Genomic DNA, 124836 nt, shown 5'->3' with positions numbered 1-124836 from the left:
GTGTGTGTGTGTGTGTGTGTGTGTGGTCCCAGGGGAGAATGACATTTGAGTATATCTGAAAAGGAAGTGGGGGAGGGAGCCAGACCAGTATCTGGAAGGAGAGCCTTCCAGGCAGACCCAACAGCACGTGCAAAAGTCCTGAGGCAAGTGTGGGCTGCACCTTCAAGGAACAGGAAAAAGGCAACATGGTTGGATATGAGTGAACCAGTCTGGATGAGTAATATGTGTCTAAATCAAGAGGAAATGTATTTTTTTTTCTTAAAAAAAGGAAACCAGTCAGCATCATTAGTGATGCAAAACAAAACCACAGTGAGATACCACTTCAGAGTCAGCAGGAGATGTGCTCTTGGGTGTCTCCTTACTGGTAAGCCAGCTTACCTTTCCTTGACCCTTATTTATTATTTTAGCCTTGGGAAAAATAGGACAGCAGATGCAATCTTGCAAAGGAGGAATGTATGTAGAGGAATTTCCTGAGTTGACTAAGAAGAGGACAAAGAAAGCCGATGAACTATGAGAAGAGAATGTAGGTGAGAGGATTAGGTGGTATAATGTGTGTACATTAGTCTGCACGGATCCCAAGCTGGCATGACAATATTTTTGCACGTTGGGTTAAACAAAATGTATTATTAAAATGAATAGTCCAAGTGTTGGCAAGAATGTGGAGAAACTGGAACCCTCGTGCACTGTGGGTGGGAATGTAAAATGGTACAGCCATTGTGGAAAATGGTCTAGTGGTTCCTCATCAAGTCAAACATGGGGACTTCCCTGGTAGTCCGATGGCTAAGACTCTGCATTATCAATGCAGGGGGCCCAAGTTTGATCCTTTGTCAGGGGACTAGATCACGTGCTGCAACTAAGAGTTTGCGTGCTGCAACTAAGAGTTTGCGTGCCACAACTAAGACCTGGCACAGCCAAATAAACAAATAAATATTTTTTTAAAAAAGTCAAACATAGTAGAATGGCCCAGCAATTCTGCTCATAGGTAGGAACTGAAAGCAGGGACTAGAACAGGTCCACGTACACCATGTTCGCAGCAGCACTGTTCCCAAGAGTCAAAAGGCTTCCCTGGAGGTCCAGTGGTTAGGAAATCGCCTGCCAATGCAAAGGACACGAGTTCGATCCCTGGTCCAGGAAGATTCCTAAGGGCAACACCCTCAGAGGCAACGAAGCCTGTGAGCAGCAGCTACTAAGCGGCGTACTACAGTTACTAAAGCCCGCTCGCCCTAGAACCAGTGCTCTGAAACAGGAGAGACCATGACAGTGAAAAGCCCTCGCACTGCAACTAAAGAGTAGCCCCTGCTTGTTGCAACTAGAGAAAGGCCTCGAGCAGCAACAAAGACCCAGCGTAGAAAAAAACAAACAAAACAAAAGAGATAGAAACAATCCAAGTGTCCATCAACCAATGAGCAGATAAAAATATAATGTAGCCAGAGCATGGAATATTATTCAGCCACAAAAGGAATTAAGTACTATTGAGACATGCACAATGTGGAGAACTTCAAAAACAGGATGAGTGAAAGAAGCCAGACACAAATGTTCACATATTACATGATTCTATTTATAAGAAATGTCCAGAATAGGTAAATCAGTAGACAAAGACAGCAGATGGTGGTTGCTAGAGACTAGGCGGAGGAGGATTTGTATGACTGCACGAAAGAGTGACAGTTTCTTTTGAGGGTGATGAAAACATTTGAAAACTATCAAGGTGGGATGTCTGTATGACACGTGAATGTACTAAATGCCACAGAATTGTACATCTTAAAATGGTGAACTTTTTGCTATGTGAGTGAGGGTGAAAGTCGCTCAGTCGTATCTGACTCTTTGCGACCCCACAGACTATACAGTCCTTGGAATTCTCCAGGCCAGAATACTGGAGAGGGTATCTGTTCCTTCTCCAGGCGATCTTCCCAACCCAGGGATCGAACCCAGGTCTCCTGCATTGCAGGTGGATTCTTCACCAGCTGAGCCACAAGGGAAGCCCAAGAATACTGGAGTGGGTAGCTTATCCCTTCTCCAGAAGACCTTCCTAATCCAGAAATTGAACCCGGGTCTCCTGAATTGCAGGCAGATTCTTTACCAACTGAGCTCTCAGTTACATGAATTTCACCTCAGTTAAAAAAGAAACAAAGGGGGCTTCAGGGGTGGTCCAGCAGTTAAGAATCTGCCTTGCAAAGCAAGGGATGCAGGTTTGATCCCAGGTTCAGGAAGACCCACATGACAGAGGAGCAGCGCAGCCCATGTGACACAGATGCTGAGCCTGTGCCCCAGAGCCCGGCTCAGCAACCTGAGAATCCACAGCGGCAAGAAGCCCTCCCAAGCAACAGAGTTGTCCCCGCTATCCACAGCTCGAGAAAGCCCGTGCAAAGCAACAAAGCCCTAATGCAGCCAAAAAATAAAACAAATAAAGGAAACAGGCTATGTTACCTCTTTGAAAGAATGTCTTTGATTTTTTTTCTCTTTCTTTTTTAAATTATGAAAATATGATAATACATTTACGGGAGATTTGGAAAATATAGAACAAGGTTATTAATACATATAGTTTCAGTATATCTTACACTTATTTTTTAAAGTAGATAAATTAAGATTTTTAGTTGGAGTTCCAATATCAAACTCTCAAAAATCAATAGAATGAATATATAGAGAAGTAGAAGGATATAGTGGGCTTCCCTTGTGGCTCAGCTAGTAAAGAATCTGCCTGCAATGTAGGAGACTTGGGTTCGATCCCTGCGTTGGGAAGATCCCCTGGAGAGGAAATGGCTATCCACTCCAGTATTCTGGCCTGGAGAATTCCATGGACTGTTTAGTCCATGGGGTTGCAGAGAGAAGGATATAGTAGACCTGAAAAGGACTATGAACCAATTCAACATATCCTACTTCACACAACAGTAGGATACAAATTCTATTCAAGTTCCCATAGACTATAAACTAGGAGACTATGGAACATATCCAGGGACATAAAACAAGGTGCAAAAATTTCATGATCTAAAGGTACTGAAATTATACAGAATCTGTTTATTCTCTTATCACTGTGGAATTATGTGAGAAAATCAATATCAAAAGATATTTGAAAATAAATCACATATTTTTAACTGCAATGTGACATTGACCAAGAGAGATCTTTGACTTAGCCATTGAAAGCGTCAGTAAAATTAGAAGACTGAAAAAACACAGGGTGATTGCAGAAAAGAAAGCATTTAAGTGAGAAATTAATATCAAAGTGAGAAATTAATATCAAAGATACTTTAGAAACTCCATGTATTTGGAAATTAAATGTCCACTTTTAGACGAGATCGGGCACGTTCAGGGTGGTATGGCCGTAGACTAAATGTCCACTTTTAAATGATGGGTGAATCTAAGAAGCCATAACAAGAAAAATTAGAAAATATTTGTGATAGAATAAAAATGAAAAGAGAATTTACCATGATTTGTTGCATGCAGCTGAAGCTGCTCAGTGCAACTAAATACAATGTGGAATCTTGAATGAGGTATGAAAATAAATGCACACTAACACAAAATTTTGTGAAATTTGAACAAAATCTGTGTATTAGTTAATAATAGTGTATCACATGTTAATTCCCTGTGCTTTGATTTTTTACAACATAGTATTTCTTTATATTCTCAGAATTGGATTAAAAGTTTCAAGCCTCTTTCAAAAAATTTTTTAAAATCACAAAGATAATAAACTTTCTAGACTTTTAGTAGTAATAGTAGATGCCAAAATACATGGAACTATATCAAAGTTTTGAGTGAATATAAAATAGAAATCTAGCATTCTATTCATACTAAGTCAAACAAAACTCAGTGTCTTTGATTTTTTTTGACTGGCTAGTCCCTGCAGATGGCACAAAATTGAAAGACTACAAAACAGTACAAAGGTGAACATTTAATCTCTTCCCAGTGATGACTAATGGCTAGCCATCTTGCTCCACAAGGACTGAGTCATTGGCCACTGCGGTCACTAACCTTTAACCCCCCCTGAAAAGAGTTCCAGGTGGAGGATCAGAAACGAGCTGCTCTCTGCTCTGGGAAAACTGACAGGACAGTCCTTCAGATAGTGAAGATGTTGTCAGGAAAAAATTTTTATGAGTCTGGATTCTTGTCCATCTTCCCACACTTAGAAAAGCACTAAAATCATTAACTGCAGTATTTGCTCTTTGTGAACAGAAACAACTTTCCACTGGGATGTGTGATTATGTTAGGTAGTTAGAATAGGGAAAAGGAGTCCAAAATGGCCGTGGCTAAAAGACAAGGAAGGGAAAAGCCCACGGAAATAGAACAGAGGAAGGTCAGAGGAAGGTCCAAGGACCGGAGTGAGGACTTCAAGTAGAACAGCTCTCCTGCCTAAGCCCAATTTGCATAGGACAGGCCCAGGGGGGAGAAAAAACATAAAAAGAGGAGCCAAAGGGCTCTCTATCTCTCTCTCCCATGGGTGCATGCGTTCTCTCTCTCTCTCTCTCCCCCCACCCCCCACCGCCAAGCGACGGGGCGCTCTTCTCTTGGTGTCTTTGGATTGACATGCCCTCACGCCTCGAAGATGGATTTTCCTGCTGTCTTCTAAATGAAGTGGAGCTGTAACACTGATTTGTCTAAAAGCTATAACACGGTCTGTCCAAGACCCGAGAGCTGTGACCCGCCGAGGGGGCTTTAATGTCCGTCACTCCAAATCTTTGTTGTGATGAGACAAAGAACCGAGGAGCATACGCTCGCCTGACATCTATGGTGCCGTGACTCGGATTTAACCTGGCTGAAATAACCTCTGCGCGCTAGAGGCCAAGCGCAGCAGGAGCCCAACTCAGCGAAGCTCCTGTGATAGAAGCAAAACGTGAAGAAAACTCAGCGCAGGGGAAAGCCCATCGTGCTGAAAACTCGGGCAGCGAAAAACGAACTCAGCAGAAGGCTCACACGGCTCAGCCTCAGATTCCAGAAGGCCTCCGGTTAAGGTAGGAGGTCCTCACTCCTTTGGCTGGAGGGACATATGCCTAAAGAAATCTTAATTCCTTTACAATCTCTCGTTTCTTGTTTCCTTGAATCCCCAGCAAACAGGTGGGCGGCAGTGGGCGCAATTAAGGGACTCTGGAGAGGCTAATCTTCGGTATGTCCCCAAGGCACTCTCTGCTGGCCCCAGTAGCGGTTACCCAAGCCGGTGGGGGTCCTTCTGTCCATTCTCTACTCTGTGCCAAGAATCAGGCCAATGGAAACTGTGAGCACAGGTCAGGAATTTAGCAGATTTTCCCGGCAGGCTATGAAGGGGATTCCTTGGCACGTTTTTCCCACTGCTTTTTCCTCCTGTCCTTCAGCTCTATCCCGGGACTCGAGCCCAGCCAAAAAGTAAGAGGTGGATTTGTTAGGATTCAGAGAGAAGCACATGCTTCAGGGTGTGGGCCATTGCCGAGGGCAAGGGTTCGGACCACGGAATGCGGCCTGGTTAGGTTTTGTGAGCACAGGGTTAATTCATAATTCATATGCGAGTGGGAGGATCATCCCAGTCATTGGGGAACCACCCACTCCTCCCTCTTTTGACAGTGCCTTAGAGCTGTCCTGCCACCTCTGGGTGTGTCTTTTGGCTTATAGATTGGGGATTAAGGTTTACTTGAATTTGACTTGTCCTGTTGGACCCAATTGATTTTAATTGGTTTACCTTATGCCCTTGTGCTATGTCATTCTTTCAAAGGTTGTGCTCTGCCTCCTTCCCTCCTGTTTCATGCTCCTTTCCTCAGCCCCATCCTGGCCCACAATGTTGCCTCTACAATCTTCTAGAGGGACAACCAGAAAATAGCTGGCCTTGGGAGGAAAGTACTGTATAATATCCAACCCCAATCCTACCTATCACTGGTCACACTGGAGATCTTGGGGACGCCCAAACTCCAGTCTGGGGGCCCCAGGAGGTCATCACGCCTTGACCTGCCTAGGGATCTGGTCCTTGAAAGGTTGTCATGCCTCAACCTGCTCAGGGATCCGCTAGTCCCAGGGATCCGCTAGTCCCAGGGATCCCAGGAGGTTGTCACGCCTCGACCTGCCCGGGGATTCGATCTCTAGGAGGCTGTCACGCCTCAGCCTGCCTGGGGATCTGCAGCCTGACCCAAGGACACCTGGCTCTCAGGTTGCGACAGTACTAGGTAGGATGAGCTTACATCATGGTATCTATTCCCATCCAGGGTGGGCAAACCAGCAATGAGTTAAGATTACAACCCCTTAATTCTACCCAGCACTGATCACGCTGGAGATCTTGGGGATGCCCAAACTCCAGTCTGGGGGTCCCAGGATGTCATCACGCCTTGACCTGCCTGGGGATTCAATCTCTAGGAGGCTGTCACGCCTCAGCCTGCCTGGGGATCTGCACCCTGACCCAGGGACGCCTGGCTCTCAGGTTGCAACAGTTCTGGGTAGGATAAGCTTCAGAAAGACTCACCCTTAAGGAAGTCCACCCATGGAAACAGAAGGAAGCCTATTACTTGTGGGACTGTGCCCAGTCTCAGCAATAACTCAGGAGCCCAACGAGAACCCAATTGCCTTTCTGGAAAGGCTAAAAGAGGCCCTCCAAAAGTTTACCAATTTGGACTTAGACTCTTACGAGGGACAGGTGATTTTAAAGGACAAATTCCTGTCCCAATGTGCATCAGATATCAGAATTAAGTTACAACAGCTACAGCAGCAGGACCCTGCTGTCTCTATAGATGAGATGGTCCAGACAGCCACCGATACCTTTTATAACAGAGGATAGGAGAAGGAAGCCAAGGCCCGGGAGAGGGAGAGAAGGAAAGAGAGAAGTCATGCCCAGATGCTGGCCGCCCTCCAGAGAAGCCCTATGGCACACCCCGAGTCCTTGAAGGACAAGCCATGGGGCAAATGGCTAATCTGTAGACAGGCGGGGCATTGGGCCAAAGAGTGTCCGAACCGTGACAAGTCTCCTAAACCGGCTTGCTACAAATGCCATCAACTGGGACATTGGGTGGCACTTTGCCCTGGGGACCCAAGAGCCTCAAGGTCAAATGCCAAGCCTTCCCTCACGATGGTTCAAGAGGACTGAAGTGGCCTGCTCCAGCCAGCCTGCCTGTCACAGATAACCATCACGGGGCTGGAGCCAAGGGTGCAACTGGATGTGGCAGGTAGGTCCAAGAATTTCTTGGTTGACACAGGGGCTACCTACTCTGTCTTGATCTCCTACTTCGGAGCCTTCTCCTCCCAAACCTGTACCATTTTGGGTGCTACAGGAAAAGCAACTACTAAACGATTCACCCAAGCACCTTGTTGCTGGGATGGACAAATATTTTCCCACCAGTTTCTGGTGGCCCCTGAGTGTCCTATTCCCTTATTGGGAAGAGATATACTCACTAAACTGGGGACCATCCTTGTGATGGGGAGTTTTTCAGCCCCTAGAGCTCTACAGCTCCTGGTTACTACCGAAGAACCCATTACACCTTCTCCAATAGAGAGGGACCAAAAACTATGGGAGGACAAAATTAACCCCCAGGTGTGGGACCAGGGAATTCCTGGACGAACCCACCAAGCTAAACCGGTCATCATTGTCCTCTGAGATCCCACTTGGTTTCCTAACTGGAAACAATATCCTCTCAAAAGAGAGGCTCGGGAGGGACTACAGCCTTTAATAAACAAATTCCTTGCTTGTGGGCTATTGGTCCCCACCAGTTCGCCATGTAACACCCCAATCCTCTCAGTAAAGAAAAAGGACAAAACCTGGCGAATGGTTCAAGATCTCCGGATCATAAATGAAGCTGTAGTCCCCCTACCTCCCACAGTACCCAATCTCTATGTAATCTTGAGGGAAATCTCACCTAGTGCCAAGTGGTTTACAGTCTTGGATTTCAAAGATGCATTTTGTTTTTGCATACCACTGGCTAAAGAATCCCAGTATCTTTTTGCCTTTGAGTGGGAGGCCCCAGGAGAAAAACACCAACAGATGACTTGGACAGTATTACCTCAGGGGTTCAGAGATAGCCCCCACTTGTTTGGACAGGCCCTTAGCCAGGATCTCCTAGATCTGGACCTGGGACCTAACGGGAAAATATAACAATACATAGATGATCTACTAATCTGCTCTCCTGATGAGGAAAATGCCCAACAAAATGCAATTCAGGTTCCAAACTTTTTGGCAGAAAGGGGATATAAAGTCTCCCATGCTAAGGCACAGATGGTCGAGACAAAGGTCACTTACCTGGGAGTTCAGATTACACATGGGTCCAGGAGGCTGTCCTCGGACTAGGTACAAGGAATCCTCCAGTTGCCCTCCCCGATGACTCGAAAACAATTGCGAGCTTTCCTGGGGCTAACTGGGTATTGCAGAATCTGGATACCCAACTATGGTCTAATTGCCCAGCCCTTATATGAAAGCTTAAAGGGACGAGATGATTCAATCCCACTGATGTGGGGAATGCCTCAAAAGAAGGCAGAGGCTACACTAAAACAGGCCTTAACTCAGGCACCTGCCTTGAGGCTGCCAGACCCAGAAAAAGCATTCCAACTTTATGTCCATGAAACAGAGGGAATAGCCTTGGGAGTGTTAACTCAAAGGTTGGGATCTGAGCCCCAGCCTGTAGCTTACTTATCCAAGAGACTCGATCCAACCTCCCAAGACTGGCCCCCCTGCCTTTGAAATCTTGCAACTATTGCAATCATGATAGAAGATGCTTTAAAACTCTCCTTTGGGGGCAAACTATTTTTACCAGCCACCAAGTAAAACAACTCCTAAATGGGAAAGGTCATTTATGGATGTCTGATCAAAGAATCCTCAGATATCAAGTAATGCTGATGGAAAATCCAGGCCTCACTATATCCCCTTGTGAGGTTCTTAACCCAGCCACCATCCTGCCTACCCCCGAGGGCTCTCTCCCCTTTCACTCTTGTCTAGAAACCTTGGACCACTGGACAAAATCCCGAGAGGGGTTGTCAGAAGATCCTCTGACCAACCCTGAGGAAATCTGGTTCACTGATGGAAGCAGCTTTGTCTTAGATGGAAAAAGAAGAGTCGGGTATGCAGTAGTCTCCAATTTTGAGATCATAGAGGCTAAGCCTCTGCCACCAGGTACTTCAGCCCAATAAGCTGAGCTTATAGCCCTGACTCGAGCTTTAGAGCTGGGAAAAGGAAAAAGAATAGCCATTTATACTGATTCCAAGTATGCCTTCCTGGTGCTATATGCACATGCTGCTATTTGGAGAGAAAGGGGCCACTTGACCACCTGAGGGTCCCCAATCAAGTATGGTGATCAAATTCTTAGACTCTTGGAGGCAGTCCATCTGCCCACTGAAGTTTCAGTCTCCCATTGTGAAGGACACCAAAAAGGGAGCACAGAAATGGCACGAGGGAACCAAGCAGCCGATCAGGCAGCTAAGAGAGCAGCGTTACAGAACCATGATCTAATAGGGGTTGCCACCTTAGTTCCACAGAATAATTTGCCAGAAACTCCTTCATATACGGAAGGTGGGACTCTTAAAGCTAAGAGTGAGGGCTTTTAAGAAGATCATACAAGGTGGTTGCAAAAGGAAGGACTCCTTTTTCTGCCTGGGAACCTCCAGTGGAAGTTGGTTAACTCCTTACGTGCCACCACTCATTTAGGAGAAAAGGCCCTCCAAAGATTACTAGAAAGCTCCTTCAGAGGAACAGGCCTCCAAACAACTATAAGGCAAGTGGTCTCTTCTTGTCCCACTTGCCAATTAAACAACCCCCAAGGAGCTCGAAGACCCCAACTAGCCCAGCCCGTCCAATGATGTGGGACCTTTCCAGGAGAGGACTGGCAGATGGACTTCACCCAGATGCCAGTTTCTCAAGGGTATAAATACCTATTAGTCATGATAGATACATTCACAGGATGGATTGAAGGCTTTCCCATCCAGACTGAGAAGGCTGAGGAGGTGGTGAAAAAACTACTCCATGAAATCATTCCAAGATTTGGTCTGCCCAGGTCATTACAAAGTGACAGTGGGACATCATTTACTTCTAAGGTCACCCAAGGGGTCTCTAAAGCATTGGGCATTACTTATTATCTCCATTGTGCCTGGAGGCCTCAGTCTTCAGGAAAAGTAGAAAGAGCCAACCAATTCTTAAAATCAGTGATAAAATAGATAACCCAGGAGACCTCCCTGGGATGAAAGGAGGCTTTACCTCCTTTACCTCCAATAGCCCTCCTCCGCACCCATATTGCCCCTAAGGAACAGGTCGGTCTTAGTCCTTATGAGATGCTATATGGGAGACCTTTTGTTTATGTCAATGACTTCCTAGATCCAGAGGTTCAGACCCTCCAGTCTTATACCATGGCCATTGGGCAATTCCAACAGGACATATGTTTGTGGGGTATGAACCAGGACACAAAAGACCCTAAGAAGTCACCACTACATGCTCCAGGGACTCAAGTCCTAATTAAAATCTGGAAAGATGGGTCCCCAAAGGCTCAACTGCAGCCCACATGGAAGGGCCCCTACCCTGTAATACCTTCTACCTCCACAGCAGTCAAGGTACCAGGACATGACTCCTGGATGCACTACTCATGAGTCAAGCCATGGAAGAAAACAGAAGAGGACACTCAGTACACCTGTGAGCCCCTGGGAGATCTCAGATACCTATTCAGAACTACAAATGAGTGGCGTTCTAATGAACACTCCCAAAATCTGGTTTCTGGGGATAAGATTTCTCAGGATATCTCTAAAGAGCCAACACAGCTTGAGAGATTATACTCCAAAACAGACAGGAGATAGATCTTCTGATTCCTGAACAAGGAGGGACTTGAGCCATCTGGTGATGTGAATTTAGAATTGGCTAATGCCCCTACTAGTCCTTGTTATGCCATATTGATCCTGCTTATGATTGCTCCATGTATTATCAATTGTCTAACCTGTTTTGTCTCTGATCAGGTCAACAAGATACAACATGCAGTGCCAGTTCAACAACGATATAAAACTACAGCCAACCACGGAAAATATCACTCACCCTTAGGTGGACACCGCTATAAGGACTCTGAGGCTTGAGACTAGCAAGAGGGGGAGGCCCAATACCCCTCGCTGTCCCAGTTCAGCAGGAAGTAGCCAGAAAGACCTCGATGCCCCTATCCCAAAGAATTGGGCCTCCCATCTCTTGAGGGGGGAATGTTAGGTAGTTAGAATAGGGAAAAGGAGTCCAAAATGGCCGTGGCTAAAAGACAAGGAAGGGAAAAGCCCACGAAAATAGAACAGAGGAAGGTCAAAGGAAGGTCTGAGGACCGGAGTGAGGACTTCAGGTAGAACAGAGCTCCTGCCTAAGCCCAATTTGCATAGGACAGGCCCAGCGGGAAGAAAAAAACATAAAAAGAGGAGCCAAAGGGCTCTCTCTCTCTCCCCCACGGGTGCGTGCATGTACTCTCTCTCTCCCCTCCCCACCCCCACGTGATGGGGCGCCCTTCGACGTGCCCTCACGCCTCAAAGATGGATTTTCCTGCTATCTGCTAAATAAAATGGAGCTATAACACTGATTTGCCTAAGAGCTATAACACAGTCTGTCCAAGACCCGAGAACTGTGACACGCCGAGGGGTCTTTAACGTCCGTCACTCCAAATCTTTGTTGTGATGAGACAAAGAACCGAGGAGCATACACTCGAGTGACAATTACACATAACCATCTCCAAAATCACACACATGCAATGCAGACTTTCTGCTCAACTCTTCCTGAGACTTCTTGGGTTATAGCCCTCAGTAAACCCCCCAGTTAAACGGAAAAACTCATAGCTCTCATGGTGTGCATTTTTATTTCAGTCAACATCAGTCACCCAGTTATCCTCTGGGAATATTCCAGTTATCAGATTCTTGTCTATTCTTCTAGATCGGTTCCATGCATTTCCTTTTTTTTTTTTTTTTTTTAAGGGGACTAGTTTATTTATGCACGCATGCAGGAACTTGGGCTCCCCAGGTGGCTCAGTGGTAAAGAATCCGCCTCAGAATGCAAGAGATGCAGGAGGTTCGGGTTTGACCCCTGGGTTGGGAAGATCCCCTGGAGGAGGGCATGGCAACCCACTCCAGTATTCTTGCCCGGAAAATCCCACGGAAAGAGGAGCCTGGCGGGCTAGAGTCCATGGGGTCCGCAAAGAGTCGGACGACTGAGCACGCAGGCACGCGGAAACACGGATGGAACCGCGCCCCCTGTAGTCCAAGCAGAACGTCCCAACCACTAGGCTACCAGGGAATTCCCCAACGTTTCCTTGACTTTTAAAAACTGCCTTACAGGGCATAACAGCAAACCATGCTCTCTAAAAACAAGCCGACAGTGCAGAAAGGGTGAAGCAGAAAAATCAGAAAACTTTCTTCTTGGACCACAGCAAACAGATTGGTGCTTTTGCTTGAAATCTTTATGTGTGCATGTGTGTAACTGGTTAACTTTGGAAACATGGGTAGCGCGCTCAGACCGTCCATCTAGGTGCACAGGGCCGGGAGAAACCACAAGTGGAGGTCCTAAAGCTGCAAACTACATTGCTCCCAGAAACAGACAAAGGGCAGAGCCCCGGACAAAGGGTCGCGCCCGCGCCTGCGCAGAAAGCTCCCAGGAACGCCCCCCCCACCCCCCCCCCGCACCGGGCCCGCCTCCTGGCGCGGCGAACTGACGTCACGGTGTCGTCACGTCGGAGTCGCTATGGTGGCCCTGAGTGATCTGGCGTCGGCGCTGGAGTCCTATAGGGGTCGCGATCGCCTGGTGAGGCTGGGGTGGAGCGAGGCTAGAGGTCCTGGAGTCCGGCCAAAACCCAGAGACCGGGACACTGAGGCCAGAGAGGGAGCGGGGTCACTCAGGATCCCCCCCCAGGGCAGATGCTCTGCCCCCTAGCGGTGGACATATAGGTTCTTCCCGCCACCCCAAACGACTGGACATTTACAGTACCAGCCAGATTCTCACGTTTATACATTTGAATCCAGCCGGACCACTGAAGTTGGTCCCAAACAATGTATGAGGATTTGGAATGTGGCAGGCTCCCCTTAAGGCTGGACATTTGGGTTCTGACTAAATCCCCTGAAGTTGGGCGCTTAGGTTGCTCTAGCCAGTTCGGCCTGGCCAGACATTCCCATGCCAAACCCATGTTTGGACATTTAGAATCAGACTAAGCCGCTGTAGTTAGTCCCTAGGTTGTTGAAATCTATTATGGGGATATAAGATTTTGCACCGCTTTGCCTGTGGGTGGATGTTTAGGTTCTGACCTTCCACCCAACTCCGATTGGGCATTTAGATTGTTCCTTCCAGGCCGCTGAGGTCGGACTCTGAGCTTGTCCCGATCAGTCTCTTACAGGTAGACATTCCAGTTGTACCAGGGAATGTACCAGTGGTTGGGCATTTAGGTTCTAGGCAAATCCTCTCTGTTTGAATATTCAGGTTCTAAATCTCCTTGAGAAGGAAATGGCACCCACTCCAGTATTGTTGCCTGGGAAATCCCATGGACAGAGGAGTCTGGTGGGCTTCAGTCCATGGGTTTGCAAAAGAGTCGGAGACGACTTAGCAATTAACCAACAACAAAGCTGGACTTTTAAAATGCAGCGTTTTTGCCATTACAAAGGTGCAAAAAGGAATTACAAGTAAAAATAATATATAAAACAACAGGAAAAAGCAACTTCTGAAAAGCAGATGAAATAAAGATGTGAGGGTGGGGAAGCAGACCCTGTTCACCATGCTCCAGATCATCCACTGATTCCCGAATCACCACTGGGTTCCTTCTCACCAAAGTAATGCAAATTATCCTTTTGTTCACTGGGTTGAGGCCTGCTCACCTTCCTAAGTCACAGCCCAGCCACGGACTTTGGTCCAGCCAGGTAGATGCAAATAAGGTAGATGCAAATAGTCTTCCTGCCTGCTGGGAACAAGGATCCAGGAGGTAAGATGGGGGTTTCTTTTTCTCGTCCCCATCACGTGTCTGCAAAGACTGTGCCACTCAGTGACATGAGCCAGCGTGCCCTTAGCCTCCACAGTGCCTTTTCTTTTAAAAATTAATTTTTATTGGCCTATATAGTTGCTTTACAATGTTGTGTTAGTTTCTACCATACAGCAGAGTGAATCAGCCATCCATATACATATATCTCCTCCATCCTGGACTTCCTTCTCATTCAGGTCACCACAGAGAACTGACTAGAGTTCCCTGAGCTATGCAGTAGGTTCTCATTAGTTACCTGTTTTGGGCTTCCCTAGTGGCTCAGATGGTAAAGAATCTGGCTGTAATGTGGGAGATTGAGATTCAATCCCTAGGTTGGGAAGATCCTGTGGAGAAGGGAATGGCATCCCTCTCCAGTATCGTTGTCTGGAGAATCCTCATGGACAGAGGAGCCCAGCAGGCTGCAGTCCATGGGGTCTCGAAGAGTCGGACATGACTAAGCAACTAACACACCGTTATCCGTTTTACACATAGTATCAGTAGTGCATACCTGTCAATCCCAATCTCACAGAGCCTTTTCCACAATGATGTCGTGTGTCTCCATGTATCCCGCCTATAAGTATCTTTCAGCTTTCCGTTGGGAGTTGGATTGAGAGTCTTCCTGCTATTTGATCCCCCGAGGCCCGAGGCCCGAGGCTGGGTCGGGGTGATGGGCTTAGTCCTCCTGACTGCTTCTGGTTTCCCGCAGATCCGAACACTGGGTTACAGCTGCCAGCTGGTGGGCGGGGTCCTGGTGGAACAGTGTCCTGCCAGGTCAGAAGTGGGGACGCGCCTGCTGGCACTGTCCTCCCAGCTCAGCCACTGCAGGATCGTCCTGCGACTCTTTGATGACGCGGCCATGTTTGTCTACACTAAGCAGTACGGCCTGGGGGCAGAGGTAACGGGGATGTGTGGGGCTCCAGGGAGGGGGTGTGGACCCTGGGAAGTTGGCATCTTATGGACTGGCCTTTGCAAAGGCAACAGTATGGGCAGTTTATTATTTTTTCAATTTTACTTTTTCTTTTGAGACAATCAGACGTTCTCGTTTCAATTTCACTTAAACAAATTAGCTCATTCCCAAAGACTATGTAATTAAAAAGTCTTCTTCCTGACCCTTCGGTCACCAGTTTTCCTCCTCGGAGGCAGCCACTGCTCTCAGCTTCTTGTGTTTCTTTCATGAGATTTCCTGCACCTGTGCTTTGCTTACATCAATGGTTACATGACATTTACATTCTTCTGCCACTTGCTTTTTTCATGGAATGGTGCAACTTGGAGGTCATTCCATATCAATCATCCAAAATAAGCTTCTTGGAATTCCCTGGTGGTCCAGCAGTTAGGACTCAACACTTTCACTGCCACAGAAGAGTGTGCCATCGGTCATGTCTGATTCTTTGTGACCCCCATGGAGTGTAGCCCTCCAGGCTTCTCTGTCCATGGGATTCTCCAGGCAAAAATATGGGAATGGGTTGCCATTTCCTCCTACAGGGGATCTTCTCAGCCTGTGGATCTAATCCTCATCTTTTGCATCTCCTACATTGGCAGGTAGATTCTTTACCACTGCGCCACCTGAGAAGCCCCTTCACTGCAGAGGGCCTGAGTATAATCCCCGTTTGGGGAACTAACATCCCCTCAAGCCATGTGCCTTGGCCAAAAAGCCAAAACCAAAAGAAGCTCCTTCCTTCTTTAGGGCCTCAGGGTACACATGTATAGCTGGATGGTGACTTACTGAACTGGTTCCCTGTTGGACACGTAGATTATTTATAATATCTTGCAGATACAACAGAACCTCATCTTGTCACCAGTGGGTCTAGAGTGATGCTTCTCACCTGGGGAGGGGGCAGCAGGGAATGCGATCTTGCTCTCCCAGGGGGTGGGCTGAGACACTGCCCTGGGCCAGCCTGCCAAGTTACACCCCCTTCCTGGGCTGCCCTGCCCTTCCCCCGACCCTCCGGGGGTCTCCTCCCAGACTCACTTACTCAGATTCCCCCCCACCCCGCCCCAGTGCCCATGGCCTGATTATCCCCAATCTCAAGGGTTTGCCTGGGCCTTCCTCCTGTGTTGACACCCATCTCTCTGGCCTCCTTTTTGATGGGGGCATGTTCCCTGCACTGTCCCCCGAACCATCTCCTCTGTGAAGACTCCCCTGAGTTCCTAGGTGAGGGGGGTGCCTCTCTGCATCTCGTATATCCCTTAGCCAGGGCAAGAACCTCTTTGGTTGAGTGCCCTCTGCTCCTGCCTCTTCCCCAGCATAGGGCCCCAGGTTCTTGCAGCTTCTCAGAAAACACCGGTGGAGTGAGCCCTATCCTCACGGAGGGATGAAGTGTGCCGGGACATCCCAGAAGGTCCCAGATGGGATGGAGCTGGAGTGGGGTTCAGCACCTAGAGGGAGGCAGGACTACAGCCGGCTACCAGGAAGGAGAGGGCTAGACAGGGAAGACAGAGGAGGGGAAGGGCACGGCAGGCAGCGAGGATGACACGGTTACAGGAAGGGAAGTGAAGGACTCGGCCAGGGACCGGGCCAACTTGGAATCCTGGAGGGGGCCTGGCCCTGGGGGCTGGAGCCCAGGGGAGAGGCTCCTGCAGCCTCAACTGGCCTTGCCTTGCTGGGTGCTCACCCCTGTCTGATCTGGGGGAGGTGACCCAAGCTTTGCAGTGAGGGTTGTGCCTGCTTCAAGCTGGCACTGGGTGTGTGGCAACCCAGCAGGCCAGCTGGCCGCTCTGCCTGGTCAGGGTTCTCTGCGGGGCTCCCTCGCCTGGCCCCTCTCAGGGTCCTGAGCCTGAGACCCAGGCACAGGAACTAGGAATGCCATCAGGGCATTCCAGGTTGTCCTCCACAGGAATCATCTGGGAACTTAAAAAAATTCCTGGCGCCAGGGCCCACCTCAACCTTGGTGAGGCAGAACCCCTGGAGCTGGGGGCTGGCTGGGGGTTTTTGAAGCTCCCCAGGCATCCCCTGAGGTGTCCCAGGTGGTGCAGTGGTAAAGAATCTTCCTGCCAATGCAGGAGACGCAGGAGACATCTGTTTGATCCCTGGGTCAGGAGGGGCCCCTTGAGAAGGAAATGGCAACCCACTGCAGTGTTCTTGCCCGGGAAGTCCCATAGACTGAGGAGCCTGGTGGGCTACAGTCCATGGGGTTGCAAAGAGGACATGACTGAAACAGCTTAGCACACACAGGCAGGGATCCCACAGCATGGTGGGGTTGAGACCAGCCGTTCTACAGGGCAGAGGTGACCACACTGAGAAATCAGGCCTTTCTTCTCCCATAGTGCCAGCCATGAGCCAACCTGCCTGGCTTGGACCTTGCCCTGTGACTGCCCCCTGGTATGGCCTGAGCTCGTGAAATGGACAGTGGGTGAGTCCCGCAGTGGGTCCCACCCACCCCAGGCCCACCCCCCACTCTCTTCCATTCCTGCAGGAGGAGGATGTGTTTGTCCGCTGCGTGTCCATCCTGGGCAACCTGGCCGACCAGCTCTACTACCCCTGTGAGCATGTTGCCTGGGCCGCTGACGCCAAAATCCTCCACGTGGACTCTGCCCGGTGGTGGACACTGAGCACCACCCTCTGGGGCCTCTCCCTGCTCCTGGGGGTTGCTAGGTAAGCAGCGTTGCTGCCCGTCAGGAGACTGGAAGGGAGCCCCTGACATCCCTTGGGCAGGTGGGCAGGTGGGCTGGAGGGGTGGGGGTGGGACTGTCTTTGCCTCTCCTGCTTTTCCCCCTCTTGTTCTCCCTCGTTGTATCCATCCCCTGCTGCTGCTGAGATGGATTCCCACAAACTTGGCAGCTCTCAGTTCAGTTCAGTCACTCAGTCTGTCCGACTCTGGCAGCTTTAAGCAACACAAATTGATCATCTTAACAGTTTTGGAGGTTAGAAGTCCAAAACAGCTTCTAACAGCCTCTAACGGCTTCTCAGTGGGCTAACATCCAAGCGTGGGCAGGCCTGTGTTCCTCCTAGAGGCTCTGAGGGACTTTGTTCTCGGCCTTCCCAGCCTCTAGTGTGCGTGTGTGTGTGTGTGTGTGTGTGTGTGTGTGTGTGTGTGCGCGCTAAGTCACTTCAGTTGTGTCCAACTCTGTGCGACTCTATGGACTGTAGCCCGCCAGGCTCCTCTGTCCATGGCATTCTCCAGGCAAGAATACTGGAGTGGGGTGCCATGCCCTCCTTCCTCCGGGGGATCTTCCCGACCCAGGGATCCAACCCACATCTCTTACATCTGCAGTGGCAGGCAGGTTCTTTCACCACTAGCACCACCTGGGAAGCCCTCCAGCTGCTGGAGGCACTCGCATTCCTCGGCTCAAGCCCGTCCCTCCATCTTTGAAGCATGTCCGTCACTCCAGCCTCTGCGTCTCTTGTCACAACTCCTTCTCTGACTCTGAGCCTCCTCCTCCCTCCTTTGAGGACCCCTGTGATGACACCCCCCCGCCCCAGATCATCTCTGATGTCCACACCCTTAACTCAGTTCCATCTGCAAATTCCTTTTTGAAAAAATTTATTAATTTATTTTTGGCTGTGCTGGGCCTTTGTTGCTGTGCTTGGGCTTTCTCCAGTTGTGGCGAGTGGAGGCTCCTCTTTGTTGTGGTGTGCAGGCTTCTCTTCTGAGGTGTGGTGGCTTCTCTTGTTGCAGATCCTGGGTATGCGAGCTTGAGTAGTTGTGGCGCATGGGCTTAGTTGCTCTGAGGCACGTGGGATCTTCCCAGACCAGGGATCGAACCTGTGTCTCATGCATTGCCAGGTGGACTCTTATCCACTGCACCACCAGGGAAGGCCTGCACAGTCGTTTTTGCTGTGGAAGGGAACATGCTCACATCATAAGCCTGGGGATTAGGATGTGGGAATCTCTGGGGGTGGGGGTGGGGGCAACGTGACTGTGCCTACCAGACCCAGGAAGAAGAAAATAACTTGGGGGGCATGGACAGAAGTGGCTGGCATGGCTGCCTTTCCCTGGGTCCCCAGGTCCTGCTTGCATTGTCATCAGCAAACCTCAGACGAAGCAGCCAGGAGTTTCCCATGGACACTGGCTCCGTGCTTCCACAAACCATAAGGTCTCTAAAACTTTAATGGTTTCTTCCCCTCTGCCAATTTGCTGAGTGGGTTTGTTCAGAGCCCCCTGGCCCAGAAAGCATGGGTGAAGCAGGACCTCCAGTGCCCCTGTTTCCTGGGGGCAAAGGTCTCTTAGATCCCTGAAGGGATGTGGGGCAGCCCCTGACTTCGAGGTTGGGGGGCCAGTGCCCTCATCTGCTGTCCCTTGTCCCTGGGCATACACTGACGTCCAGTAGTCCTTGTCTCCCCCTCACCCTAGTTATATGTTTACCGTAGACACCCTGGAAAATGAGCAGACCCCAAAGTAGAAGATTCAAGTCACCCACTGTCCAACCCAGAGATCCTCTCTCTTTATACTTTGGTGATTTTTCCCAGTCTTTGATTTAAAAAAAAAAAAAACAACAAACTTTTTTCTTTTTGAGTTTAGTTGCTTTAAAATGTTGTGTTAGTTTCTGCTGTATCGCAAAGTGAATCAGCTGTATGTATACCTGGACCCCGTCTGTTTTGGATTTCCTTCCCATTTAGGCTACCACAGAGCACCGAGTTCCTGAGCTATACAGTAGGTTCTCATTAATTATCTACTTTATACATAGTAGTGGGCTTCCTAGGTGGCTCAGTGGTAAAGAATCCACCTGCCAAGAAGGAGATGCAGGCTTGATCCCTGGGTCGGGAAGATCCCCTGGAGGAGAGAATGGTTACCTACTCTAGTATTCTTGCCTGGAGAATCCCATGGACAGAGGAGACTGGCGGACAGTCCACGGGGTCACAGAGTCAGACACGATTGAGTGGCCAAACAGCGGCAGCAGTGCCCACGTGTCAGCCCCAACAGCCTTTCTTTCGGACACCGTGCTGACACGTTTTCCCTTGTCTCTGCTCTCCTGGTTCAGGGACACGGCTCCCCTCACAGTCTCGGCGGCTGTTACGGAGCTGGCCCTGTCTTTCTATCAGCATTGCCCCCACCTCCCCCACCCCGTGAGTTCAGGGTGCCCAGGCCGGGCTCCGGGTGCCTTTGCGGCCACAGCCTCTTCTGCGGCCCCAAGAGACTTCCCGTTCCTGCTTTCAGGTCTGCCTTGTTTCCCTTAATTTTTTTTTCTTTTAAATAGACTATTTTTTAGAGTGGTTTTAGGTTCACAGCAAAACTGAACTGGAAGCCGAGTTTTCCCACGTACCCAGCACACATGCAGACTTCCCCACCATCCACACGTCACCACACCCCAACATTTGTTAGTCGATGAACTGACGTTGACGCGGCCTAATCGCCCCATGTCCATGGTTTAGAGCAGGGTTCACACTCTGTGTTGGGCTTTGAGTTTGGACAAACATATGATAACATGTATCCACCACTGAAGTATTTTCACTGCCCTAAAAGTCCTATTTTTAGGGTGAATATGCTCTGCCTGTTCTTCCATTCATCTTATTTTGTATTAAATACCTTTTAGGGTGCTTTTTATCTATTTAAAATTTCATTTATTTATGGCTGGTCTGGGTCTTCATTGCTGTGCGGGGGCTCCTCTCTAGTTGCAGCGGTCGGGCCTCTCACTGCAGCGGCTTCTCTTGTGGAGAAGGGGCTTTAGGTGCTATAAAGGCTTCAGTAGTTGCAGCATGTGGGCTCAGTAGTTGGCTCACGGGCTGGGCTGCCCCTCAGCATGTGGAATCTTCCCGGAACAGGGATTGAACCCTAGTCCTCCGCATTGGCAGGCAGAGTCTTAACCACTGGGCCACCAGGGAAGTCCTCCATTCATTTTACAGCAGCTAGTTTGCCCATCATTTCTCTGTATTTGGTGTGAGCAAGGGTATGGGGGCTGGGGAGCACTTGGTGTGTGCTCATCGTGACTCAATGGACACAAGTTTGAGCAAACTCCAAGAGCTGTTGAAGGACAGAAAAGCCTGTTGTGCTGCAGTCCATGGGGTCACAAAGAGTCGGACACGACTGAGTGACTGAACAACATCATGACCACGGGTCCCTAAGACCCCGGGGTGCCGGAGAGTCACTTCCCCGGGCTGCAGGGAGCAAAGGCTGGAGGGAGCACTGGACGCCTATCTGGTGGCTGCTTCTCCAGCCTGCAGATCCAGCCCTGGGGACCCCGAAGGTTGTCTAGACTCCCTTCAGACAGGCCCAGCCAGTGTCCAGGGTGTGTGTGGGTAGGGTGGGAGTGGACAGGCTTTGCACCCACCTGGACCCCATTTACCTGGTGACCGGGGGTCACCCAGCTGCTCCCACCCCAGCCTGTGTGGTGTTGTAGGTCTCTGTGGATGGTCCTGAAGCTGAGACAGAGGCTGAGGAAGCCCCCGGAAGCCTTCACCAGGTACGTCGTCCAGGGTTCCCCTAGAAGACTTCTTCCGGCAAGCCAGGGTCCCCGGCGGGTCTGCCCAGCCAAGGAGGTGCCCAGAGTCACTGCCCTGCCCTATGCATGCAGGCTCTGCTGGGTGGGGCTGGGGGCCTGAGGTGTGCTGGGTGCCGGAGCATCACTGCAGCCCCCCCTGGAGATGGGAGCCCTTTTACAGATGGGGAAACTGAGGCTAGCTGGGGGCCCCTAGGCAGGAAGTGGCAGAGCTGGGACTCCAGGGCTGAGCCTTCACGGCTGGCCCTGGGTCTAGGAGGATGATCAGAGGTGGAGTCAGTGTCCTGAGGACCACGGTCAGTCACTGTCTCATCCTGGGAAAGAATGCAGGGTGGAGCAGGTGCCCAGCACAGGCCCGGAAGCTGCTCCCCGCTCCCCTTCCCCCTTCCCCCTCCCCCCGCCCGTGGACCTGAGACTCTAGTTCCCACTGTGGGCTCCCTCTGGCGGATGTGACGGACGCAGCCTGCCGTCCTCTGCCCTCCCCAGCACTCCTTGCTCTGTCCCTGCAGGGAGTGGGGGAGAGGGGCGAGCGGGGGACACGGGGCCTTCCCTGAGCGCCCCTCCCCCACCCTTTGCTCCCACAGCCGGCTGACCCGGGGCAAGCGGAGGACCGTGGAGACCCAGATCTGCTCGGAGGTACTGACCCTCCTGAGCAACCTGGCGGACCTGGCCAACGCGGTGCACTGGCTGCCCCCGGGTGTCCTGTGGGCTGGCCGCTTCCCCCAGTGGCTGGTGGGCCTCCTGGGCACCCTGTCCTCACTCCTCAGCATGTACCAGGCAGTCCAGGCAGGCCGCCAGGCCAACGACACCCCCTGAGGGATAGGGGAGCCAGAACCCCAGCAGGGACCCTTCCCATGGAGCGTGATTGCCTGGGAGGGGCGGGTCTCTAATCCAGCAGATCACAGCCAGGTGCCGGGAGGGAGGTGTGGCTAGAGGACACACCAGAGCAGTCTAGGGTATCAGCCCCCAGAGGGGTGGGCTTGGGGGGCCGAGGTCCCCCAGGTGCCGCCTCAGTAGGGGTGGAGCAGGAAGACCCCGAAGACTCGCTTGCAGAGGAACCGTACCCCGGCAGGCCAGAGTCTTGTGTGCAATAAAGGCAAGCAGGGCAGCCAGGTTGGGCCTGAGGAATGTGAAGTGAGGATCAATTAAATGAGGTGGTGATGGTGTCAGGCCAGGTGTGAGCGAATTCCTAAGCCCCGTCTCTGTCTGCTCATTCTCACGCCCTCTTTCTCCAGCGGTCGGGGGCGCCCCCTGGGCTTTATTTCTGGGAGGGCGCTCAGGTTCCCCCACCAACTCCCCGTGGGCCAGGGTTCAGCCTCCTGTGGGCTGGAGCTGCAGCAGGAAGCACCACCTCCCGGCCCACCTTTCCCTCCGATGCTGCAAACGCAGCCTGTTGACCCCGAGAGGCTCAGCCACAGAGGGCAGTCCTTCCTCCCCAACCCGCGGGCTTGGGCACCCTTGACTGGCTGTGGATGCTGCCTTCTCTGCCAGGCCCTGCCTGGGTCTCAAGCTCCCAGGCATCGTGGGGCGCCTGTCGTGGCTGAAGCATCTCACAGCCACGGCATGGACTCGGGGCTGCCGTGGTCCATTCAGGGCCGGTCTGAGCATTTCGAGGGCTCTGAGCATCATCACTGGAGATGCCTGGGGCTCTCAGCTTGTGAAAGCATGGTGGGCGAGAAGGGACCAGTTTGTTTCCAGTCTGGGGAACAGAGGCCACGTGCGTGTGTGGCCTCAGGTGATGCTGGCAGGTGGCGGGCAGCCCACGCCTGCCCCTCACTCACTGGCCCCTGGAAGAGCAATGAATGGTCATGTTTACAGGCCCTGAAGCTTGTGGTTTCAACCATGTTTTCTTCTACAAAGAAGGTACGTGGTGGGGAATAGCTGGGGTGTGGGGCCGCTCAGGGTCTCACAGGACACAAGGACCCCGCCTGGCCTCCAGCTGAGCCCCTGCCCTGTCCATCTGGGGGGCTCCCTCTGGGTTAGGAGGCTGGGCCAGGTCAGTCTCCCCCTTCTCTCTTGCTCTGCCTTCCAGGCACCCAGGGGACCTGGGAGATTAGGGTGGGGGTCAGAGTGGCAGCTGCCTGTCTGAGGACTGAGTTAACACCTGCAAGGCAGTGTGCTTGCCAGGGAACCATGTGAACACCTGCCTGTGTGATACGGCAGGTCACAGGTACCCAGGGGCTGGCATCCCCGAGGGCCTGGGCAGCAGGGCTGGGATACGGCTGCGGGCACTGCCAGTCATGTGTCCACGCCCCCTGCCCAGTGCCCTTCCCTGGGCTGGCAGCTCAGTTATAGGTTGGGGTGCACTAAGGTGACGATTCCAGGGGACCAAGCCCCAGGGGGATCTCCAGCTTTTTCGTGGGATGTGGGGGAGCATGTGTATGGCAAATTAGGCTCCTTTGAGGAGGGAGACTGACAGGTCCAGAAGCCAGTAGGGTCCCCCCTCGTCAAGGAGGCTGACATCTCTGGACCATGGTGGCGGGGTGGGGGGGCAGCCTAAATGGGTGGGGACCCAGCCAGCGCAGGAGGCTGGGGGACCCCCGCAGCCACCTCAGCAGTGCCATTGCCTCCAGCCTTGACTGTCCAGGTGGAATCGCTGTCTGGGGCTTCCTCACCGGCACTAAAGCAGGCAAGCAGGCTGCCTGACCGGGGTTGTCTGTGCGGTCCATCCTGTCACTAGTCTGAGCTGATGCCAAGTGGGGGTGGGGGTGAGGGCTGTCACTGGCCTGGGACATGTCCCTGCCTCCCTACACTCTCCCCTCCCAGGAGAGGTAGAGAATCACAGCCTGGTCATCAAGAAGGCCTTGGGCCTGGTGTCCAGGACTCCCCAAGTTCCTAGCAAAACAGAGGGTCTGAGTGCCCTTGCCACCGGCCATGCAGCCTGCAGCACTGAAGTTTGGGCAGGTTATCCTAAAACAAAACCCCAAAGAAAGTGACTCTGGTCAGCTCCCTTTAGACACGTTTATTGCTAGAGTCAGGTTTTAAGTTCTAGAGCAGTTCAGACATAACCCCTACTGAGGAAATGCTGCTGTCATTGTAAAAAATGATCGTCGGGTTGACTAAGGTCATGGTCACAATTAACGAAGATGTGCACAGACCCCATGGAAGTAGGAATGTTTGCTCAACTCCTAACTTTACAAACGAGACTGGGCTGTACCCGGGAGTGACCTCGGGGTCCTGGTGGGATGGGCCCATGGTGCTGCCCCGCTGCAGGCACCACCTGGAAGCCTCCTTGGCCGATTCCCACCACGTGGCCTTGAACTTATCCCTGCAGGAATTCCCTGGGTGGGTGAGAGAGGATCCCGTGCATGGGGGCATGGGGCCCAGTAATGTCCTCTTCACGACAGGACAGGAATGTAAAGTCAGCTTTTCTAAAGTGCTCCGATGCGTCTCAGGACCAAACACAGTGATTACAGATGTGGCATGGGTGACCGGATGTGTCCCGGGGGAGGGGGGCCACTGCTCCTCTGGAGAGCTCCAGGGCTGCTGTCAGTACCTTGTCACCGTGGGCTGTGGTGCCCAGGCTCCTGCTCTACCCCAGACCCTGTCTTCCCACCAGTGCTTGGCGGGATACTGGCTTCTGCAGGGGAGCCGGGTGCAGGAAAAGGCTGGAATGCTCCCTGGCCCCGAGCCTGCACTTGGCCAGAGCTGGAACGTGGGTGTGACCCACTGTCACTCCAGGACTGCTTATGGATGCGCCGCACCACCCCAACACCTGCGGCTGCACCATGAGGCTGCACTGGTGGTCCTCGCCCTCCTCTGGGGGAGCTGATGACAACCTGCGACAGCTCACGGGATGTGAGGTGCCTGTGAGGCGGCGGTCTGTGCACTCGCTGGCAGCAGTAACCGCCCAGGCCACACTGGTCCCTTCCAAGCTCTGCTCCCACTGCTCTGTGTCACCCCAGTATCTGCCCATCCATTGGGGACGCCGGCTGGGGGCCACCTCATGGGGAAGGAGGACTCTACTCGGGGCTGGGACCCTCAGGCATGCGCCAGCCCTGGTGGAAGCCCTGGGCTTGGCTTGCCAGGCGTTGAGTCTGAGAGGTGCTTTGGGAAAGCACCAACTTTGACAAGAGTGGGTTTTAAAAACCTCCACCAGATTAAAATGATTTGTGGTCTGTCCCCCCCCCCCACGGTCAGCCCCTTTCAGGGAGCTTCCGAACCTACAGGACATACCGGGCATGCCATCGGCCAAGCCCTTCAGCCACCCTGCCTGCCCTGTGGCCCTCTGTCCTGGGTGAACCGTGGGCCACCTCTGGGTGGGCTCACATCCTGGCCTAGAAGTTCACCATGAACCCACTGAGGTCTCTGCTTTAGAAGTCAATTTGGCCTGATTCTGTGGACAGAGCCAACCCCACCGGGCCCCTGCTGGTGTCATTGTGGCTCGCTCCAGGATCTCCCGGTGGCCCTGGTCACTACCTTGGAAAGACAGCGCGGAGTGGGACTCTCCTCTGCTGGAATGGGGCGCTATGATGGCAGATGGCAGCTCCGTGGGTTAGCTTTGCTTTAACCTTCCATTACAAACTTTCCTTTTCATGTTAGAAAAAAGGTTTACAAAGTAGCCCAGGCACCACTGCTAATCCTTCAGAGTGAGCAGCCTCAAGACAGCAGGCCAGCCCTGCCTGCCCCATCCTGGCAGATGTCAGAGGAGGCCTGCTTGGGAAGGGGAGAGGGTGGGCCTGGGGGTGGGGTGGGGCCACAGAGCATGAAGAGTGGACAGTGCAGGGAGGGGTCTGCACCCGAGCCATGCCCCCTAGAAGAAGATGACGTCTTCCTTGCCGGTTTCTTCCTTGTCGAGTGTTGTGGAGGATGGGGCCCCGGGTTGGAAGGATGACCCTCGGGCCTTGAGGGGGAGGTTTTCGGTGGGGACGTCGGCTGGGCCTGGGGTCGGGGCTGGGAGGCTGGGGTCTGGAAGAGAGACGGGGTGGTGGGTGTCAGCATCAGCCAGGCACCGTGGGTGCCAGGGGGTAGCGGGCTGGGTGGGCTGGCTCACCTTGGGGGGGCGTGGAGCTGGGCAGGACGGGACTCAGCGAGCGGCGGTTCCGAGAGGTGTTCTCTTCTTTGCCCATGAGCTTGTTGAGAAGCAGCGGCTGCCTCAGGTCAAACGAGGCTGAAAGAGGGTGGAAGATACTGGGGTTTGCAGTCTCGCTCCCAGCGCCGGAGCACCCAGACCTCGGCCCAGGGCCTCGCCCCACTCTTCGCCCACACTTCCTCCAGTGCTGGTTCCCAGGGAGGGATGCTGCTCAGACAACAGGCCCCGAATTCACCAACAAAACCCAGAGCAGACACCCCTGGTGAACCAGAGGGGGCCCCTGGACTCATTCAATCTTCGGACAACAGGCCCGGTGATGCTGCAGCCCAGGGGTCCTGGGACCCGGGCCCTGTTCCCCAGGAGGGTCCCAGGGCCTTCCTACTGGGGAACACTGGCGCGGGGGCGAGGACTCAGTGGGGAGTAGTAGCGTCAGTCACTGGCGGACTTCCCACCCCTGCACAAGGGTTTCCGAGGCCCATTTCTGAATCACCAAGGTGCTCCCTTGTGTCTGATCCCAGTGTGAGGGCGGAGGTGGGAACAGGAACTGAGCTCTGAAGTCTCTGGGGGTGGCGAGGTGGTTGTGTGTGTGTCTGTGTGTGCAGGCAGGCCTCAACTCCATCACCAGCTGGGGTTTCCTGCTGGTGTCTGGGCCAGAGGTAAGGGGCCAGGCGGGCACCAGGCGAGGGGAGGGCAGGGGGGTGCCAGGAAGCCCCCGCTCACCCGAGCTGTCCCGGCGCTGGGAGCCCCGGCTCCTGCCTCCCTTGTCCTTCCCGCCTTTGGTGGAGGCCGCCAACTTGGTGGGGATCTGCTGTTGCACAGCTGCCTGCCTCTGGATCTGGTTGGTGGCGCTCAGCAGCTGGATGGGCACGTCGCTCTTGGCCGGCCGACTCTCGGCTGGGGCGCTGTCCCTGCGGGCCACCTCGGGGCGCTCGGCGTACTCGGACCCGGCACTGGACACCAGCGAGTTGGGTCGGGGCCCCGGTGCTTTGGTCAGGGTCATGGATCCTTCCAGCCCGTTCCCATTGAAGCTGGGAGCGTGGCTTAGAGGCGGGGTCTGAAAAAGCCACAGAAGACACGTCCCAACGCCGCTGTTCCTGCTGGAAGCCCTTCTTGGGGTACCAAGGAGAGGCCGCGCCCCGCGGATCAGCACGGTGCCATGCACCAGCCCCGCCCACACTTTGCAGGCTCCAGGGTGGGGGTGGGGTTTTTGGAGGCTGGATGGACCTGGCATGCCCGCCCACCTCCCAGGCCAGGTGTGGCTTAACTGAAGCCTCTTAGCTCGGAGGGTCCCATCTGGGCATAGAGCCTGGTGCAGGCCTGATGGAGTCAGCATTCCTCCCTTGTCCCGAAAACGCAGGCACGCACCCACCCACGCACGTGCACACTCAGGCGCTCAGGCACAGGCACCTTAGGCCGGCGCTCACCTCCACCAGTGCCTCCGGTGGCAGCGCCCCGGGCGCTGTGTTCTGCTTCTTGAGCCGGCGCAGCACCTCCAGGCGCTCGCGCTCCCGCTCCACGGCGCGCTGGGCCTCGCGCAGCCGCTCCAGGTCGTGCTGGTAGGCCTGGCGCTGGCGCTCCAGCTCCTCGCGCTCCTGGTCCAGCCGCTCCTGCAGCCGCAGCACCTCACTCTGGCGCTGCTGCAGCCGCGCGGAGGCCTGGTCCAGCTCCCGGCGCTGCTGCTCCCGCTCGCGCTCCCAGCGCTGCTGCTCCAGCCGCAGCTGGCCCTGCAGCTTCTGCACGCCCGCCAGCTCCTCCCGCTGCTTCTCGAAGTTGCGCTGCCGCTCCTGCTCCAGCAGCAGGTTCCCGCGCGTCGACTGCAGCCGGAACTGCTTCTCACGCTCCTGGATGGCTGCTTTCTGAATCTCCACGTAGCTGTCCTGCTGGGTGATGACCACCTGGGAGAGTGGAGGGGAGGGGAGGGGAGGGCCAACTTTAGGAAGAGCCCAGCCGTCCCCTAGACCCCAGCCTCAACCTGAAGGAGGAGGGCACATGTGGCCCGCTGTGCTCCCCAAAGGCCCTGTACCTGGAGGCTGAGGAGCAGCTGGGACAGCGTCTGGATCCGCTGGATGAGCTGCGGAGAGAGGGATAGGGCCACTGGGCGCTGCAGGAAGCCCCGCTGGGTCCCAGGGAGTGGGTGTGGGGACGTGGACACACAAGCCTTCACTTACCTCCAACTCCAGGACTGCAGGTGGTGGGGGGCTGGGCTCTGCACCTAGTGACTCTGCCTGGGGAGACAGCATCAACACAGAGAGCTTTTAAAGACCAATCTGACTCGAGTGGGACCCACTCATTATTGATAAGACATCCCCTTAGCATGGGACCGGCCCCCCGACCGCTCATCTGACTTGTCAGCCTTGGTGTCTGGAGAATTGGCAAAGTGTGGTTCCTGGGAGGTAGGAGGGTGCGGGGGTGTGGGCCCATCATGTGCGAGGCTCTGAGGAGCCCAGTGCTTGGCAAGGGTGGGCCTTCGGAGCCATAGAGAGGGAACAGCCAGTGACATCACATCCGTGGAAGGTGCACACCTGTGTAGACTGACAGCTGGTGGTCCCCGCCTAGTACCTCTCACCTATCGATGAGGCCATGCCCTGAGCCGGTCCCCTCCCCTGCCTCCCTCGTGTGCGCCTCCCACCCCGCCCTTCCTGGGAACTGCAGGAAGAACCCGCATGTCCATTTGCACATTAATTAACAGTCACTGCTGAGTGGGGTAGCACTGGCTGCTGTTTGACCCAGACAAACCAAGCACAGGCTGTTCGGCCTCAGAGAATAATTACAGGGACATGAGCCGACTCCGTACTGAGCTCAGGCACATCCCAAGGAGGCAACGCACTACCTTCGAAGCTTCCTCGGGGGCCCCTTGGGTGTCTCCAGGCCTCGAGTCCAGGCTGCTCACCAGGCCCTGCCAGTCTCGGGGGCTGAGGTCACTGCTGCACATGTTCTTCTGAAGACTGCCGTCTGAAACCCCAAGCCAGGCGTGTGAGATGCCTCGGATCCCACCTGCCCTGCTCCTGGCCCTACCCCATCCTCTGGCCAGGTAGGGAACCTAGGCCGCAGAAACCAGCAGCAGGAACCGGCCTGGATGCTGCTGCCAGAACATGACTGACAAGCACCAGCAAGTTCCAGAAAGCTGACCCTGGCGTTTACAGAAGGTTGAGGGAAGCAGCAGAGAGATGCTGAAGAGCAAATGCCCAGATGCCGTGGAAAGGCATGCCCTCCCGTGGTTGCCCAGGTCCAGGGTCACCAGAAGGTGGCAGCACCATTTACCCTTGCCTGGGCTGCCCGCACTGCCCCTGTCTTCTGTCTGGCCGTAGGCGTTGCCCAGCCGCCTGCAGATGAAATTCTGGATGTCCTCGACTGTGGAAGGAAGGGGACGGAGGGGCACCGAGTCACCCTATGGCTCCGCCCTGGCATTTAGAGCCAAGTTCAGGGACCCAGGCAGAGGCCTCACAGGGTGTCGGTTACCCCCCTAGCCTGTGCACCCCCCGCATAGGTGTTGCACCTAGGACATGCCAATCTACAGGAGAGGTGGGATCTCAGGGGACCATGGGGTGCGAGGTGGGGGGCCCCGGGCCGGGGAGGGAACTCAGCATGGCCACTACCTGTGTGCTGACGGTCACACAGATGGTCAGGAGACACAGGAGGTGGCCTCGAGGGGAGGGGGCAGGGGTGGTCACACAAGGTGCTTGAGGACACACAGGCTGGCCAGGTGAGGAGGTGGGGAGAATATTCTAGGCTGAGGCACAAGACATGAGGGGGTCTCAGGGCCCAGGAACAGTGGTGACTAGAGACAAGGGAGATGTCGGCTTGGCTGGAGGGAGCAAGACTGAGAGTCCACGTGGGACCCTTCCCGCCTGTTCACTCTGATGGAAAGTTCTGGAGGGCAGGGCTGTGTCTGTCTTGCCGGCTAATGAAAGAATAGCCCTGGCTGTGCTGTCAGATTGAACAAGCACTGGCCATCCTGCCCAGCAAACCCCCTGGCCTGGCACAGGACTCAGCAGCCGCATGGAAGATGCTAGGGCTCCACAAGGGCCTTGATGGCTCCGGGAAGCAGGCCGCTTATCGGCCAGCACCATCCCTTGGCTACGGGGACCAGGAGCCCCTAAAATGACCCACCAAACTTGTATGTGTGCCTTTTTCTGGGGAGAGCATCAGTGATCCACTCATCAGAAAGAGGAACCATCTCAGTCAATTTGAGATCCCCCGTGCCCAGCACGGGGCCTGGAGCGCAGCAGGCACTGGGAGTGTTTACTGAGTGAATGTGAGATGGTGCTTTGAGTCTGCAGCAAGGGGCTGGCACCCGACTGTCCAGGGACCTTCCAGCTCTAACAGAACAGAAGCGGGCAGAAGAACGTGGGGATGGGGTTGCTTGTAGGCCACATGGGGCTGTGTGCCCAGCCTGGGGTCCCCTGGGAGACCCCACGAAGGATGGGGGTGGGCTGGTGGCTACTCACTCTCACTCATGGCTGACTTGAGAATCAGCTCGCCCTGCAGGTTCTCGGGAGGGTCCCCTCCCCGGAAGAGGAGCCGAGACAGGGCGAGGTCCTCAAGCCCGCTCATCTCAGCCATCTCCAGGTAGATCTGCTGCTTCTCACTCAGGCTCTGGGCAATCTGCTGGTCTTTCCTGTTCAGTCGTTCTGCAAAGCAGCCATGAGGCGGTGGTCAGCCTCCTCTGGGGTGGTTTCCCCCCAGGAGCCGGCTGTCATGATGCCTCACTGGGCCAGGCGGGCCTCCGGCGTTCCCGCTGACCCTCTTCCTGTCCTGAACCACTCCCTTCAACTCCCAAGAGGCAGGCAGGGTGTGGCCCTGTCTTCTGCTTGCTTTCCTCGATTATAAAAAGATCAAATGTGGTGGGAATGTGGGGGAGGGCCACAGCAGACTAAATTTATTAGTTTGGGACAAACAGAGAGCCTTTAAAGACTTAGTTTTCTAATCTTGAAAGCCTTCTTACAAGTCTCTGGGTTTTATACTTTTAAAATTTTTATTTCTGGCCACATTTCACAGAATGTGGGACCTTAGTTCCCTGAGTCCCCTGCAACAGAAGTGTGGAGTCCTAACTACTGAACCACCAGGGAAGTCCCTATAACTTTTTTAGCTGCTGTGACTATGACTTATTTTAGTAGACTTTCTCACTGGTGACTGCTAGTATAAATATATATATATACACCTATTTAGCTAAGTTACTGAGCTCTCTTACCATTTCCAATAGTTTTCCAGTTGATTCTATCGGATTTCCTAGGCAGATAATCCTGTCACCTGCAAAAAATAATTCTGCCACCTCCCTTCCAGTTGTGATTTTTTTTTCCCATTTTCTTTTTGGCTGTGCAGAATGGCTTGTGGAAACTTAGTTCCCCGACCAGGGATTGAACCTGTGCCTTTGGCAGTGAAAGTGTGGAGTCCTAACCACTGGACCACAAGGGAATTCCTGCAACTATGATCTCTTACTTCTGAGTCTTCCCATTATTACCCTGGTTGGAAAGTCCAGGGTGGAGAAACTAATGGTGGTGATGGTGGTGGTGGGGGCCCTGTCTCGATCCTAGCTTTGATGGGAGGGTCCTTGACCTTCTGGTGTGAAGGATGAGATTGGCTTTTGGTCCAAGATGGGAAAGAAGAGCTCAGTGAAGAAGAGCTATTTCTAATTCATCATGACTCTTGTCAGGAATGGGTGACAATGAGACATTCCGGGATGACTCTGAGGTGTCTGTGGAGATGTGTCTGGGCAAGGCCTGTACTTTATTACCCTTCGGCAGGAATACAAGAGTGAGGACGGGATGAAATGAGCACTATGTTAGCATGATACTTTCGGGGTCAAGGGGATCTCCCTTTTCTTTTGAATAATTTTATTCCTGAATACCCTCAAATGTGCATCTTTCCCCACACAGAGAAATAAAATATGCACTACCTAATTTTAGGTGCTTACTGCTTCAATGTTATCTAAGTAGAATATAAAGATTTTGTAAGCAAGGGAGAAGAGGGGAGTTGACTGAGATCACAAAGTACGTGGACTTATTCTTGGTAATGACCTTGCTAAATTGCACAGGAAGCTGTGAAAACTGGGGAGGAGAATAAGAATGATGTGGTCCAGCTATAAGATGGAATATTATTCAGCTTTAAAAAAGGAAAGAGTCTGTTGCATGGATGAACTTTGAAAACATCATGCAGTGAGATAAACCCGTCACAAAGGGACAAATGTCCCCATTGATACGAGGTGTCTGGAATAGCTAAATTCACAGACAGACAGTAGGACAGAGGTTCCCAGGGTCTAGAGGTGGAGAAAGAATGGGAGTGATGGCTAATGGGGATGGGGTTTCTTTCTGGGGTGATGAAAACAGCCTGAAACTGCCAGGACAGTTGCACCACCTTCTGATATAGACTAAAGGCCACTGCATGGCATACTGTGATTGGGTGACCTGTGTGGTATGTGAAATATAGTTCGATAACAGAGCTAAAAAAATATCCAGATGGAAGAGGAAGCTGGTGTGACTGGTTGCAAAACCAGGATGGCCTGAGTCCACTCGACTTCAGGAGGAGGCTGTGGGAATCCCAGCTCTCACAGGGACCCGGAGGGTCTGGCGCACTTGACGTGGGATACCACGTCGAGTCCTTTCCTGAGCGAGGACCCCAGGAGGAGTCCCAGAGTCCCCCCCCATCCCTTTCCCACATGCTCCCTGGAAGGTCACTGCCCCAGGGCACGGGCCATCCCACAGTTCAAGTCCTGGATATGTGGGCAGGGATCTGCTCCATGGCCAGCCCGCATGGGACAGAAGAGAAGGGCCACCCTGGGCCCAGGAGGGCTCCCGGGGCTGTGTCGCTGGGTAAGGGCTGCGTCATGGGTGCGGAGGTCGGACTGACTCCCTCCCCCCTCACCTTGGAAGTCCCTCAGCCTCACAGCACGGGTCTTTTCCTCTTCGGCCTCGCTGAAGGGCCCTTCCTCCTCGTCTGGGCAGCTGCAGGGAGAGGGGACGGATGGGTGAGTGCACCCCAGGGACTGGCTGCCTCTGAGCTGGCAGAGGTCCGCCTGGACAAGCCACTGTAAAAAGCATCTCTGATGTGCTAAGAGATGTAGCTTGTTAATGGTCAACCTTGAAGGGGAGATACAGCCATCAGCACGCATCCAGTCTCCAAGTGGTGGGAAACAACCGGCCACAGGTTTTAAATACCTGGACACTATTTGGGGCAATTCATTCCCTGGGGACCTCCCACGTATGGGAGGATGCCAGCCCAGCAAAGCTGAAGCTGAGTACCGAGGGGAGGCTGAGCAGACTAAGGGAAGCTTCTGCGTGTAGAGAGGGAGCAGGCTAGGTGTGGGGACTGGACCCCCATCCCCATCTGTGGACCATGAGCCAGGCATCACACGGAGCCACAGGGCTGGGGTCTGTGGCTGGAGGAGGAGGGACAGCACCACCTCCCGCCCCCGTGGGAGGGGAACAGCCCACCAATACAGAAGATTAGAGCTGCCAGCCCTGCAACCCTGTCCCAGAGACATGCATTGTTAGTCACGTCAGAAGGAGCCCAATGGTCCTGTCTGTCTGCCCTCAGATGAGGGGATGACAGAGCACTGAGGTGGAGTGAGGGGGAGGGGAAAAGCCCAGAGGTCTCCCGCCTGCCTGTGACCCCAGCACCCTCACAGGCACTTCTAGGCCTCTGCCGATTTGCCAGCCGCCGAAGCCAAGGGCTTCCCTAGTGGCTCGGTGGTAAAGAACCCGCCTGCCAATGCAGGAGATGGGGATTCGATCCCTGGGTCGGGAGGATGCCCTGGAGAAGGAAATGGCAACCCACTCCAGTATTCTTGCCTGGGAAATCCCACGGACAGAGGAGCCTGGTGGGCTGCAGCCCAGGGCCTGCAAAGAGTCGGACACGATGGAGTGACTGAGCAACGACAACACGGCCGAGGGAGCAGCCGTGGGGGCGGGGAGGCCCACCCGGCCCCTCACCTCTCCACGGCCCTCCGGATGTGGGCCATCCAGGTGTTCCTGTCTTCCTTTGAGCTGGTGTAGATCTCATACATCTCGGGCCCGTGCAGGGAGGCGCTGATCAGAAACATGGCTTTCTCCTCGTTGGCCACCTCCCTCACAATGAGCTTTTGCAGCGAGATGACGGGGCGCTTGGAGTCCTGCACAGGTGGGAGGGGGACAGGGAGGGTGACCCTGTACCTGCTGCTGCCCCACAGAGGTGGAACCGCGAGCTGGAGGGGAAGGGGGTGGGGGTGGGGGGTGGGGGCGTGCACCCCGCTTATCCTCTAATTCAAGGCAGAAAGGTTTTGCCATCTAGGGGGAAAAAGGCACTATGGTGATGATATCCTCACATCCTTTTTCATGTGTCTGTTCAACGTGCTTAAAAGATGTTTTATGATCGCTAATGCATGTACGTTGTACAAAACTCAGCAATACAAGAGCTGGTGGTCTATGGTAATAAACACATCTTCCTCCCAAACCTGTGTCCCAAACAACCAGAGCCAAGCAGTATTCCCAATCTCTGGGCATCCCCCAAGAGGCAGTGCTCTGACCAACCAGTAAAAGGCACGCTTTTAACTGGCTGTTATGGGCTGAATTGGTCTCCAGCCACCACTGACCCTAGCTAAATCCATATGCTGAGGTCCTAACTTCAGAAAACATGATGGTATATGGAGACAGGCTGCAGCCCAGGGGGTTGCAAAGAGTCGGACAGGACTGAGTGAGCAACAACACGGCCGAGGGAGCAGCCGTGGGCGGCAGGAAGGCCCATGTGCTTCAAGGGGTGATTAAGTTGCAGTGAGGGCTGAGGGGGTGGCCCTGACCCTAGCAGGACTGCTGTCAGAGAGCAGAGGTGGTGATCAGGATCCAGGCACAGACAGGAGCAGCAGACATGGTGTCACCTTCGTAGGCCCCACGGCACACATGGGGCTTCCTGGGGTCAGGGTGAGACCATTTTCAAGGGCGTGACAGTGTGACCCACTTCTGGAAACTTCTTGAGAAGGCAGTTTGTCTCTGGGAAAGGGACGAGACTCCAGAGTTGAGTGATAAAGTCCCCCTTCCTCTCCAGGGAGACTCAGCCATGGGTATCCACGGGTCACCCAGGCGAGCGGGGGAGGAGGCCAAGTCCCTGGTGGATGAGGGCCAGGTGGGGTGGATGGACCCCAGACTGACTCCGAGTCCTCCCCAGCGGGAAGCTCCTGCAGTGCGGCTGTTCGAGGACCAGTGGGCCATGGGGCCAACGCAGCCACAGCTCACAGGATGGTGGCTGCCTGAGCCGCATCCTCAGGGGTGACCGGGCATCACTGGCATGACCCTGAGGCCCCCTCAGGCCACTGCATGGGACCCTGGTTTTGGCAAAGTCTGCTCCTGCCTTGCTGGCACCTTCTGGCCCTGGGAGGTCCCGGGACAACGGGGTAACATGTGGGTGTGCTCTTCTAGCCCCATGCTCTTGGGCCACCCCCGGCCCAGCACTGAGGTAGCCCCCTGGCTTCTCCCGCCCCTCAGCCGCCTCCATGCAGGCAGGTTTCAAGCAGTGAAGGGACAGGACACGTACCACGGATGCAAAGACGTACTTCTGATCCTTTTCTTGGAGCAGTAGAAGCACGTCTGTCAACAGGACCGCGAGGACGTCTAAGGGGAGGGCACGAGAGGAGACGTCTTTCAGGGTCCCCGTGGCCGTGTGGATCCCGCCAGGCGGACAGAAGCCCAGGTGGCCTCGGCCCTGTGGCGCTAAGTCGGTGCCATGATGCTTCTGCAGGGGCCTGATGTCGGGGGTGTCCCAGCTTCGACCTGACCCCCGCCTCCCCGCTCCTGGCTTCAACATTTAACAGTGAACCCCTGGACCCTTGCATCCTGCCTCCTGCTGCAGCCACACTCTCGTCCCCAGGCGCCCGAGCTTCATGGTGGTGGCAGGTTTGGAGCCCTGTCCCTGTGGGGACATCGTGAGGTGACTGCCCGGCAGAGCTGGTACACAGGGGTGCGAATCCTAAGCTGTGTCTCCAACAGCGGCACTAGCGCTGTGGGAAATGAAGACACCGCCTCCTCGGGGAGCTTGCTCAAGACTCCCCACCCCAGTTAGATACCCCCCCCACGGAATCCTCCTGCACTGAAGCCTGTGGGGTTCCTCTGCAGCATGTACTGAGCTTTTCACTGCTTGCCTGTTTACTTCTCTCTGTCTGCCCACTGACCTGAGCCCCACGGGGGTAGGGCCTCAGCCACCTGCCTTGGTGCTGGGCACAGAGGGGGTCTCAGCTGTAAACCGTATCTTCTCGCTGCTCACCTGCTCACATGGAGAACAGACACTTCCTGTCATCTGGCCACCTGTGACACTTCCCCAGAGATCTTTAAAGATGCTGAGGCCAAAGGATAGGTGATGGTTGTTTCCAGAGGCTCATGGAAAGGACAGGACACTCAGGGATGAGCCCTGAGTGAGCTCTGGTTTGGAACTGCACAGCAGATCTTGAGAGGGCTTGGAGCTCAACCTAAGCAGCGGGGTGGGGGGGGTGGGCCACCCAGGTCGCATCCTCTACCCCCACTGGGGCCTGTTACTGTTGTTCAGAACTCTGAGGCCTCTGCTGAATCAGGCAGTCATGATATGCTGGGTTTCTGTTCAGGAGTCAGTGACCCGGTGCGCCCCCTTCACCTGGTGGCCCTTGCTGTGTGCACCATACTGTCTCCATCACTGGAGGCAGAGGGCGCCCCCAAAGCCGCCTCCACCTCACTCCTGCTCTGATTCTGAGCTCGTCCCGACTTGGTGTGTAACCTCCCTTTAGCCGTGAAGTGGTGGCTGTGTCAGCTGGTACCTACCCCTTCAAAATGGTGCCACGGAGCCAAGATAGTGCCCACCACTCGAAGATAACACCCACCACTCCAAGATGGCACCCACCACTCCCAAGGTGACCCCACCACCCCAAGATGGTGCCACTGATCCAAGATGGCGCCCACTACTCTAATATGGTACCACCAACCCAGGACGACATCCACCAGCCCAAGACGGTGCTGAGCGCCCCGTGGTGGCGCCGCGGGAGCGGCGGGGGCGGGGCTTTACCTTTCAGGCGCCCGGAGGCGGTCTTCCAGCACAGCGTGCCCTCCAGGTGGAGCTGCCTCTGCAGCATGTCCTCCTTGCGGAAGGTCAGCCCATTTTTGAGCTTGCTGGAGGACTTGAGGTCCATCTTTCCCGCGATCTCCCTGAGGCGCTGGCCCTTCTCGCACTCGCTGACCCTGGCGTCCACGTGTGAGATGATGTCTTTGATGAGGTTCAGGGCCTGGGTCAGGTCTCTGTGGTCCTCGGAGCCAGCTACCACACATAGCAGAGTTAGCGCTTTCCTTGGTCTGCGCATCCACAAACGTGATGGAGGCAGGCGGGCTATGGCGTCGAGGACGTGTCTCCCGAGGCCATGGCTCAGAGCGGCCGCGAGAATCACCTCCCAGCTCAAATCTCCTGAGAAGTAAACGCTTCTCCTAGGTAAAGGTAACAGCCCACTGCCTGGCTGTCACCAAGATAGAGTGTTTGTCCAATGTAGAAGCTGAGGCGCAAGTCAAGCGATTAAAACGGCCCTGCACAGCCCTGCTGGCCGCTCCTGGGTAACCAGCCTCCCCCTGCCCTCCAGCTCTCCATAAAAGACTCCCACCACCGTCCCCCCACCATCACCAAGGGCTGGTTCCTCTCACTCCAAGGGCAGCGGCACTCCTGCATCCTCCCACTGCCCAAATTCCCTGGAGAAAATGAGGGAGGTGTGGTCAGCACTGCCCTGGCCTCCGGGAACCCTGGGCTGGGCTACATGCTCATCTTCTCTGCCCTCCATGGCACCAGACATGTGACACAGAGGTCCCCCAGGAGTGACCTTAGCCAGAGCACACTGACTCTTCAATACTGACTGGGGGCTGCTCCAGTCGAGACTGGGCAGGAACTGAAGGGGGGATGCAGGCAGGGGAGACCAAACACCCTGTTTCTCAAGCTGGAAATCCCAGCCCCCCGGAGGGTAGATTCTGCAAGACAGGAGCTCAATTAATGATCACTAAGCCCAGCTGAATCCAGCACAGATTGCAGAGTAGACTGTCTAATCCACCATTAGGACAGGGGGCAGGGAGACCGAGACCGTCCTCCCCACCCAACATGGACAGGCAAGGCAGGAGGGCTGGCATACCTTCTGTATTCTGGATAATTCGCTCCACCAGCACAGGGTACTTGGTGATGCGCTGGGTGACCAGGAGGATACACTCATGCACAGCGAGCCGCCTCACGATGGAGAAGCTGCCGATTCTCTGTGAAATGGAGAGGACAAAACCATGCCGTGTGGGCCAAATCGTTCACAGTGGGACAGAGGGGCTGGGCACCCTTTCCTTTATTGGTTCACGGGGACCTTTTCTTTGTTGCTTCACCAGACAGCTGAAAGCAGGGACCGGGCTTCCCTGGTGGTCCAGTGGTTGAGAGTCCACCTCGCAATGCAGGGGACGCCGGTTTGAACACTGGTCTGGGAAGATGCCACATGCCGTGGAGCAACTGAGGCCACGTGCTGTGACCACTAAAGCCCGTGCGCCCTAGAGCCTGTGCTTCTCAAAAAGAAGCTACTGCAGTGAGAAGCCCATGCACCGCAATGAAGAGTAGCTCCCATTTGCCACAACTAGAGAAAGCCAGCATGCAGCAATGAAGACCCAGCAGAGCCAGAAATAACTAGCCAAATAAAAAATCAAAAAAAGAAAGCAAGCAGTGCCTGCTGTTTACAGAAAGGCCAAGAAGCCAGAGGTTGACTCACTCGCTGTAAAATGCAGGGCTCTGCAAAAGCCATGAGGAAGAAACCAGCTGGTGAGGATTTTGGGGATCACCGGAGAGCTGTCCACACGCACACGTGCACGTGTGCAGACCCTAACACTGCTGATGGCTGTGGAGGCCTTCTGATGCAGCTGGGCCTGTGGTCCCTGCAGCAGCTCCCTGGGGCTGCTGGTGCATGCCTCTGGCTAACAGCCCAAAGAGGCGATCATCTGAAGCCATCCTTTCTTTTTTTTGGCTGAATTGTGCAGCTTGTGGAATCTTAGTTCCTCAATCAGGGATTGAATCCGGGTCCACAGCAGTGAAGGTGGCAAGTCCTAACCACTGGACCACCAGGGAAACCCCTGAAGCCACTTCTTGGTGGGGGCCGAGGGCAGCTTCCCGTGCTTCCTTCTGCTTGTCTGTCCCCACTGCTCTGGTTTGTGTTCTAGGAAGGCCAGGAACCATCGGATTTTTGACTGTGCCATGGTGGCATGTGGGATCTTAATTCCCCTGATGAGGATCAAACCTGCGCCCCCTGCATCGGAAACGTGGAGTCTTAACCACTGGACCGCCGGGGAGGTCCTGGGCGCCAGTTCATAAGAGGAGGGGAGGGGAGGGGAGACACCTGAGACTTGGCTCTGTTCCCTTCTGTCTCGTGGGAAACCCCCACCTGCAAGGAGCTTCTGGTTCAGGATGCCAGGCGGCCTGGCTCCGTGCTCATCACCAGATGAATTCAGACCACTAGACGACCCTCTCCCTGTCCCATCGGTCTGCTGCCGGGACAATGGAGTGAAATTTAATGACTCTCCGCCCTTCACTCTAGACCGTTATTTACTGGGTGTCACTTTGGGGCACAGGCTGCAGGCGTGGAGCTGTTTTGGGGTACAGTGTGCCGGTACCTCTGCAGGGCACACGCTGACTGCGCCCCATGGCCTTGGCCCAGGAGCACCTCCCAGGATGCGGCAGGCAGGGGTCTTGGCTCCCAGGCCCTGAGCACCCACATGCTGTCAGGCAGAAGACAGGTGTGGGTCATTCCATGGGCTGATGGGGATGGGTGGGGAGCAGATGGGCGGAGGACAGAGAGAGGCAAAGGCTTACAGGCCTTGTGTCTGCTAGAACATCTGAGGCAGGGGAGGTGGCTCTGGAGGGGCAGGGTGGCCCAGTGTGATGACACTTGTGTCCCCTCGACAGTCTGAGGGACGGTGGTCACCCTCTGAGTGGCATCTCAGGGGCCACTCTGCTGTGGTGGAAACAAAAATCATGCCTGCTATGCTTTACACCCACGGATTTTCCAGAGCTTTCATGGCCGTGTCCTGAATGACTTTGTGGTTAAAAATGAGGCAGAACCTGGAAAATCACTGCTTTATAACAAGTCGTTTATAAAGTTCTCCAAATGCCTACAGTTTTGTGTGAAAAACAAAAACAAAAAAATGTTTTTAGTATAAAGAAATAATTTTTTTTTTACCTTGATCAAGTTTTGAAATTTCTTGTTTTGCTGCAGCAGCAACTTGTAGTGACTGACAGCGTCGTTGTGACCGCTACAAAAGACGCTGTATTTTTCTTTCATCCTCTCCCCGTTTTCACCTGAAAACTGAAGAGAGGTGTGGACATGTTACTAGGGGAAACATGGAAACCGCCGGGGAACGTCTTCACCTTGTTCGCCTGACTCTGCTAAACCACAGATTGACCTGACTTGGGGTTTCACTCTCTTGTTTGGCTCGCTGGCCCCAAACAAAATGCTTCGGCACATGGCGACTCATTAACAGGGCACCAAAAGGGCAAAGGAGAAAACTTTTGCGTGTCACACAGGCACTTGTAAAACACCCTGAAATCCGACCAGGAAGAATACATTTGAGCGAGAGAATATCAGGAAAAATTCAGAGGTGAAAAGGGTCTTCTTTTCATGACAGGGTGGTCTTCTCCTTAGGTGACTCGCATGCTCCGGGTGCTTTGAGGGCAGATGAGGGGTCTTGGGTCCCCTCTGTCAATCTTGGTCTTGGCCCAGAAGTCCACTCAAAAGTCAGTTTGGGGTCAGTGGCCTTGCCATCCATGGCAGTGGTTCAAACACCACGCAGGTGTCAAGACCAAAAAAAAGTAAAAACTGGCCAACCAACCAACCAACCAACCAACCAACCAAACGAAAGCACAGCATATACACTGGACGGTGTCTCGACAAGCACGCTGGCTGTTCAGGCCTCTGTGTTTCTGAGCTGGTGGCGGCGTGGGCAGCTGTGAGAGGCCAGGACCACTGTTCTCGGGGGCTGGGCGCTCAGCAAACAGGACAGAGCGGGGTGGGGGTGGGTCTGGCCATACCCACCTGCTGAACCAGGAGGTCCCCGATCTTCTGGATGACGTAGTTGCAGGCACTGCCCTCCTCCAGCGACTCCAGGCGGCGCTCCTTCAGCCGACACAGGAAGTGGCCGTGCATCTCCAGCAGGTCGTCCGCGCCTGGGAACAGGCGGCTGATGGCCTTGGGGCTGAATTGCAGCTCCTCCCGCAGGGCCCGGGAGTAGACCTTGAGCATGATCTTGAGTGTCCGCACATGGTGGGCCTCTGTCTGCATCAGCTCTGCGGGGACGGGGATGCAGGAATTAGTGGTGCAGGTGGACACCCTGGCTAAGCCCTCCCTTGTCTCACCATGGGCCAGTCTGGCCTCTCAGGTTTCCTCGAAGCCCTCATCGTGGTGGTTGGACCTCCCAGGGGCCAGGCCTCCCGTCCTCCCTGGCCCAGCACTGCCCAGGGCCCAGCTTAGGGAGGTTGACAGACACCAGGAAAGAGAGGACCGGATGTGTGCCCAGACCTCAATTTCACAGGAGGGTTTTCTGTCTATTGTCAACTGAAGATGTTTTCAGGCTGTTTGAAACAAGACTGTTCTGCTGGACATCCCTCCCTGGGATGTGAAACTCACACGATGGTGCTGTGTCAGAGACCCGCCCCAGACTGTAACTGATGGGAAAAGCGAAGCTCAAGGGAGGATTTTTAATTCACGTTAAAAGCAAAGAAAGATGAGATTTTGTGATGAAGGCTTTCTGTTGTTTAACTCAAGGTCTTGAAGCTGTCAGAGGTGGGACAGAAGTCAACAGGACACATATACGTACAGCTAATTCCTGATGCTGTTGACCGGAAACTCTCACCATGTTGTTCATCGGCTATTGCTGTTGTTTAGTCACTAAGCTGTGTCTCTTTTGTGACCCCATGGACTGGAGCCCTGCTTCTCTGTCTATGGGATTTCCCAGGCAAGAATACTGGAGTGGGTAGCCAGCCATTTTCTTCTCCAGGGGATCTTTCCAACCCAGGGATCAAACCCGTGTCTCCTGCTTGGCAGGCAGACTCTTAACCACTGAACCATCAGAAAAGCCCGTGAACCAGTTATACTCCAACATAAAATAAAAGGGAACCCCTAACAGCATCGGCCCATTCCAGGGCTGCCAGCCACAGGGCTGGAAGGACTCTGTGCTTGTCCAGCAGTGGAGACAGCAAGGCAAAGGGCTGTCCAGATGGAAGTGGTGGACTGGCCCCCCCACTGGCCCTGTCTGCAGGACCCCTGGCTGGCCTTGCTCTCCTCCCTGCCCACACCCCCACTTGCTCTGGCCCTGGCAGGGAGCTGAGTGTGTAAAACGCAGAAGGAGTTGGGTGTCCACTGGTGAGTGGACACCACTGAGCAGCAGGGAGGGAGGCCTGGAGGGACCCGCGGGGAGCACCAGCCCAGGTTTGGGCAGTGTCTGGGAGCTATGGTTTCCATGGTGACCATGACAGCCAGTCTCAGGAGAGTGGCTGCTCACGGCCAGCTTCTCTGATGGTTACTGGGAAGGGGTGCCCACCTGGGAGCCGGTGTTACGGTCACATTCAGATGGACAGGCCTGCCTTCAGAGCCCCCGTTGCGGCTCTGTCCGGGCCTGTCTGCGGTCACCTGACCGGGGACGGCTGGGACGGGCTCGGTGGTCTTCTCCCTCGGGGTCACCACCACGGTGGGGATGAGTCAGGACTGGGCACTGGGCCATTCCCGCCCCTGGGGACTGATTCTCACAAAGTCTCGCCCGGCCGCCTCATCCCTGGCCCGGCAGGCCCAGCTGCCCGGGGGTGAGGGGAGCAAGTGGAGGGGCCACGTGGTCTCAGGGAGGGTCAACAGTGGAGCCCCAGCTCCCCAGTGTAATCAATTAAAAACAAACTAGAAAAGAAGAAGAAAGAGAAGGGGCGCAGGCCTCCTTACCATAGAGCACATCCTGCCTTTTCACCACCTCCCTTTTCTGTTTCTTCACATACTCGGGGTCCACAGAGCGGCTCCAGGACTCAGCCTCGAACTCACGGGCGTCCGCTTCGATCTCACTCTTCAGCGAGGCAGTGTAGGGGTCTGAGGGAAGGACAGGAGGCTGCTGCTCGGGGGCTGGGGCCTGGCTGGCTCAGGGGCTACCCGCCGCCCTCATCCCCTGGACGCCTGCATGTGGGTCTCGATGCCTCCCAGTGACACCCGGGAAAGGATCGGGGCGACCGTACCATCTATGAAGATGGGCTCAGTGCTGGAAAATGTAAGAAAAAGAGGTTCCTCGGCCACCTGCTTGAGCTTCGGAAACAATGTGTCAGTTTCATCCATTTCTCCTGTTAGTGGTCTAAACAGACATAAAACCAATTTTAAAAAAGTTGAAGCACACACAGAAACACACACTCATACAAACACACAGTCTATAAGAGCAAATCAGGCCGTTATTTGATTTGATTAGATACTATTTGAGAACTTTCTGGATGTCAATATAAACCTTAACTCTGTCACAAATCTTTTTTTTTTTTTTTTCTTCCTTTTTCTGGCTGTGCTGCATGGTTTGTGGGATCTTAGTTCCCTGACCAGGGACTGAACCTGTACCCCCTGCCATGGAAGCACCCAGTCGTAACCACTGGACCACCAGGGAAGTCCTTGTCACAGATCATTTTTGAAAATTAGGACACTACCTGTGAATGTGACATGACGAGTTCTTCCATCAAACTAACTTTTTTTTTTTTTCGAGGGGGAGGGTATGGTTGATGTACAATATCATGTAAGTTATGGGAGTATAACAGTGATTCACAATTTTTTTGACTCAACTTTTAAAGGTTATATTCCATTTTCATTATTATAAAATATTGGCTATATCTCCTGTGCTGTACAATACATCCCTGTAGCTTATCTATTTTATACGTAGTAGTTTGTGCCTCTTAATTTCTTGCCCCTATCTTGCCTCTCCCCGCCTCTCTCTCCCCACTGGCAACCATTAGTTTGTTCTCTGTATCTGCCACCAAAACTAATTTGATGTTCAAGTACATTCTATGAAAAAGTGAGTGAAAGCGTTAGTCACTCAGCCGTGTCTGATTCTTTGCAACCCCTTGGACTGTAGCCGCCAGGCTCCTCTGTCCATTGGATTCTCCAGGCAAGAATACTGGAGTGGGCTGCCATTCCCTTCTCCAGGGGATCTTCCTGACCCAGGGATCAAACCCCAGTCTCCTGCACTGCAGGCAGATTCTCTACCATCTGAGCATCAGGGAAGCCACCCAAGCACATTCTAAGGGTATACTAATTAAATGCTTCCTTTCCTAGCCACTGGCGCCCTCTGGAATCCCCAGAATTCTTTCCAGCCAGAGCAGGGTGGACACAGCTTCATTCCTAGTCCAGACTGGAGGGAGAATCTTTTCTAGGGGAAAAGAAGATCAGCTTCTTGCCCCACTGACTCATGCAGCAACATTTTTTTTTTTTTAACATGAGGTTTTCTACTTGAACACTGCTGAATGCAACACTTCGAGAACCATCTCGAAGCCCTAGGAAAATCAGTCTAAAGCATAAATAATAGGATACAGACTCCGCAGCGACCTCAGCAGACTTCCTGCCTGGTCTGCAGGACAGAAAGGAGCCCTGTCCAAGGGTCCTTCAAGAGCAGGAAGCAAACTGGCTCCAAACGGCTGGGGAGCCCAGAACACACCTTTTTTCCCTTCCCTTTTGAACTTTATTTTGTATCGGGGTATGGTCGATTAACAGTGTCATGATAGTTTCAGGTGTACAGTGAAGGGATTCAGTCATACACACACATGTATCCATTCTCCCCAAACCCCCCTCCCATCCAGGCTGCCACATAACACTGAGCGGAGTCCCCTGTGCTATACTGTAGGTCTTGGTTGGTTATCCATTTAAAATATAACAGTGCAGAACACACCGTTTTTGAAAAAGGAGGAGGAGTGAATCTCCGAGGTAGGTGTTAACGGGAATCTTGCCTTTTGGTAGGGTGGTCCTGCCGAGGGTCTCCTTCTGGAGAGGCTGTCCGAGGGGTCCCTGAGGAAGCCCCCCCCGCCTCCCTCCCTTCGCCAGTCCCTGGTGGCAGAGGGGGGACCCCACTCACCCAAGTCTTGTCCCGGTTCCCGCTGGGCTGGGTGCTGGCTGTGGACCCCCCTTCTGCGAGACCGTCATGCCGACATTCCTGGTCGGGCGCGGGCTGCCATCGGACAGGAGGGTGGCCCTCGGGTGCTCCTTCAGGGATGCTGCGACGGAAGCAAAGACAGAGTGGGTGCTGAGGAAGTGGGCGGGGTAGCGCAGGTGGCCCGTCGGGAGGCCCTGCTCCGACTGGGGCCGCAGTGCCGACAGGATCTTGGAGGTCAGCAGCTCATTGTCCAGGAAGATGCTCTCGCTCCACTTCCTGGGGAGAGAGCCGTAGAAGGAGAGCTCAGGGCGGCTGCGGGGCGCGCCCTCCCTGTCGCCGCTCTTGGAATGCCCGTTCCCCATGGTCACGCTCTGGGCGCTGAGACCCGGCTGCTCTGTGCTGTTTTTATACCCCGAAGGAGGGGGGGGATGCTTCTAGAAATGGAAAGCTGGTTCTCTTACTGTATTGGCTGAAGCCGCGGGTCTGGAGGGCAGGAAGTGGGTCCCCACTGTGACCGTTCAGTGTGGAAATCGCACAGGATTTTCTCCTTGGGTAAAACACCACCAACACGGCAACTCCCCTGCTCCAGGCCCTTTTCTGTCTTGGTGGGGAGAGGGGGCAGGTAGCAAGGACCAGCTTATATCCGCCACAGAGAATCTTAGGATCACAGACTAGGGTGCTTGTACCAACATCACACACGCGACTGTAATTAATCTGAGACCAGCTGTCAGGGTGATTCTGAGATGTGGAGACCACGGGGTCTCTGACGTTCGTAATCACTAACAGAATCTGAGGCTCTGATCCTATAGTAGAAGGTGATCGGAAACCAACCGAACACACGACAGGGGCCCAGCAGGGCTGTCTGTGCGCATTAGCTCATTAATTTCAGAGTTGGGATGTTACTGTTGATAGCAACTTATCCCCCCCAACCCTGCCACAGATCATAAACTTGAATGTGTTCTACTCATAGGTGAATTCATTCAATTCTCTCCGTAAGTGTCAAAGTAGGCACACTTATCTTCACCTTGATAAATAAGGGACACTGACAATTAAGAAGTCCAATGTCCAGTGCCACTTATATTTGATACATGACAGTCCATGATATACTCACAAGACGACCTGATTCAAATCTACAATTTTTTCACACTTGCTACTAGCAATGCCTTGTATGTTACTTTAAGGTCACAATCTATGAGCGAGTACTGATCTATTATAACTATACTTGAAGTTCATGATTATTGGATTTTGGACACACACACCCCCAAACACAACCAATACACACACAAAAATAAAGAGCAAAAACAAACAACAACAAAACCAGAAATCTAAAAAAAAAAAAAACAAAACCAGAAATCTAGCAACAGACTCCATGTCGAGTGGAAAGGATGTTGAACACAAGTAAGAAACCAAGAGAAACCTGAAATTAAAATAATTTCAAATTATTTAAAAAAATGTTGATGCTAGAATTAATGTTTAAAATGTGTGAATGTAATTTTTGCCTTCTTTAATTTAAAGATAGGTATTGAAGGACTTCTCTGGTGATCCAGTGGTTAAGAATCCACCTGCCAATGCAGGGGACAGGGGTTCGATTCCTGGTCCGGAAAGATCCCACATGCCATGGGGCAACTAACCCTGTGCACACAAGTACCGAGCCACTGCTCTAGGGCCCGCAAGCCACAACTACTGAGCCCACGCGCTGTAGCTCCTGAAGCTGCGTGCCTACAGCCTGCGCTCCGGGACAAGGGAAGGCCCCACAGTGAGAGCTGGGGCACCGACACTGGAGAGTAGACCCCCACCCCGCCCCCGCCTGCTGCAACTAGACAAAAGCCTAAGCAGCAACAAAGACCCAGCACAGCCAAAGATAAAAACATGTGCAGGAAAAAAGGAAAAGCGTTGAACATTTGGATGCACTGTTCCCACTGATCCCTTCCCCACCGTGGAAAGATGCAGCTCTTAGAAAACCAGGCTGTCATTAATTAGGCTGATTTTTTGCCTCCTCTTTTTTGACAAATCCACCATGTAAGTCAAGCCTACTTGGCTAATTTATCCATTCTTAGGGTAAAAGCCACATTTAAAAGCTTTGCTCTAAGACAAACAGCAGCCTTGAAAAGAAATCTGACCAGTGGCACTCCAGATCTGGCTCCTGGGTCCCCAACGCACCCCCTCCCCGGCTCCTGGTTTCTCTACATCACTCGAGGAAAGTAGTTGGGATTCTGGTTCTGAGCAGCATGGAGACTGGGTGGTGCTGTGTGCTTCGTGATCTCAGACATCCTGACGTGGAGATCGTAAATGGCTAACGGTGTCTGTTATTGCGGTAGACCCAGGTGACCAAGCTGTTGCTCATATACCAACACCTGTTTGGCAAAGGTGAAAATCGTAAACCGAGGACTCCACAGTCCCTGGCAAGCGATTCCTGGCTTTCTACAGCCGGTGAACTCCACCCCGGCAATTATGATCTATCTGGACGTACAGACGGGACAAACGCAGAGATGAAGCCTTCGCCCAGTGTCCTGGTGTGGCTGGTAGGTTGTTCCTGTGACCCAAGGTCCTGCCTGAAGTCGGATGGATTCTGCTGTAATCGAACAGCCCACAGAAGAAAAGGTAACCAGGAACACCCTCGAAGAATCACCGCTTCCAGAGATTTTTTAGAAAATGATGGATGACACTAAGTCTACAGTAAGTGGAATCAGAGCCTCCTTGGGCTGGTGGGAAGACACTCTGAGGTTCTTGCATCTTACAATCTTGCTTTAGGGATCCCAGGTACCCCCAGACTCTCAAAAGGGGAGAAGGGACAAAATTCCAGGTAACACAATGATGAGCTGGCCCCCTCAACGTATGGCACGATTTACTCATTTACTCTCATTACTGTCTCCCTGGTAGGAGGGTGGAAGGGTCTCTCACAAAATAGGCACCGAGAAATCACTGTTTCACAGGATTTTACTCAGCCAGAAAAAGAAATGAAATTCCGACACTTGCTGCAATGTGGACAAAATGTGAGGACATGATGCTCAGCGAAGTAAGTCAGACACAAAAGGACAAAGACGGTCAGATTCCTCTTCTCAGAGGTCCCAAGAGGAGTCAGACTCCCAGAGACAGAATGCAGGATGGGGTGGGTGGGTTCCCGGGATGGGGGAGGGGAATAAGGAATTTTGCTTAACACGGACAGAGTTTCAATTGGGGAAAACGAAGAGCATTTTGGAGATGGATGGTGGTGATGGTTGCCTGACACTGTGAATGTACTTAATGCCGCTGGACTGTATTCTTCAAAATGGTTAGGCTGGAGCCTTAGTCACTGGACCACTAGTGAACTCCTAAGTGACTCACGTTTTTCACCTCAACTATCTCTGCACGTGATTGTGAACACCCCACAAGTACTGATTCGAGGGTTACATATACATTTTAGCCAGCAGGTGAATTTGCAAACACAGAATCCAAGAATAATGTCGTCCGTCCACACAGTGGAATACGAGGTACTCAGCCAAAGAAGGAATGAGAGGTTGAAACATGCTCCAATGTGGATGGACCTGGGAAAAACCCTGCTGAGTGAAAGAGGTCAGGCACACAAGACCTCTCAGTGCAGGATCCCGCCTCTAGGAAACATGCAGGATAAGTCCATCCCCAAAGGCAGAAAGCAGATTAACAGGTGCCTAAGACTGGGGGCTTCCCTGGTGGCTCAGATGGTGAAGAATCCACCTGCAATGAGGGAGACCTGGGTTCGACCCCTGAGTTGGGAAGATCCCCTGGAAGAGGGCATGGCAACCCACTCCAGTATTCTTGCCTGGAAAATCCCACAGACAGAGGAGCCTGGTGGGTTAAAGTCCATAGGATTAAAAAGAGTCGGACATGACTGAAGCGCTTAAGCACACCAACAGGACTGGGGAAGATTGGAGGGTGACAGCTCATGGGTGTGGGGTTTCTTCTGGGCATTCTAAACTTCACTGCAGAAAAAAAAAATGAGAGCGGGGGAATGCCCTGATGGTCCAGTAGTTAGGAATTGGCGCTTTCACTGTCGTGGGCCTGGGGTTTGATCTCTGGTTGGGGAACTAAGGTCCTGAAGCCATGTGGTGTGGCCAAACACTTTTTAATTAAAAAAATTTTTAATTCAATAAAATTGATTGTGGTGACTCTGAGAACATTAAAAGCCACTGCACTGCACACTGAGATTGCTGGACTGTATGATATGTGCATTGCATCTTGGTTAACAGGTAAACTAGAGGAAGGGCCATCTTTCTGCAGGAGGAGAGGGAGCCGGGGGATCTGCAGGCTCGACACCCACTGTGAGTGAATCTTGCTGTCCCTGGCTCTGAGACAGCCAGGAATCTGTATTTACACTGCCACCGTGTTCTCCTACCCCAGCTCAGCCACGGTGGGGCAGAGGAGCAGTGGCCGGGTGCTGGGATCGGGGCGGAGCTATCTGCACTGCCACCCGGGAGCTTAATTAGCACCCTCTGCCTGCCGCTGAGAGGTGCCATCGACCGCTGTGCTCCTGGCCCACTGCGGCGACCCGTCCACCGTGGAGGGGACCCAGAGGAGAGGGAGGGACAACGAAGAGAGGTGAACGGTGAAAATGGAAAAAGTTCTTGGCCCGCAGGAAAAAACAAAACCCTGTTCTGAGCCACAAACACAGACAGCAGTCCATTCTCAGGAATTTTTTTTTTTTTTTTCAAACCTGGAATCTAGAAAAATAGTGTAGATGATCTTATTTGCAAAGCAGAAATAGACACAGACATAGAGAACAAATGGATGGATATCAAAGGGGAAAGGGGTGAGATGGGATGAATTGGAAGCTTTGGATTAACATATATACACTGCTGACAGTAGGTATAAAACAGCTAACTGATGAGGACCTACTATGCAGCCAGGGAACTCTACTCAATGCTCTGTGGTTACCTAAATGGGGAGGAAATCCAAAAAAGAGGGGATATATGTAAACATACAGCGAGTCACTGTGCAGTACAGCAGAAACTGACACATTGTAAGGTAACTACACTCCAAAGAAAATTAATAATAATAAAAAAAGATGCTACCCTGTGTTGGGCTTCCAGCTGGGACAGCCTCAGACAGACTGGTCATATAATACAGGTATATATCCTAAGCCTGGTGGCTCAGATGGTAAAGATTCCACCTGTAAATGCAGGAAACACAAAAGACAAGGGTTTGATCCCTGGGTTGGGAAGTTCCCTTGGAGGAGGGCATGGCAACCCACTCCACGGGGCTGCAGAAGCGACTTAGCACCCACGCACCCTGGGTTATGAATCATATCCCTCCTCATGTTCTTCAATGAATAAAAGCAAATAATGCAATCACTTTAAAAAATGTCCTCGCTGCTAAACCACCACAACAAAACCCTGTGTTTTGTCTTGGTTTCTTAAAGAGTGATCTCTGAGCAAATCAGGTGATGAAGCTGGTATGAGGGCTGTAGTGATCCCGCCTTGAGATGTTACTTGGATGACAGACCCCATGCTGTGCAGTTCAGGTGAAAAGGGGCTAATTTCTATCGTACTCAGGCTCCCGAGTGACCTGCTGTCTATAAATCCCCCGATACACCAGCAGGACCCCATCAGCCCCCAGGGGAATTGTAAGGACCCACAAAGAAAGTCTATGAATATGACTTAATAGTTACAGACCTGTTTAAAGTCATTTTTCAAGGAAACCCATCAAGTGACCATCTTAATTGGACTTAAACTGTCCTTATATCATCTAGACCCACACTGGCTTCCAGAAACACTGACTTCCACATAAGAATTTTAAATTCTAACCAACAAGGACCTGCTATATAGTATGGGGACCTATAATCACATCTTATAATAACCAATAATGGAAAAGAATCTGAAAAACAGATATACATGTATTGTTATTGTTCGGTTGCTAAGTCGTGTCCAACTCTTTTGCAACCCCATGACATGACTGTAGCCCACCAGGCTCCTCTGTCCATGGGATTTCCCAGGCAAGAATACTGGAGTGGGTGGCCATTTCCTTCTCCAGGGGATCTTCCTGACCCAGAGATCGAACCCAAGTCTCCTGCACTGGCAGGTGGATTCCTTACCACTGAGCCACCTGGTATCACTGAATCATCTGCAGGACACCTGAAGCTAACACAACACTGCAAATCAACTACACTTTAAATTTTTTTTAATATTCTAAATGGCAGACTCCTCCTGTCACTCGATGGGAAAGCAACTGGAAACATCTCTGGGAGGCAGCTGGGCCGGGGCACCACGTCCCTGCAGTTTTCTGCTACAGGCCAAGCAGGTGGATCAGACCGGCAGCATCTTTAGGTAGGACCAGACTTCCCCAGCTGCCCAGCAGTTTTGGAGGCTTGGCTTCAGAACAGCTCCCCCATTTCTCCCATTTGAGTGAGGTCCTGGGTCCTCCTCCCACCACCCCCATTCTTTGTGTCTGCGAGAACTTCTCTCCCAGGCTGCAAGTGCAGCCTGTCTCTAGAGGGTTCTAGCAAGCACAGGTTGCAGGGAGAGTGTTCCAGAGACAATTAAGAAAATCTGGTGCCAAGTGGAGTTTTCAGTTCACAGCTCCAGGCTTGGCGGCTGCCTGAGAACAGACTGAATCGATGCTGAGACAACTCATTGATTTCTCTGCCTTGTTTCATTGTATGTTATACAACCGAGATGGCATAAAAAAGAAAAAGAAAAAATACAGGAGGCAAAAAAAAAACCAACAAAAAAACCCCCCAAAACAAAACCAACAGCCAAACCCCAAATCTTAACCCCCCGCCTCAAAGAACAAAGAAAACAACTAAAAAAGGGCATACTGTGGTTTAGAAGTGTAAGCCAGAAAGAATATTCTTTGTGGATCTGAAATTACCCAATTAACAAAATACACAGTCCCCTTACTCCCAATTATGTCAAACCAGCAAACACCACTGTATATATAAAAAAAAAGTGATATTTTCTTGACTGTGTGTGCAGAAGACATAAGCATCACAAAACAGTATAAAAGTAGAAATAACCCATAATGACACCATCCACAGTTAACTGGTACTGGAATGAAGATTTGTAACTTGAGAATTAATGTTTAATACTGAGTAATTTAGAAAGCCGTGTTGAAAGCTCCCTCATGTATAGCAAAAGGATAATACAGTAGCAAATACATATATATATTTTGCATAAATATTGTATAGGACATGTGGGTTATACCATCAAGTGATATGCTTGCAAATCACAATCATACAAAATATTCTATATTACTCTATGGATAATTCTGTAAGTTAAACATAGAAAGGACAAATGGCCATGTCTGTGGGCATAAACATGAAATTCAACCTAAAAACTTCATGCTTTTCACACATAAAAACTCAAAATGGACCACAGATTTAGAACCATAGAACTATTCAGAGTTAACATAGGAGAAAATCTTTAGGAACTGGGGCTGAAATGGTGAAGAGTTCTTTGCTGTGACACCAGCAGCCTGATCCACAAAAGAAAAAAAAAATTTTTAAACTGTCTTCACCGTAATTAAAAATGTTTGCTTGTGGAAGATCTCTTAAAAGGAAGAAAAGACATGCTACAGAGTGGGAAGAAATATTTGCAAACTGCCTGATGAAGGACTAGCATCTAGAATATATAATGGACTCTCAAAATCCAACCGTAAAAATACAAACAACCCATTTAGAAAAATGAGCAGAAGAGATGAAGACTACATTTCTTTGAAGAAGATAATGAATGATGATGTAAAAAAGCACATGAAATGATGTTCAACATCATTCAACCATCAGAGAAATGCAAACTAAAACCACCAGGGACCATCACTACCAGGATGGTTAAAATAAAAAAACAGTCATGATGCTAATTGCTTGTGAGGATGTGGAGAAATTGGATTGCTCATACATGGCTGGTGAGAATGTAAGAGAGTGCAGTCGCTCTGGAAAACAATTGGGCGGTTTGTAAAGAAAACTAAACAATTGCATTCCAGGGTATTCATCTCAGAGAAACGCAAAACAAAGTCCAGACAAAAACCTATGCACCACTGTTCACTAGAAACAATACAGAGGTCCTCCGCTGAGTAAAAGGTTAGACAACAGAATACAACACACAACAATCAAGGTGGATCTCATGGGCATTATACTGAGATAAAAGGGCCAATCTCGGACTTCCCTGCGGTGGATTGGAATCCACCTGCCAATGCAGGGCACATGGATTCGATCCCTGCTCTGGGAAGATCCCACGTGTCTTGGAGCAACTAAGTCTGGGTGCCACAATGAATGAGCCTGCCCTCTGGAGTGTGCGAGCTGCAGCTACTGAAGCCTGTGGTCTGCAATAAGAGAAGCCACCGCAGTGAGGAGCGCCTGCTTGCCACAGCTCGAGAAAGCCTGAGTGCAGCAGTAAAGAACCAGCACAGCCAGGAATAAATAAATGTTAGAAATATTTACATTTCTATAAATATAAATAAAGGCATTAAATATGCAAATAAAGTAAGATTAAAAAAAAAAGAAGAATTCCTGCAGGAATGTAAGCGTCGGGAAACTGAGTGGGAGATATATGGAAACTCTGTACTCTCTTTGTGACTTTTTTTATAAATTGAAGACTATTCCCAAACAAATAGTTAATTTTTTTTTTTTTTTAATGTTAAGTTCGGGAAGAACTGAGCCTTGTTAAAAACAAAAGAATAATTTTTGAAAAGGTATGTGTGTGGGCATTCTGAGTTACATTAAAAAAGGACTAGAATGTACCAGGCCCTTCTTGGCAGAGGGAGGAGACAAGCAATTGAAAATATTTATTTAGGGATACCCATGTTCAGCAGTGGCGTTCTTCACAGTGATGCTGAGGCGGGAGCAACCCAAGTATCTACAGATGGAGGAATGGACAAACAGATGTGGTCCATCACTGGGACTTTATTTTAGTCTTGAAAAAAGGAAGGAGATGCTGAGCCCTGCTACACTGTGGATAAACCTTGAGGACATGATGCTCAGTGAGAGAAACCAGACACAGAAGCACACACAGTCTGACCCCACTCACATGTGGTCCTGGAGGAGTCACAGCCACAGAGACAGGAAGTGGATGGTGGGGCCGGGGGCCGGGGGAGGGGCCAGGGAGTGAGTGTTTCATGGGGACGGAGTCTCAATATATCGAGACACGAGTTCTGGAGATGAATGGTGGGAATGGTTGCACTACTTACAGCCACTGCATTATGCCCTTAAGATGGTTAAGATGACAAGTTTTTAGTATATTTTATGGCTATTAACATCCCATTAAGGGACTCAGAGTATGTCCACACAATACCATGTGATGGAGAAGAAATGAGACTCCTTAACTGTGGTTTCCTTCTTCTTCCCATCTAGGTGAGATAGCCCCTGGACCGAGAAGGAACAGAAACAACTTTGAAGATCATCAAGGCTCGAGGCAGGACAAGGCACGTGTACCTGACCTCAGCTCCTCAGGGCCCGGCACAGGGCAGCTCAGGGACGCAGAGGGCACCGAGTGAAGTCTCTAGACTGAATGATGTTCGAGTCGGACATGGAGACAGCTGGCTGGGCCTGTGTGGAGAGCCTCTGGGGGAGCTGGGGAGGACAGAGATGACAGAAAGGCAAAGCCATCCTGATTGGCAAAGAGGAAGGAAGTTAATCTTACAAACTCAATGTTAACCTGCAGCAAAAAAAAAAAAAAGCCTTATGGGCTGTGAGCATGGGAAATAATAGGCTGAGAATCTCGGGTTTCCTGTTTCTTGGAACAAATCAAGACTAAACTCCGAGAGGTGTGCTCTGCAGGTCTAGAGGAGAGGAGATAGAGGGAAGGTTTTCAGGGTCGCTACAGCAAATGGGTTGCTGGTCCCTGGGCAGTTCTGGGCATAGTGGGGAGACAAAGTGGATACGGGCCCCTGGGGTATAAGCTAGGTGCTGGCTGAGTCCCTTGTGACATCCTTGTAAATTCACAGGGGGATTAAGAACCCATGAGCACAGCTTGAGCGACTTTAAAATTTACTGGGGCCAGACTTCCCTGCTGGTCCTGTGGCTAAGACTGCACTTCCAATGCAGGGGACCACCCGGGTTCAATTCCTGGCCACAGAACTAAGATCCCACATGCTACAAGTAAGAGCCCGCATGCTGCAACTAAAAAGATTCCACAAGCTGCAATGAAGATCCCGCGTGCTGCAACTCAGACTCAGCACAGCCAAATAAATAAATATTTAAAAAAATTTACTGGGTGTCCACACACACTCAGGCTTGGCAGTGGACCGATCTTACATAGAAAGAGGGTCTCCAGTAGAATGCCAAAGGGCTCTGTCCTTGGCTTTGCCAGAGATGAGACCATAGGAGCCTTGCTTATCAAATTCACAGATGACAGGGAACAGAGAAGTTGCCCCAGATTTTGTTTGTAAATAAAGACAGACAGATGAATTAACACAAAACTGTCTTGGAGAAATTACTATAGAGGAAATACCAAGAGATCCAGCAAAGATGGGGGGCGTGGGGCGGCTCCCACCTCTAGTAGCAGCACAGGTGAAAAACCAGGGGGGAGTTCCAGGTGCCTGCCAGCAGCTCAGGAAACCAACAGCGCGGTGCACACAGGGCGGGGTCACCTTAGGTCACAGCAATGTCAATACGATAACCAGAGCCAGGAGGGCTAAGCCGCTGGCCAGCCAGGCCTGCCTGGGCATTTACCTTGGGCCAGGGCCAAGTCCAGTGAGTTCACTGCCCCAAAGTGGCACCCAGGAAGCCACACGGTCTTCTAAAAAGTACCATAGAGGGTGGTACACAGGGGGCCCCAGGCCCCCATGAGGGCCCGGTGGGGCATGCCTGGAAGGTTGACAGACCCACCAAGGGGTCCCAGCTGTGACTGGAAAGGAAGGGGTGGAAGGCTGGGAGCGATGCTTGGAGGAAAGAAAGCGCAGGATGGTGCCCATGCAGGACAGGCCTGTGGGCGGGTATGGGGGGCTGCCGTACGCAACAGGTGACGTAACACAGGTGAGGAATTGCCGCTTTCCTGTAATTATTAAACGCTTAATAGCAACCGCCCAGGATTTCACAAACCACACGGAACCACTGCTCCTGTTTCAGCACATTCTTTTCCACCTTTATTTCTGCTCATTTCAATGAGGAAGTCATGCTGTCTCCCACCATCAACCATTTCTGATCTGCAAAAACCTTTTTCCACAATCGGACCTTACATGGGGGTGAACTCTTGCCAAACTCAATTTTGCATCCCGCCTTTCTGCTGAAGATGTGTCATAAACATTCTGTCTGCCTGTGAACCACACTGCGGAAAGCTTGTATTATGGCTTTCGTACGGAAATCTTCTGCAATGGCTGTAAAATCACTTATTAGAGATGACCACTCCTCTCATAGGCTTCCCAGGTGGCGCGGTGGTAAAGAATCCACCTGCTAGTACATGAGACGTAATGAGATGTGGGTTTGATCCCTGGGTGGGGAAGATCCCTTGGAGGAGGAAATGGCAACCTACTCCAGTATTCTCCTGGAGAACTGTCCAGTATTGTCCTGGAGAATCCCATGGACAGAGGAGCCTGGTGGGCTATATAGTCCATGGGGGTTGTAAAGAGTCAGACTTAACTGAGAGATTGAGCATGCATGCTCCTCTAATGTCATGTTGTAATGTTTCCTGTGGTTATAAATTAAGCTGTGATGGACATCTGCATGACACACTTCCATCAGCAACGGATATTCTCCTGGGATAGATCCTTATTAGCAGCTGGGTACCCCCCGTGGCCCATTTCCACAGTCTGTTCCCCCCACCACAATGCAGACTGGAAGCTTCCTGATAGTGGGGAAAAAAGGGAGTTCCCTGGCAGTACAGGGGTTAAGACCCTGTGTTTTCAATGCAGGGGTTGCAGGCTCGATCCCTGGGCGGGGAGCTAAGATCCCACAAGACTTGCAGCCAAAAAAAAAAAGAAGCTCAAAGAGCTCTACTGAGCCAAGAGCACTCTGGTGAGCTGGGGGTACGTGGCCTCCCCCAACCAGGGAACTCGGACTTGACACACTTCCCAGGAGAGGCGGGGTCCCCTCTGCACACACCCATTCTTTCCCCCATTGTCCCTGGGGCCCCTCCCTGGGCTCTTCAGGAGCCCCTGCCCCTCTGTGTAGGGCCCTCCCTTTGTACCAGTGAGACACGCCCTGGCCGTCTGGCCAAGGCTGTGACCTCCTTGAGGCTGCCCGCCCAGACTTGCCAGCCCCGTCCCTCCCCACCTGCTGCCTGCGCGGCTTCCCACGCACCTGGTTAGCATCCCCATGGCTTCAGGATGAAGTCCTGAGTCCCCGGCCTGCTCGGGACAGACTCTCTGGGATATGGGCCCTTCCTAGGCCTCATCTCTTGCCACCATGTGCACCCTCGGAGGCTTTGGGGACCCCGGCCCAGGTGCCCCTTTGCTTTGCCAGCTTTGGGCCCAGGCCAGAGTCCCTCTGGGTTGCCCTGTCCTGCTCCCTACCCTCAAGGTCTAGGCCTTTCAGTGGTTTCTTTACCCTCCCCCGCTTTCACTGCATTACTCAGGCCTCATTGAACCTTGACCCCCTCGAGGGTAAGGGGTGGGTGTCACTCATCTCTGTGTGACATCACTGGCCATCTTTGGGCTCAGGGCACAGGTACACAGGCAGACCTCAGCCCTGCTGGGAAGGTCAAAGGCAGACATCCAAGGGTGAGGCCGCAGGAGTCAGGCATAAGCCTGTTCTTGGTTATTTCACTTTAAAGACACGTGGTCACCTTTGCACACTTCTCCAGGGGTCTCTGTGGCTCTCTTGTTACCCTAGCTGACTTCATGAGGACAGCCTCACCCCCCTACAGACGGCCCAGAGACACCCCCCACCTTTGGGAACTGGGCAGACACGTCTGTCCTTGCCCTTGGCCCACCCAGCTTTCCTGGCATGTTTGATTTATTTTTGTTGTTGTTTGGTCAGTTGCTGAGTCGTGTCTGACTCTTTGCAAACCCAAGGACTGTAGCACGCCAGGCTTCCCTGTCCTCCACTGTCTCCTGGAGTTTGCTCAAATTCATGCCCATTGAGTCAGTGATGCTATCTAACCATCTCATCCTCTGTTGCCCGCTTCTCCTCCTGCCCTCAATCTTTCCCAGCATCAAGGTCTTTTCCAATGAGTCCGCTCTTCCAATCAGGTGGCCAAAGTATTGGAGCTTAAACTTCAGCATCAGTCCTTCCAATGAATATTCAGGGTTGATTTCCTTTAGGAATGACTGGTTTGATCTCCTTCCTCTCCAAGGAACTCTCAAGAGTTTTCTCCAGCTCCACAGTTCAAAAGCATCAATTCTTCGGCGCTCAGCCTTTGTTACGGGTTTATTTATTTACTTATCTATCTATCTAGGTGCAGCTTGAGGCATGTGGGATCTTAGTTCCCAGATCAAGGTTTGAACCCTGGCCCTCAGCAGTGAAAGCTCGGAGACCTAACCACTGGACCACCAGGGAAGTTCCTCCTGGCAGGTCTAAAAGCAGACCAGATGGAACCCCACTACCCATTTGGAATCGGGGTGGTGGGCCAGGCCGCCTCTAGTTTGTCAGGGGAAAGATGAGGGAGGGGCTGTGGGTGGTCTTGTCTCTAGCCTTCCAAGATCAGAACCTGGTTTCCCTCGGGCTCCTGCAGCCCCAGAATTCTGAGGGATGGAGGAGGCTCTTTCCACACTGTGAGATGACCTCTGATTAGGAAATTTTGATGGCACACTAAGGAAAAACTCGGGTGCGTGAGGAGAAACCACACTTTTCCACGAAAACGGTTCAAAGCTCCTTTTCCTTCTGGGACATCTGAGAGTTAGGGATGCTTTGTGGTTTAAAACATACGCTAACTGGAAACATTCATGTGAGACCTTTATTCTGGCAGAAGTGGGCCAGTCTGTCCCCATGATCCCTCAAGTAGTTTAGCATCATTTCCTCATAGAGACATGATGTGTAGAAAAATATTACTCTGACACTGCCGGGAAAAAAAGAGGCTGGGGTAGGGCAGTCAGGCACAGCTAGCTTCTAGTGCCCAGTCAGTAGATGTCAATCAAGCAGCTGGTGTACTGCCTACCAGTCAGTTCTTAACATTCTTAATAAACCTTAACTTCAAAGGTTTTTTTCTGGTGGGGGGGAACACTGGCTTAATTATTCCATCGATAAATAAGGTACATCTCTAAATTAATATCTAATGTCAAGATGGCACTTCTCTAAATTATTCTTGTTTTGTAAAGATAAGAGCTAACTAAGGCAAACTGCTATTGGTGAGTCATCCTAAAGGAAAAAAAAAAAAAAGAACAAAGCAGAACATTCTTGGGCTTAAATCCAGGCAGCTGCATATTATGCTCCTGGAGAAAAATGCAGTCCAAACTCCTTACCTGCACAGATTGCTGCCTGAAAAGAAATGGTCCTCCTGAAACTCGGGTAAGGGCTAATGAAAAAATGTCACCTTTATCACTGTTACCTGAATTTGATCCCTCAATTATAGTAGAGGAATGAAAATTTTTAAAAAAAAATTATTTTTTAAACGGAAAATTAAGATAAAATTAAAAACCAGCCAATACTCTTATCATCATTTACAAATGACTCTGCCCCAGTATCTGTTTGCCTGGGTGGTACGCTGGCAGCTGTCATCACAGTGAATATACCCCAGAAGGTAAAGAATCTGCCTGCCGGTGCAGGAGCCACAGGCTCGATCCCTGGGTCGGGAAGATCCCCTGGAGAGGGGAATGGCGACCCACTCCAGTATTCTTGCCTCGAGAATCCCATGGACAGAGGAGCCTGCTGGGCTACAGTCCATGGGGTTGCAAGAGTCGGACATGACTGAGCACAGCACAGGGCATGGTTTTTGTATCATTTTAATCATTTCCCTGTTGTCAGATGTCAGATCCATGTATTCCAATAACATACACAAGCCTCAAGGGGACAGAATTGCACAGGCAGAGGTTAGAAAAACGCTTTATGATTTCAGATCTGCATCAATAGACTGCTTTTCCAAATAAATGTACCGACGGGGACAACACTGCAGGAAAACAGGAGGAAGGAAAGACAATCCTGGGAGGGGACACAGCAGGATGACAGCTAACCGCAGCTGCAAGGGACTGTGGGTATTTCCCCTCATTTTTCTGCTTTCCAAATTCCCTGTGATGGTCATATGACCTTTATAGTTTAAAAGAAAAAAAAAAGGTTAATATTAGGAGGAAGCTGGGTGCAGGGTGTGTGGGACTCTGCATGATCTTTTTTTTTTTTCCTGGAGCTGTATGGTTTATGGGATCCCAGTTCCATGACCAAGGATTGAACCCAGGGCCTGGTGATGACAGCGCTGAGTCCCAGCTACTGCACCGCCAGGGAATTTCTACATCATCTTTTTTTTTTTTTTAGATTTTCTTCAAAAATCTAAAATTATTTCAAATGATTTAGCATTTGGATGGCTGGGGGCTTCTTTAAATTTCTGATTAAAAGGAAATTAGAGAGGAGAGTCTCTACCATAGGTTTGGTTTCAAGCAGGAAACCTGACAAATTTCCATTAATGGAAAGGCTGTTGGATCTATACCAAATGGCAGGCAAATAAAAGTGCATTTATCTACTTTAAATACTGAAGGTCTATGACTTTTAAAAAGAAGTGCTGGGTGCTTCCCCAGTGGACCAGTGGTTAAGACTCCACACTTCCACTGAAGGAGGCTCGGGGTTTGAAGGAGAGAAACAAGGAGAAACAAAGTGGGCGGGGGGGTACTGTCATGGGCCTTTAGAGGCCCCTCGGGTTTATACTTTATCCTTGAAACTGAAGCTACAGAAAAGTTTATGCATGAGGGTCTTAGATCAGATTTGCCTCTTGAAACGGCTGATGCAACCAGGGAGCAGTGATGGAAGGAGCCAAGGGTGGAGAATGCCAGGACTGCTGACACGGGGCATGGGCAGGGGCAGACTCAGGGCCGGGAGGGGGAGAGGTGGTGACACTGACCTCGGATGGGGGTCGCCCAAGCTGCTCGGGAGGTCTCAGGCGACAGCTAGATGCAGGAGTGGGGCCCTCAAGGGACAGTCCAGAAGAGGGATGAAGACTTGGGCAGAGGACAGTACCTGAAGCCAAGGAGTGGACGAGACTCCAGGGCCCGAGAGACTGCTTTGCAGAGCTGCCTGGGGACTGGATGGGACAAGACATGATGGCCCTTAAGGTCCCTGGTTTGCTGCACGTAGTGCAGAACAGGGGGCAGAGGGAGTTCATCTCAGAAGCACTGGTTCATCAACTGAAATCCGTAGGCTGTTTTCTCACAGGCTGTCACTCTGTCCTCTTTCTCCATCCTGTATTTCCCTAGTTGCTAATTTAGACCAGTGGTTCTCATCCTGGGGTAATTTTGGCATTTGGGGAACATTTGGCAGCATCTGAAAACAGCTGAGATCATCATCGGGGGTCGGGGGTGCTCCTGACATCCAATGGATCACCACTTAGGATACCGCTCAGCACCCCAACCACAGAGAACCATCCAGCCCCAAATGCCACAGTGCCCAGGGTGGGAAAGGCCAAGTGAGACCCTGACATGGAAACTGAAACATTCCTTGCCCTGAAGCCCACCTTGCTGGCTTCAGTCACTGAGACTTGGGGGTTCTGATGACAGAGACGGAGGCCACCCTAAAGCTTTGATAAGCAAACCTCCCACATTGGTGTCTTTCTAAATTACATGGTAAATGACTGGTCAGGACAGAGCAGAGATGGATCCCAGGAGGTCTCCCTCTAAGTAACTCAGTATGTGAGCACATGTGCTCAGTCATGTCCGACTCTGCGACCCCATGGACTGTGGCCACCAGGCTCCTCTGTCCATGGGATTCTCCAGGCAAGAATAATGCAGTGGGTTGCCATTTCCTTCTCCAGGGGAATTAACTTGCTAATTAATGCCCTTTGGAAACTTTCACCCAACTTATTATAAGCCTGGCTATAGGGTGATTAGCTCAGAATCATCTTAACGTCTCCATGTACTTCTCTCTTCCGCCCCAAGAATGTTGTCTAGGACCAGATCTGACCTTCCCATCGCCCAGTGTTCCACCCCACTTTCCTAGTCGAATGACCAGACCGTCACCTTCCAGAGGAGGAAATGAGGCTGCTGTGACACAATTTCTTCGCAGAGATGCATGCTGGTTTTAGGGCTCACAACCGCAGCTTCGATGACCCACTCTTCTGGGTGACGTAGGGTCGGCTGGTCTCTAGCTGGGGGATGGCCCTGGCCAATCCTTCTGCTTCCTCCCCAGGCCTGAGGCCACATTTGCCAGATGTCAGACGCTTCTGCTAGGATGCCCAAGATGTCAGAGGTCATGGGTATCTGAGACTTGCTTTTAAGTTCTTATAACCCTCTGGTGTCAGGCGCAACTAGCGTAGAGAAGCCTTACGATCCAATGATGAAAAACCAAATGACTGATTCAAAAATGGGCAAAGGGTGTGAATACATACTTCTTCAAAGAACATACAGAAATGGTGCAACTAAAAGACTCTGCATGCTGTAACTAAAATCCTGCATGCCACAGGTAAAAGAGCCTGTGTGCTGCAACCAAGACCCAGCGCAGCCAAATAAATACATACTTTTTAAAAAAAGATAGCCAGAAGTGGCCAATAAGCATGTGAAAAGCAGTTCAACATCCCTGTTGTTAGGAAAATACAAATCAAAGCCACGATGAAATGCCACTTCACGCCCACTAGCGTGGGATGATGTAAAATGACAGGGTCGGGGAGCATGCAGAGAAACTGGAATCCTCACACGTTGCTGGCAGGAATGTAAAATGGTGCGGCTGCCGTGGGAAAGTTTGGCAGTTCCTCAAAAAGTCAAACGAATTACCATGTGGTCCAACAATTCCACTTCTGGGTATGGACCCAAGAGAACTGAGAGAAGGGACTCAAACAGGCATCTGCACACCCGTGTGCATAGCATCATGATTCACAATAGCCAAGAGGTGGAAGCAACCCAAGGGCCCATGAACAGATAAATGGATAACCAAAATGCGATATATCCATAAGATGGAATAGTACCCAGCCTTTAAAAGGAAGGAAATTCTCACACCTGTTACAACCTGGATGAGCCCCGAGGACATCATGTGCTGTGAAACAAGCCAGTCACAAAAGTACAAATACTGCATGATTTTACATACATGAGAGACTGAGTGTAGTCAGATTCTCAGAGACAGAAAGTCGAATGGTGGGTAACAGAGACTGGGAAGCCAGTGTTTCACGGGGACAGGGTCTGGGAAGATGAGAAAGTCCAGGATATGGATGGTGGAGGTGGTGGTATAGCAATGTGAATCTACACTTAAAACCGGTTAAAATGTTTCCTAAAAAAAAAAAAAAAAAAGGCACAACTAGTGCTAGAGGTGCCTTGCCCTTCAGAGTGAGGCTGCAGCTCAGCCATTGTGGATTTCAGCTTCCTCTCATAAACCTGACATCCTGGGTGTCTTTCCTCTCTACTGACAGCTATCTTGCATGAGGGACAGGGCCCTGAGAGCTTCCTCAAGAAACTGGTTCTGACACCCAGGAAATTGGTCAGGGCTATAAAAGTGGCCCGGAGGTCCCTGCTGCCTACTTTTAGTGGACGCTCCTCAGAGGTCCCTTAGCATTTGACAAGGGTGGTTCAGGGAAATAAGGAAACAAAACTGCTATGTGTAGTATTTTTGAGTCATTCTGATGAACAAGTTTAACCACTGCATGGAGGGGAGGGGGAGGCAGCAGGTAGGGAGGGGGAGGGAGGGTGTCTCTGGAACTTTTTACCAAGAGTAAACTAGTAACTACCATGTGATCCAGCAATCCCACTCCTGGGCATATATCTGGAGAAAAGTTTAATCTGAAAAGACACAATGCAGCCCTATGTTCATAGCAGCACTATTTATAATAGCCAAGACATGGAAGCAACCCAAGTGCCCGTCAACAGATGACTGGCTTAAGAAGAGGTACACACCCACCCACCCACCCACCGAAATATTACTCGCTATAAAAAAGAATGAAATAATGCCACTTAGAGCAACACGGATGGACCTAGAGATGACCATACTAAGTGAAGTAAGTCAGACAGAGAGAAACAAACATCATGGGACATCACTTATATCTGGAATCTAAAAAAATGATACAAACGACCTTATTCACAAGACAGAAACAGACTCACAGACATAGAAAACAAACTTATGGTCACCAAAAGGGAGAGTGCCAGGTAGGAGAGATGAATTAGGAGTTTGGGATTAACATATACACACTACTATATATAAACCAGGTAAACAATAAGGACCTACTTACTATACAGCACAGGGAACTATGTTCAGTATCTTGTAATAACTCATGATAGAATCTGAAAAAGAACACACATACACACACATATATATCTAACTACACCTGAAACTAACATGATATTGTAAATGAACTGGACAAAGGTGTGACTGCGACGCTTCGATATGAACGCGGCTGGGAAGGACGTGAGGAGGACGCCCCTGCACAGCCCAGGCTTGTCCCAGAGCTTATCCGCTTCCCTTCGCTCCATTTCCCACTACTTTCTGGTATCAGGCAAAGAGGCACCTTCAGCCTCATTCACAAGGAATTCAGACCCTAAAAAAAGCATGCGCTTTGTGGATAAGTTATTTCATCCCTCTGAGGTCAAGGCCAGAGGCTGGACTGTAGGGGCCCCAGCAAAACCATTCCACCCGCTGAGGCCCGGCTAGCAAGTCGGCAGGCTTTCCTCACTGGCATGTTTTAAACAATTACGCTAATTCAACTGGCTGTCCAGAAATCAAAATGACGTGACAAAAACATTTTAATGAAAACAAAGTGATTTTGAAAAGATTAATTCAGGTGTAGCTACTACGCATCTGAAATCTTGCAGAAAACCCCAACTGGCCTGATTATATAATAGTATTATTTGTAAAACCTTTAATGCGGGAAATAGAGAGCAAACATCAGCAGAGGTAGCTGTGAGGAGGGCAGGGGAAATCAAACACTCGACGCAGGTCAGTGGGTTTCTCTTTCAGTAGATAAAAACCATTCTGTTCAAGGAGGAGGGCAGGAAAGAGAAACACAAACCTACAATGCTAAAAGGAAAAACAAAACTGAACTTGGCTTGCAATGGCCTGGGAAGTTATTCAAGGGCACTGAATGTCTGTGAAGACAACTGAAATGGTGTGAGAGGTTGGGGAGGCTGAGCAAGACCTTTCATGGGGAGTTCCCAGCGCACACTCACACCTGCCAGGAACTCTCGTCCCCTCTGTAGGTGTGTCCCTCACCATATTTACAGGATCAGAATCATGGGCCTAGAAAGAGAACAGGGAAAATCAGGAGTCTGTTGTAAAATCAGGCGGTGGCAGACTCTGGCCCTTGGGCCAGCGACCGGTGTTAGTCAATAAAGTTTTATCGGCACCCAGGCCACACCCACTTGTTGTCTGGGGCTGCTTTAGCAGTAGGGCAGCTGTGACCAGGGCTCTGGGGCCTGCAGAGGCTATATTTACTCCTGGGCTTTTTATAGAAAAAGAATGCTGAGCCCTGGTCTACCGTATCCAATTGGTTTATTTTAGAAAGGAGGGCCTATTCCCTGCAATCAACATGCACCCAGAAGGGCTCACGGGATGCTCCCCTTTTTAATTCCTGACACACACAGGGAATGGAACAAAGGAAGCAGGGAAGTGGTTTAGCTGTGTGGAGTCATTACTGAATTCCAGAGCCCTGAAACGGCTCATGTTGGTAGCAAACAGGTATGAGGGGTGGGTTTCTGACCATCTCATGATCCCCACTATCCTGAGAATGCTGGTTCTAACTGGCTCCTACATTTGGAAAATTCCAGAACCTTGCAAAACCTTCATTAGTATTCCTTTTAGTACTGCAACGCTGTGAGCTTGAATACATTTTAATATATCTCATGTCTCAAGGTCAGGAAGAAAACACTTTTCATGTGCTTATGTAAGCCAGGTGGAGGGCTAGGCAGACAGAACTTTTTTTCCCTCTCTAAGGCAACGAGACGTTTGTATTTAAGAGGGTGGTATCTGAACATAGGGAGAAGGAGCAGATTATACAGAGGACAGGCAAATAGCCAAACATTCTGACCCACTGTAATGTATAGGCACCAATTTATACTTGACAGCAAACTGTACCCACAGAGGATTCAGATTCAGATGCTTCCCAAGCGAGGAATTAGTTCTCCTTAAGGTCAATCTCTTTCCTCTCCTCACTTAAACTGGGTTCCTAAGAGCGAGCGCGAGTCCAACCCTTAATTTTAAAATACCTGAAAGTTACGATGTGTTCTAAAGAATGTACGGATTAAGTACTAACAACTCCTGTAAGCCTATTCTCATTTACGAGTCACTGGAAATAGAGAGCTCCTGTGGTGGGTGGCATAAAATCCCCCCCAGTTTCATGTCCACCCGGAACCCCAGAAGGTGGCCTTATTTGGACATGGGGTCTCTGCAGATGTAATCAAGTCAAGGATCTCAAGATGAGATCATCCTGGATTTAGGGTGGGCCTGAGATCCAAATGACGGTGTCTTTATAAGGGAAAGAAGAGGGAGACTTGGACGTGGAGAGACACACAGATATGGAGACAGGCACAGAGGAGAAGGCCACGTGAAGATGGAGGCAGAAGAAAGGATTAACAAGGCCCTATTGCACAGCACGGGGAACTACATTCAATAGCTGGTGACAAACCACCAGGGAAAAGAAAGTGGAAAAGAAGATATAGGGACTTCCCTGGTGGTCCAGTGGCTAAGACTCCACATTCCCAATGCAGGCGTCCTGGGTTTGATCCCTGGTTGGGGAACCAGATCCTGCATGCTGCAACTAACAGTTTGCATGCCTCAACTAAGACCCAGTGTGGCCAAAATAAATAAATATTTAAAACAAAACAAAACACAGCTAGATCCAGGTGACAACGTGGATGAAGCCTGAAAATGTTACGTTAAGTAAAAGAAATCAGATGCCAAAGGCTACCTGTTATGATTTCATTGATAGGAAGTGTCCAAAATAGGCAAATACAGAGAGATGGGAAGTAGATTTGTGCCTGGGGATGGGGGAAAGGGGAGTGATGGCTAATGGGTACAAGATTGCCTTTGCGGATGATGAGAATGTTCTGGAGTTAAGACAGTGGGGATGATTGCACAACACTGTGACTGTCACAAACCACTGACTCATACATTTTAAAAGGGTGAGTATTACGGTAGGTGAATTCTCCAGGCAAGTATACTGGAGGAAGCAGCCATTCCCTTCTCCAGGGGATCTTCCCAACCCAGGAATCGAACCTAGGTCTCCCTCACTGCTGGCAGATTCTTTACCGTCTGAGCCGCTAGGGAAGCCCCATGAATTATAATATCCCAATTAAAAAAAGCAGCAGCAGAATGGTTGAGCCTGTGGATGGCAGAGCTCACCGCAGCAGGTGGGGAAGCTGGGGGCCTTCCCCTTTGATTGAAGCTCTGGGAACATTCTAGAAGAAGGAAAAACACCACAAGGAAGGTTTTAGCTTCCTGATCATCAGCGGGGGTGGGGTGGGAGGGGGAACCTGATGACAGATTTGGAAGCGCTGATTTACCTGGTGGGACTTACGATAACTGTTCCTTGGATTTCTGGAGGAGACCACTGTGGTTGCACTTAATTTAAGAAAAAAATTATCCATTTATATATTCATTTTGAAAGAAGTGATTTTTTTAAAGTTAAAAACAAAAAGAGCAAAGTTGTATTCACCATTGCAATTCTAGGACCTGGTTCACAGCAGGTACCGGGTAATAAATAATCTGCTGAATGAATGAATGACTGAGTGAGTGAATGAACGAACACACCCAGACGCTGTGGGATCACTCCACCAGCAATAACAGCCCTAGGAAACAAGGAGTGGTGTGTCTGTAATTCGATGGACAGGAAACCAAGGATTAGAGAGTTGAGGGAGCATCTCCAGCAGGACAGCAGCAGAACTGAGTGCCCTGCTGTCCTCTTTGCGTTCAGGTACTCGTGGTCCTGTGGACAGAGAAGGGGCCTCGGGGCAGGTCAGCGAAGGAGTGACAGTGGCCTCCTGATAAAGGCCTGGAGTGAGAAGGGAAAGTGAGGGAGGGCGGGGCTGTGAGCCGGGGGCTCCCAAGTCAAATGAGAAGGAAAACCAGGGGTGTTGTGCGCTCACTTTAGTTGTGTCTGACTCTCTGTGACCCCATGGACCGTAGCTCGCCAGGTTCCTCTGCCCATGGGATTCTCCAGGCAACAATACTGGAGTGGGTTGCCCTGTCTTCCTCCAAGAGACCTTCCTGACTCAGGGATCAAACCCACGTCTCCTGCATTGCCAGGTGTCTTCTGTACTGCTGAGCCGCATGGGAAACCAGACGTGCGATTTTCCTATTTCGTCTGTGACAACCTACCACAAACACTGGCTAAGAACACCACAAATATATTCTCTTTTGGTTCTGGAGGTCTGAAGTCTAAAACAGCAGGGTTGCAATCCTGCCAGAGGCTCCAGGGTAGAATGTTTCCTGACCTCTTTCAGCTTCGAGAGGCTTCGTGGCCCCTTCCTCCATCTTCAAAGTCAGCATCTTCTTTTGAAAATTTTTTAAACATGTTTATTTTTATTTATTTATTTTTGGCTGCACAGGTGTTCACTGCTATGCACAGGCTTTCTCCACTTGCAGCGAGTTGGGACTCTTCTCTAGTTGCAGTGTGCGGGCTTCTCACTGTGGTGGTTCATTTTGTTGCAGAGCGTAGCCTCTGGGGCACTGAGGCTTAGTTGCACTGAAGCATGTGGAATCTTCCTGGGCCAGGGATTGAACCTGTGATCCCTGAATCAGCAGGCAGATTCTTAACTACTGGACCACAGGGAAGTTCTAAAGCTAGCATTTTCTAACCTGTCTCTGACCTCTGCTTTGATCATAGCATCACCTTCTCTGACCCGGATCCTCCCACCTCCCTTGCATAAGGACCGCAGTGATGACACTGAAGCCATCCAGATAACCAAGGATCATCTCCCACTTCCAGATCCTTAACTCACACCTGCAAAATTCCTTTTGGCCATGGAAGGTCATCTATTCAAAGTTCTTGGGGGTTAGGACGTGGGCATCTTCGGGCCATATTTCCACAGGATCAACGGGGTGGGAGGGGCCCACTATAGTTCCAGAACAGAGAAGAGATGTAGATGTCTCCTTGATCTCCAGAACCATAACTCTCCACGAATAACACCTTGGTGTGTGTGTGTGTATGTGTTAGCTGATGCCTGTCGGGAATGGCCAGAAAAGCCCAGAAAAGCAAGGATGGGAAACCACCCGGCTGATGGGGATCAGGCTTCTGAGGCTGGTTACATAAGCACACAAGTTGGGTTGCTGTTCTGCTGTCAGATCTCATTTCTGAAGATCTCTCCCCCCGCCCCCCAACCCCTAGCAGGCAATGCCTGCTTTCTAAATAGACACCGTGGGACTTTCCTGAGGGTCCACCTGGCTAAGACTCCTCGCTCCCCATGCAGGGGGCCGGGGTTCCATCCCTGGTTGGGGAACTTGATTCCACATGCCCCACCTAAAGATTGCGAGTGCCACGAGTTACCCTTCTGCCCCGCTCCCCTTCCACCCCAAACAGCTACAACTTCAGGGTCCCTGGTGGTCTACAGATGAATACTTTTCCATGTTCTTGAACTCTGAAAGACCCTGGGATGGCGTGGAGGTGGGGAGGCGAGAAGAGATCCTTGATCTGAGGAGAGGGCACAGTCTTCCCCAATCTCCAAAGCAAGACAAACTTGGAGAGAGCTCCAGCTGGCCAGACCAGTGAGGGTCGGCACCCGGGAGCTGCAGGCTGCGTAGGGAAGTGTTCTCCTAGCTGATGATGTTGGGGTCAGCATCCACCTGGTCACCTCCATCACCCTCTCTCCCACACCACCAGTGACAAAGCCCCCACTCATCTACCTGTGAAGTGGCCTGAACTCTGTCCTCTTTCTACAGTCCTTGTTTGTTTGGGTCCAACCGATCACCTCTCCGGCCACCCTGTCTCCAGTCTCCCTGCTTTCCTGATCCTCCACCGAAGGATGGAGGCAGCCATGGGGTCCACCCAGGCCCATAAGATACGACAGATGGCACATCATTTTCTGACTCTGAGCCTCTGCATACCATTCTCCCTCTGCTCACAGCCACTGAGGCCTGGCCTGGCCACCACCCCTCCACAGAGGACTCTCCCGCCTGGGACACAGCCATGGTGACATCGTGACCCTGAGTCTCTGCCTCAACTGGCCTGTCCCGACGGACGGCACTGGGGACTCTGTAACTATCTCCCACATGGCGGGGACCTGAGTCTGTAGTCAACTCTCTTGTTATTTAGTCACTAAGTCATGTCCGACTCTTTGCGACGCTATGGGCTGTAGCTCACCAGGCTCTTCTCTCCATGGGATTTCCCAGGCAAGAATACTGGAGCAAGTTGCTATTTCCTTCTGCACGGGATCTTCTTGACCCAGGGATAGAACCCATGTCTCCTGCATTGCAGGTGGATTCTTTACCACTGAGCCACCACGGAAGCCCTTCAATAGCTTTCTTGAAATGGAATTAAAATACTACGCAATTCATCCTTTTCAAGTGTACCGTCCGAGGGCTTTCAGTTTATTCAGAGTTGTGTTCAGTTTTAGAACTTTTTCCTTACCCTCAAAAGGAACCCTGGACCCCTTAGCTGTCACTCTCCATTTTCCCCTCCTTCCACCCCAGGCAACCACTAATCTACTTTTTTGGTGTCTCCATGGACTTGCCATTCTGGATATTCCGCGTAAATGGAATCAGACACTACGTGGCCTTTGGGGACTGGCTTCTTTCACTGGGCTTTCACACAGTTCTGAGACTCAGCCAAGTTGTAGAGTGTGTCAGTGCTTCATTCCTTTGCACTGCTAAAGAACAGTCCACTGCATGGATGGCCCACATTTTCTTTCTTCCGTTCTTCCTTTCTTTTGACCACACTGCATGGCTTGCGAGGTCTCAGTTCCTTGACCAGGGAATGAACTGGGGCCACAACAGTGAAAGCCCGGAATCCTAAAACTAGGATTCCTGGCCCACGTTTTCTTTATCCATTCATCAGCTGATGGACATTGAGATTGTTTCTCCTGTGATGTTTTTGTGCCAATTTTTGTGTAGACCTAGGCTTTCTTTTCTCTTTGCCACACACCTAGGGTGGAATTGCTGGATCTTATGGGAAATCTATGCCTGACCTTTACAGGCACCGCCAGACTATTTTCCACAGTTGCTGCCCTGTTCTGCAGTCCCACCAGCAGTGTCTGAGGGCCTCCATCTTTCCATCTTCCTGTTTCTCTTTCAGTTCTTAGACTTAGAGTCCCTGAGGAGATGATGCAAAGGGTCACAAGGATCTGCCATCAGTCCCACGTCCTGGCATGGGGAGAACTGACTCCCAGATGACCCAGAGCTGACTCCCTTACTGCCATGATGCCCAGGGATGCTCCACATTGTATCTGGTCAGTTACTGTCCATTTCACTCTTACGAGAGGACGGAGGAGTACACTAACTCTACTGTGGATGACTTTGCAGTTTATTCTTCTAAATTCAGTTTCCCTCTGAAAATTAATCTCAGCAAATCAAGAGTTATCCATAAACAGTGTAACTGTACTGGTGTGCCGCAGTCTATGGGGTTGCAAAGAGACAGACACAACTGAGTGACTGAACAACAAATTGTCCACACTGGATTCCAGCCAAGCAGTCTGATGGGGTCTTGCCCTCCCTCCACCCCACATTGTGATGGAGGGGGCACCTACTTATGGCCTTTCTCTCCTCCTGAAACCCATCTGTAGGAATGACCAGCTGCTAAAATGTCCCGGCGGTTGACCGTGGTGACAGCTGCATGAGCCTGTGAATGTTCTAAAACCCACACACTTTAAAAGGGTGAATTTTATGGTATGTGAATTATGTCTTAATGAAGCTTTTTTTTTTTAAAGTGACATGCGTTTACCGATGTAGAGAGCAGACTAGTGGACACGTGGTGGCAGTGGTAAGGGGCGGGGGGGGACGAACAAAGAGTTGCATTGACGGATACACCATTTCCTCCTCCAGAGGACCTTCCTAATCCAGGGATCGAGCTTGCATCTCCTGGCAGGTGGATTCTTTACTGCTGAACCACCAGGGAAGCCATGTATGCACTACCACGTGTAAAACGCTGGTGGGAACTGCCGTATAGTGCAAGGAGCTCAGCCCCAGGCTCCGTGGGATGGGGGCGTGGGAGGGAGGCTCAAGAGGGAGGAGGTGTATGTATACATATGACTGATTCACCCTTGTTGTGCAGCAGAAACCAACACAACGTTGTAAAGCAATTACATGCCAGTGTAAAAAATTGACATGCATTTAAAATGCAACCACCTGCAGTCTGTTCAATATATATCCCCTTCGTTAAAATCTTTAGAATAATTTTCTCAAGATATGGTGATAACTTTGAACAAAACCAACCGCAGCTTTAATCTCAATGGCAGCTATGAATCTACTTAAGAACCAAAGCACAGAAGCGGCACGCCAGTTGAATTTAGTTAGCTTGCTTGCCTCTGTGCTTAGCTGTGTCTCACTCTTTGCAACCCTATGGACTGTAGCCCGCCTGGCTCCTCTGTCCATGGGATTTTCCAGGCAAGAATACTGGAGTGAGTTGTCATTTCCTTCTCCAGGGACTGAACCTGAGTCTCCTGTGTCTCTGGCATTGCAGGCGGATTCTTTACCGCTTACACCCAAGGCAATTTTAATCACACACACACACACACACACACACACACACACACACAAGATGAGCCTAGCTGCAGGGGTCCTTTCTGGCATTGCAGGCGGATTCTTTACCGCTTACACCCAAGGCAATTTTAATCACACACACACACACACACACACACACACACACACACACACAAGATGAGCCTAGCTGCAGGGGTCCTTTCTGGCATTGCAGGCGGATTCTTTACCGCTTACACCCAAGGCAATTTTAATCACACACACACACACACACACACACACACACACACACACACACACACAAGATGAGCCTAGCTGCAGGGGTCCTTTCTGGCATTGCAGGCGGATTCTTTACCGCTTACACCCAAGGCAATTTTAATCACACACACACACACACACACACACACACACACACACACACACACACACACAAGATGAGCCTAGCTGCAGGGGTCCTTTCTGGCATTGCAGGCGGATTCTTTACCGCTTACACCCAAGGCAATTTTAATCACACACACACACACACACACACACACACACACACACACACACACACACACACACAAGATGAGCCTAGCTGCAGGGGTCCTTTCTGGCATTGCAGGCGGATTCTTTACCGCTTACACCCAAGGCAATTTTAATCACACACACACACACACACACACACACACACACACACACACACACACACACACACACACACACACACACACACACACACACACACACACACACACACACACACACACACACAAGATGAGCCTAGCTGCAGGGGTCCTTTCCCTGAGGCCTCCCGGAGGACATTATTTGAATCAGCCTGCCCCTCCCCCGTCAGCCACATTCCTCCTCCAGAAAAACTCCTACTGGCCGCTTAGGACCTGTGCAGGCAATTGCTTTGTACCTGGAGAGAGGGTTTACAAATCAAGAGCAGCTCTTCACCACTTTCAGGGGCAAAGTAAAGTTTAACTCACAAATAATGAAGAAACAGTGACTAGCTGGACCTAACAAAGCCTCTGGGCTTAAAATGACTTAAGAGAGCCGAGAGGAAAATGTTTAAAAAGTCATGGGTGGAATTTGCGGAACTGGAAACAGGACCCAGGATGAGTGAGGAAAAATGAAGGAGACCTTGACAAGAGGATCAGAAGTATGCTAAGCACGTGGAAGGTAAACAGCCAGGGAGGCAGAGCTGGTGACCACAGCCCTAGTCCGGTGGGGGCGGGGGTGCGCTGGTGACAAGGGCAACTGGCTGTAATCGCTACTGTGTGACAAGAATGAAAAGTATACCAAGGTTTCCACCAGCAACAATGTACATGGAGCACAGCTTTCAACATGGGGGCTTTCTCAAGTCGACTGAGGGAAAACAAGAGAAAGAAAAGAGATTCAAAGAATTCCTTTCTCCTTTCTCTCCTACATGCCATTGAAACGGGAAGTAAGCGATACACAATGCAAACAAGTTAGAATGGCAAGAATTAAAAAAAACTGCCCACTCCTTTATTTTCGGGCTGAGCTGTGCAGCATGCAGGATTTTAGTTCCCTGATCAGGGACCAAACCTTTGCCCCCTGCAATGGAAGCACAGAGCCCTAACCACTGCACCGCCAGAGAAGCCCCTCTTACTCCTTTTAGCACAGCTTCTTCCACCCCCTTAGAAGGGCTTGACCCACAGAACTAGCAAACTATTGATAAAACATAAACTGCAACCTGGTCCAAACAACAACTGAGTTGCTCACATTTTCCAGACTTTTTATTACTTGGAATGTCGACTGAAAAATACGGGCCTGAGATTTAAAAAAGAAAAAAGAAATAATGCCATTTGCAGCAACATGGATGGATCTAGAGTATTAAGTGAAGTAAGTCAGAGATAGACAAATATCATATGATATCATTTACAGGTGGAATATAAAAAAATGATACACATGAACTTAACTACAAAACAGAAATAGACTCACAGACATAGAAAACACACTTATGGTTACCAAAGGGGATGGCAGGAAGATAAATTAAGAATTTGGGATTAACATACACACACCTGTTGTTTACCTGTTTACATATAAAACCTGTTTATATATAAAACAGGTAAACAGCAAGGATCTACTGTATAGCACAGGGAACTATCTTGTAATAAACTATAACGGAAAAGAGTATGAAAAAGAACGTACATATGTGTATATATATATAGGAATATACATATATGGGAATATATTTATATATATGGAATTCCCAGTGGCTCAGCAGTGAAGAATCTGCCTGCAATGCAGGAGATGCACATTTGATCCCTGGGTTGAGAAGATCCCCTTGAGAAGGAAATGGCAACCCACTCCAGTATTCTTGCCTGGGAAATCCCACGGACAGAGGAGCCTGGTAGGCTACAGTCCATGGGGTCACAGAGTCGGACACAACTTAGCGACTAACCAACAACAAATATATATATGTATAACTGAATCATTCTGCTGTACACTTGAAACTAAAACAGCATTGTACTCAACTATATTTCAATAAAAATTAAAAAATTAAAATACGGACCTGGGGGCATACCACATGCACAGAATATATAACATTTATTGAGCATTTACCATATGCCAGGGGCTGTGCTTCCCACCTTACATGTATTACCTCATCAAATCCACAACCGATCCTCATTCTGGGTTTAAAGACGGGGAGACTGTGACTTAAGTGGTGGAAACTGGGACCAGAAGAACCCAGATGTGATTTGACACTCAAGCCTGTGCTCTTGACACTTCTCCATACAGCTCCAGAATTAATTATTCACCCGGATACCTGCAAAACCATCCCCACATCGCCCTTGGCCATAGGGCTGTTCACCTGTCCTGAACTTTCTCTAGTCAATAAGAAGAGACCTGCCCTTCTACGATCCTGGCTGGAGTTCCATTCACCCCCAAACGGAGACAAAAGGAAGAAAAGTTGTAGTCTTCATTTCCGAGGTAAAACTTTGCCAACACTTTTGATCTCCTGGGCCAGCCATCTCTTCTACCACTTCGATCTCAACAGAGAACCAGGTAGAAGAGAGGAGGAGAAGACAGCTACAATAAACCGTGTAAGAACCAAGGGCCTCTGATTGCTGCACCGCACCATCTAAATTCTTCCACAAGAAACAAACTGGAGGGAGAACTAAAGACCCAAAGCGCACACACTTTCTATGATTTTGTGACCCTAACGACCAACTGGCAGGAGGACGTGGGCTCCACGGAGTGAGCGATGCTCGGAGGCTTCAAGTCCCCCGGTGCTGAATTATCACATCTCAGGTCCTGCCCCGGGAGCTCCAGATCCCGGACGCCGAGTCCTCTCCCTGTTGAACTAGGGAGGTTGCACTGCCCAAGGGCTGGGGCTCGGCCAGAGCCGGTGGGCATCGTCTGAACTGTGCCTTCTCCAAACAGAGTCTGCATGCACTGGAGGGACAGCCTGCACTGCAGGATCCGCCCGCCAGTTTGGACGAGCCCACGGGGGCCGGCCCCGAAGCCGAGGCAGCCACGGGGGTCCTGCGCCTGAGGCCACCCCCGGGAACCGATGGCGCCTTCGTGGGGCCCAAGGCCTCCTCCCGAACCTCGTTCTCCTCAGACCTGCCCCGCCGCCCTCACCTCGGTCCGCCGCAGGTCACTCGCCGCCCGCAACTCCGTTAGCTTCCGCACCGGCGCTGCCGCCCGGCCTCCCGGGGTCCACGGCTGCCCTCGGCTCGGAGCCGGAAGCGGGAAGCCGCGGGAGCGAGGTGCGCACGCGCGGCCCCGCCCTCGAGGGCGGGTCAGAGGGTGTGGGCCCGGAAGGGGGCGTGAACCGAGGATCGGTGGGTCTCACGAACCTAGGACTTAGAGGCTCAGCCTGGTGATGCAGGAGGGACTCTTTAGCTCGAACTTAGGCAAGGTGAGGGGACTGAAAGGTACTTGCGAGGAGGGTGAGGGCGATCCTTGAGGGGCGGGTCAGTCGGGCAGAGGGGCGTCTAGAGGAGGGAGGTCCTGGGAGGAAATCAGCGGGATTGGGAGCTGTTTGGGGGGAGGGGGTCAGTGGGGCCCCGAGGTATTCGTGGGACTGGGAGGCGCTTAGAAGGAATCTTAAAGAGAGATCTTTGGGGTTGAGGGGCGTTTTGTGGGGTCATCGGGGACCTGGGTGATTAGCAGGACTGGGAGGGGTTTCCTGGTAGAGGATAACAGGGGAGGGGGGGCGACTTGGGGAGTTAGGGGTATCTGGAGGCAGAAAGGAGTACAGTGGAAGCCTGGGGACATCAAAGGGGGATTAACCCCGGGGGAGAGAAATTTGAGAGGGGAGGGTGCAAGAAATGGAGAGACAGGTCTATCTCCTGCGAAGAAGTGGCACCCTAGATTACAGGAAGTGAAAATTTTAAGTCTTGAAAACATGAGTCATTTATCTCTCAGATAATCCCAGACACTGCAACATAGGTACCACTGGATACCCCAAACACATTTCAGACACCCAGACAGATACCATCAGATACTCAAAAACTCACTTTCAGGCATGGGAAAATATACACCCCTTGTAGGTGCCTTAAATACCCCCCCAAACTAAAATCTGAAAAACATGTCAAATATCTCAAAAGTACCAGACACCTTCATCCAGTAGCCATCAACTACCCACAAACAGGCTTTCAGACACTCTGGAATATATCACAGCCCCACATGGAAACTTCTAGATTCCCTCCAACACAGATGCTATCAGAAACCCCCAAAGGGGTGTTCAGAGGATGGAACACATGCTGGACACCCCCACAGAGGGGTTTTCAGACACCTATAGACATGCCAGATGCCTCTCCACGTGCCAGCATCCCCTCAGATACCATCAGCCACCCCAGTCCTGAGACTTGTCTAATCCAGGCCCTCCACAGGTGAAGAGGGTGAGTAGGAACCAGGAGAGGAGCCAAAGAGCTTTCACCTCAGGTCCAAGCTAGTCAACCAGGTCAAGATCACCCCAAAATAAGCTTACTTCAAAAAACACACCATCAGAGCGTCCCTAGTGATCCAATGGCTAAGATTCCGTGCTCCCAATGCAAGGGGTCTGGGTTCAATCCCTGGTCAGGGAACTAGATCCCACATGCCACAACTAAGAGTTTGAATGCTGAACTAAAAGTAATGCATGCTGCAACTGAAAGATCCCACGTGCCTCAACCAAGACCTGGTGCAGCCAAATAAATAAGTAATAATAATAAACCCACACACAATCTGTGTTTGAGAGCTATCCATTTAGAACCTGGGTGGCAGAGTTCCCAAGTGACCTGCCTTCGGTTTAAGTCCAGACTTCATGATCAAGAGAGGGAACATGTCTGGGGAGTTGGAGGGTCCAGAAGTGCAAGAATCCCACCCCAGTGGATGTCATCAGACACCCACCCCAGTTGAGGTCAGAAGCCCAGACACAGGTACTTTTGAGATCTCGATGAATCTGTAAATGATCACTCTCTGAATGCCTGTAACTTTTGGACTTTATCCCAAAGGCAGTGGGGAGCCGATGAAAGATTTTAAGTAGGAAGAGTGGCATGATCCTTATATCTATAGCTCCCTTGGTTACAGAAACCTTCAGGTTGACAAAGTTCTCCCCCAAACCCTTTCAAGGAGCCTGTCAGAAAGAAGAGGCATCTCTTGTCTTCCTTTTGTCCATCCAACCATTTTCTGCTTTCACTGAGTCCTTATCATGGGCCAGGGACTCTGCCAAGAGCTAAGGATCTGTGTTTCTCCGTCTTACTACTAATGACAGTTCATGCTTGTGCTCAGTCACTCAGTGGCGTCTGACTGTTTGTGACCCCATGGACTGTAGCCTGCCATGCTCCTATGTCCGTGGGATTCTCCAGGCAAGAATACTAGAGTAGGTAGCCATTCCCTTCTCCAGGGAATCTTCCCGACCCAGGGATCGAGCCCAGGTCTCCTGAGTTGCAGGCAGATTCTTTACCATCTGAGCCACCTGGGAAGCCCATAATGTCTGCAGACATTGCTAAATGTTCTTCAAGGGGGACACAGTGGCTCTTGGCTGACAGCCATTGGCCTTAGAGACACTCAGAACTTAAAGTCACCTCATGCAGGCTTCCTGGGGGAGGTGGCCTTGCTCTTTGCCTTAGAGAATGATTAAGAGAGGTGGCAGAAGGAGTTCCAGGAAGAGCACTGAATGAGCAAGGCGCATGTGACTGGCACAAGCAGCCACGAGACTTCAGGGTGGCCGGGCGAGGGGATCTTGGTGGTTGAGTAGTGGCAGAGAAGGGTGGAGGGCTAGGTGGGGTCAGACCACAGAGGGACCTCAAAGATCAAGGCTAGGAACAGGACTGTCAGGAATGGTGTTCCATCAGTGGGGCTGGTCGCTGGGAAAGCATCTCAGCTTTACCCTGGAGACGCTAATTACCTGGAACATGATTCACTTCCTGTTCTGTTCAACTTACAATGGGGCTGTTTCCTTAAGGGGACAGTCAGTCACGTCTAGCTTTGAATACCTGTGATAGGAGGTAGGCTTGTGGCGACTTACACCTGGGTGGTGCCTGCTCTCAGCCTGCTGGAGCGAGACACAGGTGTTCTGGCCTCACGTTGCTCCCTTAGATAGGTGTGGGGCTGTGGTCAGAGCCTAGGGTTAGGGTCTGTGACTAAAAGGCTAGCTTTTCCTCCATAACAAGAGCTATCACCAGGAATTCCCTGGCAGTCCAGTGGCTGAGAATCCGCCTGTCAATCCAGGGGACACAGATTCAATCCCTGGTCAGGGAAGATCCCACATGCCATGGAGCAAATAAACCTGTGTGCCACAACTACTGAAGCCCACCTGCCTCAGAACCCATGCTCTGCAACAAGAGAAGCTACCGCAGTAAGAAGCCCATGCACCGCAACTAGAGAGTAGCCCCCGTTTGCCACAACTGGAGAAAGTCCACTCAAAGCAATGAAGACCCAGCACAGCCAATAAATAAATATTAAATTTAAAAAGAGAGATATTGCCAAATGATGATGACAATAGGTGCTACCATTGCCCGTAGGTACCCAGCACCACACTGAGTGCTCATCACTTCTGTGACACGAACTCCAATCTCCCTTGATCTCAAAGGGTTGTCCTGAAAGCCAAATGTTGTCTCCAGAACATGGAACTTGACTCCTGCCATCCTGAGAGTAGACTGGATTGAGTGACCTGCTTCTAGAGAATAGAGAAGAGAGACGGGAAAAATAGCAACCTGGCAGTTGTTACCTTACCCCGGTGATAAAGATGAACATTCTCAAGGATGTCATGTCGATAGCACTTACCCCCTGATCTGATGAAGCAGAAAGGTTCCCCAAACCCATAGCCCCTCTCCAATTTTAAGAAAACACCAGGACTTCCTTGATGGTGCCATGGGAAAGAATTCACCTGCCAATGCAGGGGACACAGGTTTGATCCCTGGTCTGGGAAGGTTCCATATGCTGCAGGACAGCTAAGCCCATGTGACATAACTACTGAGCCCCTGTGCTGCAACTCCTGAAGCCTGAGAACCGAGAGCCCGTTCTCTGCAACAAGAGAAGCCACCACAATGAGAGGCCCATGCACGGCAACAAAGACCTGGTGCAGCCAAAAACAAATAGTAAGTAAATGAAATTTTAAAACGGGCTTCCCTGGTGGCTCAGATGCATTCCCTCCCGCCTGCAATGCGGGAGACCTGGGTTTGATCCCTGGGTTGAGAAGATCCCCTGGAGGACATGGCAACCCACTCTAATAGTCTTGTCTGGAGAATTCCCATGGACAGAGGAGCCTAGCGGTCCATGGAGTTGCAGTCCATGGAGTTGCAAAGAGTCAGACATGACTGAACAACTAAGCACAATTAAAAAAGAAAATATAAGACATGGGAATTCTCTGGGCGTCCAGTGGTTAAGAATCTGTACTTTCCCTACTGAGGACATGGGTTTGATCCCTGATTTGGGGAGCTAAGATCCCACAAGCTGAGAGGCATGGCAAAAAAACCCCCATCAAAACGCAAAAGCCAATAATGATAACAACCTCCCCCCAAACATCAGGCAAGCCCAGATTAATGGACATCCTACAAGACACCTGGCTAGTATTTCTCCAGATTGTCAAGGTTATGAATAGTAAGAGACAGAGAAACCCTCACAGACCAGAGAGACTAGGAAGACAGGACGATTGAAGAGAATGTAGTATCTGAATTGGATCCTGAAACAAGGAGAACACTAATGAAAGAACCAAACCAAACCTGGTGAAATCTGAAAAGAATCCAGAGTTGGGTTAATAGTACTGTACCAATGTTAGTTCCTAAGTTGTGACAAATGTATCGTGGTCCTATTGAGAGTCCCTTGGGCTGCAAGGAGATCAAATCAGTCAATCCTAAAGGAAATCAACCCTGAATATTCATTGGAAGGACTGATGCTGAAGCTGAAGCTCTAATACTTTGGCCACATGATACCAAGAGCTGACTCACTGGACAAGACCCTGATGCTGGGAAAGATTGAGGGCAGGAGAAGAAGGGCGCTAACAGAGGATGAGGTGGTTGGGTGGCATCACTGACTTAATGGACATGAGTTTGAGTGGACTCTGGGAGATGGTGGACAGGGAAGCCTGGTGTGGTGCAGTCCATGGGGTGGTAAAGAGTCAGACATGACTTAGCGACTGAATAACGAGATGTTAACATGAGGGAAAACTAGGTGAACTGTATATGGGAGCTCTCTCTGCGCTTTTCTGTAAATCTAAAATGAAAAGTTTCCAGGAGGATAGGATTCTGCCCCCCACTGGAGGGGTAGGAGAGTCCTCAAATAGATAGTTGTATAGTCTAAGTTGCTCCCCCAGGTGGCTCAGTGGTAAAGAATCTGTCTACAGTGTAAGCAATCTGGGTTCGATCCCTGGGTTGGGAAGATCCTCTGGAGGAGGAAATGGCAACCTGCTCCAGTATTCTTGCCTGGAAAATTCCATGGACAGAGGAGCTGGGGTTCAGTCGTGGGGTTGCAAACAGTCAGACATGACTGAAGCGACTGAGCATATGCCAAGTTAAGAGTCCATTGCCAAAATGCAGCAAGACTTCACTTCCAAGTTACAGATCTGGTCTCTTTGAAGTCTGATCTTTTGCTTACTCTAATGTTAAAATCCTTAAGTAAGCGTTAGTTTCACCATAGTATTAGCATGGATTCTTTTTTTTCCTGCAACAACAATAACAAAAACATTAAGCTATCCCTCCTGCCTGTCTTGCATTGCATCTTACACGTGGTTATTCGCTGGTTTATGCTAGCCAAGGACAGCAATCCACAGCAGTTCCGTCCTTACATCAAGGAATGGAATCTGATCCTGAGTGTCTAGTATTTTGCCTGTAGGTCTACTGATAAAAGATGGTTGAAAGCCAGTCATAAAATCTGAAAATAAACTCTAGTCTCTCCTTTGCTATTTTGGGATTTTCACAGAAGCCAAGAACTCATTGCAAAACATTTTTGCGAGTATGACTGCTTATATTCCATCCAGGAACAATGCATTTTTCCTTGGTTTAGAATTACTGGTAGCTTATTTTAAAGCAAAGGAAAACCCACTGAGCATGTGTTTGCTGTCTTTAGAACTGTTTGCCAAAATATGGTATGAAAGTGTTTCCATCTTCCTGCTATTTTAAATATTACTGTACAGAGCCATTATCAATGCCTTTTTTTTTGTAGGAAAAAAGCCTTAAAAAGTGCCCCAAATATTGACACTAAGTGCATCAAACAAAGTGTCTTTGGCATATTAGACTTCTGCTCTTCTGTAATTTAATTTTCTTTTAAAATATAAAATTTTGCCTTTGTTGTTGTTGTTCAGTCACTCATTCATGTCCAACTCTTTGCCACCCCATGGATTGTACCATGCCAGGCTTTCCTGTCCTTCACCATCTCCCAGAGTCTGCTCAAACTCATGTTCATTGAGTCAGTGATGCCATCCAACCATCTCATCCTCTATCATCCCCTTCTCCTGCCTTCAATCTTTCCCAGCATCAGGGTCTTTTTTCTTTGCATCAGACACTGGGGCTTCAGCTTCAGCTTTAGTCCTTCCAATGAATATTCAGGGTTGATTTAGGATTGACTGGTTTGATCGCCTTGCTGTTCAAGGGACTCTCGAGCATCTTCTCCAGCACCACAGTTCGAAGGCATCAGTTCTTCAGCACTGAGCCTTTTTATTGTCCAGCTCTCACATTCGTATATGACTACTGGAAAAACCATAGCTTTGACTATATGGACCTTTGTAGGCAAAGTAATGTCTGCTTTTTAACATACTGTCTAGGTTTGTCATTGCTTTTCTTCCAAGGAGCAAGTGTCTTTTAATTTCATGGCTGCAGTCACTGTCCCCAGTGATTTTGGAGCCCAAGAGAATAAAGTCTGTCACTGTTTCCATTGTTTCCCCATCTATTTGCCATGAAGAGATGGGACCAGATGCCATGATCTTAGTTTTTTGAATGTTTTAATGAGTTTTAAGCCAGCTTTCACTCTCCTCTTTCACCTTCATCAACAGGTTCTTTAATTCCTCTTCACTTTCTGCTATAAGGATGGTGTCATCTGCATATCTGAGGTTATTGATATTTCTCCTGGCAATCTTGATTCCAGCTTGTGCTTCATCCAGTCCAACATTTCACATGATGTACTCTACATATAAGTTAAATAAGCAATATGACAATATACAGCCTTAACGTACTCCTTTCCCAATTTTGAACCAGTCCATTGTTCCATGTCTGTTGTTCCATGTCCAGTTCTAACTATTGCTTCTTGACTTGTATACAGGTTTCGCAAGAGGCAGGTAAGGTGGTCTGATATTCCCAGCACTTGAAGAATTTTCCACAGTTTGTTGTAATCTACATAGTCAAAGGCTTTAGCATAGTCAATGAAGCAGAAGTAGATGTTTTTCTGGAATTCTCTAGCTTTTTCTGTGATCCAACAGATATGGCAATTTGATCTCTGGTTCCTCTGTCTTTTCTAAATCCAGCTTGAACATCTGGAAGTTCATGGTTCACATACTATTGAAGCCTGGCTTGGAGAATTTTGAGCATTACTTTGCTAATGTGTGAGATGACTATAATTGTGCAGTAGCTTGAATATATCTATATATTTATTTAAAAATACTCAACTCTGCATCAACATGGATGCATTTCTCTACTGAATCAGTACTGGCTCAGTTCTGGATCTCTGCCCTCACCCTTCCTTCTGCCGACTTCCCACCTGCTCCTTGGATTTGATGCCTGATATGGAGCCCCTCAGGGCTTGATCCTGGCCTTCCAGGGAGGTCCCAGTATCCAGCAGACCTCACCCCCACACCGCCCAGATGAAGAGATGAGGAAGTCAGCAGAAACAGGAAGTCACTTGCTGGTCAGGAAGATTCCCTGGAGAAGGGCATGGCAACCCACTCCAGTATTCTTGCCTGGAGAATCCCATAGACAGAGGAGTCTGGCAGGCTATAGTCCATGGGGTCACAAAGAGTCAGACACTACTAAAGTGAATTTAGCACACACCTACTGCTGAAAAGGATTTTAAGATGCTGAAGACTTTGCAAAGCCTGGGTGGCCTCCGCTGGAGAGACCTTTCACAGGGTCAGAAAGCAGGTTGGAGATCTTTGGAGAGAAAGCTCCAAATGGGTCCACTCCTGACTGCAGCAGCCAACAGGCCCGCCACCAGCAAAAACTACTCCGGAAAACGGGAGGAATGAGGAAGAAGGAAAATGCCCACATGTGGGGCCAGGCAAGGCAGAAATGCAAAACCTGTGGCTCAGGTCTTGAGGAGGCACCTGCCCCCAGGGTGGAGGGACCGCTTTCACTGCACGGCCCACCCTGGGTCCAGTTCTCTACTGCACTCGTCCACTGATTCTCACCCGGGCAATCTTAGCCTACCCAGGGGACATTTGGCCACATCTAGAGACATTTTTGGTTGTCATGACTCATGAGGCAGGTGTTAACAGCATCTAGTGGGTGGAGGCAAGGGACGCTGCTCAACATCCTGCAATGCACAAAACAGCCCTCCCCTCCCTCAACAAAGAATGACCAGGCCTCAAGGAGCAGTAGGACCAAGGTGGAGGAACCCTGCAGCAGCCTGAATTTGCAACTAGCATGCAGTTGCCAATGCCTCCTCTCTGCCCCTTGTCAAAAAAGCAAAGTTCTAAATTTCATAAAAGACCAGAGTCATCTCCCTCCAAGGCCTTTGGAACCCAGTACTTTTTCCTCATTTCTGTGTTGGGCTTCCCACGTGGCTCAGTGGTAAAAAAATCTGCCTGCCAATGTGGGAGACGCAGGTTCAATCCCTGGGTTGGGAAGATCCCCTGGAGAAGGAAATGGCAACCTACTCCAGTATTCTGGCCTGGGGAATCCCATAGATGAGAAGCCCGGCAGGCTATAGTCATGGGGTCACAAAAGAGTCTGTACATGGCTTAGCAGTTAAACAAAGCAAACAAAATGTTTTCCTGAGCAGAGACTGTTATTCCCGAGACAGTGCTGGGAGGCAGGAAATTGCCTGTTAATGGGCTGATCCTGCCTCCTCTCCCTCTCTCTCTCCCTCCAGTTCATATATTACAGACCTAACCCCTTTCACTACATCATGCCTGCGTGCATGCTAAGTTGCTAAATCATGTCTGACTCTTTGCGACCCTACAGACTATAGCCCTCGGCGCTCCACCGTCCACGGAATTCTCCAGGCAAATATACTGGAGTGGGTTACCATTTCCTCCTCCAGGGGATCTTCCTGACTCAGGGATTGAACCCAGTTCTCCTGCATTGGCAGGCAGATTCTTTACAAACTGAGCCACTAGGGAAGCCCCATCAGGGCATCATAAGGTGGCCTTATTTGGAAATAGGCTTATTGCTAATGTATTTAGTGCAGTGAGGTCATACTGAGTTAGGGTTGGCCCCTAATCCTTAAGCAAAGGGGAATTTGAGGCGTGAACATGAGGATGGGGACAATGCCACACGAAGACCGTAGCTCTGCTGGCACAAGCCATCAGACTTTCAGAAGCCACGAGAGACGCTTGGGATGGACCCTTTCCCAGCACCTGTAGAGGGAGCTGACACCTCGATCTTGAACTTCTCTAGAACTCTGAGACAATGCATTTCTGTGGTTTAGGCTGGCTGGATTGTAGCTAACTAATACACTGCCTGAATCTGGATTTTGCCAACAACGAAAGCTGAAACTTAAAGGGAATTTGGGAGTCCCAAACTTCCCTGGTGGTCCAGTGACTAACACTCTGCACTCCCATGGCAGGGAGCCTGGGTTCCATCCCTGGTCAGGGAACTAGATCCCACATGCTGCAACTGAGTTCACATGCCACAACTAGAGATCCTGCATGCTGAAACTAAGATCTGGTGCTGCCCAATAGATGAATTAACAAGCATTTTTTTTTTAAAAGAACTTGTTGGTGGGGGGAAGTCCAAGCTAACCAAATACCCCCTGCTCTTAGGGATGGATTCCTGGTGACCTCCAGGAAGCAATGGTTGCCTTCAGCTGGAAAGAGGATGCAAAGATGGAAGGAAGACATGGGAGCAATTTAGGGGAAGTGAGACAGAGAAAGTGGCTGCCATCCAGGGCGACAGGCTGGGCCACTGGACTCACCAGAACTCAGAAAAGGTTTGCCACACAGAGGGCAGCTGGAGTGGCCAGAGAAGGTTCCTCGAGCCAGCTGGTGCCCGTTGATACATTCTTTCCTCTCTCGCGCATCCTGACCTTTGTCCTTCTGATGCACTGGGGTCTTCCCCTGTTGGGGACAGAGGTGGACCTTAGAATGCCCTGTGTGTCCATTCCCACCTGGAATCACAGGGCTCTGGGGCTGGGGACACCCTGGCAAGCTGGAGAAAGCAGAGAGGGTCCCCCCAACCCCTGGCCCAGCCCTCTGACCTTCTCCTTCTGCCTGGTGACTCGATTGCGCAGGGAGCTCAGGCTGCGTTTCACCCGGGTGCCCCTGTCACTTCTCTCCGTCTTCCCCATGCTGTCCTCGCTCCTAAGGGGGGGAGAGTTTGGTGAGGAGGGTTACAGCAGACCCACAAGGCCCTTCTGGCCAGTTCTGCAGGTCACCCCTGGGATCCATCTAGAATCTGTCTACCTGTGGCCCCTCTATCCTGTCCCACCCTCGCTGTGGTCCTGAACTCTTTCTCTCTCCTCCCACTCACTTATTCACTCAAGACACATTCACCAGGCTTCCCTGGTGGCATAATGAATAAGAATCTGCTTGCCAATGCAAGAGACACCGGTTCAATTCCTGGTGCGGCAAGATCCCACATGCTGTGGGGCGACGAAGCTAGTGTGCTACAGCGACTGAACCTGTGCTCTAGGGCCTGGGGCCACAGTGACCAAAGCTCAAGCACCTAGAGCCCACGCTCCGCAACAAGAGAAGCCACTGCAGTGAGAAGTGCGAGCACCGCGACGAGAGGAGAGCCTGGGCAGCAGCAAGCACCGAGTGCAATTGTATATATACACATACACATATATAGTATATACCATATGTATATACTATATATATACACACACACTATATGTATATACTATGGTTTGCATACAGATATAGTATGTATATATATATATATATATATATATAGATGTGTATATATATATAGAGAGAGATAGATATAGATATCTCTCTCTATATATATATAGAGAGAGAGTTTCGCTGGTGGCTCAGATGGTAAAAGAATCTGCTGCAATTTGGGAGACCCGGGTTTGATCCCTGGGTCAGGAAGATCTGGAGAAGGCCATGGCAACCCACTCCAGTATCCTTGCCTAGAGAATTCCATGGACAGAGGAGCCTGGTGGGCTACAGTCCATGGGATCACAAAGAGTCGAACACGACTGAGCGACTAACACTTGCACTTTCATATGTGTGTAGGGCTTCCCAGGTGGCTCAGTGGTAAAGAATCCGCCTGCCAAGGAGGAGACCCGGATTTGATCCCTGGATCAGAGAGATCCCCTGGGGAAGGGAATGGCAACCCACTCTAGTGTTCTTGCCTGGAAAATCCCATGGACAGAGGAGCCTGTCCTACAGTCTACAGCCTGTCCTACAGGCTACAGGGTCTCAAAGAGTCAGACCCAATTGAGCAACTGAGCACACACACACACACACACACACACACACACACACACAAAACATTTATGGAGGTTTGCAAAGTTCCAGCGGACTTGGGGACCGGGTTTGGCTAGGGGAAAGTGACATGGTCTCAAGCTTGAGGTGCCTTGATGGACCTTGTCCATCTCTGCCTCCACCCTCTGGTTCACACCCACTTCCTATCTTATCAGCCTGAAACCCTGTCCATTCTTCCCATGGGATGTCTCTCAAATCCCCCTGCCCTCTTCCCCCCCAACACTCCAGCCCTAGATCTTACCTCTCCTGGATGACCAGAACACTCTCATTTAATAAATACGTATTTAGTCATTATATGTAAGAAACCCAACCCCTGCAGAATCGAGTCCCTGGAGGGAGATTCCATGCCTCTGGTCTGCACCCTTGATGGTGCTCACCATCAGTGGTCACCACAGGGCTGTAGACTTCTGCTTCCCAGGGGCAATCTGGCCTTTGCTGACTCCCCTCCCCTCCTCCCAGCCCCATCCCGGCACCATTCCTGTGGAAGGCCCCTAATTCTTTTCCCCATCTCATGTCAGCATACTGGCGAACCCCTACTTTTCCACTGGAACCCAGCTCAAGCTGTCACCTTCTCCGAGAAGTCTTCCCCTGCCCTCCCAGGGACTACGAGGAGCCCCCTGCCGCCCTCACTGTTGTTCTGGTGATTCCAGTAAGAGGATGGGGGCCCCGACCCCTCAGCCCATCTCAGGCCCCTGCCCTCTCACTTCATTGCCGGCCTCGCCCACAGCTCGGGGTACTCACTCAGACAGGAACTCAAACCAGGTGAGGTTCGAAGCTGCTCCTCCGGGGCAGACGGACAAGCGAGCCCTCTGCCGGGCCCTGCAGGGTCAGAGGGGAGAGACACCAGGGTCGGCAGCCCTTCCCCCTGACCCCTAGGAGCCCCCTCATCTGTCCCTCTCTTCTGGGGCTCCGTGGACAGGCGTGCAGCTCATGACCAGGGATCCTGTCATCCCTCCACATGTGGGCTTGGATACATGGTCATTGTGGTGGGTTTTCCAGCAGAGGGTAGCAACAAGTCTCAGTCAAACAAAATCAACATGTCGGGAAGATTTTTCCAACAGATGGCAGCATTTTGGGAAAGGGCCACCTGTTCCCATTTGTGGGTATAGCATGGTTGGTGGCAGCTTGCTTCTGTGTCCTGTCCTTCCCACACCTGTGCCTCCTCCCACCTCTCCAGTCATCGTTTTCCTCCCATTTCTCCCCGTCTTCACACATGTCCCCTCTACCCGTCCACTCTTCCACCTGTCCCCACACCTATCTTCCCATATCCGTTCCCTCCTTGCATCCCCCATCCTTGTCCACCCCTGTCCCCCTCCACCTGTCTTCTACATCTGTCTCACACACCTGTTCCCCCACATCTAGCCCCCTATCCACTTACCCATGGTACTGACGGAGTTCTTCAAGCACCTGCTGGACGATCAACCTGAGCAGGGGGTCGGATAAAAACAGTCCACAGTTGCCCCCAATGACAGATGTTCCCCCAAACTAGCTGTGAATGCCTGACCCGGCCCTGGTCCTCATGCGACCTCTACCTGGGAGCCCCAGACCCTCTCCTGATGCTGTCAAGAACCTTCTGAGGTGCCTGGGAGAAAGTCGGTGTGGGAGAGGAGACTGAGGTTATTAGAGGGGGACTGTGGCTGGCCCTGCTCACTTTTATGGCCAATGATGCTACATCCCTGCATTCCTCTTCCCCAAACCTTGACCCCCTTGGCTGTCCTAGGGGGTCCCTCCCCCACCTAAGGGGCAGACACTCACACATGATTCGGCTCCACATGATCCTTTTCCATGCACTCCAGCACCGGAGGGTCCAGGCCTGGAAGCAGTCCCCACCCCAGGAGATATAGGTGTGAAAAGTGCCCTGGGGCAGGACCAGCCTGGCATACAACCCCTGAATGCACCCCTGCAGAACTGGAGCCAGTCCAGATGGGGCTTTCCAATTCTCAGGGTTGGGGAGAGTTGTAAAGAGGACAGAGAGCCAGGGACAGAAGCGTCCCGGGTGTGTCATGAGTTTACAAAGGGCAAAACGCTTTACACATATTAGGTCAGTGAACTTTAATCTCAGAGTGACGCTGAGGAGATACTCTGATAGTCTTTCTTAGCGAGAAAGTGGAGGAGGTTCAGAGACTTGCTAGAAAGTGGTAACTTCCTGGACTTCCCTGGTGGTACAGCGGTTAAGAATCTGCCTGCCAATGCAGGGGACGTGGGTTCGACCCCTGGTCCAGGAAGATTCCACATGCCTCAGAATGCCTCGTGCGCCACATCCACTGAACCTGTGTTCTAGAACCCTTAAGCCACGTGCCAGAACTACTAAAGCCTGTGCACCCTAGAGCCTGTACTCCACAACAGGAGAAGCCACTGCAATGAGAAGGCCATGCACCACACTGAAGGGTAGCCCCTGCTTGCTGCAACTAGAGAAATCCTGCACACAGCGATGAAGACCCAGTGCAGCCAAAAAATAAATGAATAAATAAAAATTAAAAAAAGAAAAAGAAACTGGTAGCTTCTGGTTTGGCCTGTAGGTCTTTCTGATACCAGAGGGATACAAGCTCTTCAGAGAGAGATTCAGAGAAAAAGAAGGAGATAAAGAAAGAGACAGAATCAGAGGAGCAAGAGAGTCCTGGCGGTCATTCCAATATTGTGCCCACCTTGGCTTGAGAGTCCCCTGGGAGGGTGAGGGGGAAGGGCAGATGATGGAGGAGCCATGTCACCCCTCCCTCAGCATTCTGCCCAATTCCTGCAGGGGGGACCCTAAGCCTCCTCCAGCAGAAGCCCCCTACCCCACTTGTTTGAATGAAGGAAATCCCCAGGCTGGGCTACCTTGAACAGCTGGAGGCGGCACTTCCAAAGCTGGAAAGATTTCCAGGGAGCTGATCTCATCGAAGGACACGGGAACAGACCGTGACCTCACTCTTTTTTCGGGGCTGTCACATTCCTGCAGGGAATAAGCATCTCGCTAAGCCCGGAGGCACCCTGGCTTGCAGGCAGTTTCCCTGGGTTGAGGGTCCCCAGCCTCCAGCTGCAGACAGGGGCTACCCTCAGCCTTGGGGTACGGGAGCAGGAATGGGTCTCCATAGCAGCTGAGGGCTGGAGCCAAGGACCATACCAGCCAAGGACCACCCCCCAGCTGTGGGCTGGAGTTCTGGAATTCTGAGCCACAAATTCCAGCCACGGCCAGAAACACCCGCCGCCCCCAGTCATGGTCAGGGGCAGAGATGCCCCAGGCAGAAGCCTCCGTTCCAAGGTGTGCATTCTCCAGCTTTGGGCTAAAATCCCAGGCCTGAGATGAGCTCTTCTCCATTGCAAAGTTCAGTCACAGACAGGGCTTCCTTTGCACACCCAGCTGCAAAGATTCAGAGACAAGCCTGAGCTCCCTAGCCCAGGGGATGATGCTTACAGCCAAGGATCTCAGGCCAGCAAAGGACCTTCAGGCTTGGGCTGGAGTCTGAGGACTCAGTGACTCCTCTGTCATGGGCGACACCTGCCATGATGGGTCAGTCCCCCCAGCTATGTGTAAGGCACCCCTGGGTCCCACAGAGCCAGCTCCTGGGCACATAGTTGTGTTATTAACCGGGGTGGTTGGGGATTGCACCAACCTTGCTTGGTTGCTCTGCGGAGGTTCCACACCCAGGCAGACACCCTTGGGTCCAGGCCTGCAGGCCCTCTCCTGGCAGGTTCAGAGCGAGGCTGGCCAGCGTCCGAGGCAGACAGGGCCCCTCGTTCATAGCTGAGGATTCGATGCTGAGCCTGGTGGAGAACAAGAGGGAGTCAGGTCTCTTCCCCTGGGTTGTCTCCCCAGCTCCAGCATTCAAGGCACAGGGGCCTAGGGGAACCCTTGGGTGGTCCTATGATGCAGGCAGGGCACAGAGAGTGGTCCAGATCTCCCAGTACCAGGGGGGTGGATGGGGAACCCGGCTACAGGATGTGATGCTGAAGTTCCATTTGCATCACAGGTCCACTGCGTTTTTACACAGACTAGATTAATATCTGGGGAGAACTGTGAGGGGTGGGGGCTTCCCAGGTGGCACAATGGGAAAGGATCTGCTTACTAATGCAAGAGACATAAAAGACTAGGGTTCAATCCCTGGATTGGGAAGATCCCCTGGAGGAGGACATGGCAACCCACTCCAACATTCTTGCCTGGAGAATCCCATGGACAGAGGAGCCTGGTGGTCTACAGTCCATGGGGTTGCAAAAGAGCCAGACACAACTGAAGTGGCTGAGCACACAGCATGTGAAGGATGGAGGGAGAAAAGGGGGTGGGGGGGCCCCACAACTAAAGCACTCCACTGTTTTGGGCTGCCACTGGACAGTGTGGGTGGTGCCAAGCACCCATTGTGTTTTGAGCTGAAGCGCATCTGTGGTTCTGTGCTCGCGAATGCGAGGGACACATTTAGGTGTCTCTGGGTTTGAGCAGGGGAGGGTGCATGCCTGTGTGTTGAGTGTGGGCATGTACCCCCAGTGTGCGAGGGCAGGTGTGCACATCTGGGTCCAAGCGTGCCTGCTGGTTTCACACAGCCTCCAGATTGGGCTGGCACACGCTCCTTCAGCATGTGCATGCTCACCCGTGCACACAGATGCGTGTGCCCACACGCATGTGTGCACCTCCGGAGGGGGTCTCTGGGGCTGCCTCTGATAGCACAGACACCTCTGGTGGCCCTTGAGCTGGGTGACCCAGAGGTGGTGGCGGGGGAGAGGAGCAGCGTGTGGCCGTCCTGGAAGGTGTGTCCAGGAAGGCGGTGGCGCGGTGAGGGGCTGACCTCTGCCTGCTCTCGGAGCAGCTCCTCGACCTCTCCCAGCTGCGTCTCCGAACGAGGCCCTGGGACCCCGCAGCGCTGGAGAGGGGCGTTTCTCCTCTGGCTTCTTCGCTAGGGGGGCCACTGCCCCTGGCCCCCCCAGGCTGGCTGTGTGAAAGGACTTCGAGGCCCAGGTCCTGGAGATACTCACTGCCCTGAAGGGCCCCCAAGTCCAGGCTGAGGTCCTCTGAACTCTCGCTACCGCCGAGCAGCCCTGGGATTCCATCCTCCTGGAGACAGATGGGGAAAAGGCCCAGACCCACAGGCAGTGAAGACCCCCACATCCAGACCCTCCCTGCCATCCCCCACTTGTCCAACCTGGGCTCTGGGCCTAGCTCTTGGCAGGTGGGATAGAATGGGGGTGGTCCCCTCAGTGCAGGCCTTCAAGGCCTTAGTCCTCCACAAAGGGGCTGGAAATCAGGGCTACCGGCCCCGACTCCACCTCCATTGCTGAGTTTCTGTCTGATCATCTTATGAAACAGGCCACGTAACTTCTGTCCTCTGTCCTCTGTCCTGTCTGCCGGCTCACCCAGCTTGCTTTAAGACTCTTATGAGATCATGTGTGTGAACGCAATTCGTACAAGTGCTGCACTCCAATACTTTGGCCACCTGATACAAAGAACTGACTCATTGGAAAAGACCCTGATGCTGGGAAAGATTGAAGGCAGGAGGAGAAGGGGACAGCAGAGGATGAGATGGTTGGATGGCTTCACCGACTTGATGGACGTAAGTTTGAGCACTCTGGGAGTTGGTGATGGACAGGGAAGCCTGGCGTGCTGCAGTCCATGGGGTCACAAAGAGTCGGACACGACTGAGTGTCTGAACTTAACTGAACTGATGCAGTCCATGGGGTTGCAGGATAAGGACTATTCCTTCCTAGGCCATTGTTAATGCTGTCCTCAGACAGGGTTTGGTGGGTAGGTGGGTGGTCCGCCCCCCATGCTCCAGGCAAAACTAACCCTGAGATGTGGCCTTAGGCGTTTATGTGAGCTCATGCAGTCCCTGATGGACTGTCCTGATTGGTGGCCTAAAGGTCCCACTGAGCAGACCTGCTACCCTTGATGGTTTCTACAAGAGGCTCCCAAGATAGAATTGCCAGATAAAACACTGGACGTCCAGTGAAATTCAAACTTCAGATAAATGACTATCTTTTTTTCTAGTGTAAATAGATTACAAACATTGCAATATTTGGCATTCAGTTCTAACTGGGCATCCTATAATTTTAGTTGCTCAATTTTGCAAGCCCATCTACCTATGGGCCGTTTGGCCGGGCATGGCCAGTCTTTACTAGGAAAGGGGGAACAGGGAGGTCCCTACTAATGCTTGGTGAGGGGAATTTTCAGAAGTAACTAACTGAAAGTGGAAAATACCTGGACTTCCCTGGTGGTCCATGGGATAAGAATCCACCTGCCAATGCAGGGGACATGGGTTCAATCCCTGGTCTGGGAAGACCCCACATGGTGTGGGCCACCTAAGCCTAAGTGTCACCCCTACTGAGCCCACGCACTCCAGAGCCCACACTCTGCAACAAGAGAAGCCACCATAATGAGAAGCCCGCGCACGCGACTAGTGAGTAGCCCCTGCTTGCTGCAGCTAGAGAAAGCCCGCGTGCAGCCATGAAGAATCAGCATAGCCCAAAACAAGCAATAAAGAAATAAACAAAATTTTTAAAAAAGAAGGAGGAAAATACTTGCCAGCCAAGAGCTGGGCATTTGGTTGGCTGGGGATCTTGGCTGGTGGAAGGCAGGTGGCAGTGTCCATACCTGTCTTGAATGAGGTTGGAAGAGCTCTACAGGGTCTGGCTTTTTCTCTGACCTTCCCCACTTGGAACTCTACAGTTTTGATGCCTTATAGTAAAATATATATGGGGCTTCCCTGGCAGCTCAGTGGTAAAGAATCTGCCTGCCAATGCAGGAGACTGGGGTTTGATCTTTGGGTCAGGAAGATCCCCTGGACGAAGAAATGGCAACCCACTCCAGTCTTCTTGTCTGGGAAATCCCATGGCCAGGGAAGCCTGGCGGGCTACATTCCACAGGGTCGGGGTCGCAGAGTCAGACACAATCTAGTGACTGAACAACAGCAACAAAAATATAACATAGAATTCACCATTGTAACAATTCTGTGTACAACTCTGTGGCGTTAAGTACAATTACTGAATATGCAATCATCATCACTCTCCATCTCCAGAACTTTTTTTCATCTCCCCCTAAGGAGGGTTTGTACCCAGTAAACAGTAAATGCTTGTTCTTACCTCCTCCAGCTTCTAGTCACCTCCACTCCACCGTGTCTCATTGAATGTTCCTATTCTTTGTTGTTGTGCAGTTGCTAAGTTGTGTCTGACTCTCTGTGACTCCATGGACTGCAGCATGCCAGGCTTTCCTGTCCTTCACTATCTCCCTGAGTTTGCTCAAACTCATGTCCTTTGAGTCAATGATGCCATCCAATCATCTCATCCTCTGTCGTCCCCTTCTCTTCCTGCCCTCAATCTTTCCCAGCATCAGGATTTTTCCTGATGAGTTGGCTCTCTGCGTAAGGCTTTGGCCACCTGCCTATTCTAGGCACCTTGCATAAGTGAAATCGTACAATGTTTGTCCTCTTGTGTCTAGTTTATTTCACTTAGCTTAATGTTTTCAAGTTCATCCATGTTCTAGCACAGGTCACAGTTTCCTTTCTTTTTGAGGAAGCATAACATTTCATGGTATGGATGGACCACACTGTATGGACATAAACAAGACTGCATTTTGTTTATCTATTTGGTCTTTGATGGACAATTGAGTGGCTTCCACCTTTTAGCTCTTGTGGGTTTTACTGCTATGAATACAGGTGTACAAACGTCTGAGTCTCCATTTTTACCTCTTTTGGGTAGATCTGTAGAAGCGGGGTTGCTAGATCATACAACAATTCTCTGACTGGCTTTTGGAGCCCTGGCCATATTTTCCACGGTCTCCCCTCTTGAATTTCTCCTTTGCACCCACTAATCTGTTTTCTTTTTTTTGGCTGCTCTGTGTGGCATGAGGGATCTTAGTTCCCTGACCAGGGATTGAACCCATGCCCCCTGCAGTGGAAGCATGGCATCTCAACCACTGGAACTCCAGGGAAGTTCCTGCACCCATGCTCTGGTTCCTGCCACCTGCCTGGCTGCTCCTTCTCTGTCTCCCGCTTCCTCCCTGTGTCTTTCATATACCAGGATCCCTCTCCTTCAGTCTCTGTCCAAAAAACCCACCTCTTTGGCCCCGGCTGGTCTGGGTTCCCCTGATTCTCCTCTGACTTCCCCAGCTGCCTTTCTGAGGTCACTCCCATCCCATCCCATCCCATCCCATCCCGGGTGTCTGGACAACCTCTACCAACTCCCGTCTTCCTCTGCCACAGCCCCTAAAGTTTCCTTGCATCTCTGGTTTTCATCCTCCTGTAAATATAAACACGTCAAGACAGCCTCTTGGCCTGGACTGGGTCCCCCCTCCTCTGTCTCCTGCATCTGGCCTCCCTCACAGGAGGCAGAAGTGGGAACCCGGCCAGGGCTTTAGATGGAAGGGGAGGGTGGACGGCTGTGGCAGTACAGTGAGGGAGGGGGAGGGAGGGGGCTTGGTCCTTTGCTGGGGAACTTGTATCTTTCCTCCAACATTTCCTGGGTGAGAAACGGGAGCCAGCCCACTAGGAGCCTCCCCGGGCATCTGCCCAAACATAGGTATGCTGGCCCCGACACCCCAGAGAGCATGCCATCAACAGACTCCTGCTTCCTGGACCCCGGGGAACCTTGGGGGATGGGGTGCCTCCCCACCCCCGCAGACCCAGAGGCGAGATGCCCCAGGAATTTCCACTCTATAAAAAACGGCTAGCTGCGTGCAGATTTAAATAGTACACAGATCAACGTTTTTTTAAAAATGTAAATGGCTATTTATCTCTTTGTACTTTAGGAAAAAAATAGCACACCAGAGCAACTTTGTGTCTCTGGTTCTGTTTCATCATGTAAAACAGGGAATGAGCTTCAAACAAAAGAGAAAACAGGGACAGAGGGTTTTCTGATGGCTGGAAGGGTAGAAGGGCCTTTGTCAGGGTTTGCATCCTTGATGTGGCTTTTGTTCGCTCAGTGTGACCTCAGGCAAGTTTCTAACCCTCTCTGGGTCTCAGTCTTGTCATCTCTAAAATGGGTGTCATGTTGCCTTCTTTTTGAATATATTTTTATTTGCTTATTTAGTTATTTTTGGCTGTGCTGGGTCTTCATTGCTATGTGGGGTTTTCTTTAGTTGCAGTGCTTAGGCCTCTCACTGCAGTGGCTTCTCTTGTTGCGGAGCACAGGTTCTAGGGCACTGGGACTTCAGTAGTTGTGGCTTGTGGGCTCTAGAGCACAGGCTCAGTAGTTGTAGCACACGGGCCTAGTTGCTTCGCAGCCTGTGGGATCCTCCCGGACCAAGGATCAAATCCTTGTCTCCTGCATTGGCGGGCAGATTCTTCACCACTGAGCCACCCAGGGAAGCCCTATATTGCCTTCTTGTAGGATTGCTGGGCAGGTGAAATGAGATGATGTTTACATCTTGTAAGCAAGCCCTTGGTCAGTGGAAGCAGTTATGGGATTGGCCAAAAAGTTCATTTGGGTTTTTCTATAACATCTTGTGGAAAAACCTGAGCAAACTTTTTGGCCAAGCCCATATTATGGTGGTTGTTTTTAATACTTCAGAAATCAAGGATCTTCCTCTGGGGCCCTGCCAGATGGAGCTAATTGGAGTAGACTGATGATTAAGCCCTGTAAGACAATCAAGTATGAGTGAATGTTCTAGAAAGTAGAAAGTAGGCTAGAAAGAACAGGAGGGGACAGTTGACTCTGGAGGGACAAGAATCCTGGACTGGAGTTCTACTTAGGAAATCCCTTTTTTGTTAACATTTTTTAAAACTTAATTTTTTTTTTAAGTTTGAAAAATTAGATTTATTCTAAGCCAGATCATACAGAAAATCCCTCTTTTAAAATGGACAAATTCCTGGGATAATCACTGGTGTGCAAAATCTACTAAGGATAACTCAATTAGGACAGGTTAGACCATCTTTAGACAGCTTCCATAACCGAAATTAAACCCCCAAACTGTATTTCCAATCACATAAAGTAGTGTCTATGAGACATGTAAGTGATTTCTATATATAGGTCAATATATATAGCCAATTGCATATATTTTAAAATAATCTATATCTTACCTGTGTATATATATACACACATATATATATGTGTATATGTATATACATACTTTTCATTAAGATGCATGTATATTTCAATGCAAAGTCCCACTAAATGTAAAAAAAGAAAGGAAGGGAGGAATAAATCAGGGAGGGCTTCCTGGAGGAGGTGACAGTGAGGGACGCCCTGAGCAATGAGTAGGAGTTCGCTGGGTGGAGGCTCTGGGTGAGGGCATTCCAGGCATTAAGAGAACAGGATGTTCAGAAGCCTGCAGGCTTCAGAGTTCAGGATGCCTTCCCTCAAATTGGCAAGATTTCCTTTTGGCTGGAGGGGTGTGTGTGTGTGTGTGTGTGTGTGTGTGTGTTGGGGTGGGGGCAGTCAGCAGGCCTGGGAGCCCAAGGAAGGATTTAATCTCTAAGTTCCCAACAGCAGTGGTAGGGAGGCTGGGGGAGAGGAGGCGGTGATTCCCCTTCAGAAAGATGACGCCAGATGCAGAGCCCAGAGGGGCTTGACGCAGCAAAGACGCCTGTGCAGATCACCTGGATGAGCAACTACGGTGGCCTCCACCAGGGCAGTGGAAAGGCCGGGACAGACGTGGAGAGAACTGAGAGCTGTACAGGTGTGAAGCTCACAGGGCTTTTGGGCAGAAGGGGCAGGGACATGGCTATCTGCTGCCTCCAGCTCTGGTGGCCAACTAGATGAGGACGCGGATGTGGGTGGCAGGGCTTCTCTGGAGCTGGTAGGTGCTCACCGAGCTCACCCAGGGCTCCCTGCTTCCCCAGATGCGTGGTCTCTCCATCACCATCCTGCCCAACTGCCTGCTGCCCATGGTCCCTATTCCAAGATATCCAGAGCCCTGGAAGGATCCAGGGCTAAGCCTGAGTCTCAGTTCTCTCTTCATTTACTCTAGATTCTTCCCGACACCGAGGCAAATTCCTTCCCTGCTTGGACCCCTGTGTGCTCTTCTACAAAACAAGGGGTGGACTGCCCTGGTGGTCCGCTGGTTAAGAGTCTGCCTGCCAGTGCAGGGGACACAGAACTTCCATTCCTGGTCCAGGGAAGATTCCACCTGCTGTGGGGAAACTAAGGCTGTGAGCCACAACTATTGCAGCCGGAGCACTCTAGGGCTCGTGTTCTGCAACAGGGAAGCAATGAGCAATCTGTGCACCACAACTAGAGCGCAGCCCCCAATCACCACAACTAGCGAAAGCCCACATGCAGCAATGAAAATTCAGCACTGCCATGATAAATAAATAAATAAAATTTAATAACACGGGCAGATATGCAGAATTCCCTGTATATGGTTTGACTATAATGAAGCCTCCTTCCTTACTGTGGTGGGTGGTCCAAAATGCCACCCAGATTCCCCCTTCGGTGAGGATGTGTTGCCCCAGATGCTGAGGGGTGGGTGGCTATCAGCAGATGGCTGTCAGCTGTCAGCCTCCTCCCAGGAAGTCACATCCCCTCCTGGGCAGTCCACAGGCCATGACTTATTGGTGTGGGGGTGCAATGGCTTGGTCATCTCAGCCTAATTTGGGACTATTCTGCAGGGATGTTCTAGCTCAGAGCTCCTCATGGGAGCTTTTCCTTCCTTCTTCATTGATCCATCTACCCACCCATGCACCCATTTAGTCACCCTTCCCTCCTCCCTCTCTTCCTTTCTTCCCTCGATTCTTTCTTCTATCCATCCATCCATCTCTTCTGTCAAAATGTCCTTCCATCCATCCATCCATCATCCCTCCACTCTACTCATCCCATGCTTCCTCTTCTTGTTTCATAAAGGATTCATTTCGTCACCTGTGGAATGGCATAATAACTACTCTGCTATGTTTTAATAATCCCCTGAAATATTGCACACAAAGTGCACTTGCTCCCCTGGAGTCATCAACTCCTGCCCATCTCGGCAGTCAGACACCTGCCTGCTCATCCTCCATGGTGGAGAAGTCTGGGTCCTCAGGCCTCCAGGGTCCACCACTGCTCTTGGTGGGTGAATCTGTAGCTCTAGAGTCAAAGGGCTGGACACATGGCTTGGGCTCAGAGCCTGTGGGAAAGAAGGGACAAGGTGTTAGAGCTGAGCTGTGAGGCCTGAAGAGTTGGGCCCCAAATTCTGCATCTGGGCCTCAGTTTTCTCATCTGTAAAATGGGGTTGCAGGGGAGAATGGTACCGATGATCTGTAAGCCAACATGTATGACACCACTCCCCACCACTCATCCTGAGCCTGGGGCAGACATTTCTGTTCAGGCACAGGGCTCTTTCCTCCTGAGCCATAGCCCCCTCGGAATTCTTCCCAGTGCATTATTTAAAAAAATTTTTTTTTATTTATTATTTTTGGTTGTACTGAGTCTTTGTTGCCACATGTAAGCTTTCTGTAGTTGCAGTGAGTGAGGGTTTCTCTTTGTTGCGGTGCTTAGGGTTCTCATTGTAGTAGCTTCTTTTGTGGGCAACAGGCTCTAGGGCACATGGGCCTCAATAGTTGCAAGACCCAAGCTCAGCAGTTGTGGCTTGAGGGCCTTATAGCGAGGGCTTTAGTAGTTGTGGCACATGGGCTTAGTTACCCCACAGCATGTGGGATCTTCCCAGACCAGGGACTGAACCCATGTCCCCTGCATTGGCAGGTAGACTTTTAACCATTGGACCACCAGGGAAGTCCTGGACTGAGACTTTCGCTGAGGGAGACACAGGTGTCCCATCTGTCTACCCCTGCCCCTTGCATGGCTTCTAGAACATATCATGCCTCCCTATTCGAATCCCCATGGAGGAGCCCCACCACCTGGAGGAAGGTCAAACGTCTTGGCTCAACCACCGATGTCCACCAGGATCCTCCTCTGTGCCTTGTCCCTGCCCGTTAGGCAGGACCCACTGCCTAAGAGCACCCCGTTCCTGTTCCAGGGCCACCCGCCTGAAGACCTCATCCTACTCACTCCAGAAATGTCCATCCACCCTCCTCCCATGGTGCCTCTGTCCTGGGCATTGCCCTGCACTTCATTGCATTGCGTTATCTTGACCCCTGGATTCCTTTCACTCCTCCACGCCCCCTGCCCTGACATCCCAGGTCCTGTTGAAACTGGGGAGCTGAGAGAAGTGTGTGTGGAGGTGACAATAGAGGAGCTGGGTGAAGGTGGAGGCAGGGAGAGACCAGTGGAGGTGGTACTCGGAGAGACGGACCAGCACGTTTGCAGTGAGAGCCAGTAAGAGCCTGGAGCGGCTGGGCGGGGGGCGGGGAGTGGGACGGCGGGGCCCTTGGACAGTGCCAGTTAGGGCCTCCTCCACTCCTTAGCTCAGGTCCTCTGTGGCTGGGTGACCCCATGTCCTGGCTTGCTGGGGACAGTCCTGGTTTACGCTGCTGAGTCAAGTGATGATGAACAGTATGGGACTTCCCTGGTGGTCCAGCGGCTAAGACTCCGTGCTCTCAGTGCAGGGAACCTGTGTTTGATCCCTGGTTGGGGAACTAGATCCCACATGCCACAATTAAAAGATTCCGTGTGCCACAAGTAAGACCCGGCACAGCCAAGGAAATAAACAAATAAATAAAACAAAACCTCCCACAGTACCATGTTTTCTCCCTCCAAAGGGTACCAGTGGGGTGTCCACTCCACCTATAACCACTGTGGCCAGCAGATGGGAAGGGATGATGCTGTCTTTTCTATCCCAAAGTAGGATGAGCTGTCTGTACCCACTTACCTTCCTTCTCCTCCCAGCTGTGTATGTACAAACACTGCCTTACGTTTTGGGGGGAATGACACTTGTATAATTTGGAGGGCTTATTTTTTTTTTAAGAAAAAGAGTATAAAATTATGAATGTAAAATTACTGGGAAGTAGCAAGAACAGCAGAAAACAGCCAAGACAGGAATAAACGCATTCCATAAATAGATGAATGAAAAGCTATTACATGGGTGTGAAAAACTCAAGGAGTTTGGAAAGCATTCCGGCAGTTTTTCAAAAACTTAAGCATAGTATGGCTCAGGAAATTCAAACAGGGGCTCTGTATCAACCTAGGGGGGTGGGATGGGGAGGGAGACGGGAGGGAGGTTCAAAAGGGAGGGGATACATGTGTACCTGTGGCTGATTCATGTTGAGGTTTGACAGAAAACAGCAAAATTCTGTAAAGCAATTATCCTTCAATAAAAAATAAATCAATTAAAAAAAAAAAAACTTAAGCATAGGACCTCCCAGGTGGTCCAGTGGTTGAGTCCGCCTGCCAGTGCAGGGGACACGAGCTTGATCCCTGGTCTGGGAAGATCCCACGCGCCGCAGGGCAACAAAGCCCATGAGATGCAGAACTACCGGAGCCCACACACCCTACAGCCTGTGATCCACAACAAGAGAAGCCACAGCAATGAGAAACCCGTGCACCTCAACTACATCGTAGCCCCCACTTGCTGCAACTAGAGAAAGCCCTCAAGCAGCAACAAAAATCCAGCACAACCAAAAATTGGTGGAAACAATCCAAATGTCCATAAACGGAAGAATGGATACACGAGATGTGGTCCATCTATACAGTAGGATGTTTTTCAGTCACAATAAGGAATTGGGAGAGTTCTGGGAATTCCCTGGAGGTCCAATAGTTAGAACTCAGTGCTTTAACAGCCGAGGGACCGAATTCAGTCCCTGGTCAGGGAACTAAGATTCCACAAATCGCATGGTGTGGCCAAAATAAACAAATAAATAAATAAATAAATAAAAGAAGAATAAAAAAGGGAATGGCATTTTGAAACTTATTATACCAGGAATGAATCTTGAAGACAGATATCATGTGACGTCGCAGAAGTCAGTCACAAAATATCCCATGTTAGTGGTTTCCATTTGTATGAAATGTCTAGAACAGGTGAATCTATAAGGGCAGAAAGTAGGTTAGTGGTTGTCTAAGGCTGGAGAGAGGCTTCCCAGGTGTTACTAGTGGTAAAGAACCCACCTGCCAGGGCAGGAGACACGGGTTCAATCCCTGGGTCAGGAAGATGCCCTGGAGAAGGGAATGGCAGTCCACTCCAGTATTCTTGCCTGGGAAATCCCATGGACAGAGGAGCCTGGCGGGCTACAGTCCATGGGATTGCAAAGAGTCAGACACGACTGAGTGACTTAGCGGGCACGCACACAGCATGCAAAGCTGGGGAGAAATGGGGAACTTTGGGGTGATGAATAAAGGATACAGACTTCTTTTGGGGGTGATGCAAACCTTCTAAAATTGATTGTGGTGATCTTTCACAACACTTCCTTTTTTCCTTGGCCACGCCGCATGGCTTGTGGGATCCTGGTTCCCCAACCAGGGAATGAACCTGGCCCAGCAGTGAAAGTGAAAACACCAAGTCCTAACCACTGGACCACTAGGGAATTCCCATCACGGTATATTCTAGAAACCACCACTGCTCTCCTAGCTACTCTCCCAGGTTGGGTGAGGGCCTCTGTTCTGCTGCCCTCATTCAGCCCTGCATCTCCCACGAGGCAGCTTCTCTGACTCAGGAGATGTTGGAACAAAGCAAGCAGGCTGTGAAGGACGAGAAAAGCCAGATGTGGGGGCGAGTCTTGGAGGCTGATGGCAGCTTGAAAAAGGAGGAGGAGACTCCCGGAGAGGTAGCTCCATCCCTTGACCAAGATCCCAGGGGGTCTCAGGACAGGCTGCTGGGTGTGCCTGCTTTCCTGGATGGGGGCTTCACGGAGGCTTGAACCCCATCCTTGCATCTGTGACCCTGCAGGTCTGGGACCAAAAGGCCAAAGGTAGAAAGGCCAGGGCTGAGTTGATTCTTTGGATGGATGCTTCTGACCCAGGGGGTGTGGCTTCCCTCGTGGCTCAGATGGTAAAGAATCCGCCTGCCAATGCAGGAGATGTAAGAGACGTGGGTTCGATCCCTGGAGGAGGGCATGGTAACCCACCTCAGTAACTATTCTTGCCTGGAGAATCCCATGGACAGAGGAGCCTGGCGGGCTATAGTTCATGGGGTCACAAAGAGTTGGACACGACTGAAGCAATTGTCACTTCATGTCATTTCTGATCCAGGAGCAGGCCGAGCCTGACCCTGATGGCAGAGTCCATTCTGATCTCCGCATCACAGGTTGAGCCTCAATCTTTGGGTCACAGACTGAGTCCCTGTCCCAGTGTCATGGACTGAACCTCGGTCCTGGTGTCATACACCAAGCCCCGCTTGGGGTGTCATAGACTGAGTCCCAGTGCTGGTGCCATGGACTGAGTTCCGGTCCTAGAGCGTCAAGCTGTACCCCAGTCCCCATCACGCGCTGACCCCAGGCACACGCTGAGCCCTGAGTCTGATGTCACACTCTGAGCCTTGGTTCTGGTGACAGACTCCCTCAAGCTCCAGACTTTGTCTTCAGTGGCCTCTGGTCACCACGGCCTGATAGTCCCACCTGCCCTCTAACCTCAAGCTGTCAAGACCAAGCTCCTTGTCTTCCTTTCTCCTTCAGGGTCTGTGTATCAGTGTGACTGTAGTGTCTCCCCAGTGACCCCCACCAGAAACCCGAACTCGGACCTCGCCTCCTCCCAATCCCTCAGGATACCAAGCCCTGTCAACTTCACCCCCCCACAATATTTCTCCCCTCGGTCCTCTTTTTAAAAAAATTTCCATGTATTTAGCTTTATTTATTTATTTGGCTGTGCCAGATCTTAGTGGTGGCACACATACTCTCAGATGCAGCAAGTAAGATCTAGTTTCCTGACTAGGGATTGAACCCAGATCCCCATCATTGGGAGCACAGTCTTAACCTCTAGACCACCAGGGCAGTCCCTCCATCCTCCTTTTGTTTTGCCTCTGATACGATCTTAATATCAGCTTCCATTATGCTCTCTCTGGGTTTCCCAGCTGGCTCAGCATTAAACAATCCGCCTGCCAATTCAGGAGACCTGGGTTCAATCCCTGGGTCAGGAAGATCCCCTGGAGAGGGAAATGGCAACCCACTCCAGGCAAGATGCCTGGAGAATTCCATGGACAGAGGAGCCTGGTAGTTACAGTCCATGGGGTCACAAAGAGTTGGATAAAACTTAGCGACTAAACACAACAACAATGCTCTCTCTAGACAACCACAAGTTTTTTTTTTTTTTTTTTTTTTGGTTGTGCTATCCAGGCATGCAGGATCCTAGTTCCCCAGGTAGGGATCAAACTCATGCCCTTGGCATTGAGAGCACAGAGTCCTTAACCATTGGACCATCAGGGAAGTCTCTACAATTGCAACTCTTGTTGGGATTTTCCTGCACAAACCATTGCCAACGACAGTTGGCTTCTTCCATCCCAGTAGAAGATGTGTCTTCTTGGCACGACATTTCAGAGTTACTCTCCTTCGTCCGGTCCCCACCCTATAGACTCCAGTCCCCTTACAAGGACATCTGAACACTTTGCAGTCTACCCACTCAACTCCCCCAAAATGCCTGAGCTCCTAACTCACCATTCTCCTATGTACTTCTGTGCGGTTCCCACCACCCTTTCCCACTCTTCCTGCCTGGCAAGCAAGGGGTCCCTCTGATCCTCTGCAGATGGTCTTAGCCAGAGGACTTTGGATTGGTTTGCTAGTGGCTAAGAACCCCTGGGTCAACACACAAGACATAAGAGACTCAGGTTCAATCCCTGGGTTGGGAAGATCCCCTAGAGGAGGGCTTGGCAACCCACTCCAGGAATCTAGCCTGGAGAATCCCATGGACAGTGGAGCCTGGTGGGCTACAGTTCATGAAGTTGCAAAGAGTCAGACACGGCTGAGGGACTGAGCACACACACACACACCCCTTTTCTACTTCTGGTTGCACTTTAACTGGACTACTTGTTCACTTCTAGACCAGCAGTTTCACAGGCCAAATCTGGCTCAACACCTGATTTTGTAAATAAAATTTTAGTAGCACACAGCCACACCCATTCATGTACCTTGTTGTCTATGGCTGTCATCATGCTACGACAGTGTCCGGCAGTTGCATCAGAGACCATATGACCTACAAAGCTGAAGATATTTACTCCCTGGTCCTTTACAAAAAAGGTTTTCTGACTCCCACTCTGAGGTCCACGGTGGCAAGTTCTGTATCCAACCCACTTTTACATCCCCCAAGTCTCTTGATCAGTTCCAATATGTCTTGCTTCATGCTAAGCCTGTCATGTTCTTTCCATTCTTCTATCTTAACAACAACTCTCTGAGTCCCCACATTATGGAAGGAGAAATTGAGGCTCAGAGAGGTGTACTGACTTGTCCAAGGTCACACCAGGCTGTCAAGAGGCAGAGTTGAGATGGGAAGCCAGGTATTTCTTACTCCAAAGCAAGGGCTCCTAACCACAGAGCTATTCTGTGGTGAGCTGATGAATGGATAGATGGGTGGATAAATGGTTGGATGGAAGGGTGGATGGATGAATTGGATGAATTGTTGGATAGATGGTTGTTGGATAGTTGGCTAGTTGGTTGGCTGGCTGGCTGGCTGAAGGGAAAGTTGTCTGGCTATATGGTTGGATGAATGGATGTTTAGATGGGTGGATGGTTACCTACATGGATGAATGGGTGGTTAGAGGGAGGGAGGAATGTGTAGATGCATGGGTGAATGGTTGACTGGCTGGCTGGTTGGATGGATGAATGAGTAGATGTTTAGATGGATAACTAGTTGGATGGTTCTTTGGATGGATGGGTGGATAGATGCATAGATACAAGAATGCATGGATAGATAGTTGGCTGTCTCTCTGGTTGGGTAGATGAATGGGTAGATGGTTAGATGGATGGATGGATGAAAACATGGATACATGGAGGCATGAATGGATAGTTGGCTACCTGACTGGTTGGACAGATAAAAAAGTGGATGGTTAGATGGATGAATGGATGGATAGTTGGGATAAGTCATGTGGCAATGGCAAGTGGCAGTGATTGCTCTGCATTCTGGAGATGGTATTCCTAGGGGACGAGAGTGGGGAGAGCTCTAGATGGAAGGAGGCAGGATTGTGGCAGAGAAGCCAGGCAAGAAGGAAACCAAGTTGAGACACAGAATGCACTCACGACGTACACCCTTATCATATACTAGGGAAAGAGTGGAAAAGTGTGGCCAAAATAAGTAACTGAGCAACTGAGGGGAAGGGCCAGTGGGACTCGGCCCTGCTGCAAATCCCAACCCCCCTTCCCTAGCTTTGTCTGTCTCCCCACATCTACTCCATTATTTTCCCAGGAGGTCCCATCTGGTGCCCAGACAGCCAGTTACAGAGCTTAAGAGGAGGGCACAGAAAGGCTAAAGACTGGTAGGACATGGTTAGGGAGTCCCTCTCTGCTCCCCACCCCCAAACTTCTCTCTAAGGAGCCGCCTATCAGCTTGGATTCAGGTTCTAGGCAGCCTCTTACACCAGCAACCCTTGCAGCCCCGGCCATAAAAGGGTTTAAGAGTTACCACTGGTTCCCACAGCTCACTCCCCCACCTGCCAGCCTATAAATCATAACTTCAACCTGCCCGGGGCAGGGAGACAGGGTGGGCTGGGCGGCCAGGAGTGGTTAGACCTTCATAAGGATGTGGGCATCTTGGTGATCCGTGACTGATACCCTAATTCTCTAGCATTGCCATCCACTGGTGGATTTAAAAACCCTCTGCAAGCCCTCCACACAACTCACACTGGTAGCTTCCTTCACTGCCCAGAGCAACCCCAGAGGTGGCTTTGGAACATAACGTGTTTCAAAACCTGGCTCTTTCAGCATATACTTGCTATGTGACCTTGAGTTCATCACGCCTTCTTTCTGAGTCCAGCTTCACAAGGGCTCAACAACCGGCTGCAATTTCTACCACTATGACCATTCTATTGCATCCCAGTCCCCAGGCCACCCTCTCCCTCCCCAGCCCCAGCCTCCAGGTCCCCTGCTAGCCCTGTCTCCGCCAGCACAGTGCCTGGCACACTGTAGGTCCTCAACCAGAGCGTATGTCATGGAGAAGCGAATGGGTCTTCTCCTTGGCTCGTCTCCTGCACGGAAACTCACGCATCAACAAGTACCCAGCTTAGGCAAGGGGTAGGGGGAGTTCTTATCACACAGTCCCCCTGTGCCCCGTGGCCTCGGGCACTATCTGGCTATCTTCCAGGACTAAACTCCTGCTGAGATTTAAGAAGTGCCTTTTTGCAAAAACAATTCACCCAGACCTTGGGGGGGATATGATTCCCCAGCTCCCAGAAAGGTAAACTGAGGTCCTGGGACCCAGTGTGGTGGGGCTACCAGCCAACGTGTATGTGTGTGTGTATTCCAGGGCGTGTGTACACGAATCTCTGGATGTCTCAGACCTTCCTCTCGCTGCCTCCCTGAACCTCTGTCCTGCACCCACCCAGGGAACAAGTAGCATCAGGAACCCCCAGGAAGCCGCAAGGCTGCCCCCGGTCTAGGGCGAATTGTCTGTCCACAGATTTACCTTCCAAGACAACCTCCTGGCAGAGCCTGGGGAGACATCTCTGAGACAAGAGGGACCCCACAAGTCTGTGATGTTCCACTGGGGCCCTGGGGAAGCAGAGATCCTCCGGGGCTGACTCAGGCAGGGTCTGTACCCTGGGCTGAGAAAAGGCTTGGCATGGGATGGTGGGCAGCAGGCTGTCCCGGGAGCCTGGGTGGCCGGTGCCCACTACTCACTGCATGCCCCCTTACCTCTTTTAAAGGCCCATCGCTTCAGCCAGAACTTGGAGAGAGCCGGCCAGGAGTGGTTGAGCGCCGAGCTGGCCATGGGGGCCGTGCGTGTGTGCGAGTGTGTGAGTTAACGGCAGGATGAAGAAGGCGCTCGGCCGGGAAGCCCTGCCAGGACAGGGCTGCCAGCAAGAGGGGCGGGGACTGTCTGCAGGGGCTGCCAGACACATCAGCTGATGGCAGCTTGGGACTGGGGCGGGGGACGGGGGAGGCAGGACGGCAGCCTTGGGGGAGGCCAAGTACTTAGCACCACCCCACACCTCCCTTGCCCGCCAGGCCTCTCACCCTCGCTGTATATAATACAAGACATTCCCGGGAGGAGCAGAGAGAGCAATGAGGGGGTTCTCAGGAGACAAGTGTAGATTGGTCCTGAGGTGGGTGGGCTTGGGCATGCATGAATGTCTGAGTGTTTGTGTGTGAGTGTTTGTCATTGTCTCTGCTTTTGAGGGCTTCCCTGGTGGCTCAGATGTTCAAGAATCTGCCTGCCATGCAGGGGACCTGGGTTTGATCCTTGGGTCAGGAAGATCCCCTGGAAAAGGGGATACCACTCCAGTATTCTTGCCTGGAGAATTCCATAGACAGAGAAGCCTGGTGGGCTACAGTCCAGGGGGTCACAAAGGGCTGGACCCGACTGAATCGACTTAGCATGCACACACCGTGCTTTTGACAGTGCATCTGTGGGTCAGCTTCCCAGGTAATACAGTGGTAAAGAATCTGCCTGCAATGCAGGAGGTGCAGAGATTTGGGTTCCATCCCTGGGTCCAGAAGATCTCCTGGAGGAGGAAATAGCAACCCGATATGGTATTCCTGCCTGGGAAATCCTATGGACAGAGGAGCCTGGTGTGCTGCAGTCCATGGGGTTACAGAGAGTTGGACACAACTCAGTGAGTGTGAACATAAATTCCTTTTGTGTGTCAGCACATAGTGTGTTTTTAAATCTTGAGTGTCAACTTGTCTATGGGGGTGTGTGTATATAGGGGTGTTTATATAAATGTTTCCCCCCCAGTTTCATTGAGGTGTAGTTGACTGACATCACTGTGTAAGTTTAAGATTTACATCATAATAACGTAACATATATTGTGAAATGATTAGTGCAGTAAACTTAGTTAGCATCCACCAACCCATAAAAAGTGAAGTCACTCAGTCGTGTCTGACTCTGCAACTCCACGGACTGTAGTCTACCAGGCTCCCCCATCCATGGGATTTTCCAGGCAAGAGTACTGGAGTGGGTTGTCATTTCCTTCTCCAGGGGATCTTCCCAACCCAGGGATTGAACCCGGGTCTGCCGCATTATAGGCAGACGCTTTTACCATCTGAGCCACCAGGGAAGTCATCAGCCCATATAGATACCAAGAAAAGAAAAAAATATGTTTTTTTGTTGTTGTTCTGATGAGAACTTGTAGGATTTACTCTCTTGTTTGGTGGCTGGTTTAGTTGCTAAGTCGTGTCCAACTCTGGGAAGCCCATGGACTGTAGCATACTAGGCTCCTCTGTCCATGGGATTTCCCAGGCATGAATACTGGAGTGGGTAGCCATTTCCTTTTCCAGGGGATCTTGCCAACCCAGGGATCAAAGCCACGTCTTGCATCTCCTGCATTGCAGGTGAATTCTTTACTGACTGAGCCACCAGGGGAACAAATACACCATATAGCAGTGTTAACTATAGCCATCATGTACATTACACCCAAGATTTACTTATCTTATAACTGGAAGTTGGAACCTTTTGACCAACTTCACCCAATTTCCCCACTCCACCCCCTGTCTCTGGTAACTACAAATCTGATCTCTTTTTCTATGAGTTTGGTTGTCATTGTTTGTTTGTTTGTTTTTAAGTTCCACATATAAACGAGATCACATAGCATTTGCGTTTCTCTTATTTATTTCACTAGCATAATGCCTTTAAAGTCTATCCATGTTGTTGTAACAGGCAAAATATTGTTGTTGTTTTTTTAATGGCTGAATAATACTGTCTATGTGGTTTTTAAAATCTCTGTGATCCTCTGTATGTGTTTGTGTGAATGCCCATATCTGTGGGATGGGATCTACATGACTCACCTGGGACTCGGGGAGATCTGCTCCCAGTATTTGGGGGAGAGCTTGGTATCAGCCCGGGGTTTCCTCGTGTCTATAGGTCTATGGTTTTATCTGTATGTGCATCTGTGTGGATGCCAGCCAGCGCCTGGTCATACAAGTGCTGCCCCCTGGTGGTGGCATTTTCACTAATGTCTGAAAAATTCCTGGCTGTCCCTTCTCTCTTCAGGGACCTCTCAGCCTCCACCCTCTCTTCTCAAAGGGTCATCCACACTTCTGTCTTTACCGACACACACCTACTTGACTCCACCCCCCCCCCCGAAGTCTTATTTCCACCCCTTTCAGTCGTCTAGCTCTTTCTGGGGCTAAATCTATAACAGGCACTTTTCAGTCTCACATTTACGGGACAGGTCTGACCACCGTCTTCCTGAAATCCATCCCTCACAGGCCTCTTGCTTCTCTGTCTGCTCCTTCTCAGTCTCCCTTCTTGACTTGGCTCCTCTTCCTTTTTCTGCCTGACCTTTAAACTCTGTGTACTCGGGGCTCTCTCCTTGGCCACTTCTTATTCTCCCCACTGGCCTTGGTGACCCCCATCTGCACCTCCCTCATCACTCCCACTATCCTATTGAGTAGGTGGCACCTGAATCTTCAACCACAAAAATACATAAAAATATACTCTACAGACTTAACACACTGGTAGTCCAGTGGTTAAGACTTTGCCTTCCAGTGTAGGGGGTGAGGGTTCGATTCCTCGCTGGGAAAATAAGATCCCACATGCCTCATGGCCAAAAAGCCAAAACATAAGGCAAGCAGTATCATATTAATAGCAAACTCAATAAAGACTTTGTAAATTCACATGCTCCACATCAAAAAAAAAAAAAAAAAAAAAAAAACTCTAAAGAGACCCCACCATACTCGATATACCAACACTACCCAACACACTCTCCAGCACTTGCAGACAATGGCAAACATACACACGTAAGTAGTTAGACGCACGTTAACAGACGGCTCAGTGGTAGAGAATCCACCTGCCGTTGTAGGAGATGCAAGAGACAGGAGTTTGATCCCGGGGTCGGGAAGATCCCCTGAAATAGGAAATGGCAACCCCCTGCAGTATTCTTGCCGGAGAATCCCATGGACAGGGAAGCCTGGCGGGCTACAGTCTATGAGGTCGCAAAGAGTCAAACAGAACTGAGTGACTGAGAACAGTTATACACAAACAGCTAGACGCACGCACAGAAATCCAGAGGAAAGCCCAAGGAGATTTAAAAAATTACCTCCTCTGCTGTGCTCCAGGTTTTAATTCCTCATCTCCCATCACTTTCTCTGGACAGACTGCAAGTGCCTCTTGGATCTTTCAGACCTTTGGGTAGAGAGCAGATATGAGAACTTCAGGGAAATCAAAGGCAGTAAGAAGTGAGGAGGGGCCTTCATCAAACTGGTGGCAACAAAGGCAGGGACCCAGGAGCCCAGAAACAGAGACACATGGTGAGTCGAGCAGAGTTAGAAATGGAGGCTTGATAAAAATCTTATGTTAAAAATACAACAGGAAGGACTTCCTTGGTGGGTTAGTGGTTTAGAATCCGCCTACCAATGCAGGAGACACAGGTTCAATCCCTGGTCCACAAAGATCCCACCTGTCTTGGAGCAACTAAGCCTGTGAACCACAACTACTGAACCTGTGCTCTGGAGCCCAGGAGCCACAACTGCTGAAGCCTGCATGCTCTTCAGTGAGAGAAGCTGCTGCAATGAGAAGTCCATGTACCGCAACAAAGAGCAGCCCCCGCTAGCTGCAACCAGAGAAAAGCTTGCATGCAGCAGCGAAGACAGAACACAGCCAAAAATAAATGAATAAATAATTGAAAATACTTAGAAAAAATACAACAGGGATAACTATTTCTAGTGATGGCAGACTACCTTATTGCAGGCTACTTAAAAAAAAAAAAAAGAAAAAGCTGGATAAAATCAGAAGGAAAAAAATACCCTCAGTTTGAAGGTGTTGTCAAAACAGAATTTGAGAGGTCAGAATCCTAGAAAGGTGAGTAGACATGATGCAGTGTTTTTTTTTTTTCCCCCCCTCGCAAGCAGGTTGTTGATTTGAATGCAATTCTTCAGTGCAAAGCAGACCAGAGAGAAGCTGAGAAGCTGAATGTAGCTTCTGGCAATCTTCTGGGGCTGGAGAAATAGGCCCTGAAAGTCAAGGATCACAAAGATGGGGTCACCAAAAACTTCATTCTAGGAGCAGGGAGCGACCAGAAACAGATCAACCTTCACCCAGACTAAAATCCAGCTTCAACTCAGCTTAATTTCTGATTAGACTGAAGTCACCTGCCTTTGGGGGCTTCCCAGATGGTGTAGTGGTAAAGAACCCACCTGCCAGTGAAGGAGACGCAAGAGACGTGGGTTTGATCCCTGGGTCAGGAAGATCCCCTGGAGGAGGAAATGGCAACCCACTCCAGTATTCTTACCTGGGAAATCCCACGGACAGAGGAGCCTGGTGGGCTACAGTCCGTTGGGTTGCAAAGAATCAGATACGACTGAGCAACTGAACATGCACATAACACCTGCCTTTACTTTCACTATCTGCCAGAAGCAAAAGCAAAACCTCTCTGGAAGGAAACAGCACCATGAAGAACCACCAGCAACATCTACAGTTTTTTATAAACGATATCTGGCATTCAATCAAAAGTTGAGGCACATCAGAGAATAGGATCTCATGAACTAAAAGTAGAAGAAAATTAGACAATAGCAAAAAACCCACAAAAGATACAGATACCGCAAAGGAAAGCAAGGTAGAATATGGCACAGGGATGGCTTGGTCTGGTGCAAAATGTCACAGGGAAGGGACATTTTCAGGAATTCCCTCCACAGACAGGATCAGGTATACCTACTTAGTAGGAAGTTATGATGTACAGCCATCCCTCTATATCTGCATGGGGTTGGTTCCAAGACCTGCCATGAATACCATAATCCTCCAGTGTTCAATCCCCACAGTTGGCTCTCTGCATCTGTGGATTCAACCAACCCCAGATCATAAACATAGCAGTCCACAGTTAAATATTGAGCTGTTGGGCTGATTGTGACGTTGTCAGGGAGGAGGAAGGCTGGGTTGATTTGTGTGATGGGGGCTAGTCATTGCAGGCACAGGGCCAAGTGACCTTGAATGTCTCAAGTTAATGTTGTAAATAGCCCTTTGGCCTGCCAAAGGGTGGTCTTCTGGTTCTAGGTGTTAAAAGATAAAAGAAAGAGCTAGTGGAGAGTCTGGATGGAGGTGAAGGGTATGGAATGTGTTCCATCTTGATGGATGTAGCCACCATCTTGGTGGGGATAGCCTCCATGTTGGTGAGGGCATCTACCGTCTTGGTGAGGATCTCTGCCATCTTAGTGAGGTCTTTTACCATTTTATTGATGGTGACTGCCATCTTGTTGATGGTACCCTCTCTTGACACAATGGTGTCCTGACGCCTAGAAAGGGCAGATTCCAGAGACATCTCCATGATAGCGTGTCCCACGAATCCATTAGTGAGCCCAGCAGAGATTGGCTGAAGCTGGAAGAACCAGCCAGCTGGTGTAGGGTTAGGTAAGCTGATGGGCATTGAGAAGGAGTGCCAACTGGAAGGCCATGTGTGTGGGTCATGCCAGCCCAAAGGCCAGGGATGAAGTAATAGCAACACAAGCTAACATTTAACAAGCGCTTATGTCATGCCAGCCACCACTCCAAAGGTTTTACATCAATAATTCTTTTACTCATCACAATCATCCTATGGTGGCATGATGCTATTGATGCTTCCACCATTCCCATTGTTCAGATGAGGAAACTAAGACACAAAGAGGGTAAGTAACAAACATCTTAAACACAGCTTCTTCCCAAGTCATATCCATCCCCTCATTAAAGCTGAAATCAGCATGTTGTCCTGGATTCCCCATGGGCTTGAGCCACGTCTAGAGTCACCAAATGGTCCCCAAGTCCTGTCTCCAGTCCTCTTCCATATGTATATGAGGGGATCAATATATACCATCACTGTTGAGCCTCCCTCCCACCCCCTCATCCCACCCCTCTAGGTCATCACAGAGCACTGAACGGGGCTCCCTGTGCTATATAGCAGCGCTCCACTGGTTGGGCTTCCCTGGTGGCTCAGTCATAAAGAATCTGCCTGCCGATTTCGACTCCTGGGTCAGGAAGAGCCCTGAGTCAGGAAATGGCAATTCACTCCAATATTCTCGCCAAGGAAATCCCTTGGACAGAGAAGCCTGGGGGCCACAGTCCACAGAGTCACAAAAGAGTCAGACACAACTTAGCAACTTAACAACAACAACTGTGTATATGTCAACGCCACTCTCTGAATTTGTCCCAACTTCTCCTTCTCCCCCTGTGTCCACAAGCCTGTTCTCTATGTCTGTGTCTCTATTACTGCCCTGCAAATAGGTTCATCAGTACCATTTTCTAGAATCCATATATATATATATATATATACACATGTGTTAATATGTTGCTGTTCAGTCAATAAGTCATGTCCACTCTCTGAGGCCCCATGGACTGCAGCACACCAGGTTCCCTGTCCTTTGCCAACTCCCGGAACTTGCTCAAACTCATGTCCATTGAGTTGATGATGCCATCCAATCATCTCACCCTCTGTTGTCCCCTTCTCCTCCTGCCCTCAATCTTTCCCAGCACTGGGGTCTTTTCCAGTGAGTCAGCTCTTGGCATCAAGTGGCCAAAGTATTGGAGCTTTAGCTTCATAATCAGTCCTTCCAGTGAATATTCAGGGTTGATTTCCTTTAGGATTGACTGGTTTGATTGCCTTAACTGGCTGCCTTAATATGTGATATTTGTTTTCCTCTTTCTGACTTACTTCACTCTGTATAACAGACTACTCCCTGCACGCTTGATGGAGATTGATACCCATGACTAGTCCCTCTTTCTAGATGTGACTCATAGAGTTTCTACAGATGCACACATGTGGCATGAGTGGAGACTGCTCAGGATAGCCAGGCTGTGGGACAGGGACAAAATACGAGAGAATGGGCAAGGTGGACAGTGTTTCAGAGTGCCTACTGTATGCTGGGCACTGAGCCCACAACACGTGCAAGATCCACAACAACCCTTCTATGGAGGAGCACAGACAAAGCCAGAGCAGTGAGGACACTTGCCTACAGACACGCAGACACTGGGGAGCGGGGCTCTGAACCCACCCAGCCACCCTTCCATCCACAGCAGTGCTGAGCGCTGGCAGGTGTCTGGCTCTGTGTTGGGGCTTGGTGGGTGGGGTGGGGGCAGTGTCCCAGACCAGATACACTGATGGGTTTGTAGTTGATATTCCACTGGTGCTTCAAGGTCCAGTGAAAAGCCTGCCTCTGCCAAGAAGTCCTCCCAGATGGACTCACTCACACCAGTGGCCGGGGAGCTCAAGGTGGTTGGTAGTGGAGGAAGGGCTCCCTTGGCTGCTAGTGATTGTCAAGCTTTTCCTTAGACCCGCGGGTGACCTGGACAGTGGAAATCTCCGAGGAGCCTCTGCTCTCTGAGTGCGGCATTTGAGGCCTTTTCCGATGTGCCCCTAGCCTAACCCCACTAGCTCCATCCTCCCTGGCTCCGCCGTTCCACTCTAAATCCAGCCCCCTCCTGGCTGTTTCTGGGCCACCTTCCCAGACCCTGATGGCCGTGTTGGCACTGGGGAGGAAGCAGCAGGCGCGGGTGTGCCCTTTCAGAAACCACATCCTTTCTACCCAACCTCACCCCACCCCAGGCAGCTGGGTGTGAAGGCTCCCCCTGGGGGGCCAAGGTGGGACCCGGGGCGCCTCCCCAAGTGGAGGGCTCCAACCAGGAGGGCTGCCTGGGTGGTGGGTCCTCCTTCTTTGATGACCTTGGAAGACTAGGATGAGGATGTCCTCAGGACTGGAGCTCGGACATCAGTCATCAGTGGGAGTTTGTTCTGAGAGTCAGACACCCCCAACGCCACTCTCCGGATTATGTTTCAGGGAGGTCCGAGACCTCTCTGGGGCTTCCAGGGTGGCTCAGTGGTAAAACAGTCCATCTGTCAATGCAGGAGATGTGGGTTTGATCCCTGGGTCAGGAAGATCTTCTGCAGGAGGAAATGGCAACCCACTCCAGTATGCTTGACTGGAGAATTCTATGGACAGAGGAGCCTGGCGGGCTTGCAAAGAGGAGCCTGGCGGGTCTGCGGGCTTGCAAAGAGTCGGACACGACTGGGTGACTAAGCACAGCACACATATAACCTCCCTGCTCACCCCACGTCTCTAGTTTAAGAACAAAAGCATCTTTGACTGACTTTGCCTCAGGGAGCCTAATAATCCCATCTCCCAATTTATCCCCCATTCCTTGTTCCCTGAGCAGACTTTGGCTGCAAGGGGGCCATCCTTCTGTCTCACCCTATTGCTGATCACGGACCCCAGCCCGCTGAGTTGACTTCTTAAAACCACAGACATTTGCAGAGCAAAGACTCAAGTTAGACAGCCTCCCCAACCCATTCAGGAAGTGGGCTGACGAGATGGTGGAGAGAAATTGAAGATGGCCTGTCTGTTGCCCCCGAGGCCCGCCTCCCACCGCCGGCCGCACAGCTGCTCTGCCCCTGCTCATCCGTCCGTCCCGCGCTCCCCAGGGGTGGTCACTCACCAGATGGAGCCTGGTCCTCACTGCTTTGGGTGCCCCAGCTCGTGTCCTAGCTGCCGCAGCCCCCACGACTCTTGGCTAGGGCTATGAGCTGCCCCGGGGGAGCATCTGTGGGCCAGAGCCCGGGGTAAACCGCAGGGTGACCCAACTCTGCCCTAACTTCCTCTTCCTCAATTGCCTGCCTGCCTGCCTGGCGCCTCCACGCCCCTGCGGTGGGCTGAGGCACGGATGTCAGCGCAGCACGGGACAGCGTTTTAGAAGAGGGAGCTCTGCCGCCTCCACTCGGCAACACCCCACCCCCGTGCATGCAGGCATCTTGAGGAGGTGGGGTAGCAGACTGGGGATGTGGGGAGGAGCCTCAGCACTCTCCCCACCCCTCACTTCCTGTGGAACCCACTGCCTAAGAGGTATAGGGGGCTGGGGCCTCACCCCAGCACAAGGGTACACACACAGAGATGCACGGTGACACGACAGTCATGTGTATCCACGGAGACACAGGCACTCATGCACACCCACGGCAATGGTTACACGGGTTCTACGGAGGCGCCTGGGTCCCCAGGGTGCACTGGTAGAGGGTTAACAACCACCTCTCTTGACCACACACACACACAGACACACACTCAAAGCGGATAGCATCTGTTGATTTTGTAGGGGCTTCCCTGGTGGCTCAGTGGTAAAGAATCCGCCTGCCAACGCAGGAGACCAGGGTTCGATCCCTGGGTTGGAAAGATACGCTGGAGGAGGGCATGGCAACCCACTCCAGTATTCTTGCTTGGGAAATCTCACGGACAGAGGAGCCTGGCGGGCTACAGGTCATGGGGTCACAAAGAGTCGGACACGACTGAGCGTGCATGCATGCGTGTGGTGTAAATACTCCCATGGTGATGACTGATTTCAACCGCCAAGCTGATATCATTCCGTGTGGGGTGAGAAAAAGATGCTCAGGCTTGCCTCCAGCATGCCACTAGAGCAGATACCCGGGCACTTGGAATCTTCCAGAGATGTGCCCCCAAGTTTGCAGCTATGTAGGTATCTGTCCCCTAGATGTGGGAGTGTGTGGACAGAGCAGTCTGCCTACAGACACAGCCGGGTGCATGCAAGGTACACCCGGGCTCCTTGGCACTCAGAGACAGGTGGTGTATAGACACAGAAGATATAATCGTGGAGACTCAGGAAAACTCAAGCGGGGGGACATGTACCTTGAGGCTAAGGTTAGAAGGAGCCCATAACAGCACAGAGACAGGCAGAGCCCGCTGTCCCAGCTCACAAAAGCCTATTCTTTTTAAAACACATTAAAAAGTTATTATTTATTCATTTATGTTTTTCTATACTGGGTCTTTGCTGCGGTGCTGGGACCTTCTCTAGGTGAGGCGCATGGGCTTCTCATTGTGGTGACTTCTCTTGTTGCGGAGCACAGGCTCTAGGGCGTGGGGGCTTCAGTAGTTGCAACACACGGGCTCAATAGTTGTGGCATGCAGATTTAGTTGCCCTGTGGCATGTGGGATATTCCCAGACCAGGGATGGAACACGTGTCCCCTGCATTGGCAGGCAGATTCTTAACCACTGGACCACCAGGGAAGCCCCATATTCTAAAATGTTTAGGAATTTCGAGAGCCGGTTGTTAAATGCAGCTATCAGAAAAATTTGATGATATGAATTGACAAAAGTAATAGCCACTTAAATCTGTCATCATGCACTTAATGCTCCCGAACTGCATGCTTAAAAATGGTTTCATTGGTACAGTTTGTGTCACGATGTTTTACCATAATAAAATAAAAAAGAAACTCATCACTTCCTAATTATTTTGGTCCATTTTTCTCTTATTCATGCTCTTGAGGTTATTTATGGCTACTGAAATTGCTCGATGGAAACAGTATATAAAGGCATTATACACTAGTCCATATCTATATATCTGTATGGAGCTATCTCTCTATTAAGGTATCTATTTGTATACTGGACTACATCTTTGTAATTCTGTGTTTGGTGAAATCACATTGGTACTTTGAAATTGAGGGTATTTATACCATGCAAAGGGGCAAATCAACACTTTCCACCCAAGAGCTGGCTGTTGACTATTTACCAGCACACCACTGCACGGAGTGTGCACATCTGCACGTGTGACATTGCATACATGAATGCAGGAGACTACTGGGGCACACACAGCTCACCAGACACGCACAAGCCTGACAGGCTCCGGGACACCTGGAAACATGAGCCTGCAGAGACCCACTCCGAGAGGGGCGTGCAAGGAGACACTAATACAGACCCTGTGTTCATGCGCACATGGTCACACATAAGCAAGTGCCATCACGACGGGACACGACGGACACACACAGAGTGAACACCCCTGGACTTACATGGGGCCATGCTGTGCTTAGCCGCTTAGTGGTTTCCGATTCTCTGCAACCCTGTGGCCCTCCAGGCTCCTCTGTCCATGGGGATTCTCCAGGCAAGAATACTAGAGTGGGTTGCCATGCCCTCCTCCAGGGAATCTTCCGAAACCCAGGGATTGAACCCAGGTTTCCCACATTACAGGTGGATTCTTTACCATCTGAGCCACCAGGGAAGCCCAAGAATACTGGAGTAGGTAGCCTTTCCCTCGGAGAAGGCAATGGCACCTCACTCCAGTACTCTTGCCTGGGAAATCCCGTGGAAGGAGGAGCCTGGTGGGCTGCAGTCCATGGGGTCACTACAAGTCAGACACAACTGAGCGACTTCACTTTCAACCATTGGAGAAGGAAATGGCAACCCACTCCAGTGTTCTTGCCTGGAGCATCCCAGGGACGGGGGAGCCTGGTGGGCTGCCTTCTATGGGGTCGCACAGAGTCGGACACGACTGAAGTGACTTAGCAGCAGCAGCAGCCTTCCCCTTCTCCATGGGGATCTTCCCGACCCAGGAATCGAACTGGGGTCTCCTGCATTGCAGGCCAATTCTTTACCAGCTGAGCTACCAAGGAGGTCATGCAATGCCACACACACACATCATGCACACACACAGGACACAGGCACTGGGCACCCATGAGGACACAGGCGGAGACACAGACACACTGCCTATCCTGTGACATCTTCCCCAAAGCCACAAACACGCAGACCCAGGGGCCCTTCAACACAAACCCTCATTGGTCCAGAACTTCACTCTTGTCCTCAGGGACACACACGGGACCGGCCATAGAAGACCACAACCACAAGAAACATGCGGGACACGAGCAGACAGGAAAGCACACAGATTCACGTGCACCACCCATCCATTCTGAAACTGGCCGATTATTTGTTTAATGCAACACACATTGATTGAGCGCCTACTGTATGCCGGGCACTTTTGTGGGTGTGGGATTACCATAAATAATACAGATGCAGTTCCCTGCTGGGGTGGGGGGAGGCTCACGGTTCAGTGGGGAAGGCAAACTGTGAATCAGGAAACAGACCCGCGAGGTAACTTCAGATGGTGTTCATTGCTGCGACAGGAAGTAAACCTTGTTATGTGACAGAGACTGGATGGGGGTGGTGGCCGCTTCAGCTGAGGGTGGCATGGGGGAGGGGAGGTCAGGGAAGGCTCTCAGAGCTGAGACCTGATTGCCCAGTGGCCAGAAATGGAAATGAAGAGCTGTGGGGAAAGGGCATTCCCGGTGGTGGGAACTGCAGGGACAAAGGCTCAGAGGCAGGTCTGAGCTTTGGCATGTTTGAGGAGTAGGAGGAGGCCCACGTGACTGGCGGGAGGCTGGCGGTGACAGAGGCTGTGAGGCTGCTGGAGTTTGGAGGAGCCTTGGGGGTCCAGGTTGTAGGTGTGATTGTTGGGCACCACTAGGGGGGTTCAAGCAGGGGATGAATTGGAAAGGGTGGGGACAAGGTGACTCAGGATGGGGGAGTCCCAGAGAGTCCCAGAGATGGTCACAGGGTGGCGCTGGGAGGGAAAGTGGGTTCAGGATCCTACTGCAGGGAGGGAGCGCTGCTCTCTGCCTCTGTCCATCTTTCTCTCATTTCATCTTTATCACAGTCTTTCCTCCTCTCTTTCTCTCTGTGCTTCTCTGTTCCCAGGTGGCGCTAGTGGTAAAGAACCCGCCTGCCAACGCAGGAGATGTAAGAGACACAGGTTCGATCCCTGGGTTGGGAAGATCCCCTGGAGGAGGGTATGGCAACCCACTCCAGTATTCTTGCCTGGAGAATCTCATGGACAGAGGAGCCTGGCGGGCTACGGTTCGTGGGGTCACAAAGAATCAGACCAAAGCAACTTAGCACACACACATTCTCCTTCTGAGTCTTCCCTCCCCGGGCTCTCCCTCCCCCAGAATCTAAACTTTCTCAAGCTTCTCCACTGACTCCACTGTCCCCTTCCTGCAGCACCCCTTTCCTCCCACCGCGGGTCCTGCTCTTCCCTCTTATGGCCAAAATGCTTGAGAGTGCTATTGGGACTACTTAATCCGGGCTTCCTCTCCAGCTGCACCCTGGTCTCCACCCCCACAGACCCATCACCACCCTGCCGAGGTCCCCACCTACCTCCTGGAGACTCAGCCACGTGCACCTGGCTCCCCTCTCCCCACCCAAAACGCCGGCTCACCTCCACAAAGCTCCCCCAACCCCTGCCTGCACTACCCTTTCCCACTTTCCTTGTTGGTGAAATATACACAACGTGAAACTCACCGTTCTAACCATTTTTAAGTGACAGCTCAGTGGTATCAAGTTCCTTCCCACTGTTGCTCAACCATCCCCACCATCCATCACCAGAACTTTCTCATCTCCCCAAACTGAAACTCTGTCTCCAGGAAACACTGACTCCCTGTCCCCTCCCCCAGCCCCTGGCCCCACCATCTACTTCCTGTCTCTGTGGATCTGATTCCTCCAGGGACCTCCTGAGAGTGGGATCACACAGGATTTTGTGTCTTATACTTTGGTGTCGTGTTTATTTCGCTGAGCGTCATGTCCTCAAATTTCATCTTGTTGTAGCACATGCTGGAATTTCCTTCCTTTTAAGACTGAATAATATTCCACCATGTGGATGGATCACGTTTTGTTTGTCCACTTATCTGCCGATGGACACTTGAATTGTTTCTACCTTCTGGTTATTGTGATGATGCTTCTGTGAACACAGGTGTACAAATATCAGTTTGACTTCTGATTTTCAATCCTTTTGGTATCTTCTGCTGGTGAGTTTTAAACCCAGACATGGGAAGGGATTCTGCTTTTAGCTTTGCTGTTTTTGTTTAGTTGCAAAGTTGTGTCCGACTCCTTTGTGACCCTTGGACTGTAGCCCATCAGGCTCCTTCAGTCCCAGGCAAGAATACTGGAGTGGGTTTCCATTTCCTTCTCCAGGGGAATCTTCCTGACCCAGGGATCAAACCTGCATCTCCTGCATTGGCAGGCGTATTCTTTACTGCTACGTTGCCTGGGAAGCTTTGATTAATAGCTTTCTGTTCAGTTCAGTTCAGTTGCTCAGTCATGTCCCACTCTTTGTGACTCCATGGACTGCAGCACACCAGGCCTCCCTGTCCATCACCAACTCCCGGAACCTGCTCAAACTCATGTCCATTGAGTTGATGTCGCCGTCCAACTGTCTCATCCTCTGTCATCCCCTTCTCCTCCCGCCTTCAATCTTTCCCAGTATCAGGGTCTTTTCCAATGAGTCAGCCCTTCACATCAGGTGGCCAAAGTATTGGAGTTTCAGCTTTAGCATCAGTCCTTCCAATGAATATTCAGAACTGATTTCCTTTAGGATTGACTGGTTGGATCTCCTTGCAGTCCAAGGAACTCTCAAGAGTCTTCTCTAACAGCACAGTTCAAAAGCATCAGTTCTTTGGTGCTCAGCTTTCTTTATAGTCCAACTCTCACATCCATACATGACTATTGTTTACTAGACAGACCTTTGTTGGTAAAGTAATGTCTCTGCTTTTTAATATGTTGTCTACGTTGGTCATAGCTTTTCTTCCAAGGAGCAAGTGTCTTTTAATTTCATGGCTGCAGTCACCATCTGCAGTGATTTTGGAGCCCCCCAAAATAAAGTCAGCCACTGTTTCCACTGTTTCCCCATCTATTTGCCATGAAGTGATGGGGCCAGAGGCCATGATCTTAGTTTTCTGAATGATGAGTTTTAAGCCAACTTTTTCATGCTCCTCTTTCACATTCATCAAGAGGCTCTTTAGTTCTTCTTCACTTTCTGCCATAAGGGTGGTGTCATCTGCATATCTGAGGTTATTGATATTTCTCCTGGCAATCTTGATCCCAGCTTGTGCTTCATCCAGCCAGGCATTTTGCATGATATATTCTGCATATAAGTTAAATAAGCAGGGTGACAATATACAGGCTTGACGTACTTCTTTCCCTATTTGGAACCAGTCTGTTGTTCCATGTCCAGTTTTAACTGTTGCTTCTTGACTTGCATACAGATTTCTCAGGAATGTGGTAATGTGGTCTGGTATTTCGCAGGTAATGTGGTCTGGTATTCCCACCTCTTTATGAATTTTCCACAGTTTGTTGTGATCCACACTGTCAAAAGCTTTGGCGTGGCAGAAGTAGATGTTTTTCTGGAATTCTCTTGATTTTATGATGATCCAACAGATATTGGCAATTTGATCTCTGGTTCCTCTGCGTTTTGTAAATCCAGCTTGGACATCTGGAAGTTCATGGTACACATATTGTTGAAGCCTGGCTTGGAGAATTTTGAGCATCACTTTACTAGCGCGTGAGATGAGTGCAGTTGTGTGGTGGTTTGAACATTCTTTGGCATTGCCTTTCTTTGGGATTGGAATGAAAACTGATCTTTTCCAGTCCCGTGGCCACTGCTGAGTTTTCCAAATTTGTAGGCATATTGAATGCAGCACTTTCACAGCATCATCTTTTGGGATTTGAAATAGCTCAACTGGAATTCCATCACCTCCACTAGCTTTGTTCATAGTGATGCTTCCTAAGGCCAACTTGACTTCACATTCCAGGATGTCTGGCTCTAGGTGAGTGATCATGCCATCATGGTTATCTGGATCATGAAGATCTTTTTTGTATAGTTCTTCTGTGTATTCTTGCTAACACTAGGACAGAAATGGTATGGATCAAACAGAAGCAGAAGATATTAAGAAGAGGTAGCAAGAAAACACAGAAGAACTATACAAAAAAGATCTGGCATATTGAGTGCAGCACTTTCACAGAATCATCTTTTAGGATCTGAAATAGTTCAACTGGAATTCCATCACCTGCACTAGCTTTGTTTGTAGTGATACACATTAGACATGGCTTTTCCAGGATGTGGCCTCTCCTGAGATGAAGTGGGAGCAGCTCAGCAGTCCTCCAAAGAGACAGCAGCTCTTGTTCCCAACCCTGACGTGGGGCGGGCACAGAGGAGCCAAGCCTCAGCACCTTCTTGTTCCGAGGAGGCCCTCGCGAGCCCCATCAAACACCCGAGTCCCAGGTCATCCTGAGAGGAGCCTGCTAGCCCCTTGCTCCTTGCCGCCTGCTCCCCAGACCCCTGGTACTCCCTCCACGTGGGCCCGCTGGTCATCCCTTATCGTCCCCCCTCCATGTTGGGGGGGATCCTCAGCCGTCAGCACCCAGCCCAGATGCCTGCCTCTTTCTTCCCAAAGCTGTTCTGGCCCCCACCCTGACCTGGACTTACCAGGTCAGCCAAGCTGGCACCCATGATCGAGACCCCGGCTCTGCCTCCTGGGGTCTGGGGCCATGGGCAGGCCTGTGGGTCA

General features: G+C 51.0%; 2 protein-coding genes across 6 annotated transcripts; one reads left to right on the top strand and one right to left on the bottom strand.

Annotated features, from left to right (window-relative positions):
- Positions 1-12573: 12573 nt before the first annotated feature.
- PEX11G (peroxisomal biogenesis factor 11 gamma) lies at positions 12574-22434 on the top strand. 2 transcript variants are annotated; one of them, XM_061150424.1, is made up of 6 exons: positions 12582-12667; positions 13719-13832; positions 14575-14763; positions 17282-17460; positions 21144-21206; positions 21827-22434. In XM_061150424.1, the coding sequence occupies exons 3-6, from the start codon at positions 14725-14727 to the stop codon at positions 22056-22058; spliced, it is 513 nt and encodes a 170-aa protein (XP_061006407.1). In that variant the 5' UTR covers positions 12582-12667; positions 13719-13832; positions 14575-14724; the 3' UTR covers positions 22059-22434. The 2 variants fall into 2 exon arrangements, with proteins under 2 accessions (XP_061006406.1, XP_061006407.1); XM_061150423.1 differs by lacking the exon at positions 13719-13832 and having other exon boundaries at positions 12574-12667; positions 21827-22432.
- Positions 22435-24189: 1755 nt separating this feature from the next.
- Positions 24190-117463, bottom strand: ARHGEF18 (Rho/Rac guanine nucleotide exchange factor 18). Of its 4 annotated transcripts, none has more exons than XM_061150406.1 (30): positions 117161-117463; positions 111807-111892; positions 99805-99926; positions 92686-92951; positions 91522-91672; positions 90746-90860; positions 89684-89741; positions 89307-89351; positions 88670-88747; positions 86692-86794; positions 86410-86551; positions 45333-45471; positions 43468-43580; positions 43184-43324; positions 41291-41541; positions 40439-40564; positions 38369-38486; positions 37270-37518; positions 35776-35852; positions 34203-34381; positions 33136-33215; positions 30723-30905; positions 29536-29625; positions 29105-29226; positions 28443-28499; positions 28298-28345; positions 27699-28169; positions 26995-27328; positions 26236-26352; positions 24190-26150 (listed from the first exon to the last, which is right to left on the bottom strand). In XM_061150406.1, the coding sequence occupies exons 3-30, from the start codon at positions 99817-99819 to the stop codon at positions 25996-25998; spliced, it is 4023 nt and encodes a 1340-aa protein (XP_061006389.1). In that variant the 5' UTR covers positions 99820-99926; positions 111807-111892; positions 117161-117463; the 3' UTR covers positions 24190-25995. The 4 variants fall into 4 exon arrangements, with proteins under 4 accessions (XP_061006389.1, XP_061006391.1, XP_061006390.1 ...); XM_061150408.1 differs by lacking the exon at positions 117161-117463 and adding an exon at positions 113421-113482; XM_061150407.1 differs by lacking the exon at positions 117161-117463 and adding an exon at positions 112998-113114.
- Between the last annotated feature and the right edge of the window lie 7373 nt (positions 117464-124836).

The sequence above is a fragment of the Dama dama genome, chromosome 9 (assembly GCF_033118175.1).
Source record: "Dama dama isolate Ldn47 chromosome 9, ASM3311817v1, whole genome shotgun sequence".
NCBI classification, from domain to species: domain Eukaryota; kingdom Metazoa; phylum Chordata; class Mammalia; order Artiodactyla; family Cervidae; genus Dama; species Dama dama.
The sequence above is the reverse complement of the archived record's forward strand: the minus strand, read 5'-3'. Positions and strand labels throughout refer to the sequence as shown.

Bases quoted from the DNA above. Each gene is read 5' to 3' on its own strand.
- PEX11G (XM_061150423.1), top strand. From the start codon at position 12,608: ATGGTGGCCCTGAGTGATCTGGCGTCGGCGCTGGAGTCCTATAGGGGT. The intron at 12,668-14,574 runs GTGAGGCTGGGG...GGTTTCCCGCAG, and splicing joins ATAGGGGTCGCGATCGCCTG to ATCCGAACACTGGGTTACAG. The intron at 21,207-21,826 runs GTACGTCGTCCA...TTGCTCCCACAG, and splicing joins CCCCCGGAAGCCTTCACCAG to CCGGCTGACCCGGGGCAAGC.
- ARHGEF18 (XM_061150406.1), bottom strand. The intron at 89,742-90,745 runs GTAGCCCAGCCT...GACTGCTTCCAG, and splicing joins GCCGCCTCCAGCTGTTCAAG to GCCTGGACCCTCCGGTGCTG. The intron at 89,352-89,683 runs GTGAGTGTCTGC...CCCCCTGCTCAG, and splicing joins CATGTGGAGCCGAATCATGT to GTTGATCGTCCAGCAGGTGC.